Here is a 137769-nt window from a genome sequence, read left to right as displayed (position 1 = left end):
TGTTCCTGAAAGCAAGCATCTGCCCATCATCAGAATACAAAAGATATGAAGAATTCACACCTCAGAGGAAAATAGCAGGTTGTTAAGGAAAATTATGTTCATTAATTCTTATCACATGGTTTCACTTAGAATGTGTCATGTATCTAATGGAAATCATATGTGCCCATCAGAACACATCAACCTGGAATTTTTCAGAGAAAGATTATTTGGCTTATGATGCATGTAAGCAAATGTATGTGAAAATTGCCCGAAGTTATTTCAAAGACTGAGTATGTCCCACTGTTCTTCCATGCCTCAATTGTTCAATGTTAGTACCTTCTCCAAAGAACAACATGTTACAGCAATCGAATTAACTGCCTCATTTTGTGCTATAGGTGCCAGAACTTCTTATTCTTGGAATTTGCTGAATTATTAAAAATATCATTTTGTTACTAAAAAAGCAAAAGTTTGTCATCTTAGAAGTGGCCAGCACTGTGGGTTCTTTCACCTTTTGTTTGAAGGTACTGTACTAATTCAGAGCGCTCATTCTGTTCTTTCCAACATGCTTGAGGGAAGCCCATAAAGTAGAAATGAGTATTTGTCCAGTCTCTGCTCCAAGGAGTCCTTGACTCTTTTATCTCCACATAGTTTAGATCTACTATATTGCAATAGCTTCGTCCAGCTAAGGATTTCCTCTAAATCACTGGAGGATGGGAGAATATACTGAAGAAACTATAAGTTTCTCTGTTCCTAAACTCTTCCCTGGGTAACTGTGCTGATTGCTTTTGGAGACCAACTATTGAGCTAAATAAACCTTTCATTTGAGCAAGTGCAGCCATTCTCCTGTTCCTGCTCTGAAGTATCTGTTGGTAAAAAACTGTGGAGTAAGAGGGAAATTAGTCTTTTGCTGTGAACGAACATAAGCACCAACCAACTCTGAACTGGATGTGAGCTGGTGGACAGTAAATACAAGGTAGCAAGCCAGCAGATCCCATGGGTTTGCTTGTTCTCCCAGATCATCGAGACTTAAATGACAGCTTATATTTTGTCTGAGAAAAGGATCTTAGAGCAGTCAGGCCTGAATAAGCACCTAAAAGATATTCCTAGGAAAGATGATTCGAAAAGACTCTTTGTGAGAGGACTTTCTAATTTAGAAGCAGTTTTTGAGCGTATGCTCTGAAGATGCACTTCCAAATTCCAACTCCTAAAGCTAAGCAGGAAAGGGCAACCGTTTTATATGTGGGTGACCTGATTTATGTTCGTGAATATATGCTGACAGGTCAATTTCAAGAGCCCTGTTTTTCAGGGAAGCTTGCCATGTAGTACATCTGCCCTCATTTCAGGCAGTTAGTAAAACTGAAATAGAGACCAAAATGCAGTTGTGAAAGGACAGTTTGCTGATAGATGGCAGTTTCAGATTATGTGATGGGGTTCAGGGAGATAAAAATTTTACTAGGTAAAAATAATCAGGATTTGTAGACTTATCAACCAGTACCTCTAGTTTCACAGCTGTAAAAAGAGCAGAGGATAAGGGAGATTCATGACATACCTAGTTTTCAAAAGGATCCATCCATATGGAGCTGAATTGTATTACCAGCAGCCATATAGAAATGGCAGCTAACAGTATAGTTTCTTCTTTGCAGCAGAAAACACCAATGTCATTTATTTGCCCTCCAGTCTGTACATAATATTTATTGATGTTGTTCTGACCCAGTGGCCTTGATATCAACAATACAAACCTTCCCCTCGGTGCGTGTGCATTGTTCTCTGCCTGTCTGGTTTCTCTGTTCGCTTCTCATTTCAAATTTGCAGGCGCCATTGAGTCTCCAGGGTGGCCACGTGGCAGGAACACTGTTTATGTCCATTTTCAGGCATTCCAGGGAAAAGGATGTAACAAAGATGTTGACAACAAAACTTAAGCTGGCTCAAATTCTTGCTGAAACCAAGGGGAATGTTTCAGCTCAGACAGGATCCAACCGTACACTGTGTTAGATTGGAGCAGGAAACAGCTTTATAATACTGCTAACTTATTTTTAAGATTGCAGAATACAGTCCTGTTCTGTTTAAGGATGGGCTGGAAGTGTATACCTTTTTTATGGGAAATGAGGCAGAAAAGTGGCACCTGAAATGTGCTGACAGCCTGGTGGAGCAACCACACTTTCCCGAGATATTCAAAATCCTTCTCTAACTTTTCCAGCCATTGCACATAGATGTCCTCAGTGTCAGGACGCTAATTTTTCCCAAGATCATAATCCCCCACAAATTATGATCAGAAATTTTATCCCAGACCAGAAAATAACTTTGCATTTGTGGACATATTTGTTTCAGAAAAGGTCTAATCTCCCAGAGCACTAAATCTGAGCAACAGAGATCTTGGTTGCTAAGAAGGTCAGAGCCTTCACATTTATCCAGAGAGGTCTGACCACCTCTCCCGAGGCTGAGGAAAGTCACTTACCCTCTGTATGTTCAATAACTCTTGATGCCCGGTGCTGCAGTGTTCAAGGGAAAATACTGTTTCTTGTTCATCCAGTTTACCAGCATATAGGACAGGTGGAGATCCTTTGATGAATTTTCAGGCAAGGTATGAAGCTGCAAACAGATGCAGAAATTTGAGCAGGGTTATTTTAATCACTGTTTTAGTCATCCACATTATTAGGGTAATAGGATTGGCATCTTTTGTGGCTTCTGGTGGAATACATTTCACTTTAGATGTGTGCGATTGTGTGCAGGATTCCCTCACTCCACCAAAGATGTATATAGCCTAGAGGCTATATCTGAGCCAGCCACATAGTGTCACTTCCAGGACAAGATATTCTGGCAGGCTCACCATTGACTATAAAGAGAATACAGAGGAGCGATTCATATGAAGAGATTTGTACTGTTGACCTCTAAGAGATGCAGGATGAAACCATTCCCAGTTAGATAGATGTAATCTATCACAGAGAAATGAGGGGCTGAACCTGCAATACTCCTGCAAGGTGTTTGCTCCACAGAATGCTTTAAACGCCTCTAGTCGTGAAGATGTCACTGCTCTCCACAGCAAAAAAAAAAAAAAAAAAAAAAAAAAAGCCCTGTTTAATAGTCTTCACCTCATGTGCATTATTTTTGTGCATTTTTAGCTTGTTTTTCCCCCACCTAACTCACAGTAGACATAGAGAAGCCATTTTTTCAGCAATATTTTATATACTTGAAAGTGCTATAACAAACAGTTCTGTCTTTCTCCACAGTTCGTATTATCTTTGGCTACTCGATCCCACTGTTCCCTTCTGGACTTTGTCCCATCAGTTTCTCCAACAGTTTTCTGGAATTCCAGCCCCAAATCCTGTCACACACAGCTTCTGCTGCTGAATATCTGCCCTCTGTGCTGAACACTTTGCTAAGAGCACCCCTCTTCATCTGTCCTGGTCTGGTACTTGCTCTATTTCCAAATACATGACATTAGGGGAGAAAACCAATTGCCTAAACACAGACATTTATTGATTGATTGATTCATTGATTGATTCATTCATTCATTCATTCTGCCTGGCCTCTGTTTGTTACTCCAGAAGGGTGTGAGTATCCTGTAGACCATGTGTCCCGTGCAGGTATCTTGGATTCCTTAGGAATTCTAAAAAAACAGTATGTTTACACTAAGCCTACCTGAGGGTGTGATCCAGCTTAGAGTTTTAAAGTAGGTGTTTCCATACATGTCTATGTACCCGTTGGTACAATAGTAGAGTCATGGAGTGTCTTGAAATGATGCAGGTGTGCTATGGAAATATATAACATAACCGTATAGTTTACATCACAATAGATTAGATTGTGTCACAACATGTATGTGGAGTAAGGTCATGATGATACTTCATGTTCTTGCTAGATACTTGGCCTTGCCATCTTCATTATTATTTGCAAGCAAGTAACAAGCGCATCCACATCTGTGTGATATCATAGTTTGATAGATACTGAAAATTTAAAACCTCTCGTGAAACATGCTATTTCCTTCTCAACATTCTTTTCCAAACCTTTATACTGTTATAAATAACGTCAGGCTTTTGGCTAATTCAGGGAGCATTGCACACTGATTGCAGCCAAATTCTGCTGATGTACGTCACCAAAATGCAAATCTGGATCAATGGTTGGGGAATGCAGCCAATTCCCATTATTTTTCAGATCTTTAATTAGTTTAGAAACATCCCAAGCTGCTGGTAAAATCTACAAAGTGAAAGAGAAGTCCTCTCATCTTGTGCATGTACCACTAAGGCTGAGGAGGTGGCTGTGACACTTTTATCTACCACCAGACCTTTTACAACCTGAGCAGAAATCAGTTTATTTGAGTATTCAGTTCCCAACCTCACAACTGAATTTTCCTGCATAGTTCTTTCCCAGAAGTTGCAGCATGGGTGCAGGCAAATCTTGGGAATACCCAGTAATATCCAGTGTTTTCTGTGCTCTCTTCAAAGCAGATGATCCAGCATACGAGCTGGTAGGGTTGGTACCGAGATAGTACATTTTTAACGCTATGCCTTTTGATAATTTAGGTGATGTGTACAGGAAATCTCCATTAGCACAGAAAGGAGAATAGCAAGATCTGTTCCACAGCAAATATAAAATAAAATAAAATAAAATAAAATAAAATAAAATAAAATAAAATAAAATAAAATAAAATAAAATAAAATAAAATAAAATAAAATAGAAAAAAAATCACTGAGGGATTTGTCTATATTCTGTAGATTAAGAAACAACCATCTTCCAAACATAGACTATTCCACCTGCTTCAGACACATCAATCAGGACACTGCAGCTTTACAGCTTCTGGAGCCCATGAACTAGTTCATGGCTCCCTCTTGTGGGAGGCCTGAAGAGGAAAATGTTGGCAAAAGAGACAGAAAAATCGTTCTTGTGGGAACTGGTGGCTCCGAGGGAAGGAAGGATAGGTGCATGGCTCTTTTCTGCACCTTCAGACTTGCTCATTGCCTCTGCAGTTCAGGCCAGCTGCCTTGAGCATAGCTATAGCTATATCCACTGCAGAAAACATTTACATTTATTATCTCTCACTGATAACATTCCTTATTTGTGCATTGTATTTTTTACTTACATTTGTTAATGGTTGTCTCATTTTTCTGCCCTCCTTCAGCAACAATAAGAAGATAAGAACAATAAATTATGCATTGAAAGCATTGTACGTTTATCTTAAATAGTCTATTTTCTTAAGAAGGAAAGAGACATACCAGGTGACAATGTCAGAGCTCTAATTTTAAAGTCTTTAACATGATCTCTGGGGTAAGCAGGGGCTGTATGCAAAGATGTCAGAATCTGAGATACTAGGTGGAAAGTAAAACAGAAGGGACAATGAGGGATGAAAGGATGAAGGTGGAGCAAAACCACAGAAGGGATGAATAGGAAACCCCACGCTGAAAGAGAAAGGAAATGGGAATTAGAAAGGTGGATGTCCTGCTACTCTGCATCTCTCTGGTCCTAAGGGAGGCTCAGATGAAACAGCAGATCCATGAAAATGATGCAGCAACAGCTGCTTCTGAGAAAACAACTGATTTCTGACAGCTAAAGGTCTTGTTGGCAGAACATTTGACAAAAAGAGGCAATAAGCAGGGGTACAGGCCAGCGCTGAAGCTCCAGCATGTCCAAAATGACCCCTGAACAGCTTGGGCCCCATCAGCCCTCACTGTATCCAGACTTCAGGGAGGAGCAGGTCGAGCCAGGCAGGAGTCGAACCTGCAGTCTCCTGATCCGTAGTCAGGCGCGTTATCCATTGCGCCACTGGCCCTACGTTGCATGGATTTGGATTTTCCATCTGGGCACGCACCAGACCCTTTCCTCATGCCGGTCCTGCCCTCCAGCAGCTTCCTATGGCAGCCCAGCTTGGGGGTGTCTGGATACCTTTGGGGTGGTGCCCATGGCAAGAAGTTCTCCATCACCCAGGTCGTGGTCTGTGCGTGAGCGTGGCATCCCACCACCTGGACCTCGTGGCGCAAGGGCAGCGCGTCTGACTCCAGATCAGAAGGTTGTGTGTTCGAATCACACCGGGGTCAGGCTCGCGGCTGCGCTGGGTTCCCTTCGCATTGCCTGTGCTTTTCCTTTGAGCTAGCTTGTGTTATGTGCAAGACCAGCATGGCATCCCTGGTACGACTGTGAGCATGCATCAGTCTCTGGTGGACCATCATCCTCCTTACCTGTACCCAGATCCAATCTCTTCCCTTCACGAAGCTACTACTTCCTGGAACATGTCATAGACTTCCTGGCTCCATCACTGAGAGAGTCTCTTGCCTCCTCACTGCTCCAACACAGTCTCACCTATGTGTGTGCTCTGGACGTGGAAAGTCCCTGCAAAAAAACCTGCTGCTCTCCTCGCTTGTCTTGTCTGCTTGCTCACTTTGTCCTGCAGCAGCAGCAGAGACCACCATTCACCTTTCCCTTACTTGGTATCCAGGAGAAGTATGGGGTGCTCCCATATCTCAGACCTGAGCAGCCACATCTGCCCTAGAGGGATCAAACTGCGTAATGACTGCGGAGAAGGTGGTGATGGTTTTTCCAACAGACAGCAGGATTTGTGATGTTTAGAACATCCTCACTATTTCTTCAAAAATTCTCATAGCCCACTATGGTCTATGACCCCTATATGTGCTAAAGACTCGACTATCTGCCAAGCTCCTCTTTGCAACTGCTGGCTTCAGCCTCCTCCCCTCCTTCCTCAATCCCTCCATCCCTTCTGCCTGGCCCTGATGGGAATTGGTTCAGTGTGTAGTTTCACGTGCTGGGTCTGCTACCAGCTACTCTGGCAGCGTGTGCCTCCTCACCAGATCCTCTGCAGGGCTTCTCTCTACAGAGCCTTGACAGGATTTAGGGTCCAAGGCAACATGGTTGTTCCTTTGTATCTTGCAGGGCTTATTGCCATGCTTGCCCCTGAGGTCCCTGTGATCCCTAAGCCTTTATATAGTCTAAGTGTGTGTGAAGGCTGGCCCTGTGTCCTCTACAAACACGAACAGTTTTAAAGCGTTTGTTGCTGCGTGACGCTTCGCTTCAGAGGACCATATTGAAGTTGGTATCATGACTACTGCAGCAGGTTTCTCTCATTTTATCCACTGGGGGTCAAGGAATGTGAAATCTTGACTTGGTCCTTCTCCTTATGTGTCAGAAATGAAAACATTAAACTGCAGTGGAAAGGTCACAGGGAAGGTGACACAAGTTGTGGCTTGCTATTGGATTGCCCTTTTCCATGTCCCACGGTGCCCGTCCCACTTGGAGGAAAAGCTTGAGACCTGTTCTAAAAGTGGTTTTTGTAGAGCAGAGGAAAAAAAGTAATGTGGAGCCAGAGAAGATGGAGGCATCAGAAGAGGAAAGGGCCACTCCAGGGAGCAGCTGGAGAATGTTTTATTTTCAGGAGAGCAAGTGATAATTGTGAGGACAATATTGAATGATGCTTTTCCAGTGTCTTCTACTCCAGCAGCAGCGGTTCTTGCAGCACTGGGAAATTGCCCTCACTTTTGCAACGCTGCATGCTCCGTCCTCTTCCCTTAAATGTGGTGGGGAAGGCCAGGTCCAGCTCGGAACAAATCTGGACCATTCTGCTGCTGATCTTGATAATACTTCTGCCCCTGGGGTTGCTCTGTGTCCAGGGCCCTGGGGCTGCCTTCAACCACAGGCTCTTGGGGGTCACCAGCAGAGACATGGTGTTGGGGAGTCCCCTGGTGTCCTGTGGGAAGCAAGACCCTGTTAGGTAGTTGTTGGGGCACTGGAAGATACCAGGGGACCGTCTTTGTGGGACTACACAGCCCAAGCTGATGCCATTGTAGTGCCTGTGCAGCAGAGAAGTTAGTGAAAGAAATCTCCCAAGGGCAATGTCCTAGGAGAGCGCAGTCCAGGGAAGGCCACACGTAAAGAAGATGGAAGCATCAGGTGGGGAATGGAGCTCTGCAAGCAGCAGATAGAGGATATTTTATGTGGGGGAGGTCATGGGATAATTGTGAAGGCTACACTGCTAGGTGTTTTCCCAAGGGCCTCCTTCTGCAGCCCCAGCTGTTGAAGGGGAATGGGATAGTCACTCTGAACTCCTGCTGCGTCCTGCTCCCTCCTCCTACCTTCAGAGCAGTTTTGCTTGGAGAGGTCCGGGTGGGAGAAGCATCGCACCATCCTGCCGGTGTCACTTGTAAGATTTGTCAGGGCAGGGGCAGAGGCACATCTTGGGGATGGCCTAGGGAAGCTGCTTCTCCTCCTCTCCTGGTGCTGCTCCATTTCCACACCTGGGGAGCTGCCTCCAGCTGCTGGCTCCGGGCCGTCGCAAACAGTGCCTTCGTATCCAGCACTCCCTGGATGTCCTGTGGGGAGAAAGAGCCTTTTGGGTATATGTTGGGGCACTGGAAAATATCAGGAGACTTGGTCTGTGCTAACACCCACAACTCCTCTGTGAATTTCCACAGACACCTTCCCAGAGCCAATACAGACCTGTCCCCCAGCAGATCTACCCTGCGACAAGCATCAGTCCATCCTCCTACCTGTGCAGCACTTGGTGTCCACAAGGGACTCCTCCCCCGAGGCACTGAAGGGCAGGAAGATGTTCTCCTCAAAAATGTCTTCAGAGTTCTCTATGAGGAAGGTGATGAGTTCTGTCACCTGCACACACAAAACCATGGCTTTCAGAGATGTGCCTGTCCCCCTTGCAGGCAGTCCTGATGAGCAGCATCCCGATGCTCAGAGGTGCTGCTTCACTGAGCTTTAGAAGGGCAGAGGGACATGTGGGGTGTCCCAGAGCTGCCCCTAAGCTGGTACAGAGGGGCTGAATTCTACAGACCTTCCTCTTGCTCTCCATGCTCTCTGCCGTCGGGAACATGCTGTCCCCGCCGAGGCTCAGCAAGCTGGGCCCCAAGCAGGTGGCCAGTTTGGTGGCCCCCATCCTGCTGGTCTCCATGTGCTCGCTGATGTGATGGAGCACAGCGAGCAAGCGCTGAAGCAGCAGGAGGTTTGCTCCCGGCAGGCGGCCAGCCACCCTAGGGAACACACACCAAAAGTCACCTCACTCATGCAGGGAGCAGTGCCCGCTCCTGCTGCCCCACAGCAAGCTTGACTTGCAACCCCACGTGGTGGCACTGGCCACACATCTTACTCTTTCAGCTGGTTGATCTTGTCCTGGTGGCTGGGCTTCTGCATCGCTTGAACCCACTCCTCGTAGAGGTCTTCCTGGAGGAGCTTGGAGGGGATGCTGCGGAGGAAGTCCTGCAAGGCCAAGGCACGTGGATGAGGCTCTCCACGCTGATGCCAGTGAGCAGAGAAGGAGCCTGCGCGTGACTTGAGCTCCCGAGCAGGCAGCTTGCTTGGAGCTTCCTGCTCCCAAAGGGGCTCCTCAAGAGCATGGGGGGCTGTGCCTGTGCAAGATGCCAAGTACACTGGCTTTCGTGCAGGAGCAGGAGGCAGCTCCGAGCCCAGCCTTTGGCCCTGCCCTGCGCCTCCATAGTCCTCAGGGAGGAGAGGAGGATGCTAAGGAGGAGCTGGAGGGAGGGGTATCCCCAGGGCATGAGGGTAATCAGGGGAAGGGAGAACTCCCTGGATAACACAAAAGCCCAGCTGTGGCCAGCCTGAAGCACCCAGTTTGGCTACAGCAGGGATGGGGATGGCTGTGGGTGCCCCCTGAGTCGAGTTGGAGGCTCTGAGGGGGCCCCTGCAGATGAGCCCTGTGCTCGGAGAGCTCCACGTGAGCGCAGTTCACCTTGAGCACCATGGCCAGCAGGTGCACAGGTCTGCTGCGCAGATCAGCGTCCTGGCCACGGCTGAGGACCTCGCGCAGCTCCTGGCGCTCCTTGTGGCTACCCACGATGCGGAAAATCCCCTCTGTTTCTGGCCCTTTCTCGCCGAGGATGTCCAGGATATCCTGCAGGGAGAGATGGACATGTTTCCCTAGAGGCTTTGCGAGGCTGATCTCTCCTCCTGGCTGCTGCAGAGTACCCTGGCAGCCCCATGGTGCCTCGCAGGAGAAGGCAGGAGCAGGAGGCCTCTGTGGCCACGCTCGCTTACCTGGAGCGGCTGGGCCAGGCTACCGTGGGCCCCATAGACGGCTGCCAGCGGCTGGCCAAAGAGGGGCAGTGGCCCTGAAACGTCCCCGTGCACAGAGGATCCTGGCTCTGCTGCAAGCAAAGGAAAAGCCAAGCTCAGAGGAGAGGCCCCCCCGCAGAGGAGGCCCTTGGTGAGCGTGCGGCACCCTGTGCTGCTGGGTCTCGTGCAGCCTGTGCAGAGGCGCTGCACAGGTTGTGCATGGCGGGAGGAAAGCAGCAGCGCGGCAGGAGGCAGCTGCTCAGCCGCTTCCTGACACTCACCAGCCACGGGGCCAAGCACCTCTTCCCTCTCGGAGGGCTCCAAGCAGGGAAACATCTTGGAGCTAACCTGTGAGCAATGGAAGAAGGTTATGGAGCCCCCCTCAGCATCTTGGGCCACGAGGGAGCTGCCCAGCGATGCCAGGATGGCTGGGAGGCTCCCGGGAAGCGGAGGTGGCCCCAGGCTGCAGAGGGGAGGTCGCAGGTGCCGTAGTGCAGCGCGGCAGGGCCAGGGCAGCCCCACTCACCTCTCCCAAGAGCAGCCCCCGTAGCCTGTCGGCCGTCAGCAGCGGCTCCTGGGCGAGAGAGCAGAGAGGCGCCGTGAGCAGCTGAGCAGAGGGGCTCTGGGGAGCCGCGGTGCTGCCAGGCGAGCACGCAGCGCCAGGACACTTACGGGACCCGAGAAGCCGACGATCTCCATGAGGAGCCGCAGGGAGCGCAGCCGGGTGAGCCTGGCTCCCGGCGCTCCCGGGCTCTGCCCGCACACAGGGAGGAGAGGGAAGAGCGGGCTCAGCGCCAGGCCTGGCTGCTCTCCCTGCTGCCCCCAGCCCCGCGCTGCCCCGGGCCCGGCCCTACACGCGCGTGGCCCCTTTCCCGCGCAGGTCTCACCGGAGAAGGGCATCCAGGCAGAACTGCTTCTCCCCCTGCGACCTGCAGCACCAGGGAGAGGCAGCGTGAGCCGTGCGGGGAGCAGGACGGGGCTGATGCAGAGCCCCAGAATAGAATGAGGGGCCAAACTCACCCGAACGTCACCACGCAGCTCCCCGTGGGCCAGGCCAGGACGACGGAGCGGCTGCAGCGCAGGCCCGAGATCTCGTCGTCCCGCGCAGGCCCGGCCGCGGCCGCCTCCTCGCCGCAGAGCACCCAGAGCTCGTGGAGCCGCACGTGGTGCCTCAGACGGAAGAGGGAGCCGAATCTGCAGGGGACAGAGCAGGAGGTGTCCCACATGCCGGGCATGTGGCGCACAGGGGTCGTCCACGGGGCGGCCCAGCTGTGCCCACCCGGGGCACAACTGTGGGTGGCAGCAGCGCGATGGGGACGGCGGCCCTGCACCCTGGGGCAGCGCTGAGCACGGAGGGCAGTGACAGCGGCGGGCGCTGGGCGAGGGCTGCGCAGCAGGAGGGCAGAGCAGGGCCCTGTGCCCTTGTGCGCACAGCGGCCTGGCGCAGAGCAGCTCTGTGCGCGCACGGCTGCCACGGGAGCCCGCGAGGAGATGAGCCGGGGTGGGTGGGTGCTGCGGGGCCAGGGCCGGGGAGGAAGGAGGGCTGCGGGTCTGCTCTTACTTGAGGGTGGCGATGGCGACGGCGTTGGCGAAGAGCAGGAGGTAGCGGTCACGTGTATTCTGGTGCCGCGTCACCTCCGCTTGCAGGGCAAGAAGCAACTGGGGGCTCCTAATGGAGACAAAGGACCCCAGCGGGGGCCGCGAGACCGCCCTGCCCCTGAGGCCGCGACGGGCAGCGGGAGCCGCGGGGTCGGGCGCCCCGGGCTGTGCCGACGTGCTGGCAGCAGGGCCAGCATTGCCGCGGGCCCCAAAACAACTGGCCTGTCCCATGGCGACAGGACAGGCCGGCGGGTGCGCTGCAGCGATGTTCTGCGCCGCGCAGTACCCCGCACTGAGCTGACTTCTCAGAGGCTGCCTTGGACGTGTGTCCCCGCTCCTAGCAGTGATGCCGAGCTCGGAGACACCTCCGTCTGCGCTGCCTCGCACCAGCCCAGTGCCGTGCTGGGGCACACGCGCCGCTTTATCTGCCCGGGGCTCTGTGATGTCACTGGGGCACCTTGTGATGCGCTGCTGAGTTGGGGCCATGCGTGTGGCCGTACTATAAAGGGGCGGCCGTGGGCAAGGCGAGCGATGGCACCTGCACCTACCCCCTGCAGGGGTGCGTGCTCAGCCAGGACTGGTGCCGCACTGCAGCATGTCCTGGCACCTCTGGCCAGCTCAGAGTGTGAATTCCGCCCAGAGTGCATGAAATAAAGTGACTTCTTTGGTGGTACACAAAACAGGAAAAAAATACAAACAAAAACACATGCCAGGTTTCTGTGTTGGCTCTGTGGCACCGTGCCTGCTGCCCATCCTGAAAGCTCTTCCTGAGAGGACATTTCCCTCTGAGGATTCCAAATCACAGAACCACAGGGACATTCAGGTCCAGAGGGATCTCTGAAGATCATCCAGTGCAACTCCCCTTCTCACTCAGTCCCTTTCAGGTATGGAGGATGCTACCAAGTGTCCCCAAAGTCCTCCCTTCTCCAGGCTTAGAGAGAGCGCTCCAGCCTACAGAAAATCTTGGTTAGTGTCTGCTGGGCCTGCTCCAGTGTATACACCTTCCTCCTGTGGCAGAAGTGCCACAGCTGCACACAGCTTCTTCCACAGTCCAGAAATGCAGGGCATCCTGGCAATATTTAAAAAATGTGTAGAGTCTTTCTTCCCCTCATAGTTATTTACAAGCCATTTGGATCTCAGTCCACTTTACTGCTCAACGAATATTTTTTAGTAACTAAATGATAATACTTACTAGCTAGTATTTGGATGCAGTCTTGCACTACAGGCTTTGAGTTGCTTGTCTGCATGATTTTATGATGTAGGTAACTTGTAGGGCTATTCTAGGCAGAGTGAAGGAGAGTAGATAAATTCAGGTAAATAATACATAAGTTAATTAGTTAAGAACTACTTTTCCTAATTGTGATTGTGAACTCTGTTGAATACAGCCCTTGAGAATGGGGACTGTAGACTGTCTTTACTCATTCCATTGAAACTGCTTCTCACTGACCATACGTTCCCTCTTTCGGTTAAAGAAACAGATATATGCTGATTCTTCTTCCTACACTTCTTTTTCTCATCCTCCTGCAGTGGTGAAGAGCTGTGAGGGACGCAGTTCTCCAACCATTTGTGTACTTCTTGAGTACTTATGTCCTGCTTACCTTCTTCTCTTGCCCTTTGGATTGCACCTATGACAATAGCCATTTGAGAAGAACATAGTAATTGTCAGTAACATCCTTGTGTGCTGTGAGCATCAATTCATATGGTTCTGTCTGCTAGAACTATATTCCTATCTAGATCTGCTAGAACTAGATTCCTATCTCTGCTGTACTAACCTTGAGAAACTACGGTACGGGAAACAGATGCACTTCACAAAACAGAATATTCCTGCCTGGCCCTGATGGGAATTGGTTCAGTGTGTAGTTTCACGTGCTGGGTCTGCTACCAGCTACTCTGGCAGCGTGTGCCTCCTCACCAGATCCTCTGCAGGGCTTCTCTCTACAGAGTCTTGACAGGATTTAGGGTCCAAGGCAACATGGTTGTTCCTTTGTATCTTGCAGACCTTATTGCCATGCTTGCCCCTGAGGTCCCTGTGATCCCTAAGCCTTTATATAGTCTAAGTGTGTGTAAAGGCTGGCCCTGTGTCCTCTACAAACACGAACAGTTTTAAAGCGTTTGTTGCTGCGTGACGCTTCGCTTCAGAGGACCATATTGAAGTTGGTATCATGACTACTGCAGCAGGTTTCTCTCATTTTATCCACTGGAGGTCAAGGAATGTGAAATCTTGACTTGGTCCTTCTCCTTATGTGTCAGAAATGAAAACATTAAACTGCAGAGGAAAGGTCACAGGGAAGGTGACACAAGTTGTGGCTTGGCATTGGAGTGCCCTTTTCCATGTCCCACGGTGCCCGTCCCGCTTGGAGGAAAAGCTTGAGGCCTGTTCTAAAAGTGGTTTTTGTAGAGCAGAGGAAAAATGTAATGTGGAGCCAGAGAAGATGGAGGCATCAGAAGAGGAAAGGGCCACTCCAGGGAGCAGCTGGAGAATGTTTTATTTTCAGGAGAGCAAGTGATAATTGTGAGGACAATATTGAATGATGCTTTTCCAGTGTCTTCTACTCCAGCAGCAGCCGTTCTTGCAGCACTGGGAAATTGCCCTCACTTTTGCAACGCTGCATGCTCCGTCCTCTTCCCTTAAATGTGGTGGGGAAGGCCAGGTCCAGCTCGGAACAAATCTGGACCATTCTGCTGCTGATCTTGATAATACTTCTGCCCCTGGGGTTGCTCTGTGTCCAGGGCCCTGGGGCTGCCTTCAACCACAGGCTCTTGGTGGTCACCAGCAGAGACATGGTGTTGGGGAGTCCCCTGGTGTCCTGTGGGGAGCAAGACCCTGTTAGGTAGTTGTTGGGGCACTGGAAGATACCAGGGGACCGTCTTTGTGGGACTACACAGCCCAAGCTGATGCCATTGTAGCGCCTGTGCAGCAGAGGAGAAGTTAGTGAAAGAAATCTCCCAAGGGCAATGTCCTAGGAGAGCGCAGTCCAGGGAAGGACACACGTAAAGAAGATGGAAGCATCAGGTGGGGAATGGAGCTCTGCAAGTAGCAGATAGAGGATATTTTATGTGGGGGAGGTCATGGGATAATTGTGAAGGCTACACTGCTAGGTGTTTTCCCAAGGGCCTCCTTCTGCAGCCCCAGCTGTTGAAGGGGAATGGGATAGTCACTCTGAACTCCTGCTGCGTCCTGCTCCCTCCTCCTACCTTCAGAGCAGTTTTGCTTGGAGAGGTCCGGGTGGGAGAAGCATCGCACCATCCTGCCGGTGTCACTTGTAAGATTTGTCAGGGCAGGGGCAGAGGCACATCTTGGGGATGGCCTAGGGAAGCTGCTTCTCCTCCTCTCCTGGGGCTGCTCCATTTCCACACCTGGGGAGCTGCCTCCAGCTGCTGGCTCCGGGCCGTCGCAAACAGTGCCTTCGTATCCAGCACTCCCTGGATGTCCTGTGGGGAGAAAGACCTTTTGGGTATATGTTGGGGCACTGGAAAATATCAGGAGACTTGGTCTGTGCTAACACCCACAACTCCTCTGTGAATTTCCACAGACACCTTCCCAGAGCCAATGCAGACCTGTCCCCCAGCAGATCTACCCTGTGACAAGCATCAGTCCATCCTCCTACCTGTGCAGCACTTGGTGTCCACAAGGGACTCCTCCCCCGAGGCACTGAAGGGCAGGAAGATGTTCTCCTCAAAAATGTCTTTAGAGTTCTCTATGAGGAAGGTGATGAGTTCTGTCACCTGCACACACAAAACCATGGCTTTCAGAGATGTGCCTGTCCCCCTTGCAGGCAGTCCCGATGAGCAGCATCCCGATGCTCAGAGATGCTGCTTCACTGAGCTTTAGAAGGGCAGAGGGACATGTGGGGTGTCCCAGAGCTGCCCCTAAGCTGGGAGCAAGGGGCTGAATTCTACAGACCTTCCTCTTGCTCTCCATGCTCTCTGCCGTCGGGAACATGCTGACCCCGCCGAGGCTCAGCAAGCTGGGCCCCAAGCAGGTGGCCAGTTTGGTGGCCCCCATCCTGCTGGTCTCCACATGCTCGCTGATGTGATGGAGCACAGCGAGCAAGCGCTGGAGCAGCAGGAGGTTTGCTCCCGGCAGGCGGCCAGCCACCCTAGGGAACACACACCAAAAGTCACCTCACTCATGCAGGGAGCAGTGCCCGCTCCTGCTGCCCCACAGCAAGCTTGACTTGCAACCCCACGTGGTGGCACTGGCCACACATCTTACTCTTTCAGCTGGTTGATCTTGTCCTGGTGGCTGGGCTTCTGCATCGCTTGAACCCACTCCTCGTAGAGGTCTTCCTGGAGGAGCTTGGAGGGGATGCTGCGGAGGAAGTCCTGCAAGGCCAAGGCACGTGGATGAGGCTCTCCACGCTGATGCCAGTGAGCAGAGAAGGAGCCTGCGCGTGACTTGAGCTCCCGAGCAGGCAGCTTGCTTGGAGCTTCCTGCTCCCAAAGGGGCTGCTCAAGAGCATGGGGGGCTGTGCCTGTGCAAGTGTCGGAGAGAGGGAGACTGCAGACACCAGTTGGTCATCAACAGAACTCGCTTATTGTCCCACAAGCAAGTATATTTATACAGTGGATAATTAGCCTCATACATATTGCAAAGCCTGAGCTCACGATTGGCTGCCGGGCTGGAAGGTACCGGAATCCCCAGATGGTGAAACCTCCTCGTTCCTCCGCTATCGAGCCGGTCCTAACCGGTTCTTGCAATCCTTGTGGTTAGGACAATGTCAGGGTAACCTTGGCGTGCACTATAACCTACTTATACTAACTCCAACTGGCTGCCATGACCCTTCTCTTTGAGCCAGAGCTGAACCACGTCCTCCACACTTCCCCCGTTTTCTTTATGAGCTAAGAGGCTCATACGACCTTCGACGGCTCGCATCAGCATCTGCTGCAGGCAGCGAAACATGCAAGGCATAATAAGCAAAAGTAACACTATCATAAGAACCATAGTAACCAAGCCTCTTAGTGCTGAAGTGACCCAAGGACCTAGACCAAAACCTTTAAGCCAATCCTCAAAACCAAAACCAGAGGACACTTGTAGTTGATTAGTGAGATCCCTTAGGTTTTGGAGGCTACGGTGGATCGATTCGGAATGGTCGGAGAGATTCATACAGCACATCCCTTTAAAGTCCTCACACCCATGCCCGTGGGCCAAAAGCAGAAAATCAATGGCAGCACGATTTTGCAAAGTAGCATGTCGGACAGAATCTACATCCATTAAAAGATCAGAAATTGCTCGAGATGTGTCGTTTGTTTGTTTTGCAAGCCAACATCCCATCTTTCTGAGAGTGGTGAGGGCCTGTGCTGCTGCGACCCCGGGCGCCAGGATGGATGCTGCAATTACCTCTCCTGGAGACTAGAACTTTGCCTTAGAATCACATTCCTTTTGGAATTGGTGAGAGTGAATCCCTCTTTTAACTCTTCCAAATTTACGATGCAGGTCGAGGATCATGGAGGTATTGGGGGTGAGTAGCGTTAATCGCCCTAGGGTGCAGGGACCCCCTATCATCCTGGAAGGTATGCCCTGCCAGGCCCTATCACCGCAAATCAGAAAGATTCCCGATGGCAATTGCAGCGGGGCATTATTTGATTTTGATATATTGCTAGAGGTGTAATTACACCATAAGGTTTCGTTCCCCCAGGAGGCAGAAACATTCACGGGTAATAATTGGTTCATGCCGGTCCCTCGTAACACACTAGTCCAATTGAACTTAACGCAAACGTCTGCATGCAAGGAGCCTAAGATTTCCAACTCTTGGGGTTCTAGGGGAGCCCGGGGCAGGTACGGGATCCAAGTATCCCAATCATCCATCACCTCCTTCCCTTCGCTACTCGCATTTAAAGAGCCAACCTCCCTCGGGATTGGCCATTGTTCTAAGGGGACTCCCACTAAGCACGTTGAGAAAGGGTTACCGGGTGTGGACATGCTTAGGCATATTGAATCCTGTCCAGTCCGATTAGCCAATGTTACCCATACATTCGCTTTAGGTTGGGGGCGCACATAAATCGCGAAATTACTACAACAGCAATGGTAAAGTATCAGTAGCAGAAGCATTACTAATCGTCGTCTTGTCTTCCTCCTTCTTCACTGTCGACCGCTTCTTCCTCAGACGAGGTGCTCGTCTTTCCCAAATGTCGATTCAGAGCGGGCTTGGTCCACCGAGCTGGTACCCAGACGGTTCCTGTTGGTGTGGAAACGCAGAGGTAACCCCTCCCCCAATAAAGCACCTTAGCGGCTTCCTGCCAAATGCCTGTACGTGGGTCCCTGTACCTGACCCATACTGCCTGATCTTTCTCTTTGTCTTCCCGGGGGGGCCGGTGCAAAACAGCGGCAGGGGCCCCACCTTCACCAAATACACACAGATGGTTGACTACATACATTGCCTTACTGAGTCGGGTTTGGGGGTCTAATTCCTCATTTTGCTTGAGAAGGTACCGTTTCAAGGTTTGATTTGCCCTTTCTACTATAGCTTGGCCTGTTGGGGAGTGGGGGATTCCAGTGGCATGTTTCACCCCCCAGTTCTCCAACCAAGTTCTTAGCTTTTGGCTGACATAAGCGGGTCCGTTATCTGTTTTAATCATTTTTGGAACCCCCATGACAGCGAAACAGCTAGAGAGGTGTCTTATGACATGAAGCGCCCTCTCTCCCGTTTGTGCTGTAGCCCAGATGTACCTGCTGTAAGTGTCAATTGTCACATGCAAATATTTTAGCCTTCCAAAAGTGGCAAAGTGAGTGACATCCATTTGCCATACTTCATTAAATTGGGTACCTCTTGGGTTAATGCCACACCCTAATCCTACACCCCCATTGTGTTGACTGCAGACCGGACAGGCTCTGACTATGGCTCTAGCGCTAGCTATGCTGATGGAGAATTGCCGTACCAGACCCTTCGCATTTTGATGATACCTATCGTGGGCCTCCCTGGCCAAAGCCATTTTTTGTTGCCCTACATCGAGGGCCGACATTACTAGTCTATCTGCCAATGCATTGCCCTCTCCCAGTCCAACGTCCCATTTATGGCTTCGTATGTGTAGAATCGCGTATGGCGAGGTTCTGGAGCGCAGGGCCCTTTTTAATTGTAAAAGCAGTTGGTATAGTCTCCGGTTGTTAACTTCCTTGATTGATGCATCTTCAATCCGGGCAACCACTCCCACTACATAAAGAGAGTCCGAGACCACATTCAGTGGTCCCGAGAGGTGGGTTACTGCCCATACGACAGCCAATAGTTCAAGAGTCTGTAAACTGTCTGTTGATTCCGCTTCCAGTATCTGTTGCTCCCAGCGGCCCATCCTTTTCCATACGATAGCAGCCTTGCGAGATTTCTTTCCGGCATCGGTGAACGCTGTCGTGGCATCGGGGATTGGTTTTTCCTCCCGTAAAGGTTTCGTTATCCAGTTCCACTCCCCCAGCCATTGTAATGCTTTTGGCTGCAGAGGACTTGTTTGCACCTTGGAACTGCTTCCTAGGAGTGCCACTGCCAATTCCTGAGAATTGAGCAGATACCAGTCAAGGGTGGCTTTCTCCATGGGTATATTTATTGTTGCAGGATCCTGTCCATCTATTTCATTGACACGTAAGCGACCCTTTTTTATTAACTCTGCTACATCTTCAATTTTTGTTGTTAATGTTTTTCTATGTTGTAAAGGTAGGGCTAGCCATTCCAACACCCCTAGCTCCCCCGTTTTCTTTAATTGAGTCAGTGCACCAAGTAGGTGATCGTGATTAAACCATATAGTGAGATCAATGGGTGCGAGCTGACGACGGCATACAAAGCCTTCCGACACGCGTTGGCTAATAAGGCGCGTTGCCGTCACTTGTTCTTCTGTCAAGTGGACCGGTGTGCAAGGATCTACACCTTTTAGCAGGGGTTGCAGCTTCCGCAAAAGGTGACTGGGAATGCCAACCACGGGCCTTAGCCATTGTAGGTCACCAAGTAAGCGTTGTGCTTCATTAAGTGTGGTGACTTTTGTATCGATTTGCAGTTTCAATGGTCGTATACACTGCTCCGTGATGGCCCAGCCCAAGTATTTCCAGGGTGAATCGCGTTGTATTTTTTCTTGTGCGACCACTAGTGATTGCTGGGCAAGCATATCGGTAATGAACTGTAGTTGTTTGTCTGTGAACTGGTGCGCCTGCGCGAACAAAACATCATCCATATAATGATAAATTAGAGTTTCTGCCATAGCTCGGCGGATTGGTTGAAGAGCCGCATCCACAAATAACTGACAGATGGTAGGGGAATTGCGCATACCTTGTGGTAGAACTGTCCATTCATATCGTTTATCTGGCTCGCCCCTGTTTATGGCAGGGAGCGTGAAGGCAAATCGCTTGGAATCCCGAGGATGTAACCGTATGGTACAGAAACAGTCCTTGAGGTCTATTATTAGAATGTCCCACCCCTCAGGAATCATGGCTGGATTGGGAAGTCCAGGCTGCAACGCCCCCATCGGTTCCATTTGGGCGTTAACAGCCCGTAAATCGTGGAGCAAGCGATATTTACCCGATTTTTTCTTGATCACAAATATGGGCGAGTTCCAGGACTCGTTGATAGTTGCAAATGTCCTTGTTTGAGCTGTTCTTCTACAAGCAAGTGGGCTTGCTCCAACTTTTCCCGTTTCAACGGCCATTGCTTAACCACTACCGGATCATCCGATTTCCAGGTTAGTGGCAACGGGAATGACCAAGCAATGGCATTCAGATTAAAGGGTGTTCGTTGGTTAGTATAACCCCCAGTTGAGCCAGTATATCCCTACCAATTAGACATTGTACGGACTGGGGTAGCGGAACTACAGAGAGTGCCGCCATGACGTGGTTGTTTTCCAATGATATTCCTACCAAGGGGGTTTTTCTAGCTAGTGTAAGGCCGCCTACCCCTGTAATAGTATGACCTGATGCCAAGGTAGGCCAGCGACTGGGCCAGCTTCCAGGAGAGATAAGGCTTGTATCGGCTCCTGTATCCAATAGGGCTGCAATCTTGATCGTTTCCCCCTTAAATGTTATCCGCACCTCCTTTTTGGGCCGTTCCGATAGATCGACAGTGAGGAGCGTGAGCCCTGTAGAGCCAAAAGCTCGGTCACCCCGGGGTTGTTCATCCTTGGGGGAAATTTCCGCCGCTAAATGGGGTATTGGAATCAGTTGCCCGATTCTTTGTCCCTTATCAATTGTAATGGGTGGGAAAGGTGTGTATACCATCAGGCATATTTCTCCGGTATAATCGGCATCGATGACCCCAGGCAGCACAAACAACCCCAACATCGAGGTAGACGAGCGTCCTAGGAGCAAAGCACCGGTGGGCCTGCCTGCTACGAGCAGCGGTCCTCTTATTCCGGTAGGAACCTTTTCCGGGCGATCAGTGTAGAGTGTTATCTTTACATCTGCTGCCACGTCCAAACCGAGGGATCCTGGGGTTGCGGGCTGCAGACCGTAGGAGGCGCTGTTTGCTGCTTTCTGGCTACTTGTGTCTGGGCGCGGCCAGTCGCGCTGGGTCTCCCGTTTCCTGATAGCTTACGACAGGCTCCACTGGAGTGAGAGCTTGCTTGGCATTGAGGACACCATACTTCAGGAGCTCGGCACTCTCGCCTGATGTGCCCCCGTTTGCCACATCGATAGCATTTCAGGCCAGGAGCAGAATTCTGCTTATTTTTCATGAGCCCCACCGAAGCCTGGAGAGGGGCCAAAGCTGCCAGAACTTGAGTCTGCATACAGGCGGCCTGTTCCTTTAAACCTTCCCCCAGTCCTTTGATTGCATCCACCAGAAATGCCTGATTTCCCGAGGGCATGGTGGCGGCCCGTTCTAAAAGGTCTTCTATGCCCCACCCTCCTGGCAGGGTCCCAATCAATTGTTTAATCTTCTCATTCCCATTTTGAATGGCACATTGTTTTAACAGTGCTCCCTTCATCCAGGCGGGAACCCCAGCTCTATCTATAGCCGCCGCCACCTTATCTATAAACGTCCCCAGTGGCTCCTCCCTGCCCTGTTTGATCCCCATATACGGTGGTGCTCCCCCCGGCTCTCTAACACGATCTAGCGCGGCCCGGAACAATCTCATGGCTTCTCGCGCTTTATCAGGTCCTATAAGGACCTGGGCCTCTGTACGTACGTACGGTCCTACCCCCAAAAGTTCGTCCATTGTTACCCCATGGAGGGGATCCCCAGGCTGCCGATTGACTGCAACTGCATCATGGGCCAACGTCTGCCAGTGAGCCCCGTGGAGCATCTGCTGATGTGCTGTCAGTATGAGCCGCTGTAGGGCTCGTAAATCGTTCGGTAACAAGATGGTCGTATCAAACATATAATCCAGCATTTGCTTCACGGGTTCACTTTTCGATCCATATTGTCTAACTGTATCTCGTAATTGAATCAACATTTTCCAGTCCATCGGAGTATACTCCGCCCTCATTTGCTGATTTCCCTGTGGGTCTACAAAAGGTGTATATAACACCGGGCAGGCCAGCATTCTTAACTCCCCTAACTCTGGATCCCCCTCTTCTGCAGCGTGTTTGGCTAATTCCTGCCATGCTTCGCCCCGTTTTCTGGTGAAATCACTCCATGCTCCCTCCAAGGGGCGAGCGCTAGGGACGGCAGCGGAGGCTGCACCTTTTGGAGACATCTTAGAATTCAAAATGGCGGAATCGAGATCGGGAGGGGCCGACGGTGGCGGCCGCTCCACGTTCCCTTTTGCTTCTTCACTCTCCTTCGGCTCGCCCTTCTGAGGGATGATAAATGTACGCGTCCCAGGAGCTAAGGGCTCGTCCCCATATTCATATCGGGCATTATTGTGCTGCGCGGCAAGCGCATGGCTAGCCGCTCTTTTCTCTGATTCCCGCCGTAAAAGAGCGTTATGTACGGCTCGCCATAAACGTCCCTGCTTTTTTGCGCTTTTGTCCTCATCTATAGTTGCTGCCCATAAAAGCTCCCCAAGCTTTCGCCACTCTGTGAGCTCATGTACGGTATGTGGGTTCTTAAAGCATCCCTTGTTAAGACCCCACTCGAGCAAACCTGGCAATTCCTTTTTCCAATCCTTTGTTTCATATCCCTCCACATTGCACTGTTGCAACGTACGCATAAATAATTCATACGCCACTTGCCTATCCATTTTTTATCGCTAGCAGTTACTCTTTCTCCAGGCTTCGGTGGCGCGTACGGCCCCTTACTCACCGATGTGGCCAAGGGGGGTGTCGTTCCTCTCCGCTCCAATGGCGGCTTCGGCACCGTCCCGGCTGCGCTGCGGAACCCGACTCTCTGATACTTCTCTCCTTCGTGGCAATCACGTCGGGGTCACCATTTGTCGGAGAGAGGGAGACTGCAGACACCAGTTGGTCATCAACAGAACTCGCTTATTGTCCCACAAGCAAGTATATTTATACAGTGGATAATTAGCCTCATACATATTGCAAAGCCTGAGCTCACGATTGGCTGCCGGGCTGGAAGGTACCGGAATCCCCAGATGGTGAAACCTCCTCGTTCCTCCGCTATCGAGCCGGTCCTAACCGGTTCTTGCAATCCTTGTGGTTAGGACAATGTCAGGGTAACCTTGGCGTGCACTATAACCTACTTATACTAACTCCAACTGGCTGCCATGGCCCTTCTCTTTGAGCCAGAGCTGAACCACGTCCTCCACATGCAAGATGCCAAGTACACTGGCTTTCGTGCAGGAGCAGGAGGCAGCTCCGAGCCCAGCCTTTGGCCCTGCCCTGCGCCTCCATAGTCCTCAGGGAGGAAAGGAGGATGCTAAGGAGGAGCTGGAGGGAGGGGTATTCCCAGGGCATGAGGGTAATCAGGGGAAGGGAGAACTCCCTGGGTAACACAAAAGCCCAGCTGTGGCCAGCCTGAAGCACCCAGTTTGGCTACAGCAGGGATGGGGATGGCTGTGGGTGCCCCCTGGGTCGAGGTGGAGGTTCTGAGGGGGCCCCTGCAGATGAGCCCTATGCTCGGAGAGCTCCACGTGAGCGCAGTTCACCTTGAGCACCATGGCCAGCAGGTGCACAGGTCTGCTGCGCAGATCAGCGTCCTGGCCACGGTTGAGGACCTCGCGCAGCTCCTGGCGCTCCTTGTGGCTACCCGCGATGCGGAAAATCCCCTCTGTTTCTGGCCCTTTCTCGCCGAGGATGTCCAGGATATCCTGCAGGGAGAGATGGTCATGTTTCCCTAGAGGCTTTGCGAGGCTGATCTCTCCTCCTGGCTGCTGCAGAGTACCCTGGCAGCCACATGGTGCCTCGCAGGAGAAGGCAGGAGCAGGAGGCCTCTGTGGCCACGCTCGCTTACCTGGAGCGGCTGGGCCAGGCTGCCGTGGGCCCCATAGACGGCTGCCAGCGGCTGGCCAAAGAGGGGCAGTGGCCCTGAAACGTCCCCGTGCACAGAGGATCCTGGCTCTGCTGCAAGCAAAGGGAAAGCCAAACTCAGAGGAGAGGCCCCCCCGCAGAGGAGGCCCTTGGTGAGCGTGCGGCACCCTGTGCTGCCGGGTCTCGTGCAGCCTGTGCAGAGGCGCTGCACAGGTTGTGCACGGCGGGAGGAAAGCAGCAGCGCGGCAGGAGGCAGCTGCTCAGCCGCTTCCTGACACTCACCAGCCACGGGGCCAAGCACCTCTTCCCTCTCGGAGGGCTCCAAGCAGGGAAACATCTTGGAGCTAACCTGTGAGCAATGGAAGAAGGTTATGGAGCCCCCCTCAGCATCTTGGGCCACGAGGGAGCTGCCCAGCGATGCCAGGATGGCTGGGAGGCTCCCGGGAAGCGGAGGTGGCCCCAGGCTGCAGAGGGGAGGGCGCAGGTGCGGGAGCGCAGTGCGGCAGGGCCAGGGCAGCCCCGCTCACCTCTCCCGAGAGCAGCCCTCGTAGCCTGTCGGCCGTCAGCGGCAGCTCCTGGGCGAGAGAGCAGAGAGGCGCCGTGAGCAGCTGCGCAGAGGGGCTCTGGGGAGCCGCGGTGCTGCCAGGCGAGCACGCAGCGCCAGGACACTTACGGGACCCGAGAAGCCGACGATCTCCATGAGGAGCCGCAGGGAGCGCAGCCGGGTGAGCCTGGCTCCCGGCGCTCCCGGGCTCTGCCTGCACACAGGGAGGAGAGGGAAGAGCGAGCTCAGCGCCAGGCCTGGCTGCTCTCCCTGCTGCCCCCAGCCCCACGCTGCCCCGGGCCCGGCCCTACACGCGCGTGGCCCCTTTCCCGCGCAGGTCTCACCGGAGAAGGGCATCCAGGCAGAACTGCTTCTCCCCCTGCGACCTGCAGCACCAGGGAGAGGCAGCGTGAGCCGTGCGGGGAGCAGGACGGGGCTGATGCAGAGCCCCAGAATAGAATGAGGGGCCAAACTCACCCGAACGTCACCACGCAGCTCCCCGTGGGCCAGGCCAGGACGACGGAGCGGCTGCAGCGCAGACCCGAGATCTCGTCGTCCCGCGCAGGCCCGGCCGCGGCCGCCTCCTCGCCGCAGAGCACCCAGAGCTCGTGGAGCCGCACGTGGTGCCTCAGACGGAAGAGGGAGCCGAATCTGCAGGGGACAGAGCGGGAGGTGTCCCACATGCCGGGCATGTGGCGCACAGGGGTCGTCCACGGGGCGGCCCAGCTGTGCCCACCCGGGGCACAACTGTGGGTGGCAGCAGCGCGATGGGGACGACCGCCCTGCACCCCGGGGCAGCGCTGAGCACGGAGGGCAGTGACAGCGGCGGGCGCTGGGCGAGGGCTGCGCAGCAGGAGGGCAGAGCAGGGCCCTGTGCCCTTGTGCGCACAGCGGCCTGGCGCAGAGCAGCTCTGTGTGCGCACGGCTGCCACGGGAGCCCGCGAGGAGATGAGCCGGGGTGGGTGCTGCGGGGCCAGGGCCGGGGAGGAAGGAGGGCTGCGGGTCTGCTCTTACTTGAGGGTGGCGATGGCGACGGCGTTGGCGAAGAGCAGGAGGTAGCGGTCACGTGTATTCTGGTGCCGCGTCACCTCCGCTTGCAGGGCAAGAAGCAACTGGGGGCTCCTAATGGAGACAAAGGACCCCAGCGGGGGCCGCGAGGCCGCCCTGCCCCTGAGGCCGCGACGGGCGGCGGGAGCCGCGGGATCGGGCGCCCCGGGCGGTGCCCGCATGCCGGCAGCAGGGCCAGCATTGCCGCGGGCCCCAAAACAACTGGCCTGTCCCATGGCGACAGGACAGGCCGGCGGGTGCGCTGCAGCGATGTTCTGCGCCGCGCAGTACCCCGCACTGAGCTGACTTCTCAGAGGCTGCCTTGGACGTGTGTCCCCGCTCCTAGCAGTGATGCCGAGCTCGGAGACACCTCCGTCTGCGCTGCCTCGCACCAGCCCAGTGCCGTGCTGGGGCACACGTGCCGCTTTATCTGCCCGGGGCCCTGTGATGCCACTGTGCCACCTTGTGATGCGCTGCTGAGTCAGGGCCATGCATGTGGCCGCACTATAAAGGGGCGGCCGTGGGCAAGGCGAGCGATGGCACCTGCACCTACCCCCTGCAGGGGTGCGTGCTCAGCCAGGACTGGTGCCGCACTGCAGCATGTCCTGGCACCTCTGGCCAGCTCAGAGTGTGAATTCCGCCCAGAGTGCATGAAATAAAGTGACTTCTTTGGTGGTACACAAAACAGGAAAAAAATACAAACAAAAACACATGCCAGGTTTCTGTGTTGGCTCTGTGGCACCGTGCCTGCTGCCCATCCTGAAAGCTCTTCCTGAGAGGACATTTCCCTCTGAGGATTCCAAATCACAGAACCACAGGGACATTCAGGTCCAGAGGGATCTCTGAAGATCATCCAGTGCAACTCCCCTTCTCACTCAGTCCCTTTCAGTTATGGAGGATGCTACCAAGTGTCCCCAAAGTCCTCCCTTCTCCAGGCTTAGAGAGAGCGCTCCAGCCTGCAGAAAATCTTGGTTAGTGTCTGCTGGGCCTGCTCCAGTATATACACCTTCCTCCTGTGGCAGAAGTGCCACAGCTGCACACAGCTTCTTGCACAGTCCAGAAATGCAGGGCACCCTGGCAATATTTAAAAAATATGTAGAGTCTTTCTTCCCCTCGTAGTTATTTACAAGCCGTTTGGATCTCAGTCCACTTTACCGCTCAACGAATATTTTTTAGTAACTAAATGATAATACTTACTAGCTAGTATTTGGATGCAGTCTTGCACTACAGGCTTTGAGTTGCTTGTCTGCATGATTTTATGATGTAGGTAACTTGTAGGGCTATTCTAGGCAGAGTGAAGGAGAGTAGATAAATTCAGGTAAATAATACATAAGTTAATTAGTTAAGAACTACTTTTCCTAATTGTGATTGTGAACTCTGTTGAATATAGCCCTTGAGAATGGGGACTGGAGACTGTCTTTACTCATTCCATTGAAACTGCTTCTCACTGACCATACGTTCCCTCTTTTCGGTTAAAGAAACAGATATATGCTGATTCTTCTTCCTACACTTCTTTTTCTCATCCTCCTGCAGTGGTGAAGAGCTGTGAGGGACGCAATTCTCCAACCATTTGTGTACTTCTTGAGTACTTATGTCCTGCTTACCTTCTTCTCTTGCCCTTTGGATTGCACCTATGACAACAGCCATTTGAGAAGAACATAGTAATTGTCAGTAACATCCTTGTGTGCTGTGAGCATCAATTCATATGGTTCTGTCTCTGCCCTGTTGTCTCTTCTCCCTGTCCGCTGTGACCTGTAGAGTCCCCTTGTGTTGTCGTTCCCCTTCTACTCCTAGTGGTCCACGAGGCTGAACGTAGGAAAGGAATGACAGATACTCCAGGCTCATAGGAAAGATTCTTGTGGTGACCCGTGATATGCGGCACACCTTGAAAATGCGGGAAGGACACAGCCTTGTTACTTATAAAAATCATTTGCCCTCCGCGTCAGCTGTGCTTATTGAATGCCCCTAAGTGTCTTCATAGAAGTTGTTCTTCCTGCCACTAAAATGAGAGTTGTTGTTCTTTTGTGTTGTTCTTTTGAGAAAATGTTCAGAAGAAATCTGCAGCAGAATCCAGATAAAAAAGGAGATCAGTTCCTCTCCAAATTCCATTTTGATCCACAGGCAAATCAGTGAAGGGATAAGCTGGAAGCTGTAGATTAAAGAGGAGTTCCTTTTGATTAAGAGTATTCTGATAATACTCTTGCTTCAGGAGCCTCCCATCTTTTCAAGATGCTGAGGATTAAGATGGCCCTTGCCTTCCTGGCTGCCAGGGTACAGCGCTGGCCCATATTTAGCCTGCTGTCAGTTAGTATCCTCAGGACAAAAGCATCCCAAGAGACAATTCCTGCCTTTCTGGGGAGACTGCGCTGGCCTCTCCAGTAGTCTCTTGTAGGCAGAGACTTAGCTGAGCAAGTGCCATCATGCTTTAAAGGATATTGTGTTTGCATTCCAGTTGTCTTACACTACGTGTTTAGAGTTGCTTATTCACACCATTTTATAATGCAGATAACTTGGAGAATTTTTCTGGGCCAACGTAGGGGACATTTCTGGGGGAAGATTTTAGACTTTTGTGTGTTTTCTGATACACGGCAGAGGGCTCAGAGGAGCAAGGCGGCTTAAGGGGAAGGTAAGACTGGGAAAGTAGAATCATTACTGACTCTCACTGCAGAGTGAACAATGTTTATTGCATGTTCATATATACAGATGTTTATTGCACTGATCCAAGGTGATAGGGACACCGGTCTTGGCCGCACTTCCCGACGTGGGCAAGGATGTTGTTATTGGAGACAGTGCTCTATCCTGGTGGTTCCTGCCTGCCTGCCAGGATGTCTGGCAAGGGGAGAGTTTTTGTGGGCAGAGGAGAGGCCCAGGGAGAGGCGCTGGTGTCCTGCACCTCTTCCTGATGTTGGGGGCCTCGAATCCCGCAGTGCGATGCACAGATGTTTATTGCACCGCACCGAGGGGACAGGGGACCAAAAGGCCAGGCGGGAGGCAATGGTTTCCCGTGCCTCTCCCCAGTGATGGTGGCCTCACGCCCTCCATGCTGGTGGCACAGATGTTTCTTGCACGGCCCCAAAGGGACAGGGGCGCCGGGTCAGCGGGATGCTGCTCAGCGCAGCCTCTGAGCAGGGGCTGCGCTTCACAGCGTCCCGCGGGCCACTCTCCTGGCCCGGCGTTCCAAGCGCCGTCGCCTCCTCCGGAGCCCGGCCACGCATCGCCGAAGCCCCCTGCGCAGCGCCCGCCAGCCCCCGCACGCGCAGCCGGGGCGCAGCAGGGAGCCCAGCGCCGCTCGCCACCCGGTGCCGCCTGCGGGAGCGGGAGGAGACTCGGCCTCCCCGCAGCGCAGCTCCATGGGGCCCTGGCTCTGCAGGTCCAGGGCGCTGGAGGGCTCCTCGCTGCCGGCGCTGCTGGTGCACTCGGGCGGTGACGGGGCCCGAGCGGCCAGCAGCGTGGGTGCCCGGGTGCGCTGCAGGATGGACGAGCGCACCATGCCCGGGGGCCAGTCCAGGTGGGGCTGCTTGGGGAGGCAGTCGAGGAGCTCGTGCTCCTCGCCCTCCCCCAGGAGCACCGCCTGGTTGGCGCCGAACCGCACGTGACGGCGAGGCCGGGATGCGCCGCGAGGCTCTCCGGCCACCTCGCTGTCCGTGCCTGGGCACCTGGGAGGGAGAAGGGAGGTGAGGAGGGAGCCTGGGGCTGCCCGGTGTCTCCAGCAGGATGTCCTGGTGCTGCGGGGCCCAAGGGGACCTGGTCCCAGCTCTCAGATTCCCAAACGCATCCTGCTCCTGCCCACGGGGCTAAGGCAGCTCCCTTGGACAGCCCCTTTCAGGACTGGTCTCCACTTACCCTGCCGGCTCCCTCACTGCAGGCTCCTCCGGCTGCGCCTTGGGGAGCGCGGAGGCTGCGGGAGAGGAGGTGAGAGGCCGTGAGCGCCCCGCGGCAGCCCCTGTGCAGCCCCGGGCGGCAGCGAGGTGGGCGCCGGCAGCGGGGGTGCTGGCAGGGAGCCGCTGCTGCGGCTGCGCTTGGGGACCGGGACACTGACCTCGGGGCTCCTCCATGGCGCCGCTGCTGCCCTGGCCGCCAGCAGTGCCCGAGGGACCCTGTGGAGGCCCAGGGAGCACTGAGTTAGTGGGGAGCAGCCCCGGGGCAGCCAGGACCTGTGCCAGGCAGGGCTGCACAGGGAGGGAGAGCGTGGGCAGGAGGCAGCCCGCGCGCCCCGCACGCCTACCTGGGGCCAGCGCAGCCTCATGCCTGGCACGAGCGTCACGACCATGACGAAGGTCGTGAGGGCGCTCAGTGCCGCAGGGACGTCGAGCAGGCAGCAGGTGACAACAAAGACTGCCATGAGCTCACACACGGCTCGCACGCGAGGGTCCATGTCGCCGAGGCGATGGGCCCTCGGTGCGCAGCCGTGTGCGAGCTCTGTGCCCTAGTCCTCTTTGCAGAGGGCAAGGAAAACACGGCACCAGACTTGTGTTAGTGCCCCTCCAGCAGCGACCCTCACTCCTCACCAGTCCTAGGCCGAGCAGCAGCAGCAGCAGCCACAGTCCTGCTCAGCAGCTCCCTTCCCACCCGGTGAACCCCCCTCCTGGCCCCTCTGCTCTGGGCTCACCCTCGGCACAGGCGTCCGCTCCGGAAGATAAACCAACAATCAACGACAGAGAAGGGGGAGCGAAGGCCGATGAGAAGAAATCTGGAAAAAGAAGGGCACCATGTGCTCAATCCAGGCGCCATCCCTGGTGCCTGCTGCCAGGGCTGGTTTCCCACGGCCGTGCCGAGATCCCCCATCCTTGGCAGCAAGTGGCCAGACTCAACCCCGAGGCTGCGGGGCTTTGCTGTGGGGACCTTCCCGTGACTCTGGCCCTTGCCCGGGACATCTCGAGGCAGCGGCAGTCCCTGTCCGGCTGCAGTCCAAGCACCGGTGCATCCCCCGGCTCCTGCACTCGCTCCTGGGCCGGGTGCTCTGGGCCTCTGCAGAGGCCACCAAGGACAGGGAGGGACACGAGGGCAGGGAGGCCGAGAAGAGAGCCCAGGAGCTGGCTCTTACCCCACTGCCTTGCCCCTCCGTCTGTTGGTCAGGCTCTTTGTCCGCTAACTCGCACCCTCGCTAGTTCACGGACAAAGTGACGCCTGAGTCTGCCCCAGCGCCTCCTTTATAACAGGCCTGGGTTTGTGATGCGATGGCAATGCCATGGCGACAGCCTTAGAAACCAGGGCCCAGGGTTGTGATGCGATGGGGACGTCCTGGCGACAGCGCAGGGCTGGGATTCTGATGCGATGGTAACACCACGGTGACACCCCTGCAGCAGGTGACATCCCTGGGCTGCGCTGACCCTCCTGTCACCCAAACACCAACACTTCCCAGTGCGGCAAGGAGAAGCCCAAGGGAGCTTCGGCAGCAGAACCCCAGAAGCACCTGGGACACATCACGCTCAAGCACATGCACAGGCTGTGGCCTTTGCCTGGCATTGCAACACGTTGTAATACAGGGACACTCGAGCTCTCAGAAATTTTCTGTCCGTGCTCCAACGGAGGCCTCTTTTCAGTGCTAAAACAAACGATGTGCATATTGCCTACAGAGATGAAATAAATTGACCAGTACTTTGAGACCAGTGGTTTATGCAGAAGAGGCTTTAAATCTCAAATCAAGGTCAAGCATTGGCACAGCCTTTTTAGACTTTTATGTCTTTTCTAATGCAATGTGCTCAAGCAGAAGAGTTAAGGTCTTCCTTATGGAGTAATTTTGATCACCTAGCAATATTTTGCTGACTTCAGCTAAATAATAGAGAAATGAATTAGTGAATAAACACTTTACGTAGCTGTGATTGTGAACTCCATTGAACAGAGCCCTTGAGAATGGGGACTGGAGGCCGTTTATACTCATTCCGTTGAAAGTGCTTCTCACTGAGCATGCTTTGTCCCTTTTGGTTAAAGTAACAGATATGTGCTAGTTCTTCCTCCTGTCCTTCTCTGATATATGCTAATTCTTCCTCCTTCTCATTCTCCTGCAGTGCTGAACAGCTGTGAGGGACGCAATTTTGAGACTTTTTGTCTTTTTGTACTTTTTGGGTACTTAAGTCCTGCTTATCTTCTTCTCTTTCCCTTTGGATTGCACCTGTGACAACACACATTTGAGAAGAACGCAGTACGCAGAAGAACGCAGAACGCAGTCAGTAACGTCCTTGTGTGATGTGGGCATCAGTTCATTTTGTTCGGTCTCTGCCCTGTGGTCTCTTCTTCCTGTCCGTTGTGACCTGTAGAGACCCCTTGTGTTGCCTTCCCCTTCTCTTCCTGGTGGTCCATGAGGCTGTACATAGGAAAGGAAGGACAGTCAATCGGAAAGATTTTTCACAGGCCTGGAGGAAAACTTCTTGTGGTGACCCACGATATGCAGCAGACCTTGAAAATGCGGGAAGGACACAGCCTTGTCACTTCTCGGAACTCTTTAGTATCCCCATTAGCTCTGCTTATTGTTTGGCCCTGCACAGCCTCCAAGTTTTTGTTCTTCATCTCCCTCAAGAGAGATGCTGTTCTTTTGAGAGAATGTTCTGATGAAATCTGCAGTGGAATCTAGAGAAAAGAAAATCAGTTCCCCTCCAAATTAGATCTTGATTGACAGGCAGCTAAGTGGAGAGGTAAACTGGAAGTCATAAATTAAACAGAATTTCTGATGAGGAGTATTCTTATGATATTCTTGCTTCAGGAGCCTCCCACCTTTTCATGCAAAGTCTAGGGCCATCTTGATCGATGTGCCCTCGGGTGCTATGCCAACCCTAAGGAGCTGGGCAGGAAAGTCTATGTGAAATCTCAGCCTCAGCCTGTCTTATGGTAGACACTAGTTTTATTAAAATAACTAAAATCAAGAAGCATTCACCCTTTCTCTTTCCTGTTCACAGTCTGCCCACTTTGTCCTGTATCTGCAGCAGCAGCAGCTTGGGCAGAGGCACCTCTTCCAGCTGAGGCCACCATTCACCTTTCCCTTACCTGGCTCCCGTGAGAGGCAGCAGGTCCTGCCATACCGCAGAGCTGGACAGCGACGTCTGTCCTCAGGGGTTCGAGCTGCATCGTGACTGCTGAGAAGCCGAGGATGGTTTTTCCAACAGACAACAGGATTTGTGGCGTTTAGAACATCCTCACTATTTCTTCACTAATTCCCTCGGTGGTCTCTCATGGACCCCTAAGACTCCTGTACTTTCTGCAGACTGTGTTACCTGCCAAGCTGCTCTTTGCAATTGCTGGCTGCAGCCTCCTCCCTCCTTCCTCAATCCCTCCATCCCTTTCTCCCTCCTGCTCCTCCTCCATTACTGCCTCACCCTTCCTTCCAGCCTTTGCCTGTGGGACACACGGCCTGCCAAAGCCACAGTCCTTCTGCATGCCCACAGCAAGATCACATGTAAGGGCCTCCAGTGCAGTGGTCTGTGGCTGAGATGTCCATTGTTCTGGGCAAGACTCCATTCCCCCAAACCCTGCTGCTAGATGGCAGGACTCTCCAGCAGCAGGCTGCGAGAAACAGCGAGCCACAGTCAGCACCAAGGAGAAACCAGGGCGCTGTCACCATCCCATGCACTGCGGCTAAGGTGTGCAAAGGAAAAGGCCGAGCCAGGCAGGAGTCAAAGCAGCCATCTCCTGATCTGTAGTCAGGCACATTGTCCATTGTGCCACTGGCCCCGGTGTCCTGGTGTCCTGTGTGCCGTGCTGGGCTGCAGGGATGCCCACATGAGGGGATGCTCACGGGCAGCCAGAGTTGCTGTCTTTGCGCCACAAGGCTGGAGGGAGGCAGCAGCCAGGCACAGACCGTGCCCTGGGTGGTGGGGATGTGCTGTCCATGGGGATCATCACCAGCACATCACTCGTGACCCCGTAATACATGTACAAAGCCCATCCCTGCACAGTAGTCTTCTGTGCTGCCCTTAAGCACCAAGGGCTTGCCAGTTGCAATCGTTCTTTTAAATGAGAATTGACACACACCACTTGATTTCCTCAACTGGGTTAAGTGGCTTGGTAGTTAGCAGCCCTTCTTCTGCAGCTAAAAGCCCTTTCGATGGGCGAGTGGAGTCCTGTGGAGAGCCAGGCCGGGGCAAGTACAACTCGGATATTGGTGTAGAGAGACACTCAAGGTTCACGAGGGGTTGAGCAGGATGCATTGAATGAAGGGCTTACAGTGTAGCCCCGAAGGCTGCACAGAGGAGTCACCAATGGGAGGATGCTGGACACAAGGATAGGACACACGAGCCACATGCCCAAGGGGGCTCAACTTGCTGTATCCTAAGTGCCCCTTAAATGTGCTAGAACTAGATTCCTATCTCAACTGTTCTAACCTTGAGGAACTGCGGCACGAGAAGCAGTCAGGGATGGTTAAGAAAACGGAATATGCCTGCCTGACCCTGATGGGAATTGGGTCAGTGTGTAGTTTCACGTGCTGGGTCCGCTACCAGCTACTCTGGCAGCGAGTGCCTCCTCCTCAGATGCTCTGCGGGGCTTCTCACTACGGAGCCTTGACAGGATTTAGGGTCCAAGGCAACATGATTGTTCCTTTGTGTCTTGCAGACCTTATTGCCATGCTTGCCCCTGAGGTCCCTGTGATCCCCTAAGCCTTCATCTAGTGTAAGTGTGCATGAAGGCTGGCCCCATAGATGAGAAACCAAACATTAGAAGTTTTAAAGTGTTTGTTGCTGCGGGACGCTTTGCTTCCGAGGACCAGATTGAAGTTGGTATCATGACTACTGCCCCAGGTTTCTGTCATCTTATCCACTGAGGGTCAAGGAACATGAGATTCAGGGGCCTGGAACATCTGTCATATGAGGAGAGGCTGAAGGAGCTGGGCCTGTTCAGCCTGGAGAAGAGAAGGCTGAGAGGGGATCTAATCAGTGTATATAAATACCTCAAGGGAGGCAGTGAGGAGGACGGTGCTGGCCTCTTTTCAATGGTGGCCACCGACAGAACTAGAGGTAATGGCCACAAACTGAAGCACCTAAAGTTCCACAGGAACTTAAGGAAAATTTTTTTAACAGTGAGAGTGACAGAGCCCTGGAACAGGGCGGGGTTGGACTAGATGACCTCGAGAGGTCCCTTCCAACCTTAAGCATTCTATGATTCTATGATTCTATGATTCTGTGATCTTGACTTGGTCCTTCTCGTTATGTGTCAGTGTTTCCCAAAGGCCTCCTTCTGCAGTTCCAGCTGTCCCAGGAAAGTGGGATAGTCACCCTCACTCCTGCTGAGCTTTTTCTCCCTTCTCTTACCTTCAAAGTGGTTTTGCTTGGACAGGCCCGGCTGGGAGAAGCATCGAACCATCCTGCCAGTGTAGTTGTTAACATTAGGCAGGGCAGGGGCAGAGGCACATCTTGGGGATGGCCTGGTGACGCTGCTTCTTCTCTCCTGGGGCAGCTCCATCTCCAAGGCTGGGGAGCTGCATTCAGATGCTGTATGTGGGAGGTCACTGGCCGAGCCTTCCTCTTGAGGAGACCCCGGGTGTCCTGTGGGGAGAAAGAGCCTCTTGGGTATTTGTTGTGGCACTGGAAAATACCAGGAGACTTGGTCTGTAATAACACCCACAACACCTCTCTGAAATTCCACAGACACTTTCGCAGAGCCAAAGCAGACCTGTCCCCCAGCAGATCTACCCTGTGACAAGCATCAGCACATCCTCCTACCTGTGGAGCACTTGGTGTCCATGGGGGACTCCTTGGCCAAGGCACTGAAGGGCAGAGTGATGGTCTCTTCAAAAATCTCTTCAGACTTTTCTATGAGGAAGGTGATGAGTGCTCTCACCTGCACACACAAACCCACGGCTTTCAGAGATGTGACTGTCCCCTAGCAGGCAGTCCCAATGAGGGGCATCCCGATGCTCAGAGATGCTGCTTTGCTGAGCTTTAGAAGGGCAGAGGGACGTGTGGGGTGGCCCAGAGCCACCCCCAAGCTGGGAGCAAGGGGATGAATTCTACAGGCCTTCCTCTTGCTCTCCATGCGCTCTGCCGTCGGAAACATGCCACCCCCACCGAGGCTCAGCATGGTGGGCCCCATGCAGGTGGCCAGGCTGGTGGCCCCCATCCTGCTGGTCTCCACATGCTCGCTGATGTGATGGAGCACAGCGAGCAAGCGCTGGAGCAGCAGGAGGTTTGCTCCCAGCAGGTGGCCAGCCACCCTAGGGAACACACACCAAAAGTCACCTCACTCATGCAGGGAGCAGTGCCCGCTCCTGCTGCCCCACAGCAAGCTTGACCTGCAGCCCCACATGGTGGCACTGGCCACACATCTTACTCTTTCAGCTGGTTGATCTTGTCCTGGTGGCTGGGCTTCTGCATCGCTTGAACCCACTCCTCGTAGAGGTCTTCCTGGAGGAGCTTGGAGGGGATGCTGCGGAGGAAGTCCTGCAAGGCCAAGGCACGTGGATGAGGCTCTCCACGCTGATGCCAGTGAGCAGAGAGGGAGCCTGCGCGTGACTTGAGCTCCCGAGCGGGCAGCTTGCTTGGAGCTCCCTGCTGCCAAAGGGGCTGCTGAGCAGCAAGAGCACGGGGGGCTGCGCCTGTGCATGATGCCAAGTGCACTGGCGTTGATGCAGGAGCAGGAGGCAGCTCCGAGCCCAGCCTTTGACCCTGCCCTGCGCCTCCATAGTCCACAGGGAGGAGAGGAGGATACTGAGGAGGAGCTGGAGGGAGGGAGTATTCCCAGGGCATGAGGGGAATCAGGGGAAGGGAGAACTCCCTGGATAACACAAAAGCCCAGCTGTGGCCAGCCTGAAGCACCGAGTTTGGCTACAGCAGAGATGGAGCTGTTGGTGCAACCCAGGTCGGGGGGAGGCTCTGAGGGGGTCCCTGCAGATGAGCCCTGTGCTCGCAGAGCTCCACGTGAGCTGCCTTTGTGCCACAAGGGCTTACTGTGCAGCCCCAGAGGCTGCACGGAAGGGTCACCAGTGGGAGGATCCTGGACACATGGAAGGGACACATGTGTCACATGCCCAGGTGGGACTCAACTTGTTGTATCCTTGCACCCCTTAAATGTGCTAGAACTAGATTCCTATCTCAGCTGCACTAACCTTGAGAAAGTACGGTACGGGTGCAGTCAGACCCGGCTGACCAAACGGAATATGCCTGCCTGGCCCTGATGGGAATCGGGTCGGTGTGTAGTTTCACGTGCTGGCTCTGCTACCAGCAAGTCTGTCAGCGAGTGCCTCCTCACCACATCCTCTGCAGGGCTTCTCCCTACGGAGCCTTGCCAGGATTTAGGCTCCAAGGCAACCTGGTTCTTCCTTTGTGTCTTGCAGAAATTATTGCCATGCTTGCCCCTAAGGTCCCTGTGAATCCCCTAAGCCTTTATCTAGTTAAGTGTGCATGAAGGCTGGCCCATAGATGGGAAAGCAAACATTAAAAATTTTAAAGCGTTTGTTGCTGCATGAGGCTTTGCTTCAGAGGATCATATTGAAGCTGGTATCATGACTTCTGCCCCAGGTTTTCTATCATCTTATCCACTGGGTGTCAAGGAATGTGATATTTTGGCTTGGTCCTTCTCCTTATGTGTCAGAAATGAAAATATTAAGCTGTGGTGCAAAGGTCCTAGGGAAGGTGACACAAGCTCTGGGTTGCTACTGGATTGCTCTGTTCCATGCCCTCCTGTCCCCAAAAAGTCAAAAAGTTTGAGGCCTGTTCTAAAAGTGCTTTTTGTAGAGTAGAGGAAAAAAAATAATAACGTGGAGCTAGGGAAGATGGAGGCATCAGAAGAGGAAAGCGGCACCCCAGGGAGCAGCTGGAGAATGTTTTATTTTCAGGAGGCCACGTGATAACTGTGAGGACAATATTGAATGGTGTTTCTCCAGCGTCTTCTACTCCAGCAGCAGCTGTTCTTGCAGAATTGGGAAACTGCCGTCACTTTTACAGGCCGCGTGCTCCCTCCTCTTCCCTTAAAAGGGGTGGCGAAGGCCAGGTCCAGCTTGGAGCAAATCCGGACCAGCCTGATTCTGGTGTTGGTAACATTTCTGCCCCTGGGGTTGCTCCATCTCCGGGGCTGGGAGGCCGCCCTCAGCCACAGACTCTTGGTGTTCACCAGTAAAGACCTCGTGCTGGGGAGTCCCCAGGTGTCCTGTGGGGAGAAAGAGCCTCTTAGGTAGTTGTTGGGGCACTGCAAGATACCAGGGGACCGTCTCTAGCAGGAAACAACACAGCCCAAGCTGATGCTATAGTAGTGCCTCTGCAGCAGAGCAGAAGTAAAGGAAACACAAATCCCTCAAGGACAATGTCCTGTGGGAGAACAGTCCTAGGTCATAGGAAGAACCCAGGTAAAGAAGATGGAGGCATCAGGTGGGGAAAAGAGCTTTCCAGGGGGTAGGTGGAGGATGTTTTTTGTGGAGGAGGTCATGGGATAATTGTTTAAGGCAACATGTTTAATGCAACATGTTTAAGGCAATTGTTTAATGGCATAGTCACCCTTCCTCCTGCTCCCTGCTCCTACCTTCAAAGCAGTTTTGCTGGGAGAAAGCAGTCCGGCTGGGAGAAGCATCGAACCATCCTGCCGCTGTCACGGGTAACGTTTGCCAGGGCAGGGGCAGAGGCACATCTTGGGGATGGCCTGGTGACGCTGCTGCTCCTCCTGCCCTGGGGCTGCTCCCTCTCCAAGGCTGGGGAGCTGCCTTCAGCTGCTGGCTCTTTGCTGTGGCTGTCAGAGCCTTCGTGTCGAGGAGTCCCTGGGTGTTCTGTGGGGAGAAGGAGCCTCTTGGGTGTTTGTTGGGGCACTGGAAGATACCAGGGGACTGTGTCTGTGGGAGCACCCACAGCACCTCTCTGCATGTCCACAAAGGCCTTCTGAGAGCTAATGCAAACCTGTCTCCCAACAGCCCTACCCTCTGCCAGGCATCTGTCCATCCTCCTACCTGTGGAGCACTTGGTGTCCACGGGCGACTCCTCGGAGGAGACACTGAAGGGCAGCGAAGTGATGTCCTCTTCCAAAATCTCTTTGGAATTCTCTATGAGGAAGGTGACGAGCGCTGTCACCTGCATACATAAAACCATAACTTTCAGAGATGTGTCTCTCCCCTTGCAGGTAGTGCTGATGAGGGGCGCCCCAATGCTGCAGAGGGGCAGAGGGACGTGCGGGGTGGCCCAGAGCCACCCCCAAGCTGGGAGCGAGGGGATGAATTCTACAGACCTTCCTCTTGCTCTCCATGCCCTCTGCCATCGGGAACATGCCATCCCCACCGAGGCTCAGCAAGCTGGGCCCCACGCAGGTGGCCAGGCTGGTGGCCCCCATCCTGCTGGTCTCCACATGCTCGCTGATGTGATGGAGCACAGCGAGCAAGCGCTGGAGCAGCAGGAGGTTTGCTCCCGGCAGGCGGCCAGCCACCCTAGGGAACACACACCAAAAGTCACCTCACTCATGCAGGGAGCAGTGCCCGCTCCTGCTGCCCCACAGCAAGCTTGACCTGCAGCCCCACATGGTGGCATTGGCCACACATCTTACTCTTTCAGCTGGTTGATCTTGTCCTGGTGGCTGGGCTTCTCCATCGCTTGAATCCACTCCTCGTAGAGCTCTTCCTGGAGGAGCTTGGAGGGGATGCTGCGGAGGAAGTCCTGCAAGGCCAAGGCACGTGGATGAGGCTCTCCACGCTGATGCCAGTGAGCAGAGAAGGAGCCTGCGCGTGACTTGAGCTCCCGAGCGGGCAGCTTGCTTGGAGCTCCCTGCTGCCAAAGGGGCTGCTGAGCAGCAAGAGCACGGGGGGCTGCGCCTGTGCATGATGCCAAGTGCACTGGCGTTGATGCAGGAGCAGGAGGCAGCTCCGAGCCCAGCCTTTGACCCTGCCCTGCGCCTCCATAGTCCACAGGGAGGAGAGGAGGATACTGAGGAGGAGCTGGAGGGAGGGAGTATTCCCAGGGCATGAGGGGAATCAGGGGAAGGGAGAACTCCCTGGATAACACAAAAGCCCAGCTGTGGCCAGCCTGAAGCACCGAGTTTGGCTACAGCAGGGATGGGGCTGTTGGTGCAACCCAGGTCGGGGGGAGGCTCTGAGGGGATCCCTGCAGATGAGCCCTGTGCTCGGAGAGCTCCACGTGAGCGCAGTTCACCTTGAGCACCATGGCCAGCAGGTGCACAGGTCTGCTGCGCAGATCAGCGTCCTGGCCGTGGTTGAGGACCTCGTGCAGCTCCTGGCGCTCCTTGTGGCTGCCCGCGATCCTGAAAATCCCCTCTGTTTCTGGCCCTTGCTCATCAAGGATGTCCAGGATATCCTGCAGGGAGAGACGGACATGGTTCCTGGGAGGCTTTGCGAGGCTGAGTCTCTCCTCTGGCTGCATGCAGAGCACGCTGGCAGCCCCATGGTGTTTCCTGCTGCAGCCCCTTCTTGGTGCCTCGCAGGGGAAGGGAGGAGCAGGAGGCCTCTGTGGCCAGGCTTGCTTACCTGGAGCGGCTGGGCCAGGCCACCATGGGCCCCACAGACGGCTGCCAGGGGCTGGCCAAAGAGGGGCAGTGAGGGGCCCGCGGGCAGCGGCCCTGAGGTGTCCCCGTGGGCAGAGGTTCCTGGCTCTGCTGCAAGGAAAAGGCAAGCCAAGCTCAGAGGAGAGGACCCCCCGCAGAGGAGGCCCTTGGTGAGCGTGCGGCACCCTGTGCTGCCGGGTCTCGTGCAGCCTGTGCAGAGGCGCTGCACAGGTTGTGCACGGCGGGAGGAAAGCAGCAGCGCGGCAGGAGGCAGCTGCTGAGCCGCTTCCTGAAACTCACCAGCCACGGGGCCAAGCGCCTCTTCCCTCTCGGGGGGCTCCAAGCAGGGGAATAGCTTGGAGCTAGCCTGCGATCAACGGGAGAAGGTTATGGAGCCACCTCTCAGCATCCAGGGCCACGAGGGAGCTGCCCAGTGATGCCAGGATGGCTGGGAGGCTCCCGGGAAGCAGAGGTGGCCCCAGGCTGCAGAGGGGAGGCTGCAGGTGCGGGAGTGACGCTGCTCGTCTGTGCGTGGGGCTGGGGCCAAGGCTGCTGCTGCAGCCAGCACTCCCGAAGCGCCGCTGCAGCCAGAGCCCCGGTGCGGGTGGCGGGTGCTGCTTGGGCGGCAGCAGCCCCCGCGCTGCCGGCAGGGATGTGGCCGTGGCGCGGGCAGCGCCTGCCCGTCCGTGCTCTGCCTGGCACCAGGGATGTGCCGCCCTTGCAGGGCCCCGGGAGCCACCCCGTGGTGCGCAGAGCCCTCGCGTGCACGCGCAGTGCGGCAGGACCAGGGCAGCCCCGCTCACCTCTCCCGAGAGAAGCCTCTGCAGCTTGTCAGCCGTCAGCGGCGGCTTCTGTGCGAGAGAGCAGAGAGGTGCCGTGAGCAGCTGCGCAGAGGGGCTCTGGGGAGCCGCGGTGCTGCCAGGCGAGCACGCAGCGCCAGGACACTTACGGGACCCGAGAAGCCAACGATGTCAGTGAGGAGCCGCAGGGAGCGCAGCCGGGTGAGCCTGGCTCCTGACGCTCCCGGGCTCTGCCTGTGCACAGGGAAAGGGAGGGAAGAGCAGGCTCAGGACCAGGCCACACGCTCCCCACACGCGCGCGGCCCCTTTCCCGTGTCTGTCTCACCGGAGCAGGGCGTCCAGGCAGAACTGCTTCTCCCCCTGCGACCTGCAGCACCAGGGAGAGGCAGCGTGAGCCGTGCGGGGAGCAGGACGGGGCTGATGCAGAGCCCCAGAATAGAATGAGGGGCCAAACTCACCCGAACGTCACCACGCAGCTCCCCGTGGGCCAGGCCAGGACGACGGAGCGGCTGCAGCGCAGGCCCGAGATTTCGTCGTCCCGCGCAGGCCCGGCCGCGGCCGCCTCCTCGCCGCAGAGCACCCAGAGCTCGTGGAGCCGCACGCGGTGCCTCAGGCGGAAGAGGGAGCCGAATCTGCAGGGGACAGAGCAGGAGGTGTCCCACATGCCGGGCATGTGGCGCACAGGGGTCGTCCACGGGGCGGCCCAGCTGTGCCCACCCGGGGCACAACTGTGGGTGGCAGCAGCGCGATGGGGACGGCAGCCCTGCACCCTGGGGCAGCGCTGAGCACGGAGGGCAGTGACGGCGGCGGGCGCTGGGCGAGGGCTGCGCAGCAGGAGGGCAGAGCAGGGCCCTGTGCCCTTGTGCGCACAGCGGCCTGGCGCAGAGCAGCTCTGTGCGCGCACGGCTGCCACGGGAGCCCGCGAGGAGATGAGCCGGGGTGGGTGGGTGCTGCGGGGCCAGGGCCGGGGAGGAAGGAGGGCTGCGGGTCTGCTCTTACTTGAGGGTGGCGATGGCGACGGCGTTGGCGAAGAGCAGGAGGTAGCGGTCACGTGTATTCTGGTGCCGCGTCACCTCCGCTTGCAGGGCAAGAAGCAACTGGGGGCTCCTAATGGAGACAAAGGACCCCAGCGGGGGCCGCGAGGCCGCCCTGCCCCTGAGACCGCGACGGGCAGCGGGAGCCGCGGGGTCGGGCGCCCCGGGCGGTGCCCACGTGCCGGCAGCAGAGCCAGCATTGCCGCGGGCCCCAAAACAACTGGCCTGTCCCATGGCGACAGGACAGGCCGGCGGGTGCGCTGCAGCGATGTTCTGCGCCGCGCAGTACCCCGCACTGAGCTGACTTCTCAGAGGCTGCTTTGGACGTGTGTCCCCGCTCCTAGCAGTGATGCCGAGCTCGGAGACACCTCCGTCTGCGCTGCCTCGCACCAGCCCAGTGCCGTGCTGGGGCACACGCGCCGCTTTATCTGCCCGGGGCTCTGTGATGTCACTGGGGCACCTTGTGATGCGCTGCTGAGTCGGAGCCATGCGCGTGGCCGTACTATAAAGGGGCGGCCGTGGGCAAGGCGAGCGATGGCACCTGCACCTACCCCCTGCAGGGGTGTGTGCTCAGCCAGGACTGGTGCCGCACTGCAGCATGTCCTGGCACCTCTGGCCAGCTCAGAGTGTGAATTCCGCCCAGAGTGCATGAAATAAAGTGACTTCTTTGGTGGTACACAAAACAGGAAAAAAATACAAACAAAAACACATGCCAGGTTTCTGTGTTGGCTCTGTGGCACCGTGCCTGCTGCCCATCCTGAAAGCTCTTCCTGAGAGGACATTTCCCTCTGAGGATTCCAAATCACAGAAGCACAGGGACATTCAGGTCCAGAGGGATCTCTGAAGATCATCCAGTGCAACTCCCCTTCTCACTCAGTCCCTTTCAGTTATGGAGGATGCTACCAAGTGTCCCCAAAGTCCTCCCTTCTCCAGGCTTAGAGAGAGCGCTCCAGCCTGCAGAAAATCTTGGTTAGGGTCTGTTGGGCCTGCTCCAGTATATACACCTTCTTCCTGTGGCAGAAGTGCCACAGCTGCACACAGCTGGATAGGAGGCTGTCTAAGAGTGGATAGTGAAGGGGAATTGTCCCTTGTCTTCGCCTGCTGGCTCTGATCATCCCTGCATACCATTACGCATCATCCCTGCATACCATGCAGCTCTGGCCCATATTTAGCCTGCTGTCAATCAGGATCCCTGCCAAAAAAAAACATCCCAAGAGACAGTTGATGCCTTTCTGGGGATCTGGAGCTGTCCTGGCCTCTCCAGGAGTCTCTTGCAGGCAGGGCCTTAGCTGAGCAGGTGCCATCATGTTTGAAAGGATACTGGGCTTGCGTTCCAGTTGTGCTCAGTCTATGCTGCTGATCTCAGCAGTCCTGAAATTGCACAGACACCATTCTTGCACAGACCAGAAATGCAGGGCATCCTGGCAATATTTAAAAAATAAGTAGAGTCTTTCTTCCCCTCGTAGTTATTTACAAGCCATTTGGATCTCAGTCCACTTTACTCCTCAACGAATATTTTTTAGTAGCTAAATGATAATACTTACTAGCTAGTATTTGGATGCAGTCTTGCACTACAGGCTTCGAGTTGCTTGTCTGCATGATTTTATGATGTAGATAACTTGTAGGGCTATTCTAGGCAGAGTGAGGGAGAGTTTTGAATGAAGTTTTTGGACTTTTATGTGTTTTGTAGTACAATGTGCTCAGGCAGAGGACTTAAGTACTTTCTTACTGAATAATTACAGTGACATAGCAATATTTTTTTCTCTTCAGGTAAATAATACATAAGTTAATTGGTTAAGAACTACTTTTCCTAGTTGTGATTGTGAACTCCGTTGAACAGAGCCCTTGAGAATGGGAACTGGAGACTGTCTTTACTCATTCCATTGAAACTGCTTCTCACTGCCCATACGTTATCTCTTTCGGTTAAAGAAACAGATATATGCTGATTCTTCTTCCTATACTTCTTTTTCTCATCCTCCTGCAGTGGTGAAGAGCTGTGAGGCATGCAATTCTCCAACCATTTGTGTACTTCTTGAGTACTTACGTCCTGCTTACCTTCTTCTCTTGCCCTTTGGATTGCACCTATGACAACAGCCATTTGAGAAGAACATAGTAATTGTCAGTAACATCCTTGTGTGCTGTGAGCATCAATTCATATGGTTCTGTCTCTGCCCTGTTGTTTCTTCTCCCTGTCCACTGTGACCTGTAGAGTCCCCTTGTGTTGTCGTTCCCCTTCTCCTAGTGGTCAACGAGGCTGAACGTAGGAAAGGAATGACTGATACTCCAGGCTCGTAGGAAAGGTTCTTGTGGTGACCCGCGATACACAGCACACCTTGATAATGCGGGAAGGACACAGCCTTGTTACTTATAAGAATCATTTGCCCTCCGCGTCAGCTGTGCTTATTGAATGCCCCCAAGTGTCTTCATAGAAGTTGTTCTTCCTGCCACTAAAATGAGAGTTGTTGTTCTTTTGAGAAAATGTTCAGAAGAAATCTGCAACGGAATCCAGATAAAAAAGGAGATCAGTTCCTCTCCAAATTCCATTTTGATCCACAGGCAAATCAGTGGAGGGATAAGCTGGAAGCTGTAGATTAAAGAGGAGTTCCTTTTGATTAAGAGTATTCTGATAATACTCTTGCTTCAGGAGCCTCCCATCTTTTCAAGATGCTGAGGATCAAGATGGCCCTTGCCTTCCTGGCTGCCAGGGTACAGCGCTGGTCCATATTTAGCCTGCTGTCAATTAGTATCCTCGGGACAAAAGCATCCCAAGAGACAATTCCTGCCTTTCTGGAGAAAGTGTGCTGGCCTCTCCAGTAGTCTCTTGTAGGCAGAGACTTAGCTGAGCAAGTGCCATCATGCTTTAAAGGATATTGTGTTTGCATTCCAGTTGTCTTACACTACGTGTTTAGAGTTGCTTATTCACACCATTTTATAATGCAGATAACTTGGAGAATTTTTCTGGGCCAACGTAGGGGACATTTTTGGGGAAAGATTTTAGACTTTTGTGTGTTTTCTGATACACGGCAGAGGGCTCAGAGGAGCAAGGCGGCTTAAGGGGAAGGTAAGACTGGGAAAGTAGAATCATTACTGACTCTCACTGCAGAGTGAACAATGTTTATTGCATGTTCATATATACAGATGTTTATTGCACTGATCCAAGGTGATAGGGACACCGGTCTTGGCCGCACTTCCCGACGTGGGCAAGGATGTTGTTATTGGAGACAGTGCTCTATCCTGGTGGTTCCTGCCTGCCTGCCAGGATGTCTGGCAAGGGGAGAGTTTTTTTGGGCAGAGGAGAGGCCCAGGGAGAGGCGCTGGTGTCCTGCACCTCTTCCTGATGTTGGGGGCCTCGAATCCCGCAGTGCGATGCACAGATGTTTATTGCACCGCACCGAGGGGACAGGGGACCAAAAGGCCAGGCGGGAGGCAATGGTTTCCCGTGCCTCTCCACAGTGATGGTGGCCTCACGCCCTCCATGCTGGTGGCACGGATGCTTCTTGCACGGCCCCAAGGGATCAGGGGCGCCGGGTCAGCGGGATGCTGCTCAGCGCAGCCTCTGAGCAGGGGCTGCGCTTCACAGCGTCCCGCGGGCCACTCTCCTGGCCCGGCGTTCCAAGCGCCGTCGCCTCCTCCGGAGCCCGGCCACGCATCGCCGAAGCCCCCTGCGCAGCGCCCGCCAGCCCCCGCACGCGCAGCCGGGGCGCAGCAGGGAGCCCAGCGCCGCTCGCCACCCGGTGCCGCCTGCGGGAGCGGTAGGAGACTCGGCGTCCCCGCAGCGCAGCTCCATGGTGCCCTGGCTCTGCAGGTCCAGGGCGCTGGAGGGCTCCTCGCTGCCGGCGCTGCTGGTGCACTCGGGCGGTGACGGGGCCCGAGCGGCCAGCAGCGTGGGTGCCCGGGTGCGCTGCAGGATGGACGAGCGCACCATGCCCGGGGGCCAGTCCAGGTGGGGCTGCTTGGGGAGGCAGTCGAGGCGCTCGTGCTCCTCGCCCTCCCCCAGGAGTACCACCTGGTTGGCGCCGAACTGCACGTGATGGCGAGGCCGGGATGCACCGCGAGGCTCTCCAGCCACCTCGCTGTCCGTGCCTGGGCACCTGGGAGGGAGAAGGGAGGTGAGGAGGGAGCCTGGGGCTGCCCGGTGTCTCCAGCAGGATGTCCTGGTGCTGCGGGGCCCAAGGGGACCTGGTCCCAGCTCTCAGATTCCCAAACGCATCCTGCTCCTGCCCACGGGGCTAAGGCAGCTCCCTTGGACAGCCCCTTTCAGGACTGGGCTCCACTTACCCTGCCGGCTCCCTCACTGCAGGCTCCTCCGGCTGCGCCTTGGGGAGCGCGGAGGCTGCGGGAGAGGAGGCGAGAGGCCGTGAGCGCCCCGCGGCAGCCCCTGTGCAGCCCCGGGCGGCAGCGAGGTGGGCGCCAGCAGCGGGGGTGCTGGCAGGGAGCCGCTGCTGCGGCTGCGCTTGGGGACCGGGACACTGACCTCGGGGCTCCTCCATGGCGCCGCTGCTGCCCTGGCCGCCAGCAGTGCCCGAGGGACCCTGTGGAGGCCCAGGGAGCACTGAGTTAGTGGGGAGCAGCCCCGGGGCAGCCAGGACCTGTGCCGGGCAGGGCTGCACAGGGAGGGAGAGCGTGGGCAGGAGGCAGCCCGCGCGCCCCGCACGCCTACCTGGGGCCAGCGCAGCCTCATGCCTGGCACGAGCGTCACGACCATGACGAAGGTCATGAGGGCGCTCAGTGCCGCAGGGATGTCGAGCAGGCAGCAGGTGACAACAAAGACTGCCATGAGCTCACACATGGCTCGCACGCGAGGGTCCATGTCGCCGAGGCGATGGGCCCTCGGTGCACAGCCGTGTGCGAGCTCTGTGCCCTAGTCCTGTTTGCAGAGGGCAAGGAAAACACGGCACCAGACTTGTGTTAGTGCCCCTCCAGCAGCGACCCTCACTCCTCACCAGTCCTAGGCCGAGCAGCAGCAGCAGCAGCCACAGTCCTGCTCAGCAGCTCCCTTCCCACCCGGTGAACCCGCTCCTGGCCCCTCTGCTCTGGGCTCACCCTCGGCACAGGCGTCCGCGCCGGAAGATAAACCAACAATCAACGACAAAGAAGGGGGAGCGAAGGCCGATGAGAAGAAATCTGGAAAAAGAAGGACACCGTGTGCTCAATGCAGGTGCCATCCCTGGTGCCTGCTGCCGGGGCTGGTTTCCCACGGCCATGCCGAGATCCCCCATCCTTGGCAGCAAGTGGCCAGACTCGACCCCAAGGCTGCGGGGCTTTGCTGTGGGGACCTTCCCGTGACTCTGGCCCTTGCCCGGGACATCTCGAGGCAGCGGCAGTCCCTGTTCGGCTGCAGTCCAAGCACCGGCGCATCCCCCGGCTCCTGCACTCGCTCCTGGGCCGGGTGCTCTGGGCCTCTGCAGAGGCCACCAAGGACAGGGAGGGACACGAGGGCAGGGAGGCTGAGAAGAGAGCCCAGGAGCTGGCTCTTACCCCACTGCCTTGCCCCTCCGTCTGTTGGTCGGGCTCTTTGTCCGCTAACTCGCACCCTCGCTAGTTCACGGACAAAGTGACGCCTGAGTCTGCCCCAGCGCCTCCTTTATAACAGGCCTGGGTTTGTGATGCGATGGCAATGCCATGGTGACACCCTTAGAGCCCAGGGGCCAGGGTTGTGATGCGATGGGGACGTCCTGGCGACAGCGCAGGGCTGGGATTCTGATGCGATGGTAACACCACGGCGACACCCCTGCAGCAGGTGACATCCCTGGGCTGCGCTGACCCTCCTGTCACCCAAACACCAACACTTCCCAGTGCTGCAAGGAGAAGCCCAAGGGAGCTCCGGCAGCAGAACTCCAGAAGCACCTGGGACACATCACGCTCAAGCACATGCACAGGCTGTGGCCTTTGCCTGGCATTGCAACACGTTGTAATACAGGGACACTCAACCTCTCAGAAATTTTCTGTCCGTGCTCCAACGGAGGCCTCTTTTCACTGCTAAAACAAATGATGCTCCACATTGCCTACAGAGATGAAATAAATTGACCAGTATTTTGAGACCAGTGGTTTATGCAGAGGAGGCTTTAAATCCCAAATCAAGGTCAAGCATTTACCCAACTTCTGAAAATGAAACAGAAACTGTATAAAATGTCCTTTCCCATGAAAAGATAACAAAAATACAATACCGAAATCATAAAATGTGGCCTATTCCTACCACACTATGAGGAGAGGAAACAAATGAAGAATTAGAGAAATTATCTTTTCAGAATTTTTTGTGTAATCATGGAAAAATCTAAGAACTCAACACAAGTCCCAGACCTTGCACATTCCTGTAGTGGTGTTTTTTCCTTTGGCATGATCAGTTATGTAGATGTGCTACACTTTATGTGAAGGTATTTTCCCTGGTGAACTTTATTCTGCAAAGTATTCAGGCTAAATGTCGCCAATATCATTGGTCTGTAGTGAAGCCTAGACTCACAAACACTTTTTCAGGAAGGGGCTTCTGGCTGGATCATCCCATCCTACTTCCTGCTAAATGACTCCTGGGACTAGATCAGGTCAGCTGTGGTTTTGTTTAACCAAGTGTTGAAAAACTCTTAAGGAGTGTGTGATTGTGATTTGTGTCCAAAGTATGTGCAGTAAAATGACTTCTGCAAAGTACACAAATCGGTCTCCAGCTTTCTGTGCTCACTGGTTTCCTGTTTAATGACTTCCTCAAATCCAACACTTAGATGATTCTTTACCTCCATTTTGACGGGAATTTAGACTTATAGAATCATTATGGTTGGAAAGGACCTTCAAGATCATCAAGCCCAACTGTAAGCCCCTCAACACCATACCTGTCAAACCATGTCCCTAAGTACCTCATCTACATGTTTCTTGTACACTGCCAGGGACACTGACTCTACCACTTTCCTAGGCACCCTGTTGAGTGCTTCACCATTCCTACTATAATTCTTCCTAATGTCTAACCTGAAGCCCAGCTGATGCAACTTGAGGACATTTCCTCTTGTTCTATCTGCAGTTATTCTGGAGAACAGAACAACACCCACCTCACTACAGCCTCCTTTCAGGTAGTTGTAGAGAGCGATAAGGTCTCCCTGGAGCCTCCTCTCCTCCAGAGCAAATAATCCCAGCTCCTTCAGCTGCTCCTCATAAGATTTGTACTCCATCCCCTTCACCAACTTCATTGCCCTCCTTTGGACACCCTCCAGCATCTCAATGTCTTTCTTGTAGTGAGAGACCCAAAACTGAACACAGTATTTGGGTAGCTTCTGGCACCAACTCCTTATCCATGGGACTTGCCATAGGAGTTTACCACTTATTTAGCTGACTTACATCTTCCCACTTACTGATTCCTGACTCAGAATAATTAGTATATTCGTTCTTGTGTAGCAGTGATTTTAGTGGTCCATTACATCATTTTGTCATCCCATTACATTGAGGTCAGTGAGGTAGTTGCAGTCTCCCCCTGATAACTACTTCAGCTCTTATAAGGATGTATTTTCAGCTTTCTGGTATTTCTTTTTAGGCTCCAATCTACTTTCCAAGTTGTAACAGTGATTTACCTTTCCTGAAACTAGCAAACTGCTGTTCTTTTCACACATCCTGTATCCTTGCTTCACAAAAAAAGGCATGAATCTACTGATCTCAGTGATGGAGAAATGCTTGACATGGGTACCACTGCCATGATGCCCAGAGCCATGCTGACATGCCAGAGGAAGTTGCTGGGGACTGGACTCGCATGGGGAAAGGGTCTGGTGGGGACCCAGATGGAGCATCCAAGTCCATACAAGGCAGGGCCAGTGGCGCAATGGATAACGCGCCTGACTACGGATCAGGAGACTGTAGGTTCGACTCCTGCCTGGCTCGACCTTTTCCTCATCCCAGCCAGCCTCTTAAAGACAGCACAATGACAACCCTCTGGAGAGAACTCTGTACCAGCTGGGCTTTGGCTGCAAGGAGCATTTTCAGGCTTGAGCTGAAAAGATTCAGAGAAGTGGGGAAGATGAGCAGCAGAAAGACAATCCAGGATTTGAGGAGAGCTGAGTTGGGCTAATGCAAGGGGCAATAGTAGAGAACAGATTTGGCTGAACAGGGGGCTCCTGTCTGGGTCCCAGCCCAGAAAGGAAAAGCCCCAATGGGGAAAGCAGGTCCCACCAACAGAAACATGGTGAGCCACACAGGAACTGAACCAGCGCCCTCTTCTTGATGCATTGCCAGATTTGTTGTCTCTTGCACTGCTGGCCTGAACAGGCAGCTTGTTTGGCCTCTGTAGTGGGCATCTGCTTGTCAAGATGGACTGGAAGCTAAGGATAGCACAGATTTACCTTTAATGACTTGACCTTGCCCATGACTGCTTTCTCCTTTCCCACAGCTTTGTTCCTTCTGGGTACACTGGGAACTGCAATTTCCAGCATCCCCAGAAGAGGGAGGCTATCCTCTTCTTGTACCACTAAGGTCATAGCACACACTAGCACTAGACACTCCATCCATGGGCTGTCTCTCCCAGAAACACCACACTCCCCAGGGGTGGCCAGAATCCGTTCTGGGTTCAGTTTCACCCATGTACCCTTAGCTCGCACTTCCCACAACACAACCCTATCCCATCCTGCACATTCATCCTGCAGCATGGACTATGCTCTGCAGCTAGAACTCACCCTCCTCCTCTTCACACTGTGACCCCATCCTTTCCACTTCCCACAGTCCCACTATGAGGACACTCCTCTCTAGCTCTGGCGTAGTCCCCAAGGATAACACATCCCTACCACCCAGACCATGGTCTGTGCCTGAGTGCTGTGCTCCACTGCCCAGACCTTGTGGCACAAAGGCAGTGCATCTGACTCCAGATCAGAAAGTTGTATGCCCAAATCACATTGGGGTCAGACTTAATTCAACACCTGATCCTCTTTGTATTGCTCCCATTTTTTGGTGCAGCAAGCCTAATTTGGCTGAACAGGGGGCACATGTCTGTGCCCTAGCACAGAACGGACTGGCCATAATGGAGAAAGCAGGTCTCAGCACCACCATCTCTGTGGGTAGAAAAAGGGTGAGCCACACAGGAACTGAGCCATGTCCGTATTCAGGTTTGTTGGCTCTTGCACCAGTGATCTTGGCCTCAAAACACCCTAGCCTCCCCAGCTGCTAGGGGTTTCTACAACTTGTCAGAACTGGACTGGAGGTGAAGGGTAGCACAGATTTACCGTTAACAACTTTACCTTGTTCATGACTGCCTTCCTCTTCCCTAGGGCTTTGCTCTTTCTGAGCACAAGTGCTTTGGTAGAAGTGTTTCCTGTAACATGCCACTACCCTGAAATAAGTGAGGACAGCAATGGTATGGGTGAGAAATATAACGTACAGGCCCACCATTCACCTTTCCCTACCGGGCTCTAGACCCTACTGGGCTCTAGACTCTGTTCTGCAGACAGAACTTGGCTATCCTCTCTTCACGCTGTGTTCCCATCCTCTCTACCTCCATGGCCATGCAATGAGGGCATCCCTGCATGGTGTTCATGCAGAGCACATCCCCAATGTCCACGTCATGGTCCATGCCTGGGAACCAGGGTTTTCCAACCAGGCCTCGTGGCGCAAAGGCAGCGCGTCTGACTCCAGATCAGAAGGTTGTGTGTTCAAATCACACCGGGGTCAAGCTTTATTCAACACCAGATCTGTTTTGTGCTGCTCTGATCTTGGCAATTGGAGGAATTTCCTGATGATGGGTGAAAAATCAGCATCTCACCTATATTCAATAAGGATAAGAATGATCTATGGTACTGTCAGCCTCATTGCAGTTCTCAAAGGTAACAGAACAAATACTCCTCAAAGTTAAGTCCAAATGCCTGAAGGACATGAAGATGACTGGAAATGAATATGTATTTAAAACAGGCAGATATCCTCACTAACCCAGTGGTTTTGGTTTGTTTGTTTTTTAAAGAGATGACTTCCTTAGTGGTCAAGAGGAGATCAGGCAACATAATTTATCTTGATTTTGAGAAGACCATTGACATGGTCTCCTATAGCATCACTGTAGCAAAATGCAGAAATAGAATAAGGTGAATCACAGGGTAAGCGGAAAACTTGCTGGACCACCAGGTTGGTGGTTAATGTCTGGATGTCTGCCTGGGATCCTCAGTGTCTGATCTGTTTGTTTTTTACTGCTTACAGTCTTCATTAATGGCCTAGAGGATGAGATGGAATGAAGGACAAGGGAAGCCTGACAGGGCCAGTAGGTAGACCAAGGGCTAGGGCCAGTGGGGCAATGCTTGACATTTCTGGATAAGGAGACTGCAGGTTTGATTCTTGCCTGGTATTACATTATTACCTTGGGAGGGTGATGGTCTGCTTTCTACCCAAAGACCTTCCTTTTGGCCATTGTCTCACCTCTTGGGCCTTCTGTAGGACAGAGATGCTGGGATAGCTTCTTGAGCTAAGGAAAAGAAAGAGTTCATCCAACCTTATAGCAGACCTGAGCCTTGCAAAAAAGGGTAAAATGCTCAGCTCACAACAACAGCTAATCTGGAAACGGAATCAAGATCCCTTCTTAATCTTCTAGTTTATCTTTCTTAATCCATTTTTTTTCAGGCTACCTAAGCATACAATGTACTCTACCACTTAACCATCACCATCTTTGAGGTCTTGTCTTGATCTTGCTATAATTTCTTAATGTTTTGCAAAACCCTATGTGTACCACAGAAGTGTTCTACAGTGGAAAACTCCCCAACGGAAAGCACAGGTAGTCCCAGTGCTGTCAGAAACCTGACCCCGGTGTGATTCGAACACACAACCTTCTGATCTGGAGTCAGACGCGCTGCCTTTGCGCCACGAGGTCAGGGTGCAACACTTATGTAAGGGTGGTAAGATGTAGCACTCAGATATGGATCATAGGCTGGGTTGTGAGGATGAACTTTTTTCCAAGGACCACCACAGGGGTGTCCTGGTGCCCTCTCCAAGCAGGACAATGGAAAGGATGAGTGGGTCCCCAGGAAGAGTGTGACCATGGTCTGGTGCATCCAGGTTGAGCATGAATGCCCAGGACAGGAATGGGTGGTGGCACAGTGGGGCAACATGATCTCAGGAGATTAGGCTTAAAACTGAACCCAGGCCAGGTTGAGGCTTCCTTATGGGCTTTAGGAAGACGGTGCTTCAGACCAGGCTACATGAAAGGGCTGAGGGCCAATTCCTCTGCAGAGTCTGGCAGTGTGTGGCCTTTTTTTTTCCCCCAAGATTGTGGTGGGCAAGCACTCTGCTGGCCCCAGAGGAAACATGCTATCTTGCGGTCCAGGGTTGCTCCAGGCATTGGTAGTATCTGCCACAGCATACTGAAGATGCTGACAAGTCATAGGCAAAGGGAAGGTCATGCAAAATAGGTGGGAATAATGAGTTCCTGGACTGCTACAGCCTTTCCACACCATATACTATATGTGACCATTGCATGGGGCAAGACAGGATGAGATGAATTCAGCTTCCAGCCCAGGTCCCCTAGGATCATATTGTCCCCTGTGCCATCATGCCCTGATGATCTCTAGAGGTCCCTTCCAACCTTAAGCATTCTGTGTGTGTGTGTGTGTGAGTGACCAACATCCACCTGGTACCCTAGACCTTGGCACCATCTCTCTGGGCATCCACCTATCCCCTCCATCACCCTCCTCAGCACGCCTGGACAGCCATGGCATGGTCCACATGGAGGTCACCACCTCAATCACAGTCCATACCTGACCTTGTGGTGCAAGGGCAGTGCATCTGACTCCCTATCAAAAGGGTGTGTGTTCAAATCACACCAGGTCAGGACTACTCATTTCTGCACATGGTGTTGGCAGCCTGTACCGACTCTCCAAAAGCAGAGCCCTCTTCTTCGAATGTCTTTTCTTCATGCCATGTAAGGCCAATGTGAATGGCAGCTCTGTCCTCTGGTGGATATCCGGATGTTCCCTGTTCAATCTTGTCCACACAATTTTTGAGCATTCGGATTGTTAAAGAAGACATTTAATAGCATTGTTGCCAGTTTGTATGCCATATAAACTCCATTAATAAGAAAACACTGGCTGACTTTATTATTGGGTCAATATTTCTGCAGTCTGGCTACAAGGACACTCTAGGACACCTTATTGAAAACCTTGCTAAAGCTAAGATAAATATCCACTTACTTATTTCCACATAACCAAGCAGGTAGGTACAATATTGTATGATCTGCTTTTTGTAAATCTATTGCATCTGTTCCTAATTACCTTCCTGTCCACCATTTGACTGTTTTGTTTAAGATGTTTGAGCTGATTTCATAGAATTACAGAATCCAAGAATGATTGAGGTTGGAAGGGACCTCTAGAGATCATCTAGTTCAACCCCCCCTGCTCCATTAGGGACGCCTGGAGCACAGGGCACAGGGGGGAAGCCAGGTGGGTTTGGAAGATCTCCAGAGAAGGAGACTCCACAGCCTCTCTGGGCAGCCTGTTCCAGGGCTCTACCACCCTCACAGGGAAGAAGTTTTTCCTCACATGGAGATGGAACTTCCTGTGTTTTAACTTGTAGCCATTACCTCTTGTCCTGTCACTCACACCCAGAAGAGTTTGGCCCCATCCTCCCTACATTCCCACCTCGGGTATTTGTACGTATTGGTAAGATCCCCTCTCAATCTTCTCTTCTCCAGGCTAAATAGGCCCATCTCACTCAGTCTTTCCTCATATGATAGATGCTCCAGTCCCTTAATCATCTTCGTGGCTCTCCGCTGGACCCTCTCTAGAAGCTCAATGTCCTTCTTGTACTGAGAAGCCCAGAACTGCACCCAATACTCCAGGTGCGGTCGCACCAGAGCTGAGCAGAGGGGCAGGATCCCCTCCCTCGACCTGCTGGCAACGCTCCTCGTGATGCAGGCCAGGATCCCATTGGCCTTCTTGGCCATAAGGGCACATTGCTGCCTCATGGTTAACTTGTCGTCAACCAGGACTCCCAAATCCCTCTCTGGGGAGCTGCTTTCCAGCAGGTCAACCCAGGTCAAGCTGTGCTGGTGCCTGGGGTTATTCCTCCACTGGTGCAGGACCCTGCACTTGTTCTTGTTGAATGTCATGAGGTTCCTTTCTGCCCAGCTCTCCAACCTGTGTAGGTCCCTCTGAATGGCAGCGCAGCCCTCTGGAGTGTTGGCCACTCCTCCCAGTTTGGTGTCATCTGCAAACTTGTTGAGGGTGCATTCTGTGCCCTTGTCCAAGTCATTGATGAACAAGTTGAACAGTACCGAGCCCAGTACTGATACCTGGGGGACGCCACTGGCCACAGGCCTCCAGCTAGACTCGACCCTATTTATCACCACCCTCTGAGCTCTGCCATCCAGCCATTTCTCAATCCACTTCACCATCCACACATCTAAACCACACCTCCTGAGCTTGCCCATGGGGGTGTTAGGGAGATGGTGTCAAAAGCCTTGCTGAAGTCAAGGTAAACATCATTCACGGTTCTCCCATCGTCCATCCAGCCTGTCACCTCATCGTAGAAGGCTATCAATCAGGTTCATCAAACATGACTTCTCTTTGGTGAATCCATGCTGACTATTCTTGATCATCTTTTCCTTGACATGCCTAGAGATGGTCTTTAGGATGAGCTGCTCCATCACCTTTCCAGGGACAGAGGTGAGGCTGACCGACCTGTAGTTTCCCAGGTCCTCCCTCTTGCCCTTTTTGAAGACTGGAGTGATGCTGCCTTTCTTTCACTCCTCCCCTGCCCTCCATGATCTCTTGAAGATGATGGAGAGTGGCTGAGCAATAACCCCTGCCACTTCCCTCAGCACTCTTGGATGCATTCCATCTGGGCCTATAGATTTATGGGGGTCCAGTTTGCCTAAATAATCCCTAACCCAATACTTCTCGACCAGCAGAAAGTCCTTTTCTCTCCTGGTTCTCCCTCTTGTGTCGGAGCTCTGTAGTTCATGGGGGCTAGCCTTAGCAGTAAGGACAGAACCTCATGAGAGAGGATCATGACTTGATCGCCCTCTACCATGAATAATTTTACAGTAAGGGAGGCCACACATTTTAATAGGATGCCAGAAAGTCTGGAGTTCCCATCCTTAAAAATATTCAAAGCTTGACTGGACAAGGTTATGATGATCTTATGTCAAAGACTCTTTTTGAGCAGAGGATTAGACCACATGGCTGTCAGGGGTCTCAAAATCTCTTTTTTTTTTTTCTGTTCTTCAACTAAATTATCCAGTGAATGCAAATCCTGCTGAGGTGCCAGGCAGTCCAGGGCCAGTGGCGCAATGGATAACGCGCCTGACTACGGATCAGGAGACTGTAGGTTCGACTCCTGCCTGGCTCGACTTTTCCTGTTCTCAATCTAGATGTGGTGGCTCTGGTACGTGCTTCATCTGGTGTCTTACCCTCCTTGCCCATACCCGGCTTTCATTTCATATGTGATAAATTCATGGTCTCCCCTGCAAGATCCCTGGTGCCCATGGGGATGTGAAACAATTGGGAGTAATCTGGGAGTGAGATGAGTCCTGAGACTAGTGGCATAAGATCTCTCTCCAACATGACAAGTCTGGGTCTGACAAGCAGTAATCCCTGTGACTCAGAGCATCAGTTGGCATGTGGGGCCTCTGCTCCCTATAAAAGGGAGTCTTCAACCATTGCCACTTACCACCTTATCTCAATACATAGGGGCAGGCATGTGCGACAGGCCCAGAGTCCTCCCTGGTGGAACCTTCTGTTCATGGGCATAGGCTGTGCCTATGCTGGATCCCTTCCTCATAAGTCACCAGTGAGAGCCCACTATACTCTGCCAACAGCTGTGCCGAATGCTCAATTTTCTGTGAGAGAAGCCCTCTTCAATTGTTCAACTATGTCCCGCTCAGCTCTCTTCAAATCCAGGGCTGTCCTTCTGCTACTCATCTTCCCCACTTCTCTGAAGATTTTCAGCTGAAGTATGAAAATGCTCCCTGTAGCCAAAGCCTTCACATGCCCATCTGGTGGAGAGGTCTCTACAGAGGGTTGTGAGAAACCAGGGCACAGTCCTTGTGCCATCTTTAAGAGGAAAAGGTCGAGCCAGGCAGGAGTCGAACCTACAGTCTCCTGATCCGTAGTCAGGCGCGTTATCCATTGCGCCACTGGCCCTGGGAGACCTGTTGTCCCTGGGGGGCTTTCATTGGTGAGGACTGGCAGTGAAGATGGGAGAAGATGATCTCTCCTCCATACCCCTTCTGCCCAAATCCACCATAGTCCAAAGCCCTTTACCTCACTGGGGCATCAGAGGGACATCTTCTCTGCTCTGCAGCTGTGAGTCCTGGACAACACAGGCTTGGGACCAGGGCAGGACTTGTAGAGTTGTGGTGTCCAGCCTTGGGATGGGCTGATCTAATCACATGGTCAATGCCACAATGTCTCTATCCTTGCTGATGGGTGTTTGATTCCTTCAGTTTCCAGCATGGTTTGCAGTCACACCCAGACACTTCTTCCTCAGTCAGAAGTATAAAAGCCCCACTCCCATCCTGGTGTCTCCTAGGTGCTTCCTACCTGTCTGCTGCTACTCCACTTCTTTTGAGACTTAGGTTTCCCTCCTCCAGTGAACCTCATTTGAAATTCTCTTTGAAGTCTCTCCGTACAAATGGAGATGGAAAAAAAGTCAGGTGAGGGGACGGCACTGTCACCAAGCCAAATACAAATCCAAGGTACAATCTCCTAAAATGTTGTATGGCATGTTATCTATTGCACCATTGGCCCTTGTCAGCCTGGAACCCCATGACAATGGGCATTTCCTTGATACAACATTTATTTTTCTGCCTCTCATCATTACAAACTTTGAGAAAAGTCTGGCTCTGTTTCCTCTCTATGCTTATATTAGGTGGTACCAGACATTTAGGTCTGTAATTCTGCTTTCTACACCTAAAGGAAGGTATTGACTCAAAAGCTTATCAGAATATGAGTGTGGAACAGATGTAACAAGGCAATCTTGAACTCACATCCCCAGTGAGTGGACTAAGAAACTTAAGTGGCCACCAAAATACTTTTTAGCTAATGAGGAAAACCACCTAAGGAAATCTGGTAGATGGGATGTCATAAAAATGTCATCTCAATGGACTGATGGGTGGCAAATGGGCTTGGCAATACTCCAGGCCTGAAAGTGAAAAGGGATTAAACTGCCATGCAGCAGATGCCCTTTCTGACCACCCAGCCATGGAAGATATATTATCTGTATATGGGTTGCTTGTCAGCATCCACATCCACAAGTACCTTGGGAGATGGATGCAGAGGGGAAAATAGTTAGTCCTTGGGCTCAGCTCACTCCAGGACATAACAGCCCCAGAGAGCCCTAGAGCTGCCCCAGGCTCTGCACTGGCTGGGAATTGCAGCCAGGTCTTCTGCAATACCCCAGTGCATCAGTGAAGTATCTTCTCCAAGCCACCAGCGTGGCCAAAGGGTTGGGGCACAGTCCTTCCTGACTAGCTGCCTTTGTGGGAGCACTGAGCACAGCCTTGACTCTTTGCCAAGCACCGGATCGAACAGGACAAACTGTTTGCACGCTCAAAAGCACTAGTCAGCAAGGAGATGCATCCGATAGCAATTTCAGTCTGGTTCTATACTACTGATCAACAGCGTGTTGTGTCTATTCTTTGCACTTGTGGTCAAAGAAGATAGCCCTGTCTTCCCATGTTGACTATATGCAATTTAACTGTTTTAGCTTTAAAATAGTGTATCCATGTCCAGCCAGCCTCTTGGAAATTGTTCCCTCGCTGTGCTTACTATTAAACTCTGCCTAGGAATTGCTGGGGTCACTTCCAGCTAGCCTGAGACAAAGTTGTGTCAGGGATAGCAGTTGATCTGCACAAACCACAAAGATAGAGTGACCAGGATTTTTTTCTTGCACTGTCTATTCTGTCACTATGGATTTAATCATGGTGAAACACCAAAAGGCAGAACAATATGTTGAACTAAGAACACAAGGTCTGCTACAGTGTTTTCAGTGTTTCAAGCCCCGTGCCTAGAAACGAAGTGTGAACCTTTCAAATTGGAAAAATCTGACAAATTATCCACCAGGGACCTCCCTCCAGATGTTGCAACCTCCCTGTTGTTTTGTGTCCTGGACTCTGCTAAGAGCCATCAAGCAAGGGCACAAAGGAGGATGGAGAGGAGGTGGAAGAACGCTGCTCCTTGCCATGCATCAGGTGCCCATAGCTGTGTCACGCAGAGACGGATGAATCTGAAGGCTGTACATGCCAAACCTTAGGAGTGTGATCTCTGCTGAACCAGCAGGAGGATTTATATCTCCTCTCTATTGCTGCAATTTGATTTTATACCCCCTTAACGTATCTGAATGGCAAGATAATCAGTGCCTTCATTCTGCAGACCTTCCAGCAGGAAACAGCACAGCACAGTGCAATGGTCAGGATGCTTTTCTGGGAGTGCACCAAGACCAAACTTCAAGCCAGGATGGGTTTAAGTATCTACTTTTCTCCTCTAAAAGGCACTGGAGAAGACTACATATCTGAGAGCAGAAGAAATCCAGGGAGTAGTTAATAATCCCCAAGGAGTTCCTCTTTCTGTCTCTAATGTGCATTCCTGGCATGGATGCTGGTTTTATTGATTTATATGTTCTTGTGACTGATTAGTAAGAACTATTATTTCAGACGAGTCAGTAAGGACAGCTTTTACATTTTGCAAAAATGTTGAGATTTACGGATTATTCTCCCTCTGCAATGAGCTGAACTCAAGACTTTCTAAAAAAATCTATTTTTAAAAAATACAGGAGTGAGAGAAGGGTTCAAAATGGGCAGCCAAAAGCCACAAACTCACTTCTGTTTTGCTGCAGAAGTTTTGTTTTAATTTCAAATGTTAAAAGTTTATTTGGATGTGAATTTAAGGTGGCAGCAAATTATGACTTGAGGCTCTTTTCTATTTCCTTCCTCTCTTTACCTATAGTTAATAAGCATTGAACTGGGGTATAATTCAGGGACCCAGAATGTACCCAGCACTACAAGGACAGTTAATAGGGAACTCAATAGTTTTTGCTGCCTTTGAAAGAATAAAACAGAAATAAGATGCCTGTAACACTCTCCCTGCACCTTATTTTTCATGAAATTATTTATAAAATTATTTTAATTCAAATAAACAGGAACCAGAAAAAAAAATGCTTCCAGTTTCATTATCAGAGAGGTACCTTTCCATATTTCTATGTCTTTACTTTGTGTTTAATCTGTGAAGGTCAGACAAGCAGTTGGGTGCTATCCAAAGCACTCTGCCTGTATCTTCTGCAGATGGTTGTTTTATGATTATGGGATTCTGTGGGAGATATTTGCTGGGATTTACCAGAACTGAGGACTTTAAAAACAACCATTCTTGCATATTTTTTTTTCAGCAAGAAATCACTTTTAAGGGAGACAAATAATCTCAAACCTCAGTTTATCTTATGCCTGACAATGGAAAAGGAACTCAAACAGAATATAATAAAGAAAAAACAAAGTTCTACTAGCTAGAGTGAATGCAGCTATGAGGTTTTATGAGGTTTTACTGTACTTAAGATATTACCGTGTAGGCAGTGTAGTCTTTATATAGCAGAAGCTGTAGATAAAAAATTCATAAGGAAATAGTTTTATCTTTAAATTACCCTTTTAAAATAAAAGGTATAAAATACCTTTAAAATAAAAAGTAGCGAATAATAAAGGAATTGCTAGGAATTGCCAGTTCACTGCTATTTCTGCAGTGAACTGGCTTCTCTGATGCTTACAGGAGGATTTTCAGAGGAAAACTCAGTGATCATTCAAGTCATTGCAAGGTCAGTTTTGCTAAGAGGAGGGCAGAGAAAGTTCATACGACTCTTTTTGGATGAAATGCCCTGGGCAACTAGCACTGGTGTCAAAAATCCCTAGTCATGATTAAGAATTGTCATGGCCAGGGAGATGGTCTGAATTCATCCACCTTGCATTGGGGAGTGAGAGTGGGTCCAGGTATGTTGGTCATTCAATGAACAGCCTCTGCCACGTTTAGCTGCATGGTCAAGACAACTCTTCATCCTTTTCCTTCCTGCAGCAACCCTCATCTGAGTCTTTGTTGGACTGCTCCCCCTTCTTCAGTGCATGTTAGGGCATTATTTGCTTGCCAGAGTTTCCTTGTACATTATCTATCCTTTTGCCTCAACCTAGTGGAGCGGTAAGATGGAAGAGAGATCCCAGATTATAAGGTTAAGTATGTACATATTCACAATCAGTTTTAGGATATCAGAGTAGATTGACCAAAGCGAAGATCTACTGGAAGGGCAGCAATCTATGGGACTTGTCTGTGAAGAGATAATATGTTTTTGCTGTGATGAGTTATGTTTTTTTTTTTTTTTTGGTAATTCTTTTCCAGGACCAAAGTTTTACATGTGGTCTTTGTACCAACGCCCACAAAACCGCATGCAATGACCCTTTGAAGGGCTGAGGATGAGGACAAAGGGTAGGTGAAACTACTCTTTATACCCCCTGCAAAGGCGTGGGTGTGAAAACTGCTGGCCTGACTGCTGCTAGCAAATCTTGACGTTTCTGAAGGTCATTTTGCCAGCAGTGTCTGGGCTCATTACCCAGGAGGAATCTCATCATATGAGGTGGGGGTTAGGTGCGACCATTAAAAGCATCATTTCTGGGCAATGTCACGCAAGAAGGATCAGGTGCTATTGGCCGTGGGTGGCTCTGTGAAGACCTTTATGCGGAAGACTAGTCACTGCAACACAGCTGAGTTATTTCAAATGGCCTTGAGACTTTTGTCAACTTCAGTGGACAAAAAATCAGATGGGCTTATGTCCTATCAGCCCAACAAGGGAGTTCAAAAGGTAAAGCTCAGTGGTGAGCTTTAAGTTGTAAAGATAAGCTCAGTGGCTTACCTTTCAATTTGAGTGACTTTTTCCAGCTGGCTGCTACAGGTGCTGCTGTAACGATACCATTCCCAGATAAGATTTGGCCAGTCTTCATCCCTCAGCATGGTCAGGTCTATGGGAGGAAGAAGGAGCAGGGATAGAGAGGAAATGAAGGCCAGAGTGTGGAAAAACCAGCAGTGGATGTGGTGATGAAACAGGGAGACAGAGAGTGAATTTACATGGGCTTCCCTACCACAAGGTGATATTCAGGGGAATACCTTTTTGGGGAAAATATATAACAAAAGTATTAATGGGTGGACTGGCTAGACTGGCTGACCCTTGCTATCTCTGCCCTCTAAGGAGTAGCATGCTCCTATATAGAGGCCTTTCAACCCCCAAAGGGGATGGGTCCTACAAAAATTAAACTGAAATTAGCTGCAGTCTCAGAAAATCCTCCCAGAGTCATCACTCTTTATTTGTCATCTGACCTTAGCCATAACAAACTGTTTGTCACTGTACTTCCACAGCAGGTAGATGTTTAATGAAACTAGCAGCTGAGCCGTATCTGCTTTGCCTGGGGCTATGCTTTTGAACCATGACATGCTATCCTAGGCTAGCATCTGAGAAAGAAGCATTTTGATGATGAAGGCACAAGAAAAGAGCTCTTGATCCCCAACCAGGTCCTGCCTGGCTTCTCTTCCAGTCCCCACTGGACACAGCTCAACATGCAGTAAAGGGTAAATATTGCACACGCATTCAGGCCTTGTGCAACCCACTGATTAGTTCACTGGCAAGTGTTGTGTAATTTGTTACATAATGCAAGGCCCAGGCTTTACCTGTGGTGCTGACCTAACGAGACGTCATTTGCTTCCTAGAAGGCTAGAAAAGTCTCTGTATCAGCATGAATACCAAGCTCTATCATTTCATAATCACGCAGAGCCTGTTCATTAGAAACACTCTGCTGCTAAGGATCCTCCCTATATGATCAGCATCTCAGCAGACCTTCAGCCACAAGGATCATTACTTTAGTTTCCTAGTATAAAAGCCTTCATCCCCACTTCAGGACAAAGACAGAGACCAATTTAAGCAGTGACAGCAATAAACTATGGGAAGACATGCCAATTTTCAGGGTGGTTATGCTTGTTGTCTGACATTGTTTGTCATGTCAAGTCTGCCAAGTGTTGACTCATTGTAGAGGTTGCAACACCAGAATGCATGGGACTCAGATCAAAGAAACCAAGGTTAACCAAACTGCAAATAGATGATTACTGATTAGATCCCCAAACCTCAGCACTCAGCTATCCTTACGTACAGAGCAGCTCTCCAGCTGCTTCTCTTCTGATATAGTTTGCAAAGTCTTGAGAGCTTCCAATATAAGGTGAAGACCAATGCATTATCATAATAAATTAATATATTTTATTTTTGACTAATGGAAGATGAATTCACTCGGCATATATTGTAAGGATTTGTACGGTATTACTCATCAATTCTCACTCAGGAGACCTGTGAAATATGTGCTAACTCTAGCTGGGTTTCAAAGAGGTGTAAACATGTAATATGCTGGCTAATCATGTGCCTATGTGGTTTTAAAAAACATGCTTGTCGTTAGAATGGCAGAATCAAGTCTTATCAGTGTCCAAATACATGCACATCTTATAGATAACCATTCCCAGAAGCATAATAATTCTTATACTACTAAATATATAGATGTATATACATGTATGTAAATACATACAACTTGATGATTTATTATTTATTAACTATTAATTTGTGTTTAAGATAAATTATTTGAGAAAAAGTAGACTGGAAAGCAATAAGTGTTGTGCATATGATTCTCATTATGAACTATGTTTAGTTAGAGATGGTAATGCAAGAACAGCAAACAAAAGAAAAAGGTCTACTTTGCAGAAGACATCAAGGTCTACTCAATCAGTCTATGTATGTGCTTGATTATTGGGAAAAGATGATGTTTCCAAACCACTCAGCATTTTAGATTTTACATGTTATTTACCTTTGGAAGGCTGTGCTTCTAGGACAAAACTCAGTGAAGTTGGATTAAAAACATCTAAACATAAATATCTATCCATTGTAGGATAATACAACTTCCTATTAATTAATTAAGGGAAATAAAAGGAGCCCCATTCTGAGATACAACTCCATGATCTCTTTCTGCTGAAATACTGAGTCCTTTTGCGCTTAGCCACTGAGGCACAGGTAAGATCAGTTGGCATCCATTCATGATCACAAAGGCAGAATTAAAGTCATTTGAGTGTCGAGGGTTTATTCCCTGTTTTTCATTTACTATCAAGCATTGCATGGCGTCCTTTGTCTTGTTTGCACGGCAATATACTTTCATAAGATTTTAAGTTAAAGTCCCCCAAAAGCCATTGTTGGGAGAGCTTGATTTCCCAAGGGTAGGTACCTACATCCCCTTATGTTCCCAGCTCTAGTTTGGAAGTTAACATCCACCAGAGATCTCTGCAGGAGAGTCTCATTCCCAGCATGGGCTGCCGTGGGCATGGCTTGATGCAGACATAGCCCTGTTGCAGCCTCAGGTCACTGCTGTCCTGCACACATGGCTCTGTTCTTCAAGCACTTTAGGCAGGTTTGGTCTGGTTTTAAGCAATTGGGTTGCACCTGCCTTTGTGTCTTTGTGCCTTTTTTTTTTTTTTTCTGGGAAAGAGATTCATGGAATTTTCCTATTGCTCTGAAAGAAATATTCAGGTTACCCATGCTAGTGGGCTTCAAAGGTTGCTCACTTTCCAAGAGTGCTTCTCTCTCTCTGAAAGTAATAAGGCAGTTGGACAACATCCATGGAGGCTATAACAATTTGCAATACTGACATCCGAGCCAATTGACACTGGATAGAGATTGATTCTGTTCCATGGATGGAGACCATCATACAGCTCTGAAAGTGAGTGGAGCTGGTTCAAATATTGCACATGGAAGCAAAGAATAAATTACCTTCTGTGCTGTCACATTCTGGGTTTTATCTGTGTGTGTGGAAACTTGACTCATCCTTGGTATGAACTTTTTTCAGAGGACACATATAAAGCACGATTCGGTCCACAAAATGTCCCTACATCTTCAGCCCGTCTTCATGAAGGATAGATGGAGAGAAAGTTCATTTTTCTTTGGATCTTTTTTTCCATAAAAACAAAAAAGTTTCATTTCCTGGTTTCTTCATGTTCATATTCCAGGTCAGATGTCTATCTCTCAGCCACTGTCACAGGATGTCACTCAGCCATGACAACTTGCTGGAAGAGGAAAGACTAATGATGAATCAGCTCAGATTGCAGACACTCTCTCCATTAGAAAGAGGAAAAGTTGGAGAGTTATGGCAAAAAGATAATACTTTCTAAGGCAGTGGGACAAAAAATGACATTTTAGAGGGTTTGGTAGTTCCTGACAATTAGGTCTGATGGTTGGAAGATGGAAATAAATATTTATCACAGTGTTATTCCCTGGGTAAGCATTTAAGTAACTCATCTTGCTGCTCCTTTCTTTTAGTTGCATAAGCTTGCCTGTTACCATAATTAATATCAGATTAAACATAAACATCAGTAAAGTCTTCATTCTATTAATTATTCTTAGAACAAAAATACCATTAACTTGTAGTTAAATCTGGTAAATGAGGTAATAAGGAAGTAAATGGCTGAGCCAGAATGGCGGTGGAAGGAACTACAGAAATGGGATTAACTTCTTGGTTATGCATGATGGTATCTCTCCCCCCCCCCAAAAAAAAAAAAAATCCTATAGGTACAAGAGCTATTGCAGGGTTTGACATCTACAAGGCCAGGATTTTGTTAAGAAAACCTTCCAATGATTTCATCCTCCTGTAAGCTTATCAAGGAATTCAGAATTCCAATTTCTCTTTGAAACTGGAAATAAATTTCCTTTCATTGTAAGAAGAGCAATCACAGCTGTAACACCCATGTAACTTAACAGACTCTTAAGGAATCCATCCATTCTACCATAATTTCATGGAAATAAGAGAGGAAACAAAAGGGGAGTCATAGATACACTGAATTCAGTTAGACCTTTGGATATTACTCCAGTTCATAATCCAAGGGCAGGTTTTATCACTCTGCAGGCTTAGTAAATCCAAGCAAAGCACTCAAAGTGGGATATAAGTGAGAATGATACGTTGCATTATGGGAGTAGGGAGATAGATATAAAATGTTACATAACTCATAAAGTGAGCAAAAGATCTGAGGGAGTAGATGCTGATAGTTCTTATAGCCTGACCCATCCCCATGTCTGTGTTGGATACAGGCCTGCAAAAGCCACGAGAGCTCATGCAATTCAGTGAGACTTTGCAGATGGTCAGACTATACAAAAGCCTAACCAGGTGGAAATTCGTTCTTTTGAATGTTTGTTGCACATCTCATTGCAGCCAGAGGTATGTGGGCTAACAGTCATCTTTCCAGATGGCTGGTTGCAGTTACTGATTGACAGAGCACTCGGACATCAAAATTTCACAGTCCTGCAAGTCCTATAAATACCACATATGTTCCCGAGCCTCTTCCTCGGAAAAGCTTCATCCTCCCTTGGTATTTGAGCCTTTTTGAAGGGACACACAGTCCACAGCTGACTGATAGCCATGCGGATCCTCTACCTGCTCTTTGCTGTTCTTTTCCTCCTCTTCCAGGCTACTCCAGGTGAGATGCAACACACTTGGCATGTTGTATAATCGTCTTTACCATGTCAGACTGAAAACTGAGGTTTTAACGTGCTCTTCTTCCCATAGGTTATGGAGATGTGACTTTTGCTGACACTGTAGAGTGTAAGAGCCAGGGAAATTTCTGCCGTCTTACATCCTGCCCACCCACATTCTCTCCCTCAGGATCATGCCATGGGGGTTTGTTGAAATGCTGCAAAAAGTAAGTGTTGCAGAATGAAGGGCACAGGGACATTTTCATTCTGCCATTTTACCTAATATGTATTCTATTTCTCTGATTAGCAAGCAGGGCATGCAGGATAGCTGCTTATGAGAAAGGCCAGATGGAAGGTGAATGAGTACATTCAGACAGATGTGTGTTTGGGGAGATTCTTCTTTTCCTGATAGCATGCTTTTTTTTTTTTTTTTTTTTTCCTTTTCTTGAGGAATGGAATATGCTTTTGGAGAATGCTGGAATATGCTTATCTAGATGAGATAAAATGTACTCCTCTTGCTTTTAACTCCCATGTTAGTTTTGTTCAGTTGTTTGCCGTGTTCTGATAATTGCTACCTGTAATTTCCAATCCCATATACTAAATACATGGGAGATGAGGAGAGGTTGTTTTTTCTTTCCATGAAAGGGTAAATCATGATGTTATAATTCACACCAGTAGGAGGTATATAAGCAAATACTCAGCCATTTAAGTGACCAGACAGAGTCAGCTAAAACTAAAGAAAAGACTCAGATTTGGCTTTTTTTTTTCTCAGAGCTTTCCCAGCCTCTGTATTCTGCTATGTTTAAACTTGCCAGGTAGTTTAAGGACTCCTAGTAGCTGAAAAAAGTGCAATGAGTTGGTTTCAGGGAACAGGTTTCAAAGCATATTGCTCTGTACATGGGGGTCCTCAGCCACTGAAACAGCCCAGGACTTACTCTGATTATAGACCAATACAACAGCTATCGGACAGAAAAGAAACCCAAATCATACTGTTGTCATAAAAATAATAATGCGAATTAAGCATCCACTTAGGAACTCTGCACCCATCATAAAGGGTGCAGAAGCAACCTACGACTGGTATGATTTTTCAAAGGAATGACTCATTGCCTCTGTCTCTGTGAAAGATCACTCACTTTAGGAAACACTTTCTATTGGGGATGAATAGACTAGGAATGTCAACAGCATGCCTCTGACATGGAACATCACTAGGAAAACCTGTTAGGCCTGATCCAAGTGGATATGGGGTTAGGAGACCCCTGAGGAAGACCTCCTGAGTTTCGTTCCATGTGTAAAATTTCTCGCTAAAATCTTTCTTAGAAGAATGTCCCCCTAAGTGATTTCAATGGATGCTAATCTTCAGGATTAACATCTCTATTGGACTGTTGGATGTTAAGCTAAATTGATTCTCTACAGCTGTGGAAGTTGAAACCAACAGGATATTCTGAGTGCAGTATAACTTTTACAAACTGAGAATCCAACATACTGTATTGCTTGAAAAGAAGTTTTAGAAATTGAACCAAAAGCGCTTGATTCACTAGCCTAAATAAAGGAATCTGGTGCCATTTGAGATGTTTCAGAATCTAAGCCACGTATACAAGTCTACCTCATATTGCTCATGAGATATGGGAAACGAGGTCTTCCCAGAGAAGGTGGCAGGTGCCAGGCAGATACTCCAGCGCTCATTAAATGACGCTGGACTTCTGTTAGGTAACTGAACCCTAGCCCAGATTTTCATTGTGTTGTGAAGTGAATCAATATTTTATCACAGCTGGAAATATGGCTAGTTCTCTAGTGACTATAATTCCTGCGAGCTAGACACTTACAGACTGAGACACCTACCACAATGCAGGTGTACCTTCCATGTAGGTATCTACATCCAGGCCTTTAAATCTGAAAGATGAACTCACCCTGTATATTTATTCTGAAAAATGATTAGCATGTATTGAAACTTTTATATGGAGATTTTAGACTGTGCTTCAGCAAAATTACAACACCCTTTGTATCCTAACAGGGATGTAGCCCAATAAGAAGATAAGGCTTTCTGGATCAATGCCACTACGCCAGCAACATTTCCACTGCCTCGAGGAAGTGTATTTGATGGATTCCTCCTCTATCTAGACCCTCCTGCAACTGAGCTTTGAAAGAAGCTTCCAGAGGGCACATCCTGTTAGCACACTGCTTCTGGAGATCTGTTTTTTCTTTCCTCGCTGAAGTCACTCCTTTTTTTTTTGCTTTTAATTAATACACAAGCCACTTTGGCAGCTTTACCACCTATCCCAGCCTACCTCACAGGGATGTTTGTATGATCAATCAGTTCAAGTTTGGACTGTTCTTGAAGGATGTAGAGCTATCTATATATGTAGACGTGATATTTTATTCATGCACAGAAATAAATGCCTTCTAAAACCTATAACTGTTACCTCTTATTTTTACTCAACATAATGGCTTTTGGGGTCTACCAGTCTCTTTAAATAAATTAGGCTGTGCTGTTTCACCTATTTCCAAGAGGTTTGAAAAAAGGAGTGGATGAAACAGCAGCCAGGTTTGATGATGATACAAAGGACAAAGCAAGGCAGAGCTCTACAGTCAGGAAAGAAAATATCTCAGGGATAATATGTCAGAGGTCTGGAAAAAGAAGTGTGGCTTGGAGAAGATGAATAAGGAGGAGACCTCCCATGTCTCTTTCCACATGAGAGGTAGAAGGTATTAAGTAAAACTTAGTAGAGACTTTAAAGAAATAAACACTCATAAGGAAACTTCTTCACACAAAATATCATAGAATCATAGAATGCTTAAGGTTGGAAGGGACCTCTAGAGATCATCTAGTCCAACCCCCCTGCACACGCAGGGTCACCTAGAGCACGTGGCACAGGACTGCGTCCAAGCGGGTTTTGAAGATCTCCAGAGAAGGAGACTCCACAACCTCTCTGGGCAGCCTGTTCCAGTGCTCTGTCATCCTCACTGTCAAGAAATTTTTCCTTAAGTTCCTGGGGAACTTCTGGTGCTTCAGTTTGTGACCATTTCCTCTTGTCCTATCGCTGGCCACCAGTGAAAAGAAGTCAGCCACATCTTCATCACTGCCTCCCTTGAGGTACTTCTAGACACTGCTCAGATCCCCTCTCAGCCTTCTCTTCTCCAGGCTGAACAGCCCCAGCTCCCTCAGCCTCTCCTCATAGGGCAGATGTTCCAGGCCCCTGATCATCCTTGTGGCCTTGCGCTGGACTCTCTCCAGCAGCTCCACATCCCTCTTGTCCTGTGGGGCCCAGAGCTGGACGCAATACTCCAGATGTGGCCTCACCAGGGCTGAGTAGAGGGACAGGGCTGGAGATGCTCTTAATGCTCCCCAGAATCCCATTGGCCTTCTTGGTCACGAGGGCACACTGCTGCCTTATAGAATCATAGAATCATAGAATGCTTAAGGTTGGAAGGGACCTTTAGAGGTCACCTAGTCCAACCCCTCTGCATACGCAGTGTCACCTAGAGCACATGGCACAGGACTGCGTCCAAGCAGGTTTTGAAGACCTCATGGTCAACTTGTCGTCCACCATGACACCCAGGTCCCTCTCTGCAGAGCTGCTCTCCAGAAGGTCAGTCCCCAACCTGTACTGGTGTCTGGGGTGATTCCTCCCCAGGTGCAGAACCTTGCACTTGGCCTTGTTGAATTTCATGAGGTTTTTCACTGCCCAGTTGTTCAGTCTGTCCAGGTCCCTCTGGATGGCAGCGCAGCCCTCTGGGGTATCGGCTACTCCTCCCAGTTTGGTATCATCAGCAAAGTTGCTGAGGGAGCACTCTGTGCCTTCATCCAGGTCACTGATGAATAAATTGAACAGGACTGGACCAAGGACTGACCCCTGAGGGACAGCGCCAGCTACAGGCCTCCAGCTAGACTCGGCACCGCTGATCACCACCCTCTGAGCTCTGCCATCCAGCCAGTTCCTAATCCACCTCACTGTCCACTCATCTATCCCACACTTCCGGAGCTTGCCCGGGAGGATATTGTGAGGGACGGTGTCAAAAGCCTGGCTGAAATCCAGATATATGACATCCACTGCTCTCCCCTCATTTATCCAGCTGGTCATTCCATCATAGAAGGCTATCAGGTTAATCAAGTATGATTTCCCCTTGGTGAATCCGTGCTGACTACTCTTGAGCACCTTCTTGTCCTCCACATGCTTATGGACAATAGTCAGGATGAGCTGTTACATCACTTTTCCAGGGATGGAAGTGAGGCTGACTGGCCTGTAGTTGCCTGGGTCCTCCTTCTTGTCATTTTTGAAGACCGGTGTGACATTGGCTTTCTTCCAGTCCTCCGGCACCTCCCCTGTTCTCCAGGATCTTTCAAAGATGATGGAGAGCAGCTTAGCTATGACATCCACCAGCTCCTGCAGAACTCTGGGGTGCATCCCATCAGGGCCCATGGATTTGTGGGTATCGAGGTTCCTTAGGTGCTCTCTGACCCCATCTTCCTCTACCCAGGGCAAGTCTTCCTCTTTCCAGGCATCTTCACTTGTTTCTAGGGCCTGGGACTCTAAAGGGCCGCCCTTGGTAAACACTGAAGCGAAGAAGACATTTAGCAACTCCGCTTTTTCTGTATCTTTCGTAACCAGGGCACCCACCCTGTTCACCAGCGGACCCACGTTTTCCTTGGTCTTCCTTTTGCCATTGATATATTCGAAAAAGCTCTTCTTGTTATTTTTAACATCCTGTGGCAGATTTAATTCCAATTGTGACTAAGCTTTCCTTGTCGCATCCCTGCATTCCCTGACAGCATGCCTATATTCCTCCCAAGGAGCCTGTCCTTTTTTTTCACTTTCTGTATAGTTTTACCAGCAGCTCCTTGCTCATCCATGCAGGCCTCCTGCCCCTGCTGCCTGACCTCTTACTCAAAGTGACGCCCTGCTCCTGAGCATGGAGGAAGTGCTGCTTGAATACTAACCATATAAGTTATGAATCATTGACAAGGACTTTTGCTGGCAGCACAAAAGCTTCATTAAGCCACATTTGTTCTTGTATTCTTGTGACTAAGCTCAAGACAAGTCTAAAACAGACCTTCTTAATCTGAATTGTGACTCCTGAGTAGCTGTATCTTGGGCTCAAAGGGTTATATCTCTAATAGCAAGTAAAACAGAGTAGTGGCACAGGAAAGCTGAGCACACCCCACAGCTCTGTGGTCATTTTTACTGCCTGGTAGCACATGTCCTGGCACAGTTTTGGCTCTGGACAGATACCACTGATGCTAACAATTCCCATAGGTCAGTGGATAGTTCGTACTGCAGACTATTCCCATTAGTCACTCTGGATGTGGTTTCTCTGCTTCCGTGTACGTGTGTGGCAGGGGATAAAGCGTGGGAATTTAGGCTCATGGATACAAATCATGCTCTGTCACTCAAATGCAGGATCAGAGAATAGTTCTTGGCCTGATTTATTTAATAGTACAGATATATCCAATAGATCTGTAGTAACAAAACGCAAACAAGGAATTTTTTATCGTATCTTGCTATAGCAACAGATCCACAGCTACCTTCTCCTGTTGCAACTAGTCTTGAAAGTGGAAAATCCAATTTCGGGGGTTTATTTCCTATACATATCCCGATAGCAACACAACACTGACTTCAACTAGACGTATTAGAAAAAAAATAGGATTTGCAGATTGCATTGGATGATTATTTTCAGGGAATTTATTTGATTGCATCATCGCCAAAGGTGGAGCTGCATTCCAGCAAAGAAAGAGACTCTTCTTTTCTCCACAACAGTAGACACTTTTTTTTCCCCTCCTTTTAGTTTTTTGACAGACTAAAAAGATCCCAATCAGAAGTACAGAGGAAATACAAAAACCAAAGGGGTCAGAATCGCAGATATTACTTCCTTCCTCCTGTCTTAACTTCCCCATCAAGTTTAACAACACTCTTGTCTTACCAGTCTGAAAAAGACAACAGATCTGACTGTGCTTCTAGAAGCACAAAACTTCAATAGCTGTAGAACTGTCAAATAAGTCTAGATCTCTTTGTTACAGTGACAAGAAGGCCATAGTCTGTAAGTGTTAAATTAATATGCTGATGAACTACTCTACACCATTGTTTTGTTGGTAATAGTTTTAAAAGTTTTGTTGCAATAACATTCACAGTGATGAACTGAGTACCTAGCAGAAGTGTCTGTATTCCCTTCCTCAAACCCAATGGTTTACAAACCTCATTTGTATGAGAATATCTCTGACAGGCAAACTTTAGCTTTACTCCCGTGAAGAGCTGTCAGGAGGGCAGCTGAACACAAAAATTTAGATAGTGCCGCTCAAGCTATGAGGCAAGCCATGGTGGATTGCAAGGAGGTCGCTTGGTTGACACACAGCCTTCAGGGCTATCTCTTCCTTGTTAACTGAAGAACAGAGCAGTTTTCAGTACAGTGATGGAATCTGGGATTTTCCACAGATTTGTATCAGTGATTTCTTCTCCATGGCTGGTCTCCTACGGGCTCTTCAAGCACTTAGAGAGGAGATACCCCACTGAGACCTGGCTTCATGTCTGAATTGTCACTGTCAAGTGCTCCATCAAGGGTAACAAACATCCTGTACCTTCAGCAAACTCTCACCTTCGCTGAGTCTGCAAATGCCTGTCCCTCTCACTGTCTTTTTTTCCCTTGTCCTTAGTTTTGTGATGAGGAAACTCAACACCACTGCTTAATGCTGCCTGTTGATTTACTCCTAGATCACAGGAGATTTTGACTAAATCACTACTGCAGTTAAGCTTTGGCTCATTAACTCCTTATTGGTTGCAATAAAAAGCAGAGGTTCTCCTTTAGGTACAAAAACATTTGTGTTTCTTGTCATTCAGTCCAGAAAACAGACTACAAAATGAGACTTTCAGAGCTGAAAATGCAAACAGACATGTCTGAAGGAGCACTCAGACAAAGAGATAAACTTACTCTTTCTGGGTCATGAATTTCCCCTTTTTTTTCCACAAGGTCAAATCCAACACAAACTGCGCTCTCTGCTCTTTCACTACTGAGTCAAATATTAACTCTAACACAGACCAACTCCCCATGAGTAACAGCTGTGCTGCTATTTCCAAGTTAATGTTTGCAAATGTCTTCTTCTCTTTTCTCTGGAAGGAAGAAATGGCACATCTCTCTAGGCTCCCTTTTCCAAGTTTTGGGGAGACTTTGCAGAGGGCTACTATAGCTACAGGACCAGGATTTGCTTTTCTGAAGAGTCGGACAGACTTAGGACAAGGTTTGCTTTTGCTATGTGGATGTGGAGATTGGGATGTGGAGCTGCTGGAGAGAGTCCAGCGCAGGGCCACAAGGATGATCAGGGGCCTGGAACATCTGCCCTACGAGGAGAGGCTGAGGGAGCTGGGCCTGTTCAGCTGGAGAAGAGAAGGCTGAGAGGGGATCTGATCAGTGTCTAGAAGTACCTCAAGGGAGGGAGTGATGAAAATGTGGCTGACTTCTTTTCAGTGGTGGCCAGCGATAGGATAAGAGGAAATGGCCACAAACTGAAGCACCAAAAGTTCCACAGGAACTTAAGGAAAAATTTCTTGACAGTGAGGATGACAGAGCACTGGAACAGGCTGCCCAGAGAGGTTGTGGAATCTCCTTCTCTGGAGATCTTCCAAACCTGCTTGGATGCAGTCCTGTGCCACGTGCTCTAGGTGACCCTGCGTGTGCAGGGCGGTTGGACTAGATGATCTCTAGAGGCCCCTTCCAACCTTAACCATTCTATGATTCTATCCAGACGGGGTGGAGATGCTGTCCCTTCCCTTCCCTGTCCCAGCATGTTTAGTTACAAAGAGCATGGATCAGCATGTGATGCCAAACCTGGATCCTGCCAGGGTTTGCTCAGCAAACTAACCCTAAAACAGCTCCCCCCAGAGAAACACTCCTGCCCCTCATGCTGCCTAGAAGAGGCAAGAGGAGGATTTTGAAAGGATGAGACTAGCACTTTTACCTTCTCCATTAGGTCCTACTTTTTTTTTTTTTTTTTTTTTTTTTTGCAAATAATATAGCAATTGGCTTTATCTGTTTATGTGTATTTCATGGTCACAGGCTCCTTGTGGATTTCCTTTCCCTTCTTCTTTGTGACCAGGTGAGATCTGAAGCAGGAAGTGTATGTGGAGGTGGGGGCTGTGTGAAGCATCAAGCAGAGCATTTGGGGATTGCGTCTATAGCCTTGCTCACAAGTCAGTTAGCAGCTTAACATTTCCAATAGGTCATTCAAAAAAATATTGCCGACATACACATATAAACACAAAAAAAATGTTTTAACATAAAATACTGACTCCCCCAAGTCATCTTTTTCCACGTGCTTACGAGGAACCAGGCTTAGGAGTATCTTGATTTGCACGGAGGCAAAATGAAGGCAAAAATTTGAAAGAAGGTTCGAACCATCAGTAGGTCACAAGATTTGAGTGCTAGTAGCAGCAGAGGCGTGCGCAAACATTTTCAAGTTAGAGCTTAGGTAGTTACTAAAAGGGAATTAGGATGTCATCTCCTGTGACAGAATGGCACAGTGCATAGTACCAGGTGGTCCTTTCTGTTTAGTGACTTCATCTTCGAAGGACCTTACAAATTCATGGATAAGCTAGATCCTAAATATCTCAGTCAGGGAGTAATGGAGCACTGAATTATCCTGGAAGAACATCTGGATTTCATGGCATGGACATAGGAGTGGGTATGTCCACAACCCTTAAATCTCCATCATTCAGTGACACATGAGAAGAGCGCTTGCAGCCCTAGAAATCCAGTCAATACGAGGACCAAATCTCTGATCCATTCCTACATCCAAAGAGGAGGGTCTGTGGCTTTTCTGTTTCATGCAGCTTTGTAGGCCAGCTCCCCGGCTTTTCCTGGCCTTGCAGTGCCCAGTTGAGGCTGGGAGGAGGACAGGCTGTCACAAAATATGGCCAAGAGCCACAGCCCATCAGCAGATTTGCATGGTTTACAGCACTTCAGATCACTGGATCCCACCTCCCATGTCCTCCAATCCCATGTCCTCTCCAGGTGCAGCCCACCAACTGGCACGGGGCCTGAGAGCACCGAGTGATTTGCTAATGTGATTTGGTCATTGCTCAGGTCAGGCCTCATAAAACATATTAGGTTGCAACATGTTCATACATCACTAATCTCTACAGCACTAGGACAATGGCAAGGGCAAGAACTCGCTGTTCTCCAGACAACCCATCTTTCCCTCCCCCGTGTCTACGTTGCTCAACCCCAGCCCTTTATAAGTATGGGGACTAACCATATTCTGCCTAGAAACGTCAGCTTCCATCTTCCATCAAATACCTTCTCACCAGCAAAGCCTATCACCTGCCCAGCTGACAGTCATGAGGATCCTTTTCCTCCTTGTTGCTCTTCTTTTCTTCCTCTTCCAGGCCGCTCCAGGTAATACAGACAATAGGTGAGATGAAGGCTGTATGTACAGAGTAGACCTTTAAATCCCAGTGCTGAGATTCAGACTACTTCTGTGTTCCTGTACTTCATACCTTTCATATGAAGCGTTCCCTTCCCTAGTCATAGTCCTAATCTTGTTGAATAGTCTTGTGGATGGTCTCTTTATAGCCCTACAGATCTTGTATTCCAGTTATCTGTTGACATGACAGAAAGAAGATATACTCCTGTGTATTGAGGCAGTTCTGCAGGCTGAAGCTAAAGACTTAACCTGGCAGTGTGAGAGATATAAGAGATTTTTCTTCTCGCATTTACATTCTCACCTGCTCAAAATGTATTCTAAATTAGTAGACCTCTTATTTTTGAAAGAAAGTTGTACTGACTGCTGAAGTTTGGAGTGACTTTTCCTGAAGTCTGTGCTGCCTATATGCATGAAATGTGTATATGCCCATTTGTTCAGAGCACAGAGGGCTTTCCAGGCTAGTCTCAGGACCTCGGGATGGGACACACATTTGTGGTTCTTGCAAAATGAAGCTATGGGAGACAAAAATAATGATTAACATGGAAATATTCTGAACCCAAACTCATGGCCAGATTTTCAAGCGGGATAACCCCAGGCGGTTTCACTGAGGAAGATGCAGCTGTTAGGTTTGAGCTGATCATTTGGCCCTTCAGTTCTGAACATATTGGGCATGGTAAAACGAGCATGGCACCTAGCTAAAAACATGTATAGCACCAGTCACAACAGTTAGTGAGTTTATACTGAATGTTTATGTGTATAAAATATTTTATTGGGACAATTGCCAGTCCCGTTGATTTAGCTGTGAATGAGATCCATCTTTTGCAGTTTTATGCCATCTGCGTGAGCTTTGCCGTATTTAAAATGTTAGTAAATTGTGTAATTGTCCTGCAAATGTAGAAAAGGCTATTCAAAGTAGGATACAATGATTGTGATATCATAAATATTAACAGTTTAGTAAAAATTGAACTGAGAGCTGAAGAAGTTCAGTTAGGACATTGTTATTTGAATAATATATCTGTTTATCTAAGAGTATTAAGAGATTCATTTCACATGTGTATTTTTCTATGTCTTCTATTGCTTTTTCACAGAGCATAGTGAGTCTATGTGTAACTGCATAACAAATACATATCTCCAAGAGAAATGATAGGAGCAGACACATATCCTGAGGACGTTATTAATCAGCAAGACTGTATTTCCAGATTGTAAATCTAACATCATGGTCTGCTGGTTTGTTTAGATTTTATTTGGATGTTGAGACATTAAGAATATTGGGTTACTACAGTCACAAACCCAGACACCAGTTAAAAAAGTAGAAGGTGGAAAATCACTTTATTTCCTTTTTTGCTTTCTGATTTCTGCTTTCTGGAACAGAGGATGATTCAGGGAATCAGGGAATTTCTTCTTGTAAGCCCTGGCATACATACCCTGCCTGGTAACCCAGTGCTGCAACTCTCCCATCCTCTGCCGTGACTAATACACACGAATCTTCTTTACCCACCACTTGTTTTTTTTCAGCTTACAGCCAAGAAGATGCTGATACCTTAGCATGCCGACAAAACCGGGCCTCTTGCTCTTTTGTTGCATGTTCTCCACCTTTGGTTAATGTGGGGACCTGCCGTGGAGGGAAGCTGAAATGCTGCAAATGGTAAGGTGATTTTTTTCCAGTAAAATGCTACTGTACCAGGAGGAAAACAAAAACTAAAAAAAAAAAAAAAAAAAAAAACTTACTGGATTTTCCTCTCTTTTGGGATGCATCAGACCATTTTCCCCATACCCTCCCAGATCCCTTTAATTGTTGGTTTATGTGTTTGACAAGGAAAAAGCATAATCTTGTGGTGTCGATCAGAGTATTTCCTTCTCAGGTGACACACAATTCAGAGGAGCTGATGTTCAGTTTAATCACTTCATCTCTAGGAAAATTTAGCTTGAAGAGAATGCTCTGTGTTCCTCATCTTTGGAGTGTGTGAAATTCATTTACTGCTTGGTCACTGACGCACCAATGATCACTGCTGTCAACCCCAGATTATATAAACCACAGCAATATGAATCTCACATTAGATTTTGGTCACTGGAGGAGCAGGAAGAAACAGCATCAGTTTGCTTACCCTTGAAAACTACAGGGAGAAATTGAGGAGGATGGAGTCCTCGGATGGATGAGGCAGGATGTCCTGAGCTCAGGGTGAGCTCTGTTCCCAGCAATAGGGTTGTTTTCCTCAGAAGTCTGCTGAGACTGTATCTCAACTGTGATATTAATGCAGGTGTGAGCTCACACTCAAGCCTGCACCCTTTCCATATTGCTAATAGCTCATCCTCCAGCTTGATAAGATAGTACCAGAGCAGAAATGGCTTGTGCTCCAACGCTGTCTCTGCCTGAACGATGTGAACACAACTGCCTTGAGATGTCCAGGGCTGAGGACTCTGCTCAGCCTGAGCACAAAGGGCTTCGTGCTGCCAAAATGCAAGGTTTACCAGTGTAGAATAACCATGGAGCAAGCCAGGACACATATCTGTAATGTAAATTTCCTTCTGGGTTATGTTATCTGGTGCAAAGTGCCCAATATTAGATCAGAGTATCACTGAAATCTGCCTTGAACCCACAAATAGCTGTAAAGGAAGTCAAAGGTTTCCTTTGAGACAGAGGAGAATTTCCTCCTCTGAGAATAAAGCAGATTTTCATCAGCATTGACTCCATGAGGAGCTGTACTGGAACATGCTATCATCTAGCTCTGACGTTTGTGCCATTTCATGTCAAAGGAGCAGCATCAGATCTAGTTCTTTTGTACCTTATGCATCTTTTATTTTGTTTTAATTGCTTGTCTTTATATTTGAGCTAACTGGCTTTCAGCAAGACTGATTAATACAAAAAGAAAGAAAAAATAAAGAAAGAAAGGAAAAGAGCACCCTTGTTATTTATACTGAAAGTGAGAGGATCAGCCACTTTCACCAGTGACATTCTTTATTCCTAACCTAGATTTATTCTAGCTAGATTATCACAAGATGGTTATGTCAGTCTGGGACCACAAGGTATTTTTTACTTGGTTAGGTGGAGATAGACAAAAATAGCTAAACATCTATCTTCCATTTTCAGGAGTCCTGGTTCCTAAACTTGGCACCTCACTGACCACTCAGGCAAGAACTCTGGGAACTTGTGAGACATCTCCTTTCTTTTGACATCAATGGATCTCGTCTCTGGTCGATGCTCGAAGAGCCTTTCCCATGGAGCTGAAGACCCTTGAGAGCACCAGAAGATCTGAGGAGTTCTTGTACACCTCAAAAAGAGATTTGCAGCTTCAAATCTAATAAAAGCATGTCACTGTAAAACCACATTGCTGACGTGCTCATGTATGTCAGGGTGGTTTTTCTTTTTATTATTGTCTATAAAAATCAAGCTGTAAATGAAGCTTATTTAACTAAATTAAATTAAGTATCATGTGTCACTGAGTCCTGTTAAATATCCACCGATTATGTTTGGCTTGCAAACATCTGTGTGGCGATGTATGTGTATTATAAATCAAAAAGCACTAGAGCCCATTCTCTGACTGTGCAGTCAACTGATGTTTTTGGCCATATCTATGCTATTAAAATCTCCTATCCTTCAAAATAGGGTCTCCATCTAAAACTGAAAATGTCCGTGGATGGTACCTAGAGGTGCCTAGGAGACTGCTATTGGCAAGGGTTCCTCTTAGTTATGTAGTATGGCCAAAGGTATCCCCATGCCCATTCTTTGGTGTCATACTGTTAATTAATATAAAGGAATTTTCATGATATCATATTACCTTTTCTTCTGTTTTATGTTCCTGTTGTCTTCTTCTCTGCCATTTTCCAGCTGCATCTATTTTCAAGGGTCTGCATTTGACACCTGCACTGCTGTGATGCAATGTGATAAATGAAAATCTGGGGCCTGTTCACTAAATGTTTAAAAATCACATCTCTTCTTTTAATGTAATTTCAAAAAAACACCTCCCCACATTCAGAAGATTTTTTTATTATTATTATTATTATTATTATTATTATTATTATTATTATTATTATTATTAATTCCATTGTTGATACTAGTAGTTAGCAAAAGGGCTATTCAGAATTTGGGGTCAGCTTTCTGCTATCATGATCATAATTCAGAGAATCTATTCACAATCATTACTGGTTTGACAAATAAGAATAGTATCAGGCCATACGCAATTCAGTATGTTGCTTCACTGTTTTCTCCCTTCTTGGAAAAAATGCCCCGCAGTGCACATTTCATTGCCTTTGGAAGAGATGGGAGGCAGATTTCTTGACAAAAACGCAAAACAACAATTCCTCATGGGTGTAAGGAACAAACACAAGTTTTATGGGACAAGTTTATTGCAATATAGAGACAGGTAGAGTACAGACTATTATATATTAACACTCCAGCTGTGCATTCAGTATTTTCCCTAGGGTTTCTTTCTGTGCAAATCTCATTACTGTTGATTCACAGAATTACAGAATCACAGAATCACAGAATCACAGAATGGTTAAAGTTGGAAGGGACCTCTAGAGATCACCTAGTCCAACCCCCCTGCACACGCAGGGTCACCTAGAGCACGTGGCACAGTAAAGAAGTTCTTCCTCACATGGAGTTGGAACTTCCTGTGTTTTAATTTATACTCATTATCCCTTGCCCTGTCACTGGTCACTACCGAGAAAAGCTTGGCCCCATCTTCTTTACATTTTCCCCTCAAGTATTTATACATATTGATGAGATCTCAATCTTCTTTTCTCCAGGCTAAAAAGGCCTAGGATTCTGAAAGGAAAAACAATAAAGTGAGTTTCCATTCTGAATTTCAAAGGAGGAAGGTGCTCTGCACCCTCACATAGGGACAGTTTTTCCCATTTTGGTCACCTGCCCACTGTAGTGTCTATATTTGTGGTAGCAATGTAGTTTAACTACAAGGACATTTTATAAATTATGCAAAATACTGGTCTGTCCTGGGTGATTCAAAGATCACTCAGGAGTTTCTCCAAATCCTGAAGTTTACTTGGTGGGAGGGTTTTCCGTTTTTGTGTTTGCTGATACTTGGTGAAGTAAATTAAGCCTACATTTTCAGTCCAAAACAACTCTGCTCCCTTGCTGGCTTGCACTAGAGGTACTTTGCATCTAATGGATAGACTGGATGTATGTAATGAACAGGTTTTCCCGGGAAACACTTCATCTTCAGTGATTCCTCAACTCACCATAGTCATACAGCAAGGTCTTTTTTGCTGGCAACGTCCAAAGAGCCTCATGTCAGAAGGACAGCGATCCATGAAGCAAAAGCCCCCAGCGTTTTTGCACTGCATCTCATTATTAGGTGCACGCATAAAACCTGCATGGAGAAGATGAGGTTTTGTTCATTTTTGCTTGACATACCACTGCCTCAGGTCTATTCCTGTGCAAAATTCCTGCTGCAACCTTTTCAGGTAATGGAGTTATTTAGAAAAAGAGCTCAGAAAAGTCATAATACCAACTTCTGTGAATATACAAAATTTCCCCTCATCAACTTCTTTTTTTTTTTTCTTTAGTTTTTATGTAGTTCTTACCTAAAGTGCTTTGGAGCACTAAGAAGAGAACAGCAAAGAAAAGATAGGAAATCTTCATATCCAAATTCAGTGTCACAAAATATAACAGCTGACAAGAGAAAAAAAGACATGTCATGGATTTAGCCTGCATGTGTTATTACCTGGTCCAAACACTATTTATTTATGACATATCAGCTGAAATGTATTAAAATTAGAAACTGTAATTTATGCAGTACAGTATTTTTTTTAAAAAATACATCAATTGAAACAGTATATCAAATGGAAAAAATGTATTTGAAGGCACGTTTCAGAAGATAAAAAATATATTTCATATCTATAAAAGTAAAAATAATGAAGTGATTGTGATTAGTGATTGGCAGCCTACACTAGCTTCAACATAGATTCCTATTTTGAACCACCATATACTCAAGATGTTATAACTAATAAAAAAGTAAGAAATATAATTAATCTCCTTTAGCAGCTAGTCATGTATTAAAATGCAAACAAGCCTGTTTAAACAAGGTCTATTTTTTAACTTCCAAGTAACACTGATATGTGAACAAAATGATCAATTCTAGCATTGGGACATTTATTCATTTTTATTTGAACCTGTTCAGTAAGATAAGGTCCTTTGAAATTCATCTAAGTTGCTTTCAAATTACAACAAAAAAGGCAAACTGGTTAATTATTAAAATGTCCCTTTTATTTATTTTTTCTGCTTTATTCCAGATATCGTTAGATAATGATTTATTGAATTCTAATCACTCTGATAATAAATGTAAAATCCTAATTATTTAAATAATAATAGTCATTTTTCTACTTTAAAAGCCAGTACAAAATCGCTAGGAAGATTTTACAGTAAAGCTAAATAGCTATCTATTAATTTTCTCTGTACCTCTTATGTAACATACGCCAAGTGAAAGTCTGGGGATATTTCTTGCTACAAAGTCCAATTTACTGTTACAAATAGCACTAACTAATGCAATATATTCGTAAAAAATCACCGTTATTGACTATAATATTCAGCCAAATATGATACTAAAATATTTAAACACTAGAATATATAAATAATATTATATATTTTAATCGTCTATGAGGATTTCATTAAATTCTAAAATTATAAGTCTGCCCCAAAAAAGGAAAGATTTGTGTTTTGCTCCTTAATAATGTGATGTGAAAAGGACTTCACATCACCAGGGTCTTCAGCTCACCCTAGTGAACCTCAGGCATTGGTAAAAGGAAGGTGGAAAGTGATTGCAGTGGCCGGTCCATCCTACCTGGTTCTGCTCTGGGATCTGCTCAGCTTCTCCAAGTGCTGTCTTGCCCCAAACAACTGCTTTTATACATTCCCATCTTGATAAAGCTGCCACAGACCGCTGTGTCACTAAGTGACACGAACTTCTCACCACGATTACCAAATTGTCTCTTCCCAGCAGGCAACGAGCAACAGGGACCGCTCATGAACTCCCTCACCTTTCTCTCTGGAAAATGATCCGGCATGTCTGAAAAAAGTGTTGCGCCACACTGGTTTGTGCAAGAGACATTGAAGGTTGAGGGAAAAAAAAAAAAAAGCTCAAGTGATGTCATGATGGGAAAAATCCAAATGGGAGCTTTAACTACTCAGAGACAATTTTTAATCATGCTGCTACGTAATTGAGGCAACATCCACATATTCTTCACAGAAAGCAAGAGCATTTCTTTACGTAAGCAAACAGAAATAAACATTGTTTATTAATATTAAACAATATTAATAAGCTATTATATTAAAATAAATATTAATATTAAACACATAAATAGGTTCTTAGAAATACAGAGCTCTGAAATGAGCTTTTGGGGTCTGTTTCACCTGAAAAAAATGTAGACAATTGGAAGATGGACCATTAGGCAAGTCCTGAAAAGGACATCCAAACAGGGAGACATCTTTTAAACTGAGAACACACTCAGGCATACTAATATTTTTGTATATCTGTGTATGTAAATGTTCATAATCTGTAAGTATTATAAAAGAAATAAAGGCTGGCTTTTCTAAATGGCTTTGCATTTTGTTTAAGCTAAAGAACATATGACTAGGAAAGAATATTCTAGACTGTGCTTTAATCAGCAATAGCCAGGATAATAATTTATGTGATTGCTGTTTTAAAATTACACACCCTGCTTTATATAATAATGATAGTGCTTACTCTCTCATTTCTCTACAGTCCTCCTAGCACCTTCACACCAAAATATACATGTGAGTGCATCTGAATTAAACCTTATGAGTCTGAATATCATTTCTTTCCTGCTGAAACTTACTTCTGATGACAGGGAGTCCCCAGCCAACTTCAAGCCAGGAGGATCCTTCACCTGCTCTTTGCCATCCTTGTCCTCCAGTGTCCTATGCTCAAAAGAACCTCTGGTACAATTGCCTGACAGGTATCCTCATGGCAAGTCCATGGTTTGCAAAAGAAGCACAAAATTTGGCCAGGGAAGAGTCCTACTGTCATTCCACTGTCCTTGGACAGCCCTATGGAAACTGGTCCAGAACTGACTTGGCAAGAACCCGCCTAGAAATCACGATTGCCACCTGGTGTTTTCTTCAGCAATGCTGAGAGCTGTTCCCTGCTCTCTCCCAGTGTGGTAACAGTGCTGCACCTCTTCCATGAAAAAGGATGGAATAGAGGGCTTGCCTTCTGCTTTCCAAGACATGGAAATATGTGCAAAAACGTGTTTGTCTGGGAGGCAGAGGGCAGAAACTAAATGCCATTTCAGCTGAGCAGTAGTAATATTTATCTGTGCTTCATGGATTATATCACAAAAACAGACTTTGTGTCCTACAAGGAATGTACACAGCTGAGATCAGAAACAGGGATTGCATAACCCAGAGGTGGACATCTGAGCTGCCTTCCAGTTCAGAGCACTTGGTGTAAAGCTGAGAAATGGAAGATACACCCAGCACGGAGATTTCTCAGCATCATCCAGTCCCACAAAGAGAAGCAAAGTGCTCCAGCCTTGTTCTTTGCCCAAGTGTGGAGTACCTCCCAGGTTACTCTGCCCTGGCTCCCTGCTCTAGGGCAAGATTTATGATCCTGCCTGTTTTTGTGATCCTACTACTCATTTTACAAACCAGAAAGACTATAAGCTGCAGCAGCAGTCACTACGGGAAGACGGTGATGAAGGCAGATCTCCAATGCCGTTCCTGAACCATGCAGCAGGCACTCATGTGCTGAACTCTGCTTCCCCAGTGCCCGTTTGGAGATGGATTCACTGGTTAGTGACTTCAGAGTGCTCTCTTTCTCAAGGGAGTTATCCAATGACCCTGCACACAGCTGCATGCACATCTGCAACCACAGCGCGGTGCGCTCGTGAACCGGGAATTCAGCAAGCAGGACATCCCCACAGCATTTACCCTTTCCTACTAATACAGGTCTGTAAAGTTATCATAAGGAATATGTTTGCTTCTCCTTGTCTCATGAGAACCTCTACTCCAATTTATTCTGTAGCACTTCTATTTGTATTATGACACAGTCTCTACACAGGCATAGTAAAGCCAAATAGAGGACTCCACAGAGTCAGGATTAGGGCCCAGAAAAGGCTCCAAAACAGCTCCAAGTGTCAAGGATCAGCTGGCAAGAGCTCATCAAGAGACATAGACCAGGTATCTGGTCAGGATAGGGATGGAGGAAGAGGGAGAAAGAATCATTCTTGCTGTCCCAGGCAGGGAAGCAAACCTAGAGAGAAAGTTTTCTCAGTAGTGGACACAGTGAGCTGGGAAATCTGCACCAAATCCTTCATTCTACTTCTAATACTTCTAATAAACTACTTCTATAGGAGTAGAACTACTACTAACTAATTCTAACTGCTAATAAAATCAACTTCAAATATACTTCTAATTAAATCAACATTAGAGATTTTTGTCTTTTTTCCTTTTTCTTTTTCTTTTCCTTTTTCTTTTTCTTTTTCTTTTCCTTTTTCTTTTTCTTTTTCTCTTTTTCTTTTTCTTTTTCTTTTTCTTTTTCTTTTTCTTTTTCTTTTTCTTTTTCTTTTTCTTTTTCTTTTTCTTTTTCTTTTCCTTTTCCTTTTCCTTTTTCTTTTTCTTTTTCTTTTTCTTTTTCTTTCTTTTTCTTTTTCACAATGCCAAAGCACTTGTGAAATAGGAGCAAGAGCAGAAACATTCGTGGCTAAACTAGGCACAAAATCTTGACAACCTTTGAAGTAAATACATAGCCTGTGAATGTCTGTGTATACACTTATTAATGTATAATACATATATACAAATATGCACACACATATATAGAGAATGCCTGACTTCTGACTGCTGTTTCAAACTAGAACAGAAATTTGTTCTTAATAACCTGCTTCTCTCTCTTAGAGAATGTGGGAAATATGTGTGAGGTCAGCAGCAGTGATGGTTATTCTACAAAAGTTTGGGTGGTCTGAGAAAGATTAAATACAAACCAATATCAGAAAGGACACCAAAACAGGGAAAAAATGAATAATCCAGGGATGAAGCAAGAGAGTTGCAAATGCGATAAATCATAAAATTTTGTAATAAAGATGTATATACATTGTAATTGTGTATAGAATGTAGTGTGTGCATAGTCATGGAAAAAGTCATCCCGAAGATTAGACTTAATGGACAAAATGTTATGAACAGACACGTTATGGCTGCAAATTAGACAGGCTGCATATGGAACATGGAATAAGGAGCCTGGAGGATCTACGCAGCAGGCATTGCATTTCCCAGGTATTTTACATAACTTTGTGGTCTAACGTATTCTTGCACAGCCTAGGATGGTACAAGAGGGATTGCACAAATATCAGGAGATTTGTGGTGAAAGTCGACTCAAAGAAGAGCCTCCTTTCTTATTGCAGAGCACTAAGGTGCAGGACAAATTTGAGCGGAAAAGGTTTTTTCATCAGCTCTAGACTGCTCTGGCGTCCTTCCCAAAGTGCTATATAAAGAAGGGGAGTGTTTGGGCTTGGGGCACCTGCTGGAGAAGAGACAGCAAAGGCGATCCTGCAACTCCTGCTCTGGTAACTCTGTGTTCTTGTTCTGGACAGAACCTGTCCTTTTTATACACTCTTTATTCTTTCTTTAATCCTAACAGGTATTCATTACGCCTAACAGGTATTCTGTCTTTTATTAACCCCTTCCATCTCCTACTGCAGAGAGTATAGTCAGTCTGTACCTGTGGGTTGTATGCCAAATTTGCAGGTAGGAGCTGTGTTTGCTGACCTACCGGATTGGAGGGGATTAATTTTATTTTAACATGTATAATTTCGGTCAAGGCATGTTTTAAGATGATCCTTATCTCCCAGTAAGGGGGGGACCCTCCATTCAGCATGTTTTGGCCTTGGGGTCTCTGCTCATTACAGACAAGGAATCCACAACTCACTCACAGCTATGAGGATCCTGTATCTGCTCCTGGTTGCCCTCTTCCTGGTGCTCCAAGGAGTTGCAGGTAAGGAGTGAGGGACAGAGGGAGAGAAATGAGAGAATGAAATTCCTCACTGCAATCACTTTTGATTATTTTTACATCAAATCACCCTTCTTTTTGCACTGTGCAGGGCAGCACTTCATTCCTAGCGCTGTAAATACTTGCAAATCGCAAAATGGATTCTGCGTTCCAGGGATATGTCGACGGCCGTATTATTGGATTGGAATATGCAGTAATGGCTATTCTTGCTGCAGAAGGTATGTAGAAATACAGGAAACACTTTGGCATTTATTGTTGTCCTCCTTTATCTTCTTTCTGGATCAGCTTCTTTGAGGGACAGCATCGTCCCTTCTCACTTCTATGGTGCTCTTTCTGCTGGTACAGCAGGTCTTTAGGGGGCTTTCCCATCCCAAGCAGAAAGATCCCGAAAGAGAACATCACCATGGAAAATGTACTGGTGGATAATCTAAGACTCTCTTTTTTTTTTGTCATGCAGGGGATGGTAACACTTTCTGCATCTGGTAATAATTTCTGCATCTATTGAATTGCTTTTGAATCATCCTGGTCTCATTGCTCCTGGTGGTACTGGTTCCTGCTGCAGTGGAAGACTCTTGAGAAATTCCCTTGCAAAGAAACAAGCATCAGTATCTGGAAGAAAAAAAAAAAGAGAGAGAGAGAGACAGTACCACAGAAATTATTTCTTTCTTCCCTTTAATAAAACCAATTATCATGGCATTCATATGGCTGAATCTTGGGTGTGTTTTCTAGGGAACGAAGGGATGTTTGCTAGCACTGCTTGCACCACAAGCAGTAGCACAAAGTTGGGCAGGTTGCTTTCAGATCCAGATATTTCTTCACATTTTCCCAGCTGCATCTTGAGGAAAAGGGGAGATTATTGGCAGCCATGTTCCTGTATCTCTTTTGCAATGACCATAGTACCTTTCCCAGGGACTAAGTCCTCATCCATTTTAGGAGAGGATTTTCTTTTCATCAGATCAAAAACACAGGAGTGAAAAGAAAAATAAATAAAAAAAATTCACAAGCATCATCAGCAATCCAGGCACTTGTAGACTGAATCTATAAATCTCCCTAAATCTCCAAATCTTCCCTGTTTGGAAAGCAGTCATGGTCCTTACTTCCTTCTCTAGGTCTGCTTCCTCTAGCCAAAGTTTCCTGTTAGCATCAAGAAGGTCTGGTTTTTCTTTGCAAACCAACCTCTCCGTTGATTTTACGGGTGTTTGTGCCCAGTAGGCACACATCCTGCTAGTTTCCAGGATGCTTTTTGAAGGTATTTTGGTAGTTTTGACTGAGATGTCAGGGACGATATCCCTGTTTTTTTGTCTCTATTTTTTTTTTCCTGCCAATGTAGTGTAACTACATAGAAAATAGCAAGCTCCCCTCAGAAGACCCTGGAGTCATCCAAGAGGTTTCTCTGGTGAGGACACCTTACACAAGTGATCACCAAGAATCTTTTAGGTGGCCTCAGAGCCTCAATACTGAAACAAACTAGAAATGGAGTACAAAAAGGGAGACCAGTATACGCATTTCCACAAGCTAGAGGTGTGCAATAAAGAGATTTGCACATTATCTTCCTAGGAACAGTTGCAGAATATGTACCGAACTATATATGTTCAAATAGCATGACAAAATTGAAATGGATTTGTTTCCTAATAACTTGTTGGGTGGGTTAGGAAGGTGTCAACACATATAAAACTATGCAGGCTCTATTAAAACCACAGCTCACATTTGTAGTGCTCTATGGGATGAATGGTTTTACCATTAATGCTCTTCAGTTTGCAAGCAATGCTGTAGTGCATCTTGTAGTGCAACGTTTGCAGTTTTCTCATATTTTATTCCTGCTACTTCTGCATCATTTCCTGAATTTTTATTGCAAATGCTTGTTCTCCAGTTAAAAAAAATTGGATGAACTGTTTCTTTTCATTAGCTATAAAGGAAGGGCAATAAAAACAGTTTAACTTTGGTACTTACCTTTTGGACATCACAGTTTGGTGAGATGACTCCTGTCATTTGTCTCTAGAAGGTATATTTCAGCTTATAGATATCCTTTCTTTAAGAAATCTTGGGCTAACATGGCTTATGCAAAAGAGATTCTAAGCCATATACATGCAACTTCTGATCTCATGCTATCATTCTCCTTGATTAGTCTAGATAACTACACAATGATTAAAGCTATAAAATTGATTAGACACTTCTTATACATTGCTTAAAGTTTTTGAAAATATATCCATTCATTACTGGCTGACATGATCTGTAGGTGGAACTAAAGTGTTTTTTTTTAATTATAATACAATATATCCCTCACAAATTCCTTACATAGATAGAACTTCATCTAAACACTAGCAATCGTCCTTTTGTTTGATCTAATTTGTCAGTCTTAAAAATCCGCTAGAGCTGTACATCTCTCTCTGATCTAATGAAGTCTAAATTTCTATATTACACAGCCTGCAGTGGTATCAAAATACCCTGATCTCCTGTGCATCAGTTATGATTTATAACTAGAATTCTGAGGTTAACAATGAAGTTACTGCATGACTGAGGAACAGCCTGTGGTTAACTAGGCAACCAACTGTCACTATTGATCAATCTAACTCCTCTTTGGAGCATACAAAAACATCTGGTCTTTGGCAAAATATAACAGCTCAGCTCTTGGTTTGTCCCAATCTTCTGGCTATGCCTGAATATAATGACTAAGATAATTGGATTTTTTATTGCAAAGAACAAATCACCCTCTTGAAGTGAGGAATGGAACACCAGACAGATATTTGATATAGAAGCATTTTAAATATTATTTAAATGACACTGCTAGAAGACCTCCCTGATCTCTGTTGTTTTGAGAAAAAAAAAAAAAAAACACTCTTAGGAGCACAGCCTTCCTTTCACACTTAAATGCCTGAACAGATGGGCTAGATAAAGAGCCCCTACTTCCTTCCTCTCTGGAACATGACCTTGTCATAGCTGCCTGATGATCATTATGATCATTATGATCACGATCAAAAGGACTGAAAGCCATTGCTCTTCATGACACTCTGAAGAGTGTGCCCCACACACCTCAGGCCATGCCAATGGCCTCTCTCCCAATTCTTGTGGTCTAAGAACCACAGTATTATGTAAAAAAAAAAAGACCATAGTACCTCCTTTCCTCCAAAGAGGGGTGGGTGACCTAGATCTGAAATGGATGGAGGAGTTTGTCATGAGCAGTGAATTCTTGTACCTTTCAGTGAAGATAAGGGATAAAGGGGATCTTCTTCTACAGGTACCTAAGTTCAATAAGAGAAGAGAATAATAGAAATACCTTATTAAACACTCTAAAATTCTTCATGAAGGATCTTTCCCTCTCTGCATTGGATATAGGAAGAAATTAGAAGGTATTTTGGGAAAGGAGGATTACTTACTTAACACAAGAAGCCAAACATTTGTGAGGCGATGCCCATCTTAGCTGAACTGGATCCCACATGATTTCCTACTCAGATTCCCCAGAGCAAAGAATGTGTAGCTGGTACTACCATGCTCCAGGCATTAGTCAAGTCTAGGTGCAAAAAGCACCGAATAGTTCAGATTGTAAGGGCAAAACACTGATGTGTCTCTCTAGCTGTACAAAACTGATTTGACTCTCTCTCCTCCTCATAAGAACAGGGATGAAATCCTCCATTCTGCCTCCATCCTGCAGTCAGGGATGGAAAGGTTTCTCTCCCCAAAATCCACGAGCAGAAATCTATATAAAGCCAAGAGCTGTATCTTTCTCTTGACCGTTAGAAAACATCTCCATCCCTACCCTTCACTTCCCTGTAATCCTGCTCTTCCTATTGTTCTGCTACCCCCAGAAATAATGCAAGTCCTTCTTTCCCAGGACATCCTGCCCTGCTCCTTCATGCCATCTCTTTCCCCAAGATCTTGTCCAAGTCTGCTTAGAGCTTATATGGTTGGATGAGGATACATCCTAAAGTTATTCTCTTCTCAAGGATCATGAGGTCTGTTCTTTCCTTCTCTCTTACAGCATCATGGAAGATGCTGTTCTCCTTTCTGCTACTGGTATTGGGGTCTGCACACTAACTGCATAGGGAACACCCATTTTGGACCAATGTGTCTGTTTCTATCCAGCTTCATGGTAATGATGGTGGTGACCACATGATATTTATAAATAGAATTGTCAAGAACGCCAAGAATTAAGACCATGTCCTTGATATAACTAACTTGGGCATAGGACCTTGGGCATAATAAATATCAATTTTGCCTCTGTTCTTCCCCGAGGAATCAGATTGAGCAATGATAACAGTCAGAAGGCCAATTAACCACAAAGTCTTTGCAAGCTATGAAGTAATTACAACTTATGTCATTTTTTCTCCTCCATTTTCTGCTTTATGACTAGAAGTCAACAGACAGGATATTGAACTATAACTTTTTTTATACTGCAAAAACAGATAATTTTCAAATATAAAAAGAAAGCAAAAGCTACCTCAGACATAATGGAATAAATTTAAGGGAAAATATTCCTAGGCATTTGCATATATATATACATATAAATATGTGTGTGTATACCTGATTCTGATCAGAAATGATGCATACTTAAGAATTTGTTATTAAACGAAGAAAAAAAAATATTTTATCAGTAGCTAAATTAAGAGGCCAGTAAGAAACTGAAATATTTCAGTTGGGTTTTGAGGCTAAATGAACTGTAGGCCATGATGCCACTTGCAGAAAGATTTTGGTTAATTAAAGCCATCATTACTTCACATGAAAAGTAGAAAAACCTTTGTCATTCAAAATACCAGAAATATCATATATTCTTACGATGTAATTCAGGAGTCATGCATTAAAATGATGAATAAACAAAAGTTTGCTGACTTAAGTGAGATGCAAGCTAAAATATGAACAAAAATAGTGGTGGTGTCTTTGCATACTTACTGTATATGATTATGTCAGCAAATAACTTCATGAAATGAAAGATCAGTAGGTAGAAGATCAGTAGATATTAGAGACTGTGTGGAGGCTCTTCACATCATCACCATATAGATTTAGAGGTTTAATTTGGATTAGATTTTTCCATTGGAAAAAAAATATATAAAACAACGAAGGCTGGGATGGATGCAGGAAAGGTCATCTGGCCTAGCTGTCCCCCCAAAGGAGACAATTTAAAAGTCAGACCAGGTTTCTCATGGCTTTGCCTAGTTGAATTCGAGTATATCCGTGGATGCAAATCCTACTTGCGTTTATTGTGGAATGAACAAATGAGAGTCTTGTGAAGGCCAGAAGTACAACAAGGTTAGCTGGAGTCATGGAGAACTGCTCAGTTGGAAGCTCTGCAACCCGAAGATACTGAGGCAGTTTCTGGCACTGAGCTTCCCTAGACTGCTACGTCTTCTGTTAGCTTGAGGGGCATACAAGGAACACAACCACTATACATCCCACCCTGTTTCTGGACATTTTATACTCTTTCCTCACCATGACAGGATGCAAGATCAATGGAGCTTTGTTTTAGCTTTGCATGTCCATTCTGTGCTATATTCTCTACCTATAGAACAGAAAATAAAGTAGCTGAGAATGCAAAGCATGCACACGGTTTGTATTGCAGTAGGTTTATGTTGCTCCTAACCAGAAGCAGCTCAAAAAATGTGCCAAGATGTTTGACACACACCAACAGTGGCCTAACGTATCTTACACAAACTGGAGTGTCACAAGAGGTATTGCATGAAGCACCTGGGATTTTCCAGAAGAAAAGTTGCAACAGGTCCAACAAGAAGCCTTGCATTTTTATTGGAAAAAAAAGAAATAATGTGATTCTGGTTGGATCAAAAGACACCAACACTTAGGTCACTTTTTGATTGGCTAAAATGTGCTCGCTGTCAAAAGAAAGCAGTTGCACTCCCCATACCAAATAGTTTATAAGAGAGGGTCTAGGTCTCACCATCAAAGCCCTCTGGAGGGAAGCGAACAAGAACAGGTCTTATTTTGGCTTTTGGGATCACCTAATACCTGGTAATGTCTCACTTCTTTTCAGTCTTTCTTTTAATGTGTGATGTTGTTTGTTTGCCTTTTTTTTTTTTTCCTTTATCCTCAGGAAACTCTCTCTACATTGCTGACCTGAATCCATAGGTTAGTAAATTGAATCTAAGTTGTCTAGAAATTACACAGGTTGAGTAAGTGGTTCATAAAAGTACCAACACCTAGAATATGGTAAAAATACTATATTTTACTAAGTCCTAGGAAAAAAAAAAACAACTTTTTCAGGTAAACTTAGAAAGCAAAGAGGTTTGTCATGTAGAGAAATTAATGGTGTCTTGCAGGAAATTAGAGGAAGTTTCATATTGAGTTTAAGAGCTTTATTACATTTTCAGAATGGAGTTAACTTTGTCTTCTTGTTTATCTTGATATTTTCAGAAGTATAAAAGATTGTATAAACTTCTAACCCTAATTTACAAGGATTTTAGCACTAATTTCATGGCTCTATGAGCCACCAAACACTTCACTGCAGAAATATAATATTTCATTACAATTGAAATTACTGCCTTGCAGAAAGAAAAACAAATGCAACAAAGTAGAAGATTCACTAAAGCCAAGATATACTGCATTAACTACTGCTCCTTTATCCATAAGTCCCCTTTTAGGCTACATTATCCCCTTTTGCTGACAGTAGTTGCATTAAACATTGACTTTTTCAGTGAGGCAATAAATGTTTACTTTTCAGATTTCATTTCCAAGATCAATTGTGAGATATTTGGTTGTATGCTTCCACTCAAGAACCGTTGCTTATATATGAAGACTGAAGATTTTGAGCAAGTTCATTTTAGCTGATATTTCTTGATAAACTTTAACATTCCAAAATGAGCATTTTTTCATTTCTTTTTCCTGAAGTTTATAACTTTGATCGTATAATGGTTTTTATATCTCATTTTTCTTAGCTTCGTTTTTTGTCACATAAAACACCTAACTAAAAATAATGCTCTCTATTATTTGTTGAAAGACTATTTGAAAAATGGAAGAGAGAAAAACTGAGCAATCAGACAATTAAGATAATTTGTTAATCGTATATCCGAAAAGCATGTCACCCCTGACATATATACATATCATATCATATCATATCTATATTTTATATACACACACACACACAAATATATATTTCCTTCACGAATGCTCTCATGGTAGTCATCATGCTTTGTGCGTAATAAGTAGTATATTTTGCTTAATATTATATTTACACAGCTCTGATACCAAGGACTATCACTCATATGCCTTTCTTGGTCCTCTTCCTTCCAGTGATACAGTTGATCTTCAGTGATGAGGATCCTTTACCTACTCTTTTCTTTTCTCTTCTTGGCCATCCAGATTTCTCCAGGTAAGGTGGAAAGAGAGCAAAGGGATTTTGAGGGGGAAGTTTCTGTGATCCTCAGGTTAAGCTCCCTGGAACATTTTACTTGCTAATGGTTTAAGGTAGTAGAAACTGAGCAGGGGTTAATAAAACAGTCAGCTCAGTGCTTCTGCTGTTCTTTTTTTTCCCCTGTGGAAATCCTTTCAAAGATGGAGACTGCTGAAAAAAAAAACATTCCACCCTGTTGATATTTTTCTATGGAGATCATGTACAACCTCGAGCATTAGCCTCCCAAGCTTGTGTCTGCTGGCCATGTGCTTTGGGTAGTAGCCTACTCAAAAGCAAATATGCGGGTAAAAATGAAGTCTGGCCATGCATTATTAAATAAAAACCGTAGATTAGAGCCTCTGAGGATATGACCCTTATTCTCAAAGCACACAGACTTTGAATCATGTTGTAAACAGCCTTTGCCTGTTGGCTGCATCATTCCCCACCTCTATTTCAAGGCCAGGCATTCTGTCTGCATGACCATAGAGCTTGGGTTTGACGTAATTACAACGATCTTTCAACAGCGTAGACACCTGTTGACCACCTAGACATTTATGAGTCTGATTTCTTTCCTGGGGAAAAAAAAATACTGTCGTTGGAGCACAAGAGTCCATGTAAAAATGAGTGTGCATGAGCATGATGCTTGGGATGTAGGGAAGGATAATTCTGTGAAAGTACCTCAATTACATATAGGGCAACCAAAGGATTCCACTTCTGCAAGATGGAGATCTACTTGGTGACATCCCATCAGAGTGACAATCCTTAGGGAGGTTGGTGGTGGAGCTAGTCCCTTGCCTTTTATTTGGACGAGTGAGAGAAAACCATGCTCTGAGCTATAGCCTTCTATGGTGCAGCTGCATAGCAAGTGATCATAAATATTGACAAATGATTCTGGTTGCAGGACTGTCTTCACCCCGGCGGGACATGTTTTTCTGTAGGAAAGGAACCTGTCATTGGGGATCATGTCCTGTCCACTTGGTTAAAGTTGGATCTTGCTTTGGGTTCCGCTCTTGCTGCAAGTGGTGAGTACAGGGTTCATCAAGATTCACCAGCAGCATGAGCAGGCAAATATATTCTGCTCAGGTCCTCATCCCCAAGCTGTAATTTAATGTTCGGACTGAGTATAAGAAAAAACTCTTATAGCGTGAGGATGGGCAAGCACTGGAGGAGGTTGTGAGCAGAGCTCTACAGCACTCTTCTTCCTGAGATGTGCCCCATGAAATGCCCTGGCAAGAAGGGCAAGGTATGAATGGACATATTAGCCCTGCGCTCAGTTCTGCTTGACCCCTTAATAGCGCCTCCAAAATATCTGGGTTTGGTATTTCCAGAGCTGAAGAGCTGGGTATATGGGGAACAGACCAGGGATTTAGTTACACTGCAGGGTGAGCACAAGCTTAAGTGCAATTGGTTGCATGCAGAAAGTGTAATTGAGTGTTGTAAAAAGTATCTTACAAAAGATAGCCTTGAATTTTAACTCAGGAGAGCATGTATTCATCCCAATATTGAGGGATACCGATTGAATTTCCTGCTCTGCCTGGAGCAGGATGAAAACATTGCTTCTGCTCACAGATAAGTGCTGTACAAAGACCCGGCCCAGGTGACTCCAGTCAGTTACTAGTCTGCTACAGATGACACTGGGTGTAAACTCAGCAGGAAAACATAAACGGACTGAAAGCAGGCAAGGAATGCAAATATGAAGATCTGATTTTTATTTCTTTGTGCAGGCCATGGGATGTAGAAAATCATCATTGACTGCCCACTCAAGAGCTTTGAAAATTGCTTCTAAATCTAGTAATTCTCTCTGAATCTCCTTGCTGCTAAAACCATGGGATATGGATACAACAAAGTCTCAAGCATCTGTCCTTTCATACAAAAAAAAAGCTTTATGAACATTGGCAAATCCAAGTGCATTAGATACTGCTTTTCTGCTTTTGAATAAATTGATGTTGCTTAGCATTCATATTGCTGAAACATGGATGTTTGTTGCAGGGTATGGGAGATAATGATTCTGCTTGGGTTTTTACATACAAAATCCGTGGAGTAAAAAACACTCACACTCACTCAAAAAAGCACTCTCAGTGAGAAGCAGTTTCAAGGTAATGAGTAGATACAGTCTCCACAACTCAGTTCAATAGAGTTTAGAATCACCAAAGAATCACAAATATGAAAAGTGCTAATTAATTAATTAGCTAAAGTGAGCAAAATCTTTCTAGGACATCATAATTACTCAGTAAATAAGAGGTTAAGTCCTCTACTTGAGCACATTGGAAATCACATAAAATCGAAAATAGGTATTAAAAAATAATCCCTGCTGCTGCACAGAAAAAAAATCTGCAAGTTATCTGCATTGTATTATGGCACAGACAAGCATCTCTAACCCTGCTGGGTAAAATAAGACAAGATCTTATTACTAAATACTAAATAACAATTAAAATACCAGTAAGGACAGCAAAGTTGATTGAGATTCAGTTAGCTTGTAAATAACTACTTGCAGAAGAAATACAGTAAATATTAGCTGAATTTTGTCAGACATTTCATGAAAAACACCAGTAGTATGGGCAGGTGATTCTCAGAGTCAGACCTGTCCTTCCACAACTCCTTTGAACAATAAAAATAAACACTACGTGGTTATTTGCTGTCACCCTGATCATGCCCTGATAATTTTACATTGAGCAGTTCCCCTCCCATGCGTGTAATACCCAGGAGAAGCTGCTCGGGAGCAGGGGACCTGACACAGGTCCCTGCTGAGACCTGCTCCAGGCACCTGGCTGCTTCCCCACTGCTCTGTAGACCCTGCAGGGCCACTGAGAGCTGGTCCAAGCAGCTCCTATTGCTGCTTTCCTGGGGCACAGCCACTCTGTGAGGCTCAGTGACCCGGTCTCACCTGGAAGCAGCACAGAAGCACAGCCAGGGAGGTGACCAGGTGCACTCCAGTTTAGCAAAAAGACAACTTTTTACAGCCCCCGTCTGTGTGGAGCAGAAAGGAAGACTCATGGGGAAAGGGCGCATGCTCTGGGGAAAGGGAGATCACCCCCATATGCACAGACAGCTCATGTACACACAAACAACCACAAGTCTGAGGACTCTTGGGGAACCATGGCTTGTCACGGCTCCCTGAGCAAGGCTGGGATGGTGTCCCCATCCCGCACAGCCTTGGACTCGTTGAAGCTCAGCTTTGTCTTCCATGGGGAATAGGAAGAGTTTCACACACTATAAACACCCTGGGCACTTTAGTCAAGCAGTAAATAGCAGAGAGGATCCTGCGGCTGTTCCACACTTGCCCTTCCTGCATCCCACAGTCCTCCCAGCAGCTGCCCAGACCCAAACCTGCAGGCCTTGCGCCGAGTCCCACCGACCTGGTGCTGAGCCCTTTTTCCTCCCATTCCCTGTTCACAGGCAGAGCCCAGGAGTACTAAAAAGCACTGTGTTTGTATATGTTCCCCCTGAATTTGAGGAAAAACTTTGCTATAAGCACCGGCACAAGTTGTCCAGAGAGGTTGTGGAATTTCCTTCTCCGGAGATCTTCCAAAGCCGCCTGGATGCCACCCTGTGCCACGTGCTCCGGGTGTCCCTGCTTGCGCAGGGAGATTGGGCTAGCTGATCTCCAGAGGTCTCTTTTAACCTCAACCATTCTGCGATATGTTATGAGAGCACTCAGTCCTTATTCCCTGTGTCACCCTCACAGAGAGGGAGAACCTCAGAGGAGCTGCTGAGGGTTCCAATATCACCAGAGAAGCAATTCTTTAAATATATACTCTGTTAAGAATATAGAGGATGTCTACTTTTGGGGAAATAGTATAATCCTATTATAAACCTCAAAGAGCTACTAAAAGCATCTGTGGATATTAGGTGAAGAACTGTTTTTTTATATCTGTTTAAAACTCTGACAGTGCACCTATTTTCTGCCAGGAATCTGGGGCACAAGACAGAGCTTCTTGGGGCAGAAGGCAGCTGAAAGTGCCTTGGAAAGGAGGGGAAAATTAAGAAGTGGCTGGGGGCAGAATAACAGCACAAAATATATTTGACTTTCAATAGTAAAATCAAAAGCAGTTTTTCTGAAACTGGAAATCAAGGTTTTCTGTATACAGAACTCATGGGATACTGAATGATCATAATGCTTGAGGAAGAAGATGAGAGCTTGGATTCTGGAGAAACGGTGACTGCCCTGGGGCACAAAGAGGCAGCAGCACAGGGATTTTCCATGCTCTCAGGCTTTGGCTGACTTGTAAAGGCTGATTCACTGTGGCCTTAGTGATTACTGAGCCACTTATCTACCCTCTTGCCCCTGCCTGAGGAAGTTCCACACTGCTTTATGGCACAGTATCTTGGGCTGTGAAGATGTAACAGAAAGCCTGGAGTGACCAGGTCTTGAGGATGACCACTCCTGAGGACCTTCTCTAGCTCCATGGAAAAAAACCTGAGGGAACCAGAGAGTGGCTTTGTCCCACCACACACAAACACCTGGGAAGCATTGCAAGACACAGAGCACCCCACCACACTGTCGAGAAAGAGCAACCCTGAGATGAGCCATTCTGGGCAACTTGAGGACCACAAAAACCTCACCCACCCTCCTGCCCCACCAACAACCATTTGCACCTTCCACCAACTGCAATACCAAACTACACGGCTTTATTGAAGCAGGGATAAGCAGATACTTTCCAGCTGACACAAGGCCCTCGGTGCGGTTGCTCCCACACACGTGTGCCCTTGCATCCCATCAGGAGCAGTGCATCACCTTCCATTTTCACACAACTTGGAGACTGCAGAAGCCAGAAAGGGTGAGGTCTTGAGGATCTCTTTGCAGGATTGAGAAGCAAGGGGCAAGTGCTGCTCAGACAATCCAGAGTCTCAACCCCACACGCTTTAGAAAGAAAGCAGACGGTAGTGTCACCAGCTTGTAAAGTCTTCCTCACATTCCCCTTTCTCCCAGCCACCTCTCCTAACTACCACACAACTCTAAGGAGACCTAACACTAAGTGGCCCAGAAGGAAGCTCCAGTGCTTACTGCAGATGACTCAGAGCTGTGTTTTGCTAAGCAGCTGCAGCCTCAGCTCCAAGGCTCAGCCTGCCCCCGCATGGCAAGGGCCTGTGCCTCACACCACCCCAGGGTGACCTGTCACTCTTGGCCACCATGGCCGAGCTTCTGCCAACGCTGTGCAGGTCTCATGGTGCACTGACGGGAGTGGGAAATTGCTGCCTGACTTTGGCTTCTTTCATCCCTACATGGGTCATCTGCAAGCACACATTGCCATTTCTTGTCCTGCCCTGGGCTCTTCCTCACAACAGGAAGGCACTTGAGATCTCCATGGAAGCCCTTAGCAGGCGCATGAGTTTATAGGCAAAAAGAGCAATTTCTGTCTCGGCATGGCAACATCGTTTTTGTTTCTAAAACTTACCTTTTGCAGCAAAAGAAAAATCTTGAGCATTTCCCTTTGACAATGTAAGGGAATTTGCAATTTAGAAATCCACAAAAGCCTTTTATGCGAAGACACTCCTTCTCATTTTTTGGTGCAGAAGAGGATCCTGCAAATCAAAACAATTGAAAGTGATTCACAATAGGATTTTTGTAAAGAATCAGTATATTGCAGAGGAATCAACAGTGCCCTGTCATGTTAGCCTCTCACTCAGTCTCAGCATTAAACCCAGAGTCTCCACCTCTTCAGAAGAAAGTTGCCATGTCAGTGTGTGTGAGATCAGAGGCAGACGGTGAAGAAGAGCAGTGGGAGATCATGGGGGTTCATTTTGCCCTTTTCTGCCTTCTTCACATCTTACCTGCAGTGCCCTGGAGCAAGAGGAGCAAGAAAGGGAAGAGAAGGTAGAGGATCCGCATGGCTGATGGCCGGCCCCGTGCTCCACGTGGCTGCAAAGGGAGACACCAAGGCAACAAGGATATGAAGGACCCCATGAGGAGACAGTAATGATGATTAGAGGATTACAGCTTCATGAACATCCTGGCAACAGTTATTTGGACAATATACAGGCCTTTTTTTGGTTTTTGGTTTCATTGTCTTTCTCACAGATCTTCCTTATGCTTTCTCCAAAACGCAGAGTGGAGAACTCATGCCTGGCTATTGCAATTTCAAACTAAGCAACATCCAAAGAAATTTCAAAAATGCAGGCAGGCACTTCCATTGGAAGCTTCACTCCCTCACGCCTTATGTGTGATATGTTGTCTTCTGAGGAGAATTAAGTATGTTTCCAAGTAGATACAATCAAGGGATAGAAACCTGTAGTTTCAATGTAATTCCAACACAGCTACCTGATTTGGGGCTATTGCTAGAGCATTTGCTCTCTCCCCCTGCCTCGCCTTCCCCAAAGGCCAAAGCAGCAAAGGATTGCATAGCAGAAGACCCTTGTGCCAACACTGAAGACAATGCCTAGAGTAGAACTAGGGGCAAGAAACGAGCAAAGCTTTTACTCCCAGCTGGCCTCTCTCTGTGCTCAGGTGCGTCCACCATCTGCCATGTAAAGGACATGCTTGTTGTGCCCAGGCAGATGGGACTTGAAGAGGGAGGCAGAATGGGCGGACAACCTGGAAGAGACCCCACAGGTACGTACCAGATCAGGAGTGATCTTAGCTCAGAGTGTGTTTCCCAAGATGGAAACAGTCAGTCCCAATCCGACGGTGTGTCGCTTGTGTCTGAAAACCCTTCAGCTCAGGGAGCTCTGCTTTGCCCACAACACCTTGGTTTTATACTCCTCCAGACGGGTGGGATGCGAATTCCCGGGGCCGCGTCTTCCTTCTGGCCAATGAGAAAGTGACCCATGTCCATGAGCCAAGGGGCTGGTGGGCTGGTCCCTTTTCCCTCCCTCCTGCAGTGGGAGCGGGCGAGGTGCCTCCTCAGACCTGTTGCAATCTCCACTGCTCTCCTCATGCAACACGTCTTGTGACACCCCACTGTGGTGGCACCGCAGGTGCACCCACTATGGCAGTTTTATTCAAACTGTTTGCAATGCACCAAAGTGTTGGCTGGTGCAATCACTAGGAGTGACCAAATCCCTTCCCTCCCTACCTCCACCTCCTAAAAAAAGCCTTTTTTTATTCTCCAGTGAGATTACATAGTGAAGGAATATGTGATGTGAAGATAACGTGCAAAATACTGTGCACTTTCCTACTCCTTAACATTGCAAGAACAACTACATCTGCCACAAGAACTCTATTCACCTGACATGCCATGGATATCAAGCATGACTCTATCTGACTAGTGGCTATTCAAAGAAAGAGAGGGACATGAGGAAAGGATGAGAAATGCAGCCTGCCTGATTCAGCTGAATAAGCTGCTCTTAAACAAATATGAATAATTATAGCATGGTTATAGGAACAAGTCCATAGAAACATGTTTCTTTCCCTTCATGACATTAAGACAAGTGGCAGTTCTTGCAGGGCAGGAAGGGCCTGTGCTGCGTGCCTGACTGGCAATGGCCTCTCGAGGATTTGGGGGGCCCACTTGTGGTCCCCTTGTTTCCCAGTTCCCTGCAGGGGATTTGCGCTGTGGAAATGGACAATTGCACCTGTCTGCCATGCACATCTCATGGGTGTCAAATGTCGTAACATTTTGACACTTATGGAAAAGGAAAAAGAAAATTTCCATTTAATCAGGAGGAGTAGATAGGGTCTGATTTGGAAAAATGGCATGCACTTTTGCTGGTCTTGAAGTGGAATTTTCCATTCTCCTTTGTGGTACAGAAGCAGTTTGTGAAGAGTTTCTAATGATCAGGAATTGTGTTGTGTATGTCCCAAAGTTGCTTCTGTAACCCGCAGCGCTAAATGTCTCTTCTGCAAGGTAGAATGAAACAAGGCTTAGGTCTTGAAGGCCCTTGAATTCCTCTCAGGGGTGTCAGGAATATGAAAATGATGCCTTGGATTCTCCGACAAGAAAAAAAAACAAGAGGAAACAAATGCTTTGGGGCTGGATGTTTTGGTGAATGGGAGGGTAAAGCCAGCAATCTGTCAATATGCAAATTGGTCTTTAATGTGTTAAGGGAACTGAGAGCTGAAGCTGCACCACAGAGTCACTCAGGAGCTTCTTTGCCTGTCAGGTGCCTAGCTATCTTAGCACAAATGCAAATTGCCTTGTAATGTTCAAGGCAGAGAAGGGGTACAATCTGCAGGATGTGCCTGTACCTTCATCTTCAGGGGTAGCCCAAAGGAGAGGAGGAGGACAGCATCTTATCAGGTGATACAACTGGTTCCTGATCTTCTCTATGATAGGCAAAAATGTTTTATCCATGCCAGACGGTTCATCCCAAGCCATCGTCACCAGTTTGCCTGCTGTGCCACCGCTATGGGCGGTCATAGGACATGTTGCATGAGGAGAGCAGTGGAGATTGCAAGAGGTCCAAGGAAGGACCTCATCTGCTTCTACTGCAGGAGGGAGGGATAAGGGACCAGCCCTGTGGCTCATGGACATGGGTCACTTTTTCATTGACCAGGGGAAGATGTAGCCCCAGCAATAAGCACATATCTCACCCCACATTTTATACTGGTTATAAAACCAGGGTGGTTTATACTGGTGAGCAGCTTGGGTGTCAAGGAGCCTCCCCTAGCGAAGCCGGGCAGTGGTGGGGCTGTGGATTGAGGAGAGACACAACTGTCTTTATGGTTCACAGCAGGAAGGGCTGCAGTAGGTGCCTGCCCAAGGAGGACAAACATCTCACCGCACAAACCACACGCTGCTGATGACCGAGGATCCAATGTCCATGCCCAAAATGAGCATGACACAGCTCCCCGTCCTGGGAATCAACAGAGTGGCTTTGTCCCACCACATGCAAACACCTGGGAAGCATTGCAAGACATAGCGCACCCCACCACACTGTCAAGAAAGAGCAACCCTGAGATGAGCCATTCTGGGCAACTTGAGGACCACAAAAACCTCACCCACCCTCCTGCCCCACCAGCAACCATCTGCACCTTCCACCAACTGCAATACTAAACTACACAGCTTTATTGAAGCAGGGATAAGCAGATACTTTTCAGCTGACACAAGGCCCTCGGTGCGGTTGCTCCCACACACAAGTGTCCTTGCATCCCATCAGGGGCAGCGCTTCACCTTCCATTTTCACACAACTTGGAGACTGCAGAAGCTGGAAAGGGTGAGGTCTTGAGGATCTCTTTGCAGGATTGAGAAGCAAGGGGCACGTGCTGCTCAGATGATCCAGAATCTCAACCCCACGCGCTTTAGAAAGAAAGCAGACAGTAGTGTCACCAGCTTGTACAGCCTTCCTCACATTCCCCTTTCTCCCAGCCACCTCTCCTAACTACCACACCGCTGCAAGGGGACCTAACACTAAGTGGCCCAGAAGGAAGTTCCAGTGCTTATTGCAGATGACTCAGAGCTGTGTTTTGCTAAGCAGCTGCAGCCTCAGCTCCAAGGCTCAGCCTGGCCCCAGCACGGCAAGGGCCTGTGCCTCACACCACCCCAGGGTGACCTGTCACTCTTGGCCACCATGGCCGAGCTTCTGCCAACGCTGTGCAGGTCTCATGGTGCACTGACGGGAGTGGGAAATTGCTGCCTGACTTTGGCCTCTTTCATCCCTACACGGGTCATCTGCAAGCACACATTGCCATTTCTCGTGCTGTCCTGGGCTCTTCCTCACAACAGGAAGGCACTTGAGATCTCCATGGAAGCCCTTAGCAGGCGCATGAGTTTATCGACAAAAAGAGCAATTTCTGTCTCGGCATGGCAACATCGTTTTTGTTTCTAAAACTTACTTTTTGCAGCAAAAGAAAAATCTTGAGCATTTTCCTTTGATAACAAAAGGGAATTTGCAATTTAGAAATCCACAATAGCCGTTTGTGCGAAGACATTCCTTCTTATTTTGTGGTGCAGAAGAGGATCCTGCAAATCAAAATGATTGAAAGTGATCCAGAATGGGATTTTTGTAAAGAATCAGTATATTGCAGAGGAATCAACAGTGCCCTGTCATGTTAGCCTCCCACTCAGACTCAGCATCAAACCCACAGTCTCCACCTCTTCAGAAAAAAGTTGCCATGTCAGTGTGTGTGAGAACAGAGGCAGACGGTGAAGAAGAGCAGTGGGAGATCATGGGGGTTCATTTTGCCCTTTTCTGCCTTCTTCACATCTTACCTGCAGTGCCCTGGAGCAAGAGGAGCAAGAAAGGGAAGAGAAGGTAGAGGATCCGCATGGCTGATGGCCGGCCCCGTGCTCCACGTGGCTGCAAAGGGAGACACCAAGGCAACAAGGATATGAAGGACCCCATGAGGAGACAGTAATGATGATTAGAGGATTACAGCTTCATGAACATCCTGGCAACAGTTATTTGGACAATATACAGGCCTTTTTTGGTTTTTGGTTTCATTGTCTTTCTCACAGATCTTCCTTATGCTTTCTCCAAAATGCAGAGTGGAGAACTCATGCCTGGCTATTGCAATTTCAGACTAAGCAACATCCAAAGAAATTTCAAAAATGCAGGCAGGCACTTCCATTGGAAGCTTCACTCCCTCACGCCTTATGTGTGATATTTTTTCTTCTGAGGAGTATTAAGTATGTTTCCAAATAGATACAATCAAGGGATAGAAACCTGTAGTTTCAATGTAATTCCAACACAGCTACCTGATTTGGGGCTATTGCTAGAGCATTTGCTTTCTCCCCCTGCCTCGCCTTCCCCAAAGGCCAAAGCAGCAAAGGATTGCATAGCAGAAGACCCTTGTGCCAACACTGAAGACAATGCCTAGAGTAGAACTAGGGGCAAGAAATGAGCAAAGCTTTTACTCCCACCAGGCCTCTCTCTGTGCTCAGGTGCGTCCACCATCTGTCATGTAAAGGACATGCTTGTTGTGCCCAGGCAGATGGGACTTGAAGAGGGAGGCAGAATGGGCGGACAACCTGGAAGAGACCCCACAGGTACGTACCAGATCAGGAGTGATCTTAGCTCAGAGTGTGTTTCCCAAGACGGTAACAGTCAGTCCCAATCCCACGGTGTGTCGCTTGTGTCTGAAAACCCTTCAGCTCAGGGAGCTCTGCTTTGCCCACAACACCTTGGTTTTATACTCCTCCAGACGGGTGGGATGCGAATTCCCGGGGCCGCGTCTTCCTTCTGGCCAATGAGAAAGTGACCCATGTCCATGAGCCAAGGGGCTGGTGGGCTGGTCCCTTTTCCCTCCCTCCTGCAGTGGGAGCGGGCGAGGTGCCTCCTCAGACCTGTTGCAATCTCCACTGCTCTCCTCATGCAACACGTCTTGTGACACCCCACTGTGGTGGCACCACAGGTGCACCCACTATGGCAGTTTTATTCAAACTGTTTGCAATGCACCAAAATGTTGGCTGGTGCAATCACTAGGAGTGACCAAATCCCTCCCCTCCCTACCTCCACCTCCTAAAAAAAGCCTTTTTTTATTCTCCAGTGAGATTACATAGTGAAGGAATATGTGATGTGAAAATAATGTGCCAAATACTGTGCACTTGCTTACTTCTTAACGTTGCAAGAACAACTACATCTGCCACAAGAACTCTATTCACCTGACATGCCATGGATATCAAGCATGACTCTATCTGCCTTGTGGCTATTCAAAGAAAGAGAGGGACATGAGGAGAGGAAGAGAAAAGCAGCCTGCCTGATTCAGCTGAATAAGCTGCTCTTAAACAAATATGAATAATTATAGCATGGTTATAGGAATAACTCCACAGACACATGTTTCTTTCCCTTCAGGACATTAAGACAAGTGGCAGTTCTTACAGGGCAGGAAGGGCCTGTGCTGCGTGCCTGACTGGCAATGGCCTCTCGAGTATTTGGGGGGCCCACTTGTGGTCCCCTTGTTTGCCAGTGGTTCCCTGCAGGGGATTTGGGCAGTGGAAATGGACAATTGAACCTGTCTGCCATGCACATCTCATAGGTGTCAAACGTCATAACATTCTGACGCTTATGGAAAACGGAAAAGAGAATTTCCATTTAATCAGGAGGAGTAGAGAGCATCTAATTTGGAAAAATGACATGCACTTTTGGTGGTCTTGAAGTGGAGTTTTCCATTCTGCTTTGTGGTACAGAAGCAGTTTATGAAGAGTTTCTAATGATCAGGAATTGTGTTGTGTATGTCCCAAAGTTGCTTCTGTAAACCGCAGTGCTAAATGTCTCTTCTGCAAGGTAGAATGACACAAGACTTAGGGCTTGAAGGCCCTTGAATTCCTCTCAGAGGTGTCAGGAATATGAAAATGATGCCTTGGATTCTCCGACAAGAAAAAAAAAAAGAGGAGAAAAATGCTTTGGGGCTGGGTATGTGGGTGAATGAGAGGGTAAAGCCAGCAATCTGTCAACGTGCAAATTGGTCTTTAATGTGTTAAGAGAACTGAGAGCTGAAGCTGCACAACAGAGTCACTCAGGAGCTTCTTTGCCTGTCAGGTGTGTAGTTATCTTAGCACTAATGCAAATTGCCTTGTAATGTTCAAGGCAGAGAAGGGGTACAATCTGCAGGATGTGCCTGTACCCTCATCTCCAGGTGTAGCGCAAAGGAGAGGAGGAGGACAGCATCTTATCAGGTGATACAACTGGTTCCTGATCTTCTCTATGATAGGCAAAAATGTTTTATCCATGCCAGACGGTTCATCCCAAGCCATCGTCACCAGTTTGCCTGCTGTGCCACCGCTATGGGCGGTCATAGGACATGTTGCATGAGGAGAGCAGTGGAGATTGCAAGAGGTCCAAGGAAGCACCTCATCTGCTTCCACTGCAGGAGGGAGGGACAAGGGACCAGCCCCGTGGCTCATGGACATGGGTCACTTTTTCATTGACCAGGGGAAGATGTAGCCCCAGCAATAAGCACATATCTCACCCCACATTTTATACTGGTTATAAAACCAGGGTGGTTTATACTGGTGAGCAGCTTGGGTGTCAAGGAGCCTCCCCTAGCGAAGCCGGGCAGTGGTGGGGCTGTGGATTGAGGAGAGACACAACTGTCTTCATGGCTCACAGCAGGGAGGGCTGCAGTAGGTGCCTGCCCAAGGAGGACAAACATCTCACCGCACAAACCACACGCTGCTGATGACCGAGGATCCAATGTCCATGCCCAAAATGAGCAGGACACAGCTTCCCCGTCCTGGGAATCAACAGAGTGGCTTTGTCCCACCACATGCAAACACCTGGGAAGCCTTGCAAGACACAGAGCACCCCATCACACTGTCGAGAAAGAGCAATCCTGAAAAGAGCCATTCTGGGCAACTTGAGGACCACAAAAACCTCACCCACCCTCCTGCCCCACCAGCAACCATTTGCACCTTCCACCAACTGCAATACTAAACTACACAGCTTTATTGAAGCAGGGATAAGCAGATACTTTTCAGCTGACACAAGGCCCTCGGTGCGGTTGCTCCCACACACGAGTGTCCTTGCATCCCATCAGGAGCAGCGCTTCACCTTCCATTTTCACACAACTTGGAGACTGCAGAAGCCGGAAAGGGTGAGGTCTTGAGGATCTCTTTGCAGGATTGAGAAGCAAGGGGCACGTGCTGCTCAGATGATCCAGAGTCTCAACCCCGCAGACTTTAGGAAGAAAGCAGACAGTAGTGTCACCAGCTTGTACAGTCTTCCTCACATTCCCCTTTCTCCCAGCCACCTCTCCTAACTACCACACCGCTGCAAGGGGACCTAACACTAAGTGGCCCAGAAGGAAGCTCCAGTGCTTATTGCAGATGACTCAGAGCTGTGTTTTGCTAAGCAGCTGCAGCCTCAGCTCCAAGGCTCAGCCTGGCCCCAGCACGGCAAGGGCCTGTGCCTCACACCACCCCAGGGTGACCTGTGACTCTTGACTACCATGGCCGAGCTTCTGCCAACACTGTGCAGGTCTCATGGTGCACTGACGGGAGTGGGAAATTGCTGCCTGACTTTGGCCTCTTCCATCCCTACATGGGTCATCTGTGAGCACACATTGCCATTTCTTGTCCTGCCCTCAGTTGTGTCTCACTGTATGACTATATAATAATGTCATCCAGAATTTGGGTTAAAAAAAGATTGCATCTATCATGACTAGTGAAGAGGTAGCAGCCCTTTCCCTGATCTTTCAGTCCTGAACTTACCTTTTGCAGCATTTCCTAAATATTGAACAGGTTCCAATCTGTATATCAGGGAAGTAGCAGTTCTGGAATTTACAGAATCCCCCTTTTTGTCTGCAGGATCTGCTGGTTCCACCTACAATGGAGGTGGATGTACAGGGATAGAGAAGAAAGAACAAAAAAGGAGAGAACAGTGTTTGATTGCAGAAGGGTGTACACTAAGCCTGGGTTTCACTTTGGATTTCACTCCCCTGCATGGACTCAGCATCATCCTCATCCCACCTCTACCTTCGTAGCACAACATCTCACCCATTGCACTGTCACATGGCAATAGGGGTGAGAGTGCACAGGAGAAGAGCAGTGGGAGGTCAAGGCAGAGCTACGTTGCCTCCCCAGCTCGCTCAGGGGAATGGCTCCTGAAAGGGCCCCTGGAAAACATCCTTTCTTCCATCCCTCCTCCATGTTGTATCACCCCAGTGCATGGAGTATCTTCCCAGGATGTGGGAGACCCTGATGACAAGGGGCCACATCTCACCCTTTTGCCCCTCTATGCAGCTCACCTGCAGCCCCCTGGAGCAACAGGAGGAAGAAGGGGAAGAGGAGGTAGAGGATCCTCATGGCTGGTGCACAGCTCACCACGTGGCTGGAGAGGGGACACAGAAACACTTGAACACAGGATAATATTTGTCTCTAGCCTGTTCCCAGAAGGATAGCCAGCTATGAAAAGCAATCCTGTGGGACCACCCAGATGGTCTTCCATTATCTTCTTGCTCCCAGGACTCCCCTGTGCTCTCTCCAACATGCACATGGAAGAATGCATGCCTCACTGTGATAGTCTTAAGTTAAACAGCCTCTAAATAAATGTGGCAGATGTAGACAGGGGTGCTTTTTGAAAATATTGAGGTCAATGGCACTAGAAGAACTAGGGGAAAGAAATGGAGTAGACACTGAGTGGAATGCTTGTCCCTGGAGGAGCCACAGTAACTGAAGGGCAAGTCTGTTCCCCCCATGACCTCAGGAAGACCAAGCTGTCTACCCAAACTGCCCTTTCCTGTCACCTTAGGAGTGCCCAGGCACAAGACCAGGTCACCCCCAGCTTTTGCAGAAAGACCCTCACTGTTCAGCAAGCTGTCTCACAGGTTCCAATGTGATACATTCCTAGGCTGGGACACAAATAATTCTTGGTCACCATTAAGGTCACCACAGAACAACCTTTTGGAGCTAGATGAGGTCTCAGAGCACGGAAACCCTCTGTGCTGCTGCCCAAGAAACACCTCGTCTCTTTGCCCAGGGGACTGCCCATCCCACCAGAATACAAGTTCTCAGGTACCTCCTCAAGCATGAAGACCTTTCCAGTCTGTCTTGTAGCTAGGAAACCCTGGATCCAACTTCAATTCTTTCTAGACTTTAATCATCATCTGCTCATATGTTGGATTTACTCTCTTTCCTGAACCCCCATTTGGTCTCTCCATATACCCAGGTGCTTTTACCCATCTGTCACGTAGAGGGTTCCAGGCAGATGGGACAAAAACAGGGCAGCAGAATGGGCAGACTCCCCACAAACACCTACCAGATCAGGGGTGGTCTTGATGTTCAAGCAGCAACACAAGTCTCTTGCGTCTGAATGCCCTTCAGATCAGGAAGTATTGCTTTGCCCACAGCACCCTGGTTATATACCATGCAAGACTAGTGGGACATGTGCTTATTGCAGAGGCCATTTCTTCCAACGGCCAATGAGAAAGTGACCCATGTCCACAAGCCAAGGGGCTGGTCCCTTTTCCCTCCCTCCTGCAATGGGAGCAGATGAGATGCCTCCTCAAACCTGTTGCAATCTCCACTGCTCTCCTCATGCAACACGTCTTGTGACACCTCACTGTGATGATGCAGCAGGCACACTGGTGACGATGGCTTGGGATGAACTGTCTGGCATGGACAAAACATTTTTGTCTCGCATGGAGAGATTGGGAACCAGCCAAACAAACTGATAAGATCCTGCCCTCTTCCTCACCTTGGGATACCCCAGGAGATGAGGTAGTGTGCAAATGCAGGAACGTGTTGCAGATTGCACATCTTCTGTCCCTTGGACACTACAAGGCAATTTTCATTTGTGCCAAGATAACTACACACCTGACACGCAAAGTGATAACCTCAAGCATTGCTCTCCAATGCCTCTTCAGATAAAGGGACAGTTATCAGAGAAGTAGCAAGAAGGTGCTCTCTGACCACATTTTCTGTTTCAAGCAACTGCTCCTATAACTGTTTTATCACATGCAAATCCTACAAAGTTCATTTAACCGCAGAAAATCTCCGTATAATGCTATCCAAACTGAAGTTGGTTATGGAAAGAATGACAAACAAAAATCTGGAATTGGTCAAGGGATTATTATTCGACATTTCAAGAAACAGGGTAAAGTCAAGGAAAGGGAAAGACCAAGGTGGATCAAGGAAGAACAGACATGGAAAAAAGAATGAAAGCAGGTTGCTGGTCAGTACTCTTCTCTGGCCATCCTCTGCTCCTCATCACATGGTCTGTTGTATATTTCTGGTTAGCTTTTTTCCTTATTATGTTAGGTATGAGCATGCTGCTTTTACTGTGCCTGTGTTCATGTCCATGATCCTCTAGCAAACTTCCAGCCAGACTAGCTGGTGACACTGAGTACTGGGTCTGGGAGAGAGCTCTCCTGGGCCAGAACCAGAAGAGCACTGGGAAGGGCTGGAAGTCAGACACAGGAGAGACAAAGGGTCTTGGGACTGACACCTACCCAGCCCTGGGCTTCTGAGTGACTCCCTAACCCAGCTCCACATCCCAAACCTCCCCTGACACCAGCACCCAAGGCAGCCCAGGCAGCTTCATGACTCCTCAGCACAGCCCCAGGTCTCTGTTTCCTCAGAGGCAGCCTGACCCCCAGTCCTCCTGGACCCCACACATCCTACTGCTGACACCCAGCCATGCCCTTGGAGTAGACCGAGGGCCACATCAAGCACAGCATGTCATGGTCTGGGAAATAACCTCAGGGGAGTCCTGACTTAGCCTGGAACTCAGGAAAACCTCATGTACTTCCAGTGAATTCAGGGAAGTGTAGGTGATGGTGATGATCTCCAAGAACATGGGCTAGGGTGGAAGGATGTAGCTCCTCTCTCTTCCACATTTACCGATCTCCCTGAAGACCAAGAGTGAAAACAGCCATCTAAAACAGTTGGAGAGTCTTTCCCACACAATCCTTCTGGCCCTGCTGTCTCTCGTGCTAGAGACTACAGGGCAACCAGCTGTAATGTGGACATGCCGTGTCCCAAAGGAGACTCACCACCACCATTCCTGTCTAATAGACCCACCTCTCCCCTCGGATTCACACAAGCCACAACAACACACATATTGGCCACAAGATTATATTGGGAACAGGGAAGACATTTTCTGTGGGATGCCTGGCCAGATGTCCTGGATCTCAGACATCCTTTGCATCTCCAGAGGGGTACTTGATGCCTCCATGCGGATGGCTCCAGGGTCACTGCGAGAAGCACGTGGTGGTTTCTAAGAGCTGCTCAGGATGGAGCATGGGGAGCCAGGATGCCATCAGGGATACCATCGCCTGGAGGAAGAATGCTTAGTCAGTGCCATGTTGCCCTATACAGCCAGGTACTGGCTGTCACCATGCACCCCACCACTCATCCCTGACCTGCACTAGCCCAGCCCATGCTGTGTACCTTGGGGTGCCAGACCCTTGGGACCGTACACAAATCTCCCATTGCAGGGAGAAAACTAGTGCAGGAGCATCAGCGTAACTGTAGAGATCGAGAGCTCAAGCTCTTTGCCATCTCCCTGGAGTTGGACATTCTGATGGGGAGGCCACGTGCTGGAGGACTGCTCAACGCGCAGAGCATGGCCAAAGAAGGGGCTGGTGGTAGCCCAGGAAGAGCATCTTCTCCCTGCAGACAACGTCAGAGAGCACTGGTACTGGCCAGCACCCCTGGATGGGGAGATTTTAGAGGATGCTGCGAAGGGCAGAAATGGGTGCCCAAGGTCTTCCTTCCCTTGGGCTGGGTATTCTCTGCTCTTTCTCTAGAGACCTGACCTTCAACCCAAACCCATAACAACAACTGCCCTAGGGGAATGCTGAACCTACATTCGGCAGCAGAAGTCACGCAGGGAGCAGAGGCCAATACGAACAATACCCAGGGGACATGACCCATTAGAGCAGAATCCCCCACGGCGCTGGCAGTCCTCGGGTGTCCCACGAGAGAGAGAGAAGCCTGCAGAAGAAAAGGAGATTGGTACATTCCTGCCAAGCAAATCAAGCAGAGCTCGAGACCCCAGCACGGCCAAAGTTTACCCCTTTCCTGGCTCATCCCAGCACAGAAAGTCAGGACACATAACCGCAGCATAAATTTCTGGCTTTTTGATGGGAAATGCTCTCTACCCATCCAGCAAGAATATTTGGAAGAGGTTCAGTTCTCCTGAGAGGCAGGAGCCAGGGGGTGGTTGGTGAGCTTGGGAACATGGGGACAGCCAGTCTAAGGTACCACTGGAGGTGGCATAGCCCTTCAGTGGAGCACAAGAGCATATGTTGCAAGGTCCCAGGGTCCAGGCACAGCTGCAGAGCTTATAGCAGGAGCTTTTAAAGATATGGGGCATGAAGGAGAAATTGCAGCATGACTCTCAATCTCAGCAGGCAGAGAAATAAAAATGCATTGAAGGTTTGGGCTCTAATTTCATTCATCTGAATCTTTCCGACAGGGAAATCTCTCTGTAGCATCAGAAAACCCCTCTGCTTTTGCCCATGCGTATCTTTTCTTTCATTCATCTCTTACCTGCTGCTCCATGGAGTATCAGGAGGAGAGCACAGAGGAGAGGCAAGATCCTCATGGTTGGAAGTCACCTGGGAGAGTCACAGTTCTGAGAAGAGAAAGCAGGACCGAGATGGATAGGGAAGTCCCTGTGTGCCTCTCATTGAGCGTTCCCAAAGGATCAGGACAGCAGAGAGAGGAGGTCCCATCCGGGAAGGGATGTTACCACTTACCAGATGGAGGATGTCTCAGCCTCCTTGTCCCAGCAGTAGCAGCTTGATCCCAAGCAGCCGTCTCCACGTGGCAAAAGACAGCTGGTTTTCTCAGTCTATTACCCAGGCTGTGTCCCTCATGATCACTGATGTCCAGCCAAAAAACGCATTTTCCTTTTTTTTTTTTTTTTTTTTTCTCATAGTGTACAAGGCATCGCTTTCATATTCTGGCACATCTGAGAGGAATTCCAGCCCCTCCAAGCCCTGAGTCTTGTGTCATCCTGCCTTGCATAAGAGACGTTTGGCTTTGTGGCTTGCTGGACACATCTCGGCACACACTGCACCCCTGTTCGTTAGACCTTGGCAAGCAATCCGCTTTCACAACACAAAACAGCTCTGTATTCCTCTCTTCAAGCGAAGCTTATGCTCTATGCTTCACTTGAAAATTACTAGGAAGAAGCCACATGTGATGACATCCCTGTTCAACCAGCAGTTCCGCAAAGGACAAGTTTTAATCATGACTTTGTCTCCTAAGAACTTGCTGTATTTAATTCATCATTGATTCTCAACATAGTAATGGAGTCACCTTCATTGCTGACTTTTTCAGCTTTGCTGCAGATTCATCACAGAATCACAGAACCACAGGATGGCTGAGGTTGGAAGGGACCTCTAGAGATCAAGTGTATATATTTGTATATTATGTACTTATTTGTTATATAAATATATTACACCAACTCAACATATTTCGATGCTCTTTCCTGTCTCAATGTCTCTCCCCAAAACATACTGCATTACGCAAAATATTTGGGGAATCAGGGGCAGGAATTATACAGTCACCAGTGGATTTTGGCTGTGACAAAGATTTTGGGCCAAATACCCTCTATCCATTCTTTCCATAGCAGAAGGAAAACAAGTCACTTACTTCATCCTCATGGTGATGTCTAAAACAGGTCTGGGGAATCACACTATAAAAACTCCTATTTCTAACCCATGGTCTGGAGAGAGAGCTTAGCATTACCAGCTGCAACATACATCTGTATGGGCCATCTAGCATTAATTGAAGATGAAACCACTCCAGATGATAAGGGATTCTCTGTACACACTTTCCATCTATTCACTCTTGAGGTGACACTGAGGTGAGCACATCTCCCATCCTTCACCCTTTGGTGCCGTAAAGCAGCAGCATCTTCAAGACCCAGTGCAGAGAAAGAGCCTGTGCCATAAGAATGATAACAGTCATCACTTGGGGGTGCGTCAGAGTCCTAGTGACATAAACAGTGATTCTACAGGACCAGCCATTTCCTAATTCTGCCTCTATAAGTTTTGGGCTATTTTCAGCTCTGGACTGACTCTAGAAGCCATTCCCCAGCTACAAATGCAAGGGCAGCTGTTTGTGGTTGTGTGTTCAAAGCGTGATGCTACAGCATTCTGCTAGATGCTGGCTACAGATCCTGGACGTTATCCAGAGCTGAATCCAAAATATCTAGGGCTGGGCTTTCCCTGCAAAATCCCCAGGCTCTGTGCAAAATATCTCGTCTATTCAAGAAACATCCAGCTACTGTGGATTGAGCAAAACTTCTTAGGACATAAAATAAAAATTGCTGGGTTTGTTCCACTTGTCAACTTCCTCAAGTTTCTCTCCAGGGGTTTCCCTGCGAGGTGACTGTTGCCCCAGTTTCCTGCCCTTCTCAAGCCTGTGGTTTCAATGGCAGGACTGAGTCATTTGCAGAAACATCTGCTCTGAAAAGGAGGTCAGATTCTCCCTGACAAATGCCAGACTCTGTACTTAGTGTCAGTGCTTTGCATTTGGATACTTGGGTTGCTTCCCTTGAAATCCAGCCACAGGTGATCCCACCTTTGCTGATCATCCACAAGTGCCAACTTCCATGCAGGCAGCGGGAGAGCTGGGGGCAAACTCCCAATATATTTCAGGGTCCCATATATTCTTCTATCTTTCTAAGGCGTACTCTAAGAGCAACTATGACAATTTGGCCATGCCGCAATGCCCAAACTGTGTCAAGGATTATTTTGGCACACTGCTAGTTGGTCTGGGCTAGATTGCTAGCTCAGTTCCTTGTACGATTTTGCTCAGGGCTAACTTGCAATTTCCTAGACTCAGGAGGGAGAATGAGCATCACCGTTGTTAACAGGCACTACAGATAGAGCCACCCAGCTTAGATGCTGAGAGTTTGGCTGCAGCCTCTGGAATTCTGAAATGCCAGGAGATGTCAGCACTATAGCTGTGAAGCCTGAAGGCCGGGATGTCTGCACATGGATGCTATGGGCTCTGGAGCAGCAGCTGGAGAGAAAGAGGAGCTCACTCATCAACCTGCATATTCTATTTTCCATCAGAGTGGTGCAGGAGAAAGTTCTGGGAAAAAAGAGGTACTAGTCTTTTGGAAAAGTCATCTAACCATCTCAGGCAGCATCTTATGTCTGACTCTATTTTCTCAATTATCTACTGCAGATGACACTTTTTTTTTTTTTTTTTTTTTGCAGATTTGCCTCAAATTTACACTGGCCAATATAGCCAGGGATAGAATTAGGCTTCAAAACTTACAACGATGTCCTGACTCCTGTTGTTCTCCTCACTGTGGATATTACTATTTCAGCTCCTACAGTGAAATAGGACTGCTCTTCCCAGGTGTGAAAGTTCTGGAATAATGGATGGAACCTGAAGTTCAACTTTGTCCAACTTTGTCCAACTTTGCTAAGAAACATTGGTTCTGGTCAGTCAAGGGTCAAAAACATGATAGTATTTATTCAGCTGGCAACCCAAGAGAGGAGGAAATGCTGAAAACATAAACATTCCAGGTGGGTTTAATCTGCTTTCAGAATTATTGCTTTGTATTTACTTCAAATTTCTAAAGGTGAAGAATATTCCTAGATAAAAGAATAACAATACACACAGCAGCAAACCAATCTCCCCAGATTTTCCTTTATTGAAAGAATGACAGATGCTTGATGACTGATAAAACAGTTCTCTGAATCCAGCAATGCAAGAAGAGAGGAGATCATTCCTGTATCCCTGGAGAGTCCGTGCAGTTTGTCAAGCTACAACCTACACAAAGGGAAATATTCAAGGGTGGGGGTCCTACAGTGATAAGGAAAATCACTGCATTTGTATGAAAACAAAATCTAAACCAGAGCCATCTCCCCATTTCATACTCATTTCAGATTTTCTGGGTTCCCTCCAATCCACTATTTCCATATGAGATTTTTTGTTGCTGAGCTTTTGTGAGATAGTGATAAGTAGCTAGATAAATGGGATAGATTGTTAAGTTTTTTAATAAATGCGGGGTCCTTCCAGACACCCTGAATTTAGGTGAGAATGCGGAAAGTCAGGTTTGTCCAGTAAAATTTAAACTTACCATTTACAGCAAGAATGCCCAGAATGGCACTTTCCCAGGTAAGTATTGCCAAGAGGGCATTTCCCAGGGTAGCAGAAAGTCCCACGATATCCACATCGCAAAGGAGGTACTGGTGGCCGGTTAAAGCCTGTACCATAAGAAAAGCAGGACACAGATATTTGTGATAGGCCTGAGGTTTTGCATCCACTAAATAATCATTCACTGAGACCAATCCACACCAGATCCCAAAGTGGTGATAGGAAAGGAGGAGCTCTTTGGGCAAAGTAATTCAGCAAGTGCTCTAATTCCTTCCTTTAATATAACAGCTGTGTCTCCAAGCCCAGGATTCCCAAAGTAGGGCACCATCCACATACAAACTCAACAGCGCATGCAGAATGACCACATATATACTGGCAAATAAAATGAGCAATGGATTGTCCTCTTGGGTCTGAATCCAAGTACTGTGGAATTGCTCATATCCGCAAGGCTAAACTGCCTTCCCCACTAAAACAGGGTATTCCTGTTCAAACTGCCTCTTGGGAATGGCCACTTGCCTGTGGCAAGTGTTACGGGTGTTTTCTGTGAGAGAATATGTTTCTCCAAACTAACCATGGATATTATTTGTGTGCAACATATCCAAGGTGTCCCTGTGTCTGCTGCACATGCATGCAAATCTCAGCCAGGAATACTGAGTTGCTAGGAAGGCTAAATAAAACATTTTGGGTTCCAAAACCTACCCATCTGTGGGACACTGCAGAGGTAACTGTGAGTGGTCTCAGCTCTCAGGAACATGTTCTTCCAGACAAATTTCTTTCTTGAGAATACTCAGGGAGAGACACTGTATGCATACCATGCCTGCTAGACCATGTTCCTGAACGCCTCATCTATATGTTTCTTGTACCCTGCCAGGGACGGTGACTCCACCACTTCCCTGGGCAGCCTGTTCCACAGCTTCACCACTCGTTCTGTGTAGAAATTTTTCCTAATATGCAATTTGAGCCTCCCCAGGCATGACTTGAGGCTATTTCCTCTTGTCCTAATTTTGGTAGTTATTTTGGAGAAGAGCTCGACACCAAATAAGAATAAGCTTTAATGGGGAAAATGCTGGCACTGAATGATAATTTGGGGATTTCTTCCAACTTAAACTGGATTTTCAAAGCTGCAGTGAAGGCACTGAACTGCTGCTTGGACTTTCTGTCTGCTAATTTCATGTATCAGCAGTAATTTGTTGGCAAGTTTTGATGATATATGTGAAGTTACCCTGCAGAAGGCTGCCACTTCCCAAGTGACAACAGGACATTACAGGACCCCTGAAGCTGCTTCAAAATAGCCCCACGTTTTCATTTACATCTTACCTGCAGCTCCTTGAAATACCACAAAGAGGAGGGCAAAGAGAAAGCAAAGGATTTTCATGGCCGAGGCAGGCTGGGAATTCCCGTCACTACAGAGGGATGACACGAACACATCAGTAAGAGGGCTGTCCCCCTAAAACTATTATGAGCTAAGGGGTGAAATACAGAAATGCGAGCTCAGGTCAACTACTGTCTATGCAACGTATTACACATAATAATACCTATCGTCTTATGAATTCCCTGGAGCACAAAAAGGAGCATGGCACAGGAAGAAATTTCTGTGAGGAAGGACGAACTTTTAAATCCCCTTTTAATTACTGTATTAGTTCGTAATTCTTGATAATGTCTTTCATTGTCAAATACCATAGGCAGAACAATTACATTGCCATAATTCAGCTAGCCATATGGAAGCTAAAGATATTCATCCATAAAGCAAAATAAAACATTTTTGCTATATTTTTACAAAACAATGCAACATGTGTTGTCAAGCTTTATTAAAAAAAAAAAAAGAAGCAGCCATGTAATTATATTTAATTGAAGCTTTTATTAGGCTTGTTACCCAGACACAAATGTCTAAGCTCTGTGCTATGCAGGGCAGGTGTGGTGTATTACAGATGCAGTAGTACAGATTCTCACATACAGTTTCTTAACCATTTTTGCTCATGTACCCTCCTGCCAAGCACTACAGGGCTACAGGAACCTCTAGCCACAACCTTTAACATTAGTATAAGAAAAGCTTAGTAAGGATTTCACTGCTATTCTTGTTTCTCCCTATTCTTGCTTACAGGCTGCTGATTTTCCTTTATCTCAAAAGCTGCATGATTTTCAGGATAAACTTCTGGGTGTTTGTGTTTCCTTCCTCTCAGCTCACTTTCTGCATTCAACAAAAACTCTTTTCCCTTACCAATATTCCAAGCATCTAGAACTGTTTGAACTATGCAGTTAAGGCTATACCAGTGTAATGCAGATATATATTTTTAAAAGGATTGAACTTTTTAGAAGAGACTGAATAATGAGAAGATTTGGTTGTTACCAGGTAAGAGGATGCTCTAGGTTGGAACCGCCGCGTAGATCAGTCTCAGCCAGCCAAGTGCATTGGGATGTAGAAGCAGAGCTTGGCTTTATGCTGCTTCTGGCGGGTGCTGAAGAATACTTATTCTTCACAATTTTCAAGGGCCAATCAGAAAGTCCCTCAGGCTTTGGTGGTAACCGGAGAGGTCCAATGAATCCTCTCTTTTATTGTCCCCCAATGAGGAATCAAGATATCGTTTTACAAATATTGCAGCAGTGTCTGAGGAAGTGTGCTGAGCTGCTTGCAAACCACCTTGGGCCACCTCTGTTTGTGCAATATGTTAGAACACAGCGATTTGTTCAAAGATTCTGTGGAATATCATGTATCTGCTCTTTGAATCTTCATGACAGTTACTATCCAGATGGATGGTATACTATCCATATAGGCAGCTGTACTCTTGGGTGGTTATTCTGTATATCTCCTTGGGAAGCACATACAGTGGCTTTTATGGGATGAGATTCCTCGGAGGTGATATCCAGGGAGTAGGGCTTGGTGGGATTTACCTGGCAGATATTTACTCAGATGTGTGCTCCTTTTTCCTACCACAGATGAGATATCATTCAAAGTCATTTCCCTTGCTCACAACTTCTGATGCATGTGAAGTAGCAGAAAACCATGACTGTGGAACTATAGTGAAGCTGCTTCTTTCAGCAGGTTTTGTGGTTAGTGTGAGCAATACCAGTTATTCTTAACTGCTCTGTAAGCACAGAAGTATTTGGTAATCGCATCCTTGCTAGAGAGTTAACCAGCACCAAGCTCATTCCTTGTCCCTGAGCCCAATAGGCACAGTCTGACCGTGTGCATACTGTTAAACTCAACCTCCAAAGCAGAGTGGCTTCACCTAAACTGCCTGTGCCAGTTTAGGTTAAAAAGAACTGAAATGACCCTAGATATTTATATTTAGGCAATTGCATCTCACCCTCATCTTTCAGTCACTGGAGTCTGCAGAGAAATGCAGCCAGTGAAGCTGTCTGTGGAGGGTGAGCTGAGGCACCCTGAGGCTCTGCGGATTAACCTGACACAGGTTCATCTAATTTTGGTGCAATGAATCCCTCGGCGTTTGAGGATTGAGAGGAACTCATGAGGAGCAAGGACAGCAAGGAGAGATGGGCATGGTACAGACATATTCTGGCTTCTCAGCCATGTGGAGTTGAGGAATAACCTCCTTCACATGATTTGAGATGGTCAATCATACAGCATTCCCCATCAGATACATGAGGAAACCATTGTAATTCAGGCAAAAGCAGAGCTTGAGCAGAGTGGTTTTGCCTAACTCATTCATAGAGTGACCAAAGACAGGAAGGGCAGTTTTCAGGTGCTACATATGAACCTAAAGTATGTGTCATACTCAGGGGTGTAAATACACTTTTCTGCTTCTCTGTGCTGCTTACAGGTAGCAGTAGCAGCTGGATCAGAAGCAGACATACAGTGTGTATACCCCTCGGTTAGAGGAGAGGGGAAACCCATATCCTGTTTTACAGCACAGCCTCCTGGACCTCTGTGATATTGCCACAGTTGAGGACAAAACAATCTCTGCTTTGTTAAATTAGTGGCAAAATTTCCTCGTGAAAAGGAGGGGAAAACAAAGCCTGATCTGCCTGAAGTTTCTGGGGTCAGTGGGAAGAGACCCTGGGACCTTTTAAGAATGGATTATGGAGAGATGAAGACTGCAAGATCTGTGCTGTTTCCTGTTCATGTGTCTTTTAAAGCTCAGCCATGCCCATTTTGCTCTTCATAACACCAGAAGTTAGTGCAATGACTTCAGCTGGTTTTTCTCTTGATTTACACCTCACAGTGGTGAGCAGAATATGACCTTAAAGTACACAAGACATTGGTCTGATTACATTTGCTCATCTAGCACTTGTATCTGAAATCTCTCTGCATGCTGAAGTTTTTATACACCTAGAGGCTAACAAACGAGGCCATCAGTTTGAGTGTCCTTTGCAAAGAGATCCTCATTTTCTCTTTTAGCCCTCTCTAACATGCCATGTTTTATGGCAGTTTCTGCTCTCCTCTTTTGGACACTTGTTCACTGCTGAGTTCTTCCCTGTGAAAGCCTTGGCTTGTTCTTCATGCCCTGCTGAGATTTTCTTAAACCATTTGTTTTCTTTTTGAAAAATATTTTACTGGGGTCTCTAACATAGCATTTTCATCATCCTCAAGGCAGCCTGCATACTGCTTATTCCATTGCGCTGCTTCTTTTGCTGCTTTGTACTCATTTTTGCTTTTTTTGAGATAGAATGTTCATGTTGGATGTGTTTGGTCTGCTGCCTTCCACATGAGTGTTAAACCCAATGTTACTATGGTCACTATAACAGAGCAGCAACCCCACACATTTTTTTTTTCAGTTAGTTCCTCTGCACCACTCAGGGCCAAATCTATAATGGTGATTTTTCTTGTGGGCACCAGACTAGTTGTTCCAAGAAGTGGCTCTTCAATTGCCTCAAAAAACTGATCTTTGCTGTATCATCTTCAGTAGGGGATTGATCTGCAGAAGATGTGGCCCGTTACCTCTGTTCATCAGCAAGGCACTATTGCTTAAGCCCTTTTCCAAGGCTTTGACAAGCATGTGCAGACAGGGTGTGTAGCAAAACAGTGGTTGTCATGGGTGTCCAAAGGTGAGTCAATACCATCCAAGTCCATGTGACACCTCATCTGCTGGCAAGGCAGGTCTTTGAGTGCCTTCTCCACCTCCTTTTCTGTCCAGAATTGCTGCCACTAGTTGAGGAATGTGGTTGTGATGTTCCCCAACTGTCCTGTTCACAGGCTGAGTAAGGCAGGGACTCCCCAGCTCCCTAGTCATGCTGTATTCTTGGGGCCTCGGATTATGGACACCTTTCAAATGATAAGAACACTTCCAGGACAGCATATTCTACTCTTGCACTACCCACTTTCCAGAGGTGGAAGGACTCTTCCTCAGTTCTGTGAAGAAGAGATTTTTCCCATACCTGCCCTATGATAGCCATATATCCCAGATTTCTGGGATACTTGTCTGGCTGCCAGCTATCTTCCTCTATGCAAAAGGATCTGTTGTCCTCCTTGCTGGTCACAATTAATACAGATTTTGCATGACATTTTATTAATGACGTCTGCACTTATTTTGGAAGGAGCTAAACAATTTAGGACAGAGGATATAATTTTTGAGTCTTGTTCCTTCTCCTGGCTGTGGATGGCTACGTGGCAATGGCCTTGCTGTCTCTCCAACCCCCGTTTCTTTGTCCTAGTTTCTTCCTCTGTACAGTGGGAGTAGCAGCTCTCACATTCTTTGCTAAGCAGTCAATATACTAATTGCAGCTACTATACAACCATTAAGGAGTATCTCTTATCACCATTACTGAATGCCTGGTGCCAGAATCACTGCAAATGTTTGGCATATCACCTAGTGCTTGCATTGATTTATTATTGTCCCTTAATCCTGAAATCAAGGAGATAAAATTAATGTGATGCAGAAGAGTGTGGCTTAATCAGTGGGTGCCTCTTGTTTGCTTAAAGACCTCCTGTGGGTGACACAAATCTCATTTCACAAGTACAGAGGACTTTCAAATTCCCAGATGAAAAGAGTGAGTAAGGTTTGAGGGTCATCTAAAGATGAGCTTGGAGAGTCTGACAACTATTAATAATTGTTTCTTTGGTGGTGATAACATTCTATAATGTCAATTGCAGTGCCTTTGCAGGGTTAACTGCATGGAAATACTGCTACCCTGAAAGCAGAGCAGATGCCTGATCAGATGTTGAACCATCTTACCAAACTGAATAAATGTGGACTTCCTGACAGGAAATATTAAAATATAAAGTATTACAAATACCAACAAAGTGTTTAAAGAGCTTTGCTTATTAGTTGTGTTTTAGCAAATGTTTACACAATACAATAACTGTTTGCAAACCGCCGTGTCTTTGGACATAGTGTATACATGTTAAAGGAGAGAAAAAGAGCACAAACCATTTCCAAATTTTGCAGTCTTCAAGAGAACAGCAGAACATCCTTGAGGATTTCAGTTTCCAGTTTTTACTCTGTCACGACAGAAGTGAAATGAGAGTAGGTGGAGAGGTGCCCAGGAGAGCAGGAATAAGGACCAAGTCAATCAGTTGTCTTCTGGGAAGCCGGACAGATGGCCAAGCCAGGTCAATGTTTTCTGAGGATGCAGAATGCGGAAGATAATAGACCTTATCCTGATATACTGAGAGGTGGAAATGGGGCAATACACAGACTCACGGAAAAGAAAAGGGATCCTACAGTGAAGACAGGAGAACTAGGTCTGCATTTTATATTTTCCCATCCTTCCAGGAAAGGCATGGATGAGATGGGCAAGCAATAGACATAAATCAAGATATTCCTAAATATCTTCCCCACTCCCTGAGGTAACTCACTGCCACAGAAGGAAGGAAGCTCTGGACAGAGGAGGTGAGTCCCTATCCCCTTGGCTCGAAGGCAAGTGAGAACAGCAGATGTGGACATGGTGAGAGAGACTCTTGGAGGAAAAGCAATGAGATGCCGCCTCTTCCATGATGGCATCGGCAAGTGGAAGGTACAATGCCGAAATTCTGGAGCTGGAAGAGGATCTCTCCAGCTGAAAGGCTAGAAACCAGCCTTGGGTTCTCCCCTGCTGCTGTGGCCACTATGGGCATCGGAGTCTCATATGTGGCTACCATGGAAGGACATATTTCTCCAACACACATCCAGGAACACTGCAGCCACCAGCAACTCATCCCCTGCCCCTGGCTACAGTCACATTTAATTCAGGAGTTAGGGTGTTCTCCAGGATGAGGAAGGTCTCTTCTTGCACTGCATGGGACATGTCACGCTCTCTCCCTGATGCAATGAGGAAATCTGCCTAATTCCCACCACAAGCCACCCCTTGGCAAGGGAGGAGAGAAAATTTTCCCACGTTTCAACCTGGGCTCAACCCAGACTTGGCAGCAGCAGAGGGACAGCAGACATGGAGATGACGTGTGGTGGGTTCCCAGACGTGGACACAGCTGAAGAGAGCACAGAGTCATGTGCAGAAGTGACCTCCACCAGCTCTGGAGAAAGACAGAGACCAAGGCGATGGTGTGTCCATGTTAGGAGGGACCATTACACTACCGTTGTCACAGCCACCGGTCTGATGGCACCACGGAGGTTCACCAGAAGGGTCTACAGCACTTGGCTGCTCGACCATAGCAGGTGCCGACGCTTCTCTTAAAGATGGGACATAAGAAATATGAACATTCGCCCCCAATCTTCCGACACTGAACAGTGTCTGACACTGTCAGGGAGAAAAACATCTCGTAAGCATCTTTCTTTGGACTTCTACTTGTGAAGAAGCCCTAGCCCCAGGTTGGCAATAGCAGATCCACCCAGGGTAGTCTAATGAGCAGCATCACTGCTATGATGTTCTGTCACCTTAGCACCCACGCACTGAAATGGATAAGCTAAACACCAACCTTCCCACAGACTGAGTTTGTTGTCCATGTACAGTATCATCCTCTTTTTTTTCCCAAATAGCAAAAATGCCTGTAGATGCCCTGATTGCTTTTCCACTTACCTGCAGCAGTCTGAGGCACTGGAGAAGACAAAGAGACAAGGAGTAGAGTAAGCAGCAGGAAGACCATCCTCATGGCTTTGGCTGACATCGCAGAGTGTCGCCTGAAAGCTACTGCAACAAGAGGTGCTATGAGAAGAAGGAATGAGCCAGTATATATATAGCCTTGATGAATGTGACCTGCAGGGATTTAGCAATCCTATTTGGTTATAAACAACATATTTACAGGGCATGTAACCTCTAATTAACAAGCATTCTTGTTTGGATAGATGCTGTGTCCTGTCCTAACCCTGAGAGGGATTATCCTTTCAATACATATACACCTACTTCCCTTGGCCTTATCCCAAACATCAACAGACAGACAGAACAGACGGACAGACAAGGAATTGCACAGATAGGCAGCCATTTCAGCAATCATTGACCTATCTAGAGCTATGGCCTAACTAGAGCTAGGGCCCCGTTCACTTCAAGAACTTACACTCTAAAACTCTGGTAAGAAATATCCTTGCCTTCAGAAAATCATTTTCTAAATAAAAGGGGATACTTATTACCTATTAAGATGCAGAAAGGATTCCCCCAAACCAGCTATGGAATTGGTGGCAAAGTATCTAAGGATCAGGTCCACCAAGACCTTCTGTGTTTCTGTGTGGAGCTAACAGGACTCTGTTCCCATTTTAAAACAGGAGAATCTTGAGAATCTGGAGAAAAATTATCCCAAAGCTGGAGAACGAAATTTTCCAAAGAGGACCTCAATTTGCATTTGAAGAAAATATGAAGAGGTGACTTTGCCATGCCGTGTAGGCAGCTTTGCTTGAATCCTGGGTGGCTTTATAGTGGGCTCCAGGTCTCTGAAATCCAGCAGTGGAAAGCACAGTCAAAACAGGGACTGGATGTCAGCCAGTTTAGTAGGTGGTGAAGCCAGGGAGGGGGCTTAGCTCTGGGAATAGTTTTATGCAAGGCTTGCTTTAGCCAAGTGGAGATTATTAGACCCAGACTACCAAGTAACAGTCTCTGGCCTGTGCTGCGAATGATCTAATGGCCCTTTTCTTTCCATGAAATGCCTTTCTCCTGCTTTCCAGGAGAAATCTCTTCATCATGACTTTTATCCGCCTCCCATGTGTTTGCTCCTCTGTGAAGGAGGACCAATGTGTCGTGGTTGGATTTCTACAAGCAAAGTCATTGGCCCTGCTTCAGGAATGTAATGTCATGCCTAGTGTGAGGCGGTATTTAGGAAACCCTGTCTTGGAGTAAAGCTTTAGGGCAGAAGGAGGGGCAGATTTTGTCAGCAGGCACTTTGAGACTGAGAAAATGCCTGGAGGGGCTCCCTAGGATGGTTCCTTCCTAAGAAAGATGATGATGGGTGGCAAAAGGACAAGACGATGAAGTTCACGTGCCTTGTGTGGGTGACAAAAAGGCTCATGCTACCTCATTCCAGCTTCCTCACTGATGAATTTGCTGAAGTTAGCCCCAAAAGTTTAGACATGAACCCAGGAAAGCCGAGTCTTTCATAGGCACTGGATGCAATTGAGCAACACAAGGAACAACAGAGCCATGTGGTGTTTTCCAGGCCTTACCCCAATTGTTCTTCTGTCAGGTCACTGGGACAACCCATGGCAGGACCTAAAGTGCGTTAAGCGGAATTTATTCACCTTTTCCAGCTATGTCATTATTTAATATTGCAAAACTCAATTTCAACCTGATTGCTGATGAAAAGTGTGTTTGAGCAACTGCGTTGTACATGCCTTATGGCCAGCATTTCCCTAGCACCCCTACTTTTCAGTCCACTGGTCACTTAAATCCCAACATTAGAATCGAAGCTGCAAAAATACTTGTTAATCCTTACTTCTTTGGCACACATCAGTACTGAAGGCAAACGAGGAACCCTCGTAGACCTCTCTCCTGGAGGAAGATTTCCCAGGGGAAAAAACAGACAAGGTCAGCTCATCCGACCAAATCACCAGTTTGATTCCTTTTTCAGCAGTGTGTGTGTTTCTCTGAGCAGAAACAGCATATTTGGTCCATTGCTCACATGCTAAAACAGAAGAGGAGAGCTACGCAGGACATGGAGTGGACAGGCATTATTATCATCAGTAAACAACAAAACACATGTTTTGTTTTAAGGATTGCAAAGAAACACTCTAAAATTCAAAAAAAAAAATCCACCTGGAAAAGCACAAAAAGTACCCCCCGCACACACATACATATCGTGACTCAGGGGATCTTGCAAGCTTTGGAAGTCTCCTATGTGATTTTGTAAAATTTTGTCCTAGCAAAGCTGCATAACTGAATGTATGTCTGCTTATCTCATTGAACACAGTTCTGTGCATTGTCTAAGGGCAGGATTATACCTCCAAGCGTGCTGTTCTACCTGTGTTGTAGATTCATTAGCTCTTTGCTTATTACTGTTGGCTCTTGGCAATGGGACACTTCCTAGAAGATCTCACTGTAAGTCACTGCCAAGACCACCACCACTCGAGGCAAGAGCTACATTACAGCATTCTGGGGGAAATGTCCCTTCTTGGACAGAGAATAGCCACCCCTATCAGACCAGTCATCCATCTAGCCTGGTTATCCATCTTCAGTAAAGGGCAGGGGCTATATCCTATGAAAAGAGCAGAAGACATAAGACGAATGCAAAGCAGGTTCTCTTCAAATACACGTTGCTTTTAGGGAAATTTCTCATATTTTCTTGCTCACGTCTTCTAGAAGTGCATATGTAATTGCTGGTGGATTGGCACTCCTGCTGGCAGTGATTCTCCCATGAGAAATAAACCACAAGAAATGCAGCCGAGCTTCATTTAGTATTTTATTTGCACTGATAAAACATTAGCTGATTTTGGGGCTTAATTCAACAACCCTCGCTGGTCTCTCTTGCAGCAACTTGTTGAGGATTCGTTTTCTAAAATGCACATGTTTCTCATCGCAGGTTAAACTGGGTTGCAAACCGCAGGGCTGCCGATTAAAAAGCAGGTAGGACAGGTTTGCAGCAAGTCTCCATCCACACGAGGGCACCTGCGACCACAAACGGCAGGAACACATTGCACAAAGGTGCAGTCTTCAGCAGGGAAACCAATGCCCGAAGTCACTTGCAGCTTCACTTGGACATCACGTTCCAGATGCTATCTAGGACTAATCCCTGCATCCCAGCTGCTCCTTTGCTGCAGGGCCTTCTGCCAGCATATAGAAACCGGGAAGGTTTGGGGAGATTAATTTATGGAAACGCATAATGTGGAAGGTTTGGAGATGAGATTCTGCAAATGCATAACATGGAAAGTTTGGGGATAACTTCTGCAAATACATAACCTGGAAGGTCTGGGGATGAACTTCTGCAAATCCACGATAATTTGGAGGGTTTGGGGATGAACTTCTGGAAATGTATAACATGGTTTGGAGGAGAGGTTCTACATAAGCATAATGTGGAAGGTTTGGGGATGAACCTCTGGAGGTGCATGACGTGGAAAGCTTGAAGATGCACTTCTGGAAGTGCATAAGGTGGCAAGTTTGGGGATAAACTTCTGAAAATACGTAACAGGGCAGAATTGGAGATGAGCTTCTGCAAATGCACAACCCGGAAGGTTTGGGGACGACCCGCTGCGCGTGCACGGTAACCTGGAGGTCTTGGGGCTGAATCCGACCGCACGGGGACCCGGAGGGGCCGCGGCGGAGGCGGCTCATCCCGATCCGCGGCAGCGCCGGGACGGCCCGGCCCCGGCGCCCGCCCCCGGCCAGGCCTCGCCCTCCCCTTCCTCCTCCTCCTCTTCCTCCTCCCCCCGGCGGCGAGGGGCGCGCAGGATGCGCGGGTCCTTCCCGGGGCTCTGCCTGGCGCTGCTGGCGGCCGAGCGGTGCGCGCGTGAGTGCGCGGCCGTGCGCGCTTGCATCTGCTTTATTTTATTTGCTTATTAACTTATTTCTTTATCTATTTATTTATTTCTCTTCTTGTTTTGAGATCTTTCGCGCGCAGGGGAGGCCCGGCCCCGCTTGCAAGCTGGAGATAAAACCGGGCTCTGCAACCACCCTGCACGCGCGGCGGGTTTTTTCGGCAGCTTTTGCACTGCCCCAGCGCTGTTATTGGGGCAGTTTTGGGAGAGGGGTCCTTGGGGATGCAAGCAGATTTTCTCCCTCTCCATCCCGCTCTCTTGGCTCGGGTCTGCTGAGGAGGCGCGATTAACGCCGGTTGCTAAATTTGGGCAGTTTTTTGGGTATTGCGTGCTCACCCACGGCATCCTCCAGCTGCACCTCTCCATTTCTGCAGATCTCTGCGCCACCATCCACTACGGGCTCTCCGGGCAGTACTTCTGGTTCTGGCTCGCCGTGTCCTGCCTCGTGCCTGGCTACGCAGCCCAGCTCATCAGTGCCCTCTGGTTCAGGGCTGACGGGCACCAGCTTCACCGCTGGCTCCTGGTGCTCCACGTGCTGCAGCTGGGCATCTGGAAGCGGTGAGGAATGCGCCCCGGGCACCCGAGCATGCCTTACTGGTCCCATCTTTTGAGGATAAACTGCGTTTTAGATGCTCTGTGCAATATGTGGCTGAAGGGGCCATCAGCAGCACTGGCCTTCGGGTTACACAGGAGATACTTTGCATTGCTGTTGCATTTCCTGGGAATTCCCGAGCTCCCTCCCTGCAGAGTGATGTTTTAGGCGAGGAGTTAGGCAGAATGTGAGATTTTTAATTTGAGTGGCTGGCAGTAAGCCCCTCCTCCCAATCTGAAATGGCTTTCCATGACCTTTTCCATGTTCCCATGTGAATTCCAGGAATAGTTTTATCCGCTCTGACCTCCTCCATCTGTTGCTAGAAGAATTACTGAGTGTGTGTGCATCCATGTTGTATTTTAGTAGTAGTAGTATTTTATCCCCTGGCAATAATTTTGCTTTTATTCCCGTTGAATTTGTTGCTGGGGGTGTGATGTTTAGCTAATAACTAGGAACTATAGTTTGTGCTTCATTCAATACTTTGGGTTTCCAGCTTCGCCTGATTCCCTGCAACCTTTCTCCGGGATGGAGAACAGGAGCGGCGGTGGGATGGAGGGAGGTTGGGATTTCAGGATGGAGAAGGTGAGAGGCAGAGGTCAGAGCAGATGCTTGGTGTGCAGACCAGGAGATTGCTAATTTGACTTGCTGCACCGCTCATTGACGGCATTTCTGACCCTTCCAGGTACTGGAGGGCAACGAAGGCAGGGGGCACTGGCATTACCAGGGAGCTGCTCATGCAGCAAGGGGATGCGGCCGTCCTGCGGCTCCTGGAAGCGCTGCTCCAGAGCCTGCCGCACGTGCTGCTGCAGGCCTACATCTTCGTGGCTGTGGATCGGACAGACCTCTTCCCCGGTAAGTCAGGAATTTCCAAAAAGAGATTAAAAAGAAAAAGGGGGCTGTTTTGGAGTTGTAGATATCACATTTGGGTAGGTGGTGCTTATTCCCATGTGGCAGGATGCAGAGTGTTCCTGCAGAGTTACTGCTGGAGCTTTACCTGCTGGGCATCAGAGGATTTATCTATTCTAAGTTACTACGTGGCTGGTAGTAACCTCAGCAGGACAGGTCCTTCTGTCACACCATGTTTGTCCGTACACTTCTCTAGTACATCCCCAGGGACCTCCCAGCAGATCTTTAATCTCTAAGAACACGCCAGCAGCAATCGTGCTGTCGATCTCAGCGCATTGCTTGCCTAATAACATTTAGGCAGGAAGATGCCGGAGTGAGAACCTGGTGGAGACCAGGGAGCATTCAGCAAGAGGCTGCAATATCTTTTGCAGGTGTCAGCGCTGGGCTGTCCCTCCTCTCCCTCGCCTGGGCTTTGGTCTCCTACAGCCGCTCCATGTCCCTGCTCAAGCCAGGCCACCTCTACCTGCCGGCCGCGGCCCTCCTGTGCCTGCTGCTGTGGAGGACGGGGATGCTGGGGACCAGGGTGCTGGCCCTGGTGCTCTTTGCCAGGCTCTATTCCTACTGGGTCTTTGCCGTGGTTGGTAAGAGCAGCTTTCACGTTTCGTGTGTGGCGTCCCGCTTTCAGCCAGAGAGATGCTCCTGGTGCTTGGGTACCTGGCACAGCTTCATCCCACCCGCTGTGTTTAAACGTCCCCAGACACAATGTCTGGTAGCTCTTTTTATCTCTGTGTATCTTCACACCTCCTTGAAAGCCACCAAAAGCTCTCCTGGGCCAGTGCATCTGGAGTGTTGTCAGACAGAGATGCTGCCACAGCTCTGTCACATAGACCCAGCCTCCCTCCTGCTTTGATCAAGGAGGTGCAGGACGGTTCACGGAGCTCTTTACAGCATGACAACAAACCTCAGCTCAGCAGATTTCGGCTCTTTTGTGCCTTTCCATTTCAGGCATCCACTGGCTGGTCATGTCCTTCTGGCTGGTGGCTCAGCAGACAGACATCGTGACACCACCCTGCCACTGGAGACTCTTCAACTGCCTGCTGGGAGCCGTCTATGTCTTCTGCTACATCAATGTCCGGCCTGGTCCCTCCAAGCTCAGAGTGGCTGTGTTTTATGCTGTAAGCGCCCAGGCTATTCAGTATTTTGCCTGAATCTGCAGATTTTGCATGGAGGATAAGTGACGCTCAGCTTGTCCCTGAGCTGCTCCAAATTTTGAGAGGGTGGTTAAAATCTCTCCTGTTTTGACCTCATGACTAATAACAGTTTCCAAGAGCAGGAATTCACAATCCAAACAGGAGGTCCCCAAAAATCTTCACCCAGAGGCTAACTAACAAGCACGTCTGACACTGAGTGTCTTTTCCTGGTGATTTCTCCCTTGAGATATTTCAGACTCTCTCACCATTTGCATTACCTCATGCTAAGGATCCAGCACTTCCCCCCACACCATCAGCAAGGTAAAAATGGTTTCTCCTCTGGCTTCATTCCTATTTTACTGAGAAGTGCAGAGTTTAGTTTTGTACTTTTGTGCCTGCAGTTGCTCCCAGGCCTGGGTTGATGCTGGATATTCTTTCCACAGAATATCATCAGAGTCTTTGAAGCAAAACAAGAAGACTGGAAACTCTCTCTTTTTTTTAATAAGCAAAGAGAAACTCCACCTGAGTGCAGAGAAGGCTGAAACAAAAGGGAACTTGCCATAGTGGTGCAAATTAAGCAGGCAGAAGCTGGAAAAGGGGTGTTTGGTGTCATGGGAAGCATGTCTAAGCTGTCACCAGGGTTGGAGTGACTGCTCTCCTTCCTCTGCAGGTCATGCTGGTGGAAAATACCCTCCTGCTGCTGCTGGCCACAGAGTTCCTGCGGGCAGAGCTGTGGAGCAGCCTGAGTCTCACTGGGGCCATCACCTCAGGGTTTTTAATAGGTGAGAGCTACTGATTTTTCGGGGCCCACTTGAGGGATGTGAAGAGCTTTGGATGGCAAGTTTCAGCTTGAGCAAATCATCATCATTGGTTTTATCATGCAACAATTTTAGTTGCAACAGAATATTTCCTTTGATTACTACAGCTGAAGTTGCTGTCTTTATATGTGTATTTATATATCTTATAATGCATAAATCCTCCTTGGGTTTCAATTCTTAAAATCATATCTTAAAATTCCACCACTGGAAAAAGAGATTTATTAAAAAAAGAAAAAATGAGGTAGTTGTGTCCATGGTGTATTTAATCTCCCATGGCTGTCATACACAAACAACCTGAAGCAGGAGAGAGGTCGTATAACTTGCAAACAACCCCACCAGCATCTCTATTTACAAAATTCGCATTGGGGAAATTCATGTCCCTGAGGTCTTCCCATCCGAGCAAATGGTCCAGCAGACAGACTGACAAGCTGCTGTCCTTCGGTGAGGATCAGAGTTGCTATTTTGCTGGTTGGGGTTTCCCTGGACTTGTGTTTCCCCGTTTTGATAAAGGGAGAGGGGAGCTGCACCACCTGCGTCCTAAGGGTCTATGCCCAAGTCATCCCATCCACGAAAGGACAAACTTGGGCTGGAACGGGAGCTGTTCCTCAGGGCTTGAGTAAGTTTAGGGTGGAAAGAATCATTTAGCATTTCTCCTGATCGTGGCTGGTGAAAAATACCCCAGAAGGAAAGAGCAGCAGCTTCCATGAGAGTAAGAAGTGAGCATGGATGAAACCCTTCCCATTAGCAGCTAATGGATGGGGATGCTGAGAGGAAGGACGGATCTCTGGGCTCACCATCTTGCTCCTCCTATGTCCATGCCCTGCTGGTGCTCAGTAGCTGCTTCTCCATGCACCTGTCAGTCTGTAAATCAACCTGGATTTTTAGGAAATTTTGTCTTCAGAGTGTTCTGCTGCCAAAATGTTGTATTCCCATGTTTTTTTTCCCTTTGCAGGAAACTGCTCACATGGGATTTTTGCACTGCTTTAAACGTTTACATTTTGAAACACCTAGTCCTCAGCTGCATCTCTGCAAAAAGGGTTCGTGGATCAGGAGAAGACAGCGAGGTCCGACCTTGCTTCTCTTGCACACCTGACCAAAATGATGGCAGAAGGGTTCCTTGATACATTTCTGCTCTTTTCCAGGCACTGCAGCTCTGGTGGTTTATTACAGCCTGCTCCATCCCAAGTCCACAGAGATCTGGCAAGGTTTCCTGGAGAAATCCTGCAGTGTCACGGCCCCTGGTGATGATGGAGCTGGTTGCCCAGCAGGGCAGAGCTTGGGAGGTTCAAGTGGTGGAGACGGCGAGTCCTTGATGATGGAAAGGACACAGGTAGCTTCCAGGAACCAGGATGGGTCATCCCACCTCACTGAGGATGACTGGACAAGCCATCACCACTGGCTGCTGATAAAGTTGGCTTTGAAGACAGGAGACATCTCCAAGATCAACGCAACTTTTGGAGATGGTGGCATAGGAGAGATTTATCCTGGAGGACCGATGTTGGGCAAACCCTCCCGGGTTGAGCCCGGGGCAACACTTACCCTCCCAACAAGAGACATGGGCTCTCTGGATTTTGAATCCAACCTGACTGGTGAGAAGTTTCCAGAGACAGGGAATAGGGGAAGCAGCAAACACGACCTCGCTGCCACAGGAACTGCAGGAGAGGACCATGGACTCGTAATGCAAGATGCTGTGAGTGGTAGCAATGCTGCGTGGCACGAAGCACAGCAAGAGCCTGGTCCTCACTCTGCTGGAGCCTTTTCCAACAGCCCGGACTCATCTGAGGTTTGTGATCACTCATCTCTCTACTTCAGCGCAAACACTGGAGGAATTGCCTCTCCTGGAGCGGAGTCGGAAAAGGCCCCACTGGAAAGAGAGGGGAAACCGCAGTCTCCAGCAGACCGCCTGGGTGGAAAAGGAGAGGGCTTCCCCGTTGGGATGGCGAACATCAGCCCCATCGTGGGCCTGGGGGCCCCCGGTTGTCTGCAGAGCAGCTTGTCCCCTTGCGGCACGAGCGAGCGCGGGGGGACAGAACTGGAGGGCGTCTTCATAGGGTGTCGTCGGAGCACCCCGTCCTCTCGGATGAGGGTTCCTGAGGAACCACGCTTCACGTCTACCCCCAAGGCTGACCCCAAGGGCACCCAGCAAGGACCGAGGGGGCTGTCCGGGGTGCCGGAGTGAGGGGGTAAATCCCTGCTCCCGGGATCGGCTTTGGAGCATTTGCCACTGGCACCAAGGTACGGCAGGAGGGAGCAGGATGCTGCCACTGCCATGAAGACTGTCCCATGCCTCCAGCCAGGTGCGGTCCTTCATCCCTATGAAATTTCTTCTTGTGCCGCCACACCCTCTCCTTTCAGTTTTGGAGAGGTTAGAGTAGGTATCTTAAAGTCTATATTTAGATATTTATTGAGCTTATTTATATAACGATCCCGCTAGGCAGCTGGAGCACTCAACCTTTTACGTATTTGCGACGATGCCTGGAAACACATCCTTTAACAAGTGCCTTGTACAAGCTACCACCCTGTCTGCAGCGTGGAGATCTGGCTGCTGTCTCTGCTTCCCCTTGGTGGGGGAGAGAGTGGCCAAAGTGAGAGTCTTTTCAGGTTAAATAAGTGCCTAAGACTAAAAAAAAAGCAATATGAGTTTCCTCTCGAATGGAGGCAGAACAAGCCCTAAGGTAATGCACAGCTGCTTTTGATTTATGAAGCCCCACTAGTTCATCTCAAGAACTTTACCATTCCATTCACTGGGACCAAATAGGAGCCCAGACCCTATTGCAGGAGACCACATTATTTAAAAGGCTATGACAGGCTGGCTCATTCACAGTCACGCTTCCTAAAGTTAATCACAGGTAAAATAAATATCCTCTGACAGATGATCCCTCTTGGGCTCAAGAATTTGGTGAAGAAGGATGCTCTATCAGTAGCAGCTAGGTTGGATCAGACTACCAGATTGGTCTTGAGAGAACTGGGATGAGATTTGTGATAATTGTTTTAAACTTGAACAGGGCAAAGATATACTCAGCCTATTTATTCTGATCAAATTTTGGACTGTTTCCTCATTAGAAAATTTTTTAACAAAGCATCCTGGAGTTGAATAAGCTCTTGGTCTGAGCTGATGCACATCTGGTGGTGTCCTCCAGCTGTTCTGCTGGCAGCGCTGCCGTCCCACTGCGGTCCGTCCCTGATGCCCAGGGATGGGAAATACTGGGAGGAAAGACAGGAACACCATGGATTACTATTAAAAAAAAAAAAGCCATTTAGCATTTGCTGCTCAGAAATGACGCACCCAGACCCACTTCGTCAAGCTGATCTGTACACTGAAAAATGTGTTGGCAGGTGAGATTTGGGATTGAAGTGACTTTCCAGCATGACTAAAAATCTGCACTGTGTCTCCGCTACAACTTGGGCACAGCTGCATTTTGTGAGGAAAAAAACTGCACTGAGTTGCTTTAGGCTCTTGCTGTGTGCACACCGGCTGCCTCACACAGAAGGCAGCAGAGTGAGTGTTTTTACTGTTTGTTTGTTTTTAAACTTTGATAATACATAACTGCTGCTTTCAAAAGCAACCCGGCCTTTCCCGTGTCTGTGTCTGGTGCTTGGGGCTGAAATGTGGAGCATGCAGAAGTCGTCTCTGCATGTTGCTTTGGGAGGTGCTGGACCTCCCTCTCCTGCTGTTTTGCAAGTAAGCCCCTGCACAGCTTCCTGACCTGCACTTTTGCAACACTGTTTTCCTGTTTTCTTAGATTTTATCATTAGATCCAACCTCAGTGAGCCTTTTTGTTTAATCAGCTAGGTGTGCTTTTCTTCCTCCAGATGAGGATGTGCACAGAAAGGACACAAATACGAATGAACATGGGGCTTTGCATTGCTCCCTTTTTCTGTGCCACTGCATTGACTGCAAAAATCAAATGCTTAGTAGCTGGCTAGCCAAAGTCTGGGCTGCCCTGAGACCCATGCAGGTTATTCTAAGGCCAGATGAGCTAGGAATAGCAAATGCCCCCAAGAAGATCTGCTCTCCAGGCCTGATGAGAATCCTTCAGACACAGAACCACCCTTGCTTGTGATAGCTATATTTACCCTGTAAACACAAAAGTTGCTGTTGTTAACAGCAGACCACGGGCTTTGCCCTAACTCGGGCTTCAGGACCTCGCAGGAATTGTCCCAAGCAGTCATGGGTTTCTTCTGGCTGTAACTGCAAAGATTGATAAGGGTCAGGAAGCCGTTGGGAGGGCTGTATCACTAACTGCAGCAGCATGGTTTAACCATACAAGGGGAAGGTCTAACAGAATCATTGGGCAATTGGCCTGTGGACCAATAAAAAAAAAAAAGAAAAAAAATGGCCTGTCTGTTTAATAAAGTGAAAAAAAAAAAGGCTCAGAGATCCACTTCTCCTGGGGATAATGTGAAATCTGGACCTTTATTTGTTGTTAGAGATTTCCAGCCTGGAGGCGAGCCCTCTAGTACCGAGTGATGGGGTTCCAGTGCTGCTCCAAACCACAGGTGTATAGAAATGACCTATATCTAAAACCCTCATTGGAGTAGAACAGCTCTGGAGGTGCTGGGAACATCATGGGGTGGGAACTGGAATAAATTTGCAGTGCTCAAAAGTGCTTCGATGGGAATTGGTTGTGCCAGTTTAATGGTGCTGTCGGTGTAAGTGCCTGGGTAGCTCCATCCCACCAGACTGCCACATTTTGTGTTCCCCAATGCCTTCCCAATGATCATTCTTGCAGCTTGCTTTGTGCAGGTTGCAGGAGCTGCTCTGGGGAGATGTTCCTCTCCGGAGAGTTCCCGGCCCCTTTGCCGCCAGAGGGAGATGCAGCTCCCGATGCCAAGCGGATGCGCCGGTGCCGGCACCGGGCGCTCGCCCAGGCTCCAGGTTATGGGAGGACAGGAGCGCTGCCGCTGCTACGTGATACTCCGGGAGCAGATGGGAGCCGGCGGCCATGGACGGGCGCCAAGGAGAAATGTGGGTTTCTAGGATACTGGAGTAGGCTGAGACGCGCGCCCTAAGGAATGCAAACCTGCGGAGAGGGGGTCCCAAGGGGTAGCCTGGTGAGACGGGGGTGGTAACAGCTTATCTGCACATATCGCCTTGCACAGAGGATGGAAACTTTGCATGCAAAGGTGCAAGCGTGAGGAGAGCCCCTGGATGACCACACTTGGTGTGACAGGGGACCTGACGCCTTGGGGAAGCTGCTCACAGTGGCTCCATCTCGGTGCTGAGTCCTGATATTTGCTGGTACATGAGTCGATCTGTGTGTATATGCACCTGGGAATTTGTGGGACGGTTGCATTGTCGCTCTCCTGCAGTCCCCAGATCTGCTCACCGTAGAGTGACGTGGCCCTGGGCCTTGTCAAGCCCAGAACATGAAGCTGCAGGAGAAACTGCAGCTGCAGAAGAGCCTGGTGGGGGGCAATGAACTGTCTGCCCAGCAGCTGGTATTTCCTTGCAGGGCTGCAGCACCCTGTTGCTCACAAGCCCAAATGCTTGAGGGAGACCAACCAAAGCTCCTTTTCCAGCATTTTCCCCGAAGCACTTTTTTTTTATATTTTTTTTGGATGAGCTGCATTATCTTGAACTGGACCTTGGGGCTCTGCCCAACATTTGGGGGATGCCCATCTCTGAGCTCGGGGCCATCTGCAGCCTGAAGGCTGGGGGACATCCCCATCCTCTCCATCCCTGGTGCTCTCCTGGGCTGCAAAAGGGCAGGAACAACTCCGGGGCGAGCGGCAGCGTTGGACAATGCAGGGAGTTACCCACGGGCTCCCCAGGGAACGGGCTGTTCCGCTCACCGGTGATCTGGAAAAAAGCAGAGAGCAGGAACAGAGGCTTCGCTAATAAATTAAACAGCACCTTAGCCAAGGCCTGGGTGCTACAAACGGGTTGTCCCGCCACGGTGCCCGGCCAGGGAAGAAGTGGGCAGGTGAAATCCATTTTCTTTGCTGAAATACAGGGGTGGATTTGCAAGGTGTGCATGGGAGAGGGGGGTAAACCTCACTTTGCATCCAAAGGGCTGGTATCTGTAGAGATGGAGGAGCTGAGAAGATTACTTGGTGTTTGGCATGGTCTGGAAAGCAATTAAAACAGTATTGGGAGAGGACTGAAAATAGAGCAGGAAAAAAAGAAAAAAAGTCTTTCTTCTGTATAAACCCACACTGAGTCCTGGTTGTTTCATCTCCAAAACACTATCATGATCTTCCTGCAGCATCTTCTGCCCCCAATCCGGGCTCTGTGAGGCCCAAGTTGTGACTGAGGCTTTGGGACCTGCAGGCTCAGAAGGAAAGTTGGGACA

The 137769-nt window shown here is 48.2% G+C and overlaps 11 protein-coding genes and 7 non-coding genes across 22 annotated transcripts; 9 read left to right on the top strand and 9 right to left on the bottom strand.

Annotated features, from left to right (window-relative positions):
* Positions 1 to 5667: 5667 nt before the first annotated feature.
* TRNAR-ACG (transfer RNA arginine (anticodon ACG)) lies at positions 5668 to 5740 on the bottom strand. The gene has a single exon. It is a non-coding gene; the product is annotated as a tRNA-Arg (tRNA).
* A 193-nt stretch (positions 5741 to 5933) lies between these two features.
* On the top strand, positions 5934 to 6005 carry TRNAW-CCA (transfer RNA tryptophan (anticodon CCA)). Its single transcript has one exon. It is a non-coding gene; the product is annotated as a tRNA-Trp (tRNA).
* Positions 6006 to 49478: 43473 nt separating this feature from the next.
* On the top strand, positions 49479 to 49551 carry TRNAR-ACG (transfer RNA arginine (anticodon ACG)). Its single transcript has one exon. It is a non-coding gene; the product is annotated as a tRNA-Arg (tRNA).
* A 1704-nt stretch (positions 49552 to 51255) lies between these two features.
* Positions 51256 to 51327, top strand: TRNAW-CCA (transfer RNA tryptophan (anticodon CCA)). The gene has a single exon. It is a non-coding gene; the product is annotated as a tRNA-Trp (tRNA).
* Positions 51328 to 52435: 1108 nt separating this feature from the next.
* On the bottom strand, positions 52436 to 52507 carry TRNAW-CCA (transfer RNA tryptophan (anticodon CCA)). The gene has a single exon. It is a non-coding gene; the product is annotated as a tRNA-Trp (tRNA).
* Positions 52508 to 55907: 3400 nt separating this feature from the next.
* On the top strand, positions 55908 to 55980 carry TRNAR-ACG (transfer RNA arginine (anticodon ACG)). Its single transcript has one exon. It is a non-coding gene; the product is annotated as a tRNA-Arg (tRNA).
* Positions 55981 to 56701: 721 nt separating this feature from the next.
* On the bottom strand, positions 56702 to 56774 carry TRNAR-ACG (transfer RNA arginine (anticodon ACG)). The gene has a single exon. It is a non-coding gene; the product is annotated as a tRNA-Arg (tRNA).
* Positions 56775 to 66002: 9228 nt separating this feature from the next.
* Positions 66003 to 66372, top strand: LOC104566186 (gallinacin-10). Its single transcript, XM_010212945.2, has 2 exons — positions 66003 to 66146; positions 66236 to 66372. Exons 1-2 carry the CDS (start codon positions 66089 to 66091, stop codon positions 66370 to 66372), a joined length of 195 nt encoding a protein of 64 aa, XP_010211247.1. The 5' UTR covers positions 66003 to 66088.
* A 9005-nt stretch (positions 66373 to 75377) lies between these two features.
* LOC148592577 (gallinacin-9) lies at positions 75378 to 78871 on the top strand. 2 transcript variants are annotated; one of them, XM_088534333.1, is made up of 3 exons: positions 75378 to 75519; positions 77063 to 77192; positions 78636 to 78871. In XM_088534333.1, exons 1-3 carry the CDS (start codon positions 75462 to 75464, stop codon positions 78649 to 78651), a joined length of 204 nt encoding a protein of 67 aa, XP_088390459.1. In that variant the 5' UTR covers positions 75378 to 75461; the 3' UTR covers positions 78652 to 78871. The 2 variants fall into 2 exon arrangements, with proteins under 2 accessions (XP_088390459.1, XP_088390460.1); XM_088534334.1 differs by lacking the exon at positions 78636 to 78871 and having other exon boundaries at positions 77063 to 77196.
* A 1854-nt stretch (positions 78872 to 80725) lies between these two features.
* Positions 80726 to 84266, bottom strand: LOC104567379 (gallinacin-8-like). The gene is made up of 4 exons (XM_088534365.1): positions 84205 to 84266; positions 83360 to 83441; positions 81089 to 81176; positions 80726 to 80874 (listed from the first exon to the last, which is right to left on the bottom strand). The coding sequence occupies exons 1-4, from the start codon at positions 84264 to 84266 to the stop codon at positions 80735 to 80737; spliced, it is 372 nt and encodes a 123-aa protein (XP_088390491.1). The 3' UTR covers positions 80726 to 80734.
* Positions 84267 to 86048: 1782 nt separating this feature from the next.
* On the top strand, positions 86049 to 86817 carry DEFB136 (defensin beta 136). Its single transcript, XM_088534363.1, has 3 exons — positions 86049 to 86080; positions 86423 to 86508; positions 86615 to 86817. Exons 2-3 carry the CDS (start codon positions 86451 to 86453, stop codon positions 86815 to 86817), a joined length of 261 nt encoding a protein of 86 aa, XP_088390489.1. The 5' UTR covers positions 86049 to 86080; positions 86423 to 86450.
* Positions 86818 to 93707: 6890 nt separating this feature from the next.
* Positions 93708 to 95816, top strand: LOC104567381 (antimicrobial peptide THP2). The gene is made up of 3 exons (XM_010214193.2): positions 93708 to 93835; positions 94758 to 94878; positions 95581 to 95816. The coding sequence occupies exons 1-3, from the start codon at positions 93778 to 93780 to the stop codon at positions 95606 to 95608; spliced, it is 207 nt and encodes a 68-aa protein (XP_010212495.2). The 5' UTR covers positions 93708 to 93777; the 3' UTR covers positions 95609 to 95816.
* A 2647-nt stretch (positions 95817 to 98463) lies between these two features.
* Positions 98464 to 104789, bottom strand: LOC148592575 (ostricacin-2-like). 4 transcript variants are annotated; one of them, XM_088534358.1, is made up of 4 exons: positions 104730 to 104789; positions 103945 to 104032; positions 103569 to 103695; positions 98464 to 98717 (listed from the first exon to the last, which is right to left on the bottom strand). In XM_088534358.1, exons 2-4 carry the CDS (start codon positions 104000 to 104002, stop codon positions 98705 to 98707), a joined length of 198 nt encoding a protein of 65 aa, XP_088390484.1. In that variant the 5' UTR covers positions 104003 to 104032; positions 104730 to 104789; the 3' UTR covers positions 98464 to 98704. The 4 variants fall into 4 exon arrangements, 3 of the variants coding, with proteins under 3 accessions (XP_088390484.1, XP_088390485.1, XP_088390486.1); XM_088534359.1 differs by lacking the exon at positions 98464 to 98717 and adding an exon at positions 102779 to 103032; XM_088534360.1 differs by lacking the exon at positions 98464 to 98717 and having other exon boundaries at positions 103565 to 103695.
* Positions 104790 to 106777: 1988 nt separating this feature from the next.
* On the bottom strand, positions 106778 to 109607 carry LOC148592574 (gallinacin-3-like). Its single transcript, XM_088534361.1, has 4 exons — positions 109430 to 109607; positions 108420 to 108502; positions 107884 to 107995; positions 106778 to 106805 (listed from the first exon to the last, which is right to left on the bottom strand). Exons 2-4 carry the CDS (start codon positions 108475 to 108477, stop codon positions 106778 to 106780), a joined length of 198 nt encoding a protein of 65 aa, XP_088390487.1. The 5' UTR covers positions 108478 to 108502; positions 109430 to 109607.
* Positions 109608 to 111976: 2369 nt separating this feature from the next.
* LOC148592573 (gallinacin-5-like) lies at positions 111977 to 112727 on the bottom strand. The gene is made up of 2 exons (XM_088534336.1): positions 112666 to 112727; positions 111977 to 112107 (listed from the first exon to the last, which is right to left on the bottom strand). Exons 1-2 carry the CDS (start codon positions 112718 to 112720, stop codon positions 111977 to 111979), a joined length of 186 nt encoding a protein of 61 aa, XP_088390462.1. The 5' UTR covers positions 112721 to 112727.
* A 3493-nt stretch (positions 112728 to 116220) lies between these two features.
* LOC148592572 (gallinacin-4-like) lies at positions 116221 to 118748 on the bottom strand. Its single transcript, XM_088534335.1, has 3 exons — positions 118589 to 118748; positions 117559 to 117644; positions 116221 to 116351 (listed from the first exon to the last, which is right to left on the bottom strand). Exons 2-3 carry the CDS (start codon positions 117614 to 117616, stop codon positions 116221 to 116223), a joined length of 189 nt encoding a protein of 62 aa, XP_088390461.1. The 5' UTR covers positions 117617 to 117644; positions 118589 to 118748.
* Positions 118749 to 123748: 5000 nt separating this feature from the next.
* Positions 123749 to 124240, bottom strand: DEFB1 (defensin beta 1). Its single transcript, XM_010214192.1, has 2 exons — positions 124153 to 124240; positions 123749 to 123873 (listed from the first exon to the last, which is right to left on the bottom strand). The coding sequence occupies exons 1-2, from the start codon at positions 124238 to 124240 to the stop codon at positions 123749 to 123751; spliced, it is 213 nt and encodes a 70-aa protein (XP_010212494.1).
* A 3701-nt stretch (positions 124241 to 127941) lies between these two features.
* Positions 127942 to 133652, top strand: XKR5 (XK related 5). Its single transcript, XM_088534362.1, has 7 exons — positions 127942 to 127999; positions 128402 to 128585; positions 129302 to 129471; positions 129897 to 130106; positions 130471 to 130640; positions 131326 to 131437; positions 132616 to 133652. The coding sequence occupies exons 1-7, from the start codon at positions 127942 to 127944 to the stop codon at positions 133650 to 133652; spliced, it is 1941 nt and encodes a 646-aa protein (XP_088390488.1).
* Positions 133653 to 137769: the final 4117 nt, after the last annotated feature.

The sequence above is a fragment of the Tinamus guttatus genome, unplaced genomic scaffold (assembly GCF_059628265.1).
Source record: "Tinamus guttatus ecotype Peru unplaced genomic scaffold, ASM5962826v1 Tinamus_guttatus_pri_ptg000548l, whole genome shotgun sequence".
Taxonomy (NCBI): domain Eukaryota; kingdom Metazoa; phylum Chordata; class Aves; order Tinamiformes; family Tinamidae; genus Tinamus; species Tinamus guttatus.
Note: the sequence above shows the minus strand (reverse complement) of the source record. Positions and strands in the feature narration are given on the sequence as shown.

Bases quoted from the DNA above. Each gene is read 5' to 3' on its own strand.
- LOC104566186 (XM_010212945.2), top strand. From the start codon at position 66,089: ATGCGGATCCTCTACCTGCTCTTTGCTGTTCTTTTCCTCCTCTTCCAG. The intron at 66,147-66,235 runs GTGAGATGCAAC...TTCTTCCCATAG, and splicing joins CCTCTTCCAGGCTACTCCAG to GTTATGGAGATGTGACTTTT.
- LOC148592577 (XM_088534333.1), top strand. From the start codon at position 75,462: ATGAGGATCCTTTTCCTCCTTGTTGCTCTTCTTTTCTTCCTCTTCCAG. The intron at 75,520-77,062 runs GTAATACAGACA...GTTTTTTTTCAG, and splicing joins CCTCTTCCAGGCCGCTCCAG to CTTACAGCCAAGAAGATGCT.
- LOC104567379 (XM_088534365.1), bottom strand. From the start codon at position 84,266: ATGAGTGCCTGCTGCATGGTTCAGGAACGGCATTGGAGATCTGCCTTC. The intron at 81,177-83,359 runs GTAAGTTTCAGC...TTCTCTTGTCAG, and splicing joins GGGACTCCCTGTCATCAGAA to CTGTTATATTTTGTGACACT. The intron at 80,875-81,088 runs GTAAGAACTACA...TTCTCCATGCAG, and splicing joins AGTGCTCCAAAGCACTTTAG to GTTTTATGCGTGCACCTAAT.
- DEFB136 (XM_088534363.1), top strand. From the start codon at position 86,451: ATGAGGATCCTGTATCTGCTCCTGGTTGCCCTCTTCCTGGTGCTCCAA. The intron at 86,509-86,614 runs GTAAGGAGTGAG...TGCACTGTGCAG, and splicing joins GGTGCTCCAAGGAGTTGCAG to GGCAGCACTTCATTCCTAGC.
- LOC104567381 (XM_010214193.2), top strand. From the start codon at position 93,778: ATGAGGATCCTTTACCTACTCTTTTCTTTTCTCTTCTTGGCCATCCAG. The intron at 93,836-94,757 runs GTAAGGTGGAAA...TTCTGGTTGCAG, and splicing joins GGCCATCCAGATTTCTCCAG to GACTGTCTTCACCCCGGCGG. The intron at 94,879-95,580 runs GTGAGTACAGGG...TTCTTTGTGCAG, and splicing joins TTCCGCTCTTGCTGCAAGTG to GCCATGGGATGTAGAAAATC.
- LOC148592575 (XM_088534358.1), bottom strand. From the start codon at position 104,002: ATGCGGATCCTCTACCTTCTCTTCCCTTTCTTGCTCCTCTTGCTCCAG. The intron at 103,696-103,944 runs GTAAGATGTGAA...TTTGATTTGCAG, and splicing joins CTTGCTCCAGGGCACTGCAG to GATCCTCTTCTGCACCACAA.
- LOC148592574 (XM_088534361.1), bottom strand. From the start codon at position 108,477: ATGAGGATCCTCTACCTCCTCTTCCCCTTCTTCCTCCTGTTGCTCCAG. The intron at 107,996-108,419 runs GTGAGCTGCATA...CCTCCATTGTAG, and splicing joins GTTGCTCCAGGGGGCTGCAG to GTGGAACCAGCAGATCCTGC. The intron at 106,806-107,883 runs GTAAGTTCAGGA...CTCCTTGGGCAG, and splicing joins TTTAGGAAATGCTGCAAAAG to GCACCTACTGCAGCCCTCCC.
- LOC148592573 (XM_088534336.1), bottom strand. From the start codon at position 112,720: ATGAGGATCTTGCCTCTCCTCTGTGCTCTCCTCCTGATACTCCATGGA. The intron at 112,108-112,665 runs GTAAGAGATGAA...TTTCTTCTGCAG, and splicing joins GATACTCCATGGAGCAGCAG to GCTTCTCTCTCTCTCGTGGG.
- LOC148592572 (XM_088534335.1), bottom strand. From the start codon at position 117,616: ATGAAAATCCTTTGCTTTCTCTTTGCCCTCCTCTTTGTGGTATTTCAA. The intron at 116,352-117,558 runs GTAAGATGTAAA...CTTATGGTACAG, and splicing joins GGTATTTCAAGGAGCTGCAG to GCTTTAACCGGCCACCAGTA.
- DEFB1 (XM_010214192.1), bottom strand. From the start codon at position 124,240: ATGTCAGCCAAAGCCATGAGGATGGTCTTCCTGCTGCTTACTCTACTC. The intron at 123,874-124,152 runs GTAAGTGGAAAA...TCTCCCTGACAG, and splicing joins AGTGCCTCAGACTGCTGCAG to TGTCAGACACTGTTCAGTGT.
- XKR5 (XM_088534362.1), top strand. From the start codon at position 127,942: ATGCGCGGGTCCTTCCCGGGGCTCTGCCTGGCGCTGCTGGCGGCCGAG. The intron at 128,000-128,401 runs GTGAGTGCGCGG...CCATTTCTGCAG, and splicing joins GGCGGCCGAGCGGTGCGCGC to ATCTCTGCGCCACCATCCAC. The intron at 128,586-129,301 runs GTGAGGAATGCG...TGACCCTTCCAG, and splicing joins CAGCTGGGCATCTGGAAGCG to GTACTGGAGGGCAACGAAGG.